Source organism: Callionymus lyra, chromosome 6, assembly GCF_982586985.1.
Source record: "Callionymus lyra chromosome 6, fCalLyr1.hap1.1, whole genome shotgun sequence".
NCBI classification, from domain to species: domain Eukaryota; kingdom Metazoa; phylum Chordata; class Actinopteri; order Syngnathiformes; family Callionymidae; genus Callionymus; species Callionymus lyra.
This window is the reverse complement of record NC_141823.1, coordinates 34,164,939-34,309,117: the sequence shown is the minus strand read 5'-3', so window position 1 is coordinate 34,309,117 and position 144,179 is coordinate 34,164,939. Positions and strand designations below refer to the sequence as shown.

At 38.8% G+C, this 144,179-nt stretch overlaps 1 protein-coding gene across 2 annotated transcripts; it reads left to right on the top strand.

Annotated features, from left to right (window-relative positions):
- Nucleotides 1–31,111: 31,111 nt before the first annotated feature.
- Nucleotides 31,112–96,532, top strand: mafa (MAF bZIP transcription factor a). Of its 2 annotated transcripts, XM_087792914.1 has the most exons (3): nt 31,112–32,386; nt 38,924–38,989; nt 96,514–96,532. In XM_087792914.1, the coding sequence occupies exons 1-2, from the start codon at nt 31,419–31,421 to the stop codon at nt 38,949–38,951; spliced, it is 996 nt and encodes a 331-aa protein (XP_087649040.1). In that variant the 5' UTR covers nt 31,112–31,418; the 3' UTR covers nt 38,952–38,989; nt 96,514–96,532. The 2 variants fall into 2 exon arrangements, with proteins under 2 accessions (XP_087649040.1, XP_087649038.1); XM_087792912.1 differs by lacking the exons at nt 38,924–38,989; nt 96,514–96,532 and adding an exon at nt 32,763–33,697.
- Nucleotides 96,533–144,179: the final 47,647 nt, after the last annotated feature.

Sequence of the window (144,179 nt, the reverse complement as noted above, 5' to 3'; positions counted from 1 at the left end):
ACTATTTTCCTGGCGACCACCATCTTCTTTGCATAGAATTGATTTGGTTGTCGATTGTGGCCTGTGGAATGTTGGTCCACTCCTCTTCAATGGGTGTGCGAAGTTGCAGGATATGGGCAGGAACTGGAACACACTGTCATACACGCCAAACCAGAGCATCCCAAACTTGCTCAATGGGTGTCCGTTGATCATGCTGGCAACGCAAGAACTGGGATGTTTTCAGCTTCAGCTAGAATTGTGTATAGATCCTTGCAACATGCCTCAGGATCTCATCACTGTATCTCTGTGCGTTCACAATGCCACCAATAAAATTTGTGACTTGTGTTCTTCGTCCATAATCTTCGCCTTCCCATACCGTTGCCCCACCGCCACCATGGGCCACTCAATCCACAACATTGATATCAGAAAACCGTTCACCCACACGGCGCCACACACCCTTACTGCCATCTGCCCTAAACAGTGAAAACAGGGATTCATCTGTGAAGAGAACACCCCTCCAACGTTTGCCCACTCAAGGCGGTTACGACGACTTACTAGAGTCAGATTTGGACAACGAGCATGCAGATGAATTTCCCTGAGACGGTTTCTGACAGTTTGTGCAGAAATTCTTTGGTTATGCAAATCGATAGTTGCAGCAGCTGTCCAAGCGGCTGCTCTCATACGATCTTGGAGGTGAGAGTATGATGTGGAGATCCTGGGCTGGTGTGGTTACACATAGTCTGCAGTTGTGAGGCTGGTTGGAATTACTGCCAAATTGACATCTGTGGGATTGAGCTGTGTGATACAAATGAACATTTTAGAGTGGCCAGTCTAAGGCGTACCTGTGCAATAATCATGCTGTTTATATTTTTGTTCAGTGTAGTATGACCTGACAATAACTAAATGCATTAGTGCTGCATTAATTTTAGATAAACAATCAATCAATTTGTAGGTTACAAAAATATTGTTGGACATATTATTATTGTATGTTAATTAGGATTTAATACGATCGATCTAGTGTCTAGTGTACTTCTTTCCATTTCATGGTATGTGGTTAGGTAACCAGCAATTTGCCTTTTCCTTTAAACACACGCAACTCACAGTCATACTACAGAAGCTACAAAGCTTGTCCTAAAATCAATTTGCTTTCTGCGTTGCTTGGGACATTGTTTCTAGCATCATTCCTACCTTGTGCATTTGAGAGACTCCCTCAATGGTATTGGTAGAACATTTTTTTTATCTTTGCTTAAAGTTTCAAAAAGTTTGTAAAGAGACCTTAGTCCAAAGATGACTGCTATAACCTAACCAGAACAACCAACATAAACTTTAGAAAATATCTCAATTCTAAGAATTGACTTCCAGTCCTGCATTCATCTTCACATTTTCCTCCATATTTGAGGTCTTAGCTTGGTGGTAAAGAGTAAACATATAAATAAATGTAAATACTGTCTGCACTGGCTCTTTCTGTTTCCACTTGTGGTGTCTGTGTTCGTGGTCTAGTGGCTGTGCTGGATGTTGTAGGAACAACCCCCAGTTACTGGTCATTAACTCTTGGTGTCACAAGACTAGGCCTGGGTGTCTTAGATGACCCAAAACAACATAATTTTCTCCACTTTCTGTCCATTAATTACTCATTTATATCAGCACAGGTTTTTGGGTTCTTCACGTTCTATTATATTTTTAGAGACTCAGTAGAGTCCCCCCACACATACAACAAGATTAATACCTTGAGGATCTCTTCACAAAGCCATAAGACAAAATCAAACCAGCAAATAATGCAATACGAGGAGGTTTTTATATTCACATTTGGTTTTCTGAAATAAAATTAAGTTTGTTCTACTTCACATTTTACAAATGCATTTTATGAAACTTTGACCCCTCCAGCATGTATTTCTAAATCAATGAAAAATAAAGTCATTAGGACCTAACTGTGTATAATAATCTGGATTGGATTGATGCGAGTACTCTGATTTCAACCGTCGCATACATAGAGCCATCATTAAAATATAATTTTTCATTCTCCTCTTCCACTTTCGTGATATCACCCGCTCACAGGTTTGCCAGCTTCAGCCAAACAACTTCTTTTAGCGAAATCAGTTTTGAGCAATATATTGGAATTGTGCTTTAAGACCTGCAGTCTAGTGTGTTTCCATCAACACCCGATTAAAATTGTGAAAGTTCTTGAAGAAACCTTATGGACAAGAGGTGTGTAGTCTTCCCGAAACTCTACACAGTCTGTTCAATTTGCTTTAGAACTTTCAAAACGACCACTTCCGCTTCCGGTAAGCCTTTGATCGGCCTGCTTGAACATGAGCTCTTGCAATAATTGCCATGTCGTTTTAACGACTACTTGTCCGGATATTATGCTCATATCACTAAAGAAATGTCTCAAGCATCTCGGATCTATGATCGATGGAAGACTTCACTCGTGACAGTTACCAACGTCCCATGAGTCGGTTACCTCCTTCGCTTCTCATCGACTCGGACTCTGTGGAATATCGTTTGATCTCTCGGGTACCGGGCGATTTCCACAAGCGATCGAGTAGGTCTGGAGTACAGTTAAGGATGAGACGCGCAGTCGCGATCACTCGGAAGAACTCTGACGTCATCGGACGTCATCGATGTTTGATCGACGTTCCTCTCACTGAAGTGTGTGATGACACGTCAGCGCTGCTGAATGTAGGACTTCTGAATGTTCTCTCCATTACTAAAAAATCCTTTATTCTTAATGATCTTTTCACAAGAGTTAATTTGGATTTATTATGTCTTTCTGAGACTTGGCAGAGAGAGGAAGAGTTTATTCATCTGAACAAACTCTGTCCAATAGGTAGCGCTGTCCTGGGGAAGCCTCGCCTCTCTGGTCGTGGGGGAGTTCTTGCTTTAGTTTTTAGGGAGAGTTGTTCTTGCAAAGTGATTCAGACACAGTAATTCACTTCTTTTGAGTCTCAGATGATCTTGGTTGGTTCTACAAGACCTTTCTATTGTGTGTCAATCTACCACCCGCCTGGTCCTGCGGCGGTGTTCTTTAAAGACTTCAGTGACTTCTTATCTTCCATTATTCAAATGGAATCTGTTCTTATTCTTTGAGACTTTAATCTTCATGTTGATGACGTCACATCTTGCTCTGCTAAATAACTTTTAACTTTAACAGAAGCCTTTAATTTTGAGAAACATGTTTCTGAACCCACTCATCATAAATGCCACACTTTAGACTTAGTTTTTACTCTTGGCCTGGACATTTCTAATGTATCTGTACATGATGTCCATCTGAGTGATCATTCTCTTCTCTTGTTTAACCTGGACTTCATCCCTGAACCTAAGCCTTTGAAAGTTAGGTCTCAGAGACGTGTCATATCAGCCGATACTGCAGACAGTTTTTCTGCAATGTTTGACCCTCTTTCCTTTGATGACTGCCCAAACGTGGACAGTTTGATTCAATGTTTCACTACTCATTGTGTTGAAATACTGGATCAAGTTGCACCTGTTAAATCTAACTTCTAATCTTGAAAATTCAGAAAAAACGGTGCCCTTGGACAAATCAAGATCTCCTGAGTCTGAAGAAACTTTGTCGAAAGACTGAGCGTCTCTGGAAGTCTAATAAACTTGAGGTGCACAGACTTCACCTCAGGGATCTGATGTCTTCTTACAATGAGATGGTAGAAACTGCAGGATCTGATTACATCAGAAAACTGGTAGCAGCAAATAAGAAAAACCCCAAAGTGTTGTTTGACATGATTTATTCTCTCGTGTCTCCTGCTCCTCAAAACACGCCTGTCTTCTGTGAAGCTGACAGCAATGCATTGTTGAGATTTTTCATTGACAAAATGAAATTGATCAAAGAGAAAATCTCTCTTCCTTTGTTTAGAACCCCTACTGTCTCTGAGCCCCTCTCTTCCTCTTGGTCTTCCTTCACTGCTGTATCGTTGGGTGATATTCCTGCACTAGTGAACAAGATGAAACCCTCCTCTTGCTCAGATGACGTCCTTCCTTGTAGGCTTTTTATCAAAGTATTCGATGTAATTGGCCCCTGGGTTACCAATATGGTGAACCTCTCCCTTTCCACAGTGGTTTTTCCCAAGGCATTTAAACATGCCATTGTAGAGCCTCTGCTCAAAAATACAGGCTTAGACCCAACTGACCTCAGTAATTTCAGGCCTATTTCTAAGCTCCCTTTCTTGTCCAAGATCTTGGAGAAGGTGGTGTCTGAGCAGCTGTCTTTGTTCCTGGATCAGAGCGACACTGGCTCAGTGAAAACACTCTGCAACAAAATGTGGACAAAACTGAAACTCTGGTGATTGCTCCTGATGATAAGGTTCCAGGGTTGAGTCAGTACTTGGGTGACTTAGGTCAGTCGGTCAAACTGAGCCTGAGAAACCTGGGTGTTGTATTTGATAAATACATGTCTCTTGTTCAACACTGTAGAAAACTGACCAGAAACTGTTTCCTTCAACTGAGAAAATCTCTAAACTTAGGAAAATGTTGTCGGAACATGATCTGGAGCTTGTAATCCATGCGTTTGTGTCTTCTCGCCTGGACTACTGCAACAGTCTTAACAAGAAGGAGCTGCAGTTGATTCAGAACTGCAGCGAGAATTCTGAGTCGCTCAAGTAGAAGAACTCACAATTCTCCGATCCTTAAAATTCTTCACTGGCTTCCAGTTTCTTTCAGGATCAACTTTAAAATTCTGGTTCTTACTTTCAGAGCTGTTCATGGTCAGGCTCCTCCTTACATCACTGATCTGATCCAGCCTTTCTACCCAACCCCGCCTCTGAGGTCTGTGGATCAGAATCTACTGATGGTTCCACGCACACGGTTCATGACCAGAGGAGAGAAATCCGTCCAGGCTGTTGCTCCTAAGCTTTGGAAAGATCTTCCTCTCTCTTTGCATTTGATGGAGTCTACTGACTCCTTTAAGAAACATCTTAAGACGTTTTTATTTGTTCAGGCTTTTCCTTCATTTTCTGGAACTCCTGTTGTGTTATCATTTTTATCTTGCCCTTTAAAGTATATACTTTATTGAATATTGTTTTGATTGTTTAAGCGCTTTCTGACCCTGGTCTGGAAAAGCGCTATTCAAATAAAAATGACTTACTTACTTACTTACTTACTGTGGATAAATGAAAATCTACCCGGGTACTGTACGCACAAAAAACCTGCAGACATACTTTTCCACGTCAAACTTCATATGTATCAATACTGAAAAGAGCGTTAAAACCTAGGAAAATGTTCTCACAACATGATCTGGAGCTTGTTATCGATGCGTTTGTGTCTTCTCGTCTGGACTATTGCAACAGCTTGTTTTCATGTCTTAAGAAGAAGGAGCTGTCTCGCCTGCAGTTGATACAGAGGAGGGAAATCCAGGCTGATGCTCTTAAGCTTTGGAATGATCTTCCTTTCCCTCTGCGCTTGATGGATCTACTGACTTCAAGACACATCTTAAGACACTTTTATTCGTGCAGGCGTTTATTTGATTCTCTGAGACTCCTTTGTTGTTCTCGGTGTTAAGTATATTTTGTATTGAGTATTGTTTTGATTATTTAGGCGCTTTGTGACCCTGGTCTCGAAAAGCCTTCTACAAATATAAATTAATTACTTAAAAAGGGCCATTCTTTTAGAGCTCTGTGAAGAGCTGTGACCGGCTTTGGAAAGGCCCACAGCGAGGAGCCATGCATTGCTGTGGCCATGGCGTTCCAGAGGGAGCCCGCCGACCGATTGGGACCGTGTCAGTCGACCCTGAGTCAAGCCATGCCGGTCGTGTGGGAGCAAATCATCAGTATGTCAGACTGGTATGACGAATTCCCATACTATCCAGCTGAACAGGTCAACATTAAGGCGCAATTTGCAGCCAAAGCAGGGTTTCCTACTGTGATCGGAGCTATCGACTGCACACTAATTGCTATAAAAGTGCTATCAAACGATCAGTATGTTTAAGTGAACTGTAAAAGTTTCCACTCAATTGTGCAGCTCATATATGATGCGCAAAAGTGACTTAACAACATTGTGGCGTGGTGGCCTGGTTCTACGAATGATTCATATATTCTGCATAACAGCATGGTTGGGAACAGACTACAAGTTGGTTCTGTGCTTGTTGGTTGGCTTCTGGGTGAGTACATATATTTGTTTAACTGATTAAAAATGATTTGAAAATGCATGATGTGTTTTAAGCATGTGTGCTTACAAATTGAACATTTTATAGTCACACAAATGGCATTTAAAGTTAAACTTTTCTTGTTTGCAGTAAGTGTGTTTGTTTCAAATATGTAGCGAATAAAAGTATCAAGTAGTAGTTTCAGTCTAATTCCTTTGACCACAGGCGACTGCATACCAACTGAACAGCTGGCTGATGACGCCTCTTAGAAACCCTCAGACTGACCAAGAGAGGAGATATAATGACCTTCACTCTCGGACTCGGTCAGTCGTGGAAAGAAAAATTGGTTGGCTGGAGGGACGGTGGCGCTGCTTAAACAGGACGGGGGGGATACTATTCTACAGCCCTGACAAAGTGTGCCGCACTGTGATGGAATGTGTTGTCCTTCATAATGTTGCATCCCAGAATGCCATACCCCTGGACTAGTAGTTCCCACCCACCAGATAACCCTGAAGCTGGAGCCCAGCAAGCACAGCCTACCCAGGAGGCCATGCGGGCCTGGCAACAGTTGATTTTCACAATTTGAAAGAGGCAAGTAAACAACAGCAATCCCTAAATAAGTCAAAAATGTTTTTCATGATGTCAACTAAATGGCGTAATTAATTTCACCTATGGCATTGACAATTTCCCTCTGCGACTCAAGCATGGGTGAGGACACGGCCAGTCGGAGGTACATCTTCGTGAACAGCGACTGGAGCCGCAGCAACTGGTGGTTGTTGCATGGTAGTGTCCAAACACCGGGGATGTTGGAGGAGTCCACAGAGTTGTGGTCACATGGCTGCAGTTTGTTCTCTGCGTTTTCAATAATAAAGTTATTATTCAAGCATGATTCTGTCTGATTTGCTTGTATATTCATTAATGGAAAGTGAAACAAATCAAACACAGGCTATATTCATGAACGCATGTGTTAAAGTGACAAATATGTATGCATTTACCTTGGCAGTAGTCTGTGTCACCCACATGTGCTCCCACCACCCCTAAGAGAGCTGTGTCACCCATAATAGCAGACACTGTCTATTCAAATGGGGAGGCTGCATCTTCACCTGTCCCCCTGCCTGTCTTCACCACACTCTGGCGTCGGACAGCCGTCCTCCTTTATACCTCTTCCTCAATGTCAGCCCACTTTTACTTGACGTCTGACGGTGGCGCCAATGCCCCAGCATTGTCATCAACAGCAACAATTTTTGTGGCCTCATTATAGGGTCCGCCGTCTTGTGACCAGACACATCAGGCCAATGGCATGGGACATTCAAAGAGTGCCATTGGAACGGAGGATGATGCTTTATGCTTAAGATTAAACCCTACCATCAATAAAGGTAGGAAGTTATAGGTTCCCCTAGAGGGCATTGGGTGTAACAACTGTGTCAGCAGCTCCCCAGCAAAGCCCCTTAGGGAAGATTGAGTCAGCGAGAGTAAATACCCATGGTGCCCCTCAAAAAAGCAACGCTCGAATTACCTGCGGTGTGAAGTATCTCAGCTGACTGAAACTACTACAAAGGTGCATCATTATAAGTTATTGAAGAATTCCACTAGAAGTAGCTTTTAATCATTGGTGGGCCGGCAGGGCCTGCTAAGCCTTCTCTGCTGGCCTAAGAAATATCTGAATTACAGACTTATTTTAATTATGATATTTGTAAATGTATTTTAATATTTTCCATGAATAGCTACTTACTAAGAAATTTCAAATAGTCTATCCACATCCTTTAATTGCTTTCCTCTGATCGTGCTGCTTCCAAACATGAATATTTATTTAACAGCATTCATCCAATCAGAGTTTAGCCATCATTTGTCACTAGTTTGCCTAGAGAGGCCTTCACAGTTAGTTCAGCCCTGAAGCATAACATAGGTGTCACAGGACACCACAGGAGCCAAGTCTGTCACAAGCGGTCACTTTTGAAGCAGGAAAAGTGTATTGTTGCCATGGAAACCACACCGGTAGTAGTCGGAGCAATATTTTTAGTAATGCGCTGAAGTTGTGCTCATTTGATAATGCTCTAAACATCTTATTAACCTATAACAGTGTTCCACATGGTGTATAAATAACCTTAAAGTAGTAATTGAGAGGTGGATTCATTCAAACAAGTACCACTGAAGGCCTATGTTTGAAATGCATGGCCCGCCACTGCTATTAATGAATCCATGTGAAAGGCATCAATGATGACATCAAGCTCTAGTTTTCATTTGATTCAACTGAGCCCCCTAAGGCTGAGCAGCTTAGTCAATTGTTTGCTAGAAATCAAACAATTTGATTCAACACTTTGCAGATAAATGTGGACAAAACTCTGGTTATTGCGCCTGATCATTATGTTCCAGGGTTGAGTCAGTACTTGGGTGACTTATGCCAGTCTATCAAACTGAGCCTGACAAACCTGGGTGTTTTTATTTGACAAATACATGTCTCTAATACAACACCGAAAAAAAGAACAAAAACTGTCCTTCAACTGAGAAAAATAAAATAAAAAAAATGTCTTAATTAAGGAAAATGGTGACACAACATGATCTGGAGCTTATAATACATGCGTCTTCTCGTTTAGACTATTGTAACAGTTCATTTTCATGTCCAACAAGAAGGAGCTGACTGCTGCTCGCCTGCTGTTAATAAAAAACTCTGTAGTGAGGATTCTGACTCTCTAAAGTAGAAGAACTCACATTTCCTTATAACTCTGCTTTAGCTTAGTTAATTTCAGGATCAATTTAAAATGTTTGGTTCTTACTTTCAGAGCTATTCATGGTCAGGCTCCTCCTTACATCAGTGATCTGATCCAGACTTACACCCCAGCTTAGGCTCTGAGGTCTGTGGATCACAATCTGCTGCTACTTCTGCGCACACGTTTCCGCACCAGAGGAGAGAAACATTCCTAAATGTGTATTGCTTTAGATTGTTCAAGCGCTTTTTGACCCTGGTCTAGAAAGGCGCTTTACAAATAACTACTGCTTACTTACTATAAGTGAAAATAGCCATAATAAGATCAGAGCAGAGCAAAAGTAGCTTACTGGATAAGTTAAACAGTTATCTCTAATAAATAATAGACAAAAGCCTTGAATAATTTCTTTACCCCGTTTAGAAACCTCCACATTGGTGGAATTACTCATCTGTTTTTTAGATAAGTGTATCTCCCAGATCCTCTCTGAGCCATTTGTCTTCCAGCACCAGGAAGCCTGCTACTCTCCTTCACTCAAGCTAGCCTCCTTGGGATGTAGTGGGCGGCCCGGTCCACAATTCCCACTATGTCAAAACCGACCATAGTTGAAATGGGAATAGACAGTTAATAGGCACTTTAAAGGATGTTGAAAACATTTTCCCCTTGAAAAGTGGCGGTTTGAAGACTTCTTAGCAGGATGCAGTGGACAAGTCCCTCGACAGTCTTTCTTTTCCTTCACATGTTGATTTTTTAACCTCCCCACCTAATTTGTCTTTCTTCATTTCATTTATTATCAAGCAATGGTTACATTTCTTTCTCTCCAAGTTTACTATTTTTGCATTCCATTCAATAATCCCCATGAACTATCTTCGATATATATTAACATTTTTTCATGATAATTTCATGAAAGTTACAGTTCAAAACTACATCTGTGGGCTCCCTGAGACAGTAGCTCTTAACGCTGTAACCAGCAGCAGTGTTGGGTGATTGGTACTGGCAGTACCCCAAGTATCACGTCCTGTCCAGACATATGAGAACACCGTTTGAGTCCAGTGTCACCTAAGGATAAGTTGGAATGGATCGACAAACACATTTTCCAAAAAGTTATATTCAGCTTTCAACTGCATTTAGAGAACACCTCATTATAAAGTTGCATCTGGTTTTATACAACCAGTGTATTTAATCAGAGCCAGAGTTACAGATGGAGTTTCAGTCTGAGTAGTTAATTAAAAAGTGAAATATTACACTTTATTAAAAGAAACGTGTGATATTTTAAATTTAACACAAATAAAACATTATTAAAGACAAGTGCATCATTGTCTAATCATTGGCAGCTAGTGCTATGTTCACTTACAGCAATCACCTCTTCAGTAAAGTAAAGTAAGTAAAGTAAAGGTTATTTGTAAAGCACCTTTCTAGAACAGGGAAAAGCCTGCACAAATAAGAATGTACTGACTCCTTCAAGAAACATCTTAAGACATTTTTATTATCTATATTGTCTTATGTGTCTTGATCTTTCAAAGTATATATTTTAAATGTGTATTGTTTGTGATTGTTAAAGCGCTTTGTGACCCTGGTCTAGAAAGGCGCTCTACAAATGGCCATTACTTACTTACTTATTTACTTACTTACTTTAGAGTTAGCAGATTCTGATTCACCGACCTAAGAGCCCGAGTTGGGGTGTAAGGCTGGATCAGATCACTGATGTAAGGAGGAGCCTGACCATGAATAGTTCTGAAAATTGAAATTAATAAATTCTAAAATTGATCATGAAAGATACTGGCAGCTAATGCAGGGTTTTAACGATCGGGGAAATGTGAGTTCTTCTACTAGAGCGGCTCAGAATTCTCGCTGGAGAGTTTTGTATTAACTGCAGGCGAGACAGATCCTTCTTGTTTAGAAACGAAAATAAACTGTTCAATAGTCTAAATTACAAGACACAAACGCATGGAGCGTATAAAAGCTCCAGATCGTATTCTGACATAATTTTCCTAAGTTAAGAGATTTTTCTCAGGTGAGAACAGGCTTGCAAATGAAGGTAAATGAAGGTATGCGCTCTTGTGAAATCAACCAATGAAGGAAAACTTCATTGGTTGATTTTACAACGTCCCTACCTAATTTTTCTTCCTTCATTTAATTTATTATTAAGCGCATACTTTCATTTACAGAAATTAAATGAAACTAGCACTTTGAAATGTTGAAATTGTCATAACATTTTTCATGGTAGGCCTTATATAAAAAATGCAAAAGCTTAGTAAGTCATTTTTTCTTTGTAACTAAAACCCTTTAAATATCATGGTAAAAATGCCATGCTTTCCATACTGCAACACAACTTTAAAACATTGAGGAGTTTCTTCACTTCTACAATTGGAAGCCAAAAACAGAGTTTATGCTGTTTTTCTTTGAAACATTTATTTATAAGAATATAAAAGGTTATAAGAATGAACACACAATTGATGAAATCATTCCTCTATTAAAATTATATATATTGTTAAGATGTATAATATCAAGAGACAATGTTTATTTTTTTCAACTTTTCTTGACATGAAAAAATAAAAATGGGAACCAAAGAGATTAGTGTTTCGTTGTCTGCACTTAACAGCAGGGTTGGTAATTATATTTCCATCAGGCCGTGGATTGTCCCACCAGGAATAACAGGACAATTGACCTTCTTTATTCCAACTTGAAGGACGCCTACAGAGCCAAACCTCTTCCTCCACTTGGAAGGTCCGATCACAACCTGGTCCACCTTCAGTCACAGTACACTCCTCTGGTGCAGAGACAGACTGTGACCACTAAGACAATCAGAAAGTGGACACCAGCTGTGGAGGACGCCATCAGAGACTGCTTTGAAACAACAGACTGGGATGTGCTGCTGAGGTCTCATGGTGAGGACATCGAGGGACAGACACACTGTCTAACAGATTATTTAAATTTCTGCTTGGACGTTGTCGCCCCTACTAAGACTGTCCGCTGTTACCCTAATAATAAACCGTGGGTAACAAAGGAGGTCAAGGATGTCCTTAACAGGAAGAAAGTGGCATTCAGGAGCAGAGACAGGGATGCCATGAGGTCAGCTCAGCAGGAGGTGAAGCGATGCTTGAAGGAGGCAAAGGACACCTACAGGAGGAGGTTGGAGGAGAAGCTGAGCCGAGAAGAAATAAGAGAGGTCTGGGATGGTGTTAAAACCATCACTGGACACAAGACCAAGGCCTCTCTGACTGCAGTGGACACGGTGGATGAGGCAAATGGACTGAACAACTTTTTCAACAGGTTTGAGCAGGTCACCTCACCCTCACTGCTGCCCGCCTCAGGACCTGCCCCACCTTCTTGTGCCCCCCCCAGCTCCACAGAACCACTTCCCAGCTTCACCTCACTCCAGGTACAGGATGTACTTCGGAGGATTCGTCCAGGGAAGGCTGCTGGTCCTGATAAGGTGTCTGCTCGACTGCTAAAGACCTGCGCTGCTGAACTAGCTGAGCCACTCCAGCATGTCTTCAACCTCAGTCTACGGCTGGGGAAAGTACCAACTCTGTGGAAGACTTCCTGTATCGTTCCAGTCCCTAAAAAGATCCGACCGAGTGTGCTGAACGATTACAGACCGGTGGCACTGACTTCGCAGCTGATGAAGACACTGGAGCGGCTGGTCCTCAAACATCTCACGCCACAAGTCCAGCACGCGCAAGACCCCCTGCAGTTTGCCTACCAGCCAGCAGTTGGTGTGGAAGATGCCATCCTTCACCTCCTGCATCGGACCTACTCCCACTTGGATAAAGGAAGCGGTTCAGTGAGAATCCTGTTCCTGGACTTTTCTAGTGCCTTCAACACTATCCAACCCACTCTGCTGCAGGACAAACTGACTAAGATGCATGTGGACCCTGGTCTGGTCTCCTGGATTACGGACTACCTTACTGATCGACCACAGTATGTCAGGCTGAAGGACATCAAGTCTGACACTATGGTGTGCAGTACAGGAGCACCTCAGGGGACAGTACTGGCCCCTCTCCTCTTCACCATCTACACTTCAGACTTCTGCTACAACTCAGAGCTGAGTCTCGTCCAGAAGTATGCTGACGACACTGCCATTGTTGGATGCATCAGGGACAACAGCGAAGACGAGTACAGGAGTCTGATACGTGACTTTGTGGACTGGAGTGAGAGGAACCACTTGCAGCTGAACACCTCAAAAACCAAGGAGCTGGTCTTGGATTTCGGGAGGTCCAGGACAAAGCCACGTCCAGTGTCCATCAGAGGCGACGAGGTGGAGATAGTGGACAACTATAAGTACCTCGGTGTGTGGATGGACAGTAAACTGGACTGGTCCTGCAACACAGACCATGTGTATAAGAAGGTTCAGAGTAGACTGTACTTTCTGAGGAGGCTTCGATCATTTAACATCTGCAAGAAGCTCCTCTGCATGTTCTACCAGTCTGTGGTGGCCAGTGTCCTGTTCTATGCTGTGGTGTGTTGGGGTGGAAATGTGTCCAAGAGGAGTGTCAACAGGTTGGACAGGTTGATCAGGAGGGCTGGTTCTGTGGTTGGAATGAAGCTGGACTCACTGGTGACAGTTGCTGAGAGGATGTCGTTGAACAAACTGCTGTCCATCATGGATGATGACAGTCATCCTCTGAACACTGTCATCAGTGAGCAGAGAAGCAGAATGAGTGCACGAATGCTCCTACCCAGGTGCAAAACAAATAGACTCAGGGACTCATTCATCCCTCGGGCTATTAAATTGTACAATTCTGAGTTCGGGGGCAGGAGTGGAGTGAAAGTATCTGGATGTTCTGTTCCATGTTAGTCTTTGTATCTTTGTCTTTGTTGTTTTTTTGTCTTTGTTGTTGTTTTTTTTTTTGTTTTTTTTTTTTTTTTGTTTTTTTTTTTTTTCCTTGACCTATGTTCTTTGTCTTTGTCTTTAGACTTAGATTGTGTCATCTTGTTCTTCCTCTTTATGTTCTTCTTACTTTATTTTTTATGTATTATTTTTTATTGTTTATGAAAAATTGCTGGCTATTGGTAAAAAACAATTTCCCAAAGGAGACCTCCTGAGGGATCAATAAAGTTTTACCTTACCTTACCTTACCTTACCTTAATTGGGCAACTTATTCCGATGTTGCAACAAAAGGTTATTTTTAATCTCTGCCCTGGAAACAGCTGCTATCTTTAAGTGAAAGTAGGTAGTGGACCATCAATTGAATACACCTCCTGGATTCCTACCTCCTGACTCTGGCGGATTTGGTGTTCCCTTTGGGAGTTTAAAACTGGAGACCTATTAAAATTGCCCTGGACAACTATTAGCAGTATCTATTTCTTCACAGACAGGAAAGAATGGTGCTTTAAAAGGCCTCTTTTCAAGATGATTGCACGCCATCTCTGGAGCAGATTAGACGACGAGAGGCTCGGCCTTTCGTGGACCATCTAGTTGCCTTCAGCCACAGGAGAGACACCAGAGGGGAGTCATCCATCACTGCTTTTGTGTAGGCCTTCCCGTGAGGAGATGAGTCACTAATGACTGCTTGAACAATGGTCGAAAAGCTTTTTTCATTAACTCATATTTAGTAGGCAGCACAACAATTTTGCGGTTTTATCCGACTATTTATTCCTGTTTTATTTCTAGTCCCTAGATGAACTAAACTCACAGTGAGAGGGGAAAAAGAGGAAAAAATAAATTGTTTCCTTTCTTGTGACACAAGCTGGCCCAAGACTCACGAAAATGGAAAATTTGATTTCTAAAACACTCTTACTAGTCTTACAACTCTCTTACTTGTGTTGCAACACAGTTTGAATATCCGGCCAGAAGTTACAACATATTGGGGTGTATCACTTTAAGACATTGTGTGTCCTGAGAGGTATATGAAATGTTTTCTGTCGTGAATGGACTTGGACAAAAACATTCAATCACAATGGCTAATTTATCCACATGACCTCCCACTCGGTACACTGAAGGGCCTGTCAGTGAAATGGGCTCACAATGCTTTAGCTAATGTCTATGGGAAAACCATTTGGGTAATAATCTTGCAATGTTTTCCAAATAAGTATGGGACCATATTTTCCTGCCCTCACAAACACGCTTTGTCTTTTCAATCTCACATTCCTGTAATGCCCACATGCTTCAGATGCCTTCTTGTTTCTTCAATTCTGGTTCTGTTTACTTTCCAAAACTCTTTTCAAGACTTTTCTCAGCAATGCTGCCCACTGGGTTTACAGCCTATAAAAATACATATTTTCATGATTAACTCAGTTAGTCATCAAATCATGGATGATTGAACAATAAAAAAGGATCCCTCAATATTATCATTCTTCCTGTACTGTATCTAAAAAAATCATTTTAAATATGTTTTGTCTTTAATAGCCAAATGAGCTGACTTTTACTGAATGTGGGACTCTCTTCAGCAACACATAGAGTAAACAAAGAAAAAATCGGCAGATTTCGGACTAGTGTTAAAAGAAACTGACATATTTGATCAGTTCCTTATTACAAGGATTTTTTTGGTTGAAATATTTCCTCTATTTTGAGTAACTTGCTACTAGAAAGTGAGAAACACTGAGGTTCTAGTTCACAAGAACAAAATATGGAAATATTTAAATAGAAACTATTTCAATATTTAACATTTAATTAATAATTTAATATTTGTGTGTCAGTTTACATTGTGGGTTTGATTCATTTACTTTGATGCATGTTCTTATTTTCTTTTTCAAGTTATTTATTTTTACTCTACTTTTGAGATATGTGTTGTGTTTTTAATACAGCCTTGGTCAGTTTTTTATATATTTTATTTTTGTTATTTTTAAGTTTCTGTGATCAGTAATAACACAAATTGTGACTTTTGTGTGTGGTGTGTTTAAGTTACTAGGGGAAATAAAATGTGCAAAAATCGCTATCTGCCGGTTGAGACTGAAAATTTGCAACCTGTATCGGCAACAAAATGTACAACTGGTGCACCCTTAATCTATTTATTTGTATTTCTTTATTTCATGTATTGTTCTTAACTAAATTGATTAATCACAAGATCTAAACTTACACTGGCCTGTACACTTGGCAAATTTGTCTTCATCCCTCTCTCACAAAAAAATGACTTTTCCTTGAAACTATTTATTTCAAAAGTATTAAGTAACTTAAACCTAGTTACGATTTAAAAGTAACTTGCCCAACATTGACAGCGATTAATGATGATTAGATTTGGTGAAACATTAGTCTTCAATTGGAGTTTGAAGAAGACACTACTTTAGTAGTGAATCTTTATCAAAAATATGTTGAAAAACATTTAGGAAACAAAGAGTAAAATTACTTTGTAAAAACTAGTCAGTAATAACATACAAACAGAAAAGTGTTTTATTGTGTGTGAGCATGTTAAAATCAAAGCGTGGCCTCGATGACATCATGTTTGCAGAAGACATGTTATCTAATCTGCACTGACCTTAGCACCATCATCAAACTCTCAGCGAACTGCCTCCAGAGATGATTATCATAGCCGGACATCCCAGTTCAACAGCTCCAGCTCACCCTCGGCAACAGGCGCTGGCTAAACACAACAATAGGAGAGATAGAGAGCAGCGCTGTGTAAACCGCAAGAGTCCCTCTTCCTCCTGAGCATTAGGAAAAAAAAGGCCAGAGCTTCCCGTGTTAGAGAAAGCAGAAGGATTTCAACTAGGAAAGGAAGATTATTTATTTAGCTAATCCTAGTTTTGTCGTCTTTGTGGGATTAGCCTGAGTTAGTTAGCAAAACAGCAGAAGAATTGAATGATGAACACCAGATGAAGCAATACATTTGTTTTCAGCAGGAACAATAGAAAATATCAAGAACATTTGTAATTATATCTCACTTCTTGCCTTACTAATGATGTGAAATAACACATTGTTTTGGCTGTATATGGAATTGTGAAGCAGTTTTGGAGTGTGTATCCCAGTTAGATTTGTAATTTGATAAGCGACAGATGATGTTGTTTGTACACCACAAAGCCCCAGCTATTAAATCTCATCAAACATAATAGCCCATATCATGCCCTGACACTCCTTTGAGACGCACACATTCGTTCTCTCAGCTCTGGACATGGTCCAAAATCTTCAACAAATCTAAATTTGTGTAACAAGATCTGGACCTTGAGATGCGTGCCTGCCACAACAAATTGGCCTCATGTAGTGAGAGTGAACAGATGAGAGGTAGGGGGAGGGCAGTCGAGCCAGTGAAGATGTAAGCTAGCGCAGGGAGGTAATCGTATCCCCTGAGGGGCCCGGACCCCTGATGTGAGACAGTTGGCCTCGGCCCAAATCATGTAGACAAACACTGTGTCTTCTTCATTTAGTCATAGATCTTTCAATACTTCATCTTAAGGGAAATCTCTTAACTGGACTAGACACTAACTCCTTATTTGCAAATTTACTGAAATGTTTATGTTTGACGTTTAACCTTTTGTTTTTCCTTTCACGCATCTTCTTTTACATTGGGGATGGTGAAGCTCAAATTCGAGCAGCCAAGTATTTTTTGTGGCCCAAAACAGATTTTTAAATTTATGAAGTTTTACCTTCACTATTACAATTTGCGTAGATGACTGTTACTCCTTCCAATACAATACATACACATATACATATATACATATAAATACAATAGGGTATTTAAGGAAACACAGGAAATTAGACATATTTTTATGCTTCTAAAGTAAACTCATCTTGTCTTGTGTTACAAGTGGGAAGTGAAGAACTGTTTTGACTGATTTCCTGCTACAGACAGTCAGTTGAAAAGTGACTTGTTTAACATTTTGGCTTATTTTGTGATTGGCACTTCTGCGCTGTCATATCTTAACTGAAAAAAACATGACACAATGTCACTCTCTGAGGTGCTAGAGGTCACTGCAGCGTGATAATATAAATATATAATAATATAAAAAAGTAGTCCACAATTTTAACCCTAGTCTTGTCTCTGGGTCAAGGTGACCCGGTGGCCCTAAAACAAATATGTTTTAGGTTTTCTTTGTTTTGCTTTTGGCTAAAAAACATACTCTGTGCTGATCCGTTTGGACCCTGCGCAAAGAAACTGGGGTGTACGTGGAAAAAAAGGGCATTATTGAGCAGTTTAGAGGAGGGCTGCTCTATTTTTCTTAAGATCAGGTATAATACTTTTTGTCAGCTAAAGTTTTATTTTTATGATCTTTTTAATTTGGATCTTTTTAATTATTTCACAAAAATTCATTATAAAGTTATAATTAAACGTAACACATTTGAACCTTCTATTAAAATATAATATTATCTGAATAAGCGTTAGTCAGCATCACCAACACATGTAAATGTTAACTCAGAACACTGATGTGTGCAGCGCTGAAAGCAGTGGTTAGTCAGACATTTATATTTCATTTTGTGTGACTTCACTTGTAATTAAGCGGGTAGTTCAAGTTCTTCTCTTCAAGTCTCACTTCTGCAGCATGAGTGTGAACGATGTGTTGCATGGTATATAACAGAAGCCTTTTGTTTACATAGGCTCTGCTATGCCAGACGTGTGGTGCACCACAGCCGAGGTACAGTGCCCCGGAGCAGGGACTAAATGAAAATCACAGCACTTGAAAGCAGCACAGAGAAAACAGCTGTTGTCGATAAAGTTGTTGGTAAAAAAAACAAAAACAATGTAAGTTCATACTTCTGGTTGAAAAAACATGGTTAATTCGATAAATGTTCTGTGCACAATTACTGATCCTCTCAATCCTGTTAACTGTTCAAAAGCTACATTTTTTTGAACACTCATAAATAAAGGGGAATTACCATCTTCTCAAAACACAGAGTAGCTCATCTTTCCCCACAGGTGTGCGTCTGATGTGTTTAGTATTGTGTTCTTCCCCTATTACTTTTTTCTTCTGCCTGGAAAAGCCTCCTCTCACTGCCAGTAAAGCAGCGTAAATACGTGTCACACTCCTGTACTAACAGATCCTCACAAGGCCCCACATTCAAGTACTTCAAATAACACTTTAAAAAGCTGATTTCAGTGAGAGGTGGTTAGTTTGTTATTTTTTGCCTTTTTATCTCACTTTTCCTCATAAGTGATTCTCTACCATTCCATGACTATATCTGATGTTTATTCATGTTAAAATCATTGTGTTTGAATCAGTTTGTGTTTCGTTTTTAATATTTGAAAAAAGGAGCAAAAAATGACAAAATATATGTTTGCGGTTTGGCTTTTGTTACCATGTTTATATAAATACATACAATTCAAATATTACAAATAATTAGCTACAATAATAATACACAATAAAACAATAATAAAATGTAATACAATACAATTAATAAGACACTATACATATATCATCAACAATAAACATTAGTACACATACACTAGTACAGAAGTGCGGGAAGGAGTTATACACACCAATTAAAAGGAACGGCAGAATTGTTTCTTCACCTAGCACAGATGAATTGTCTGGTGAAGTCTCGCACCAAAAATTATGTTCAGTGCCATCAAAGTGTCCTGGACGACAGCTTGGTCACAATTCTCCTGTCTCCCACCTAGTTCATGACCATACTATAAAGCAGCCAGGGACAGAGCTGACCCTCCTCACCACAGTGTCCACCTTCTTCCTGTCTCTGGCTACTCCGTAGAACAGTATGCTCAGCCACAGATCGTTGGTGCCTGCAGAAGTCCACTATGAGCTCCTTGGTTTTACAAGCGTTGATCTGGAGGTGGTTTTGTTGGCACCAAGTCCTGCGTCAGCTCTCTGTACTCTCTGTTTTCTCCATCCTTGATGAGATCAACGATTGCAGAGTCATCAGAGAGATTCTGCAGGTGGCAAGACGTCTTGTGGGTGAAGTCCACAGTGTAGAGGGTGAACAAGAACAGAGCAAGGTCTGTATCCTGCAGCAGTCGTCTGCAGCAGAGGTTAGAGGTTGTTAAATACAATAACAATACTTTTGTTTACTTCTTTCCCAAACCCTGACCATTTGAAACATCATGTTCAGCTACAAGACAAGTCTTTCATGCTATAAATAATTTGAAATTAATTATTAATTTAATGAAAATACATTTTTTGCAGTGCACCACTGGGTCCAATATAATTTTTTTAAAGTTCCTAAAAATAAGTAGGTCAGGGCTGTTTAAATCTTCCTGGAACTTCAATATGTGTCTCTAAATGCCAGGAGTTCTTTGAACTGTTATCATGTATCTATTAATGATAGACAATAGGGGCTAATGTAATTACAAATATTCACACTAATAATCTGTCATACCAATTTTTACTAATCCTGACTTGATGCTGTATTTCCAGTTCAAGTTTGAGGGTTAAAAAATAAAATGTTTAAATGTAAACCAACGATCAAATGAAGGTGAAAAAAGGCTATGAGTAAGACTTTGACAAAATCTTTTGGTTGGTGGTTGGTTTTGTGACACATGAAAAGATTGAAAGAAGCTGTTCCTACTGCACACTAATTAAAATGCTCTTGTTTTGTGAACTCATGTGTTGTGTGGAATAATTATGGAAGGGAAGCACATAGCAGCGATCAGCAGGATAAGCTCTCAGACTGCCTTACGCTGCTCCTCACTCTAATTGACGAGTGTAATTTGATGGCACTCGTAACAGAGTTAGAAAGCAATTAGTGTCATGGCCCATCGGCACAAAAAGTGCATCAAGTCCACCTGTGGGTCACTTTTTAATTTGGTTAAGTGCTTAGTGCTTTGCACAGGACTCTGCCTTTGATATACTCAGTAAATGGTAAATCCTGTTAGCGCTAACTCCACAAACTACCCCACTGACCAATATCCATCTAATCCGCTTGTTTGAAGCTCAGCAAGCTACACAACAAATTATTAGGGTGTCATCTGGCCCAGGAGTAAAACCCTTCTCTCTTTGCATTAAAACAGGGGGAAGCAAAAGTAGGGATGAAAGTACGGTAAGAGATGGAGGGAAGATGCATGGACGGAGGAGGGTGTTTAATTAAAGCGACTGATCCATGCTGTTTGTTGAAGGACTAATTGTCTTTCCCCCTGAGGAAGCTGTTTCCTCCAAATTGAACACAAGATAGTAAATCCTTGTTGGTGGTAAAACTACCACACAAAGTGGAGAGGTGGATAGATGACTAATGGAAATGAGTTCATTCTAAACAAATACAAAATTTCAAGGATTCCTCTGTGTCATGGTCGGTTAGCTGCGACTCTAATTAGGCCAACACTGTTGATCTTGTCAGACTCTGTGATGTCCATTCTCATCCCCAAGGACTGTGTATAACATGAAGCCCCCCAGGCAGGGTACTAGACCCCAAGTGACCGTTGACCTCTCATTAAATATCTGGTTGACTTTGCTACCCATCCGAACTAAAGCCTGTGATTGGCTAGCTTTGACAGTAGTCCTGTCCTTGAGAAAAGACTGCTAGGGGCAAGACTCAGTTAGAAAGAGGTAAACGTTTAAAGGTTGACATGGATTTAAAGGAACTTATCAAAGTAATGGCCTAGATTGATCATATGAGAAACAATGTGTGAAATACAATGTTGGACAATAGACAATGTAACTTGAAAGCAAAAGTTAACCACTCGTGAGAATTTTTGTATAATCCTGTCCCACTTGAGAAATATGTCCTGTCTATCCAATATAAATATTGATGAGAATTACACTTTGTGTTTGTCATTTAATTGTGTCAATATAGGTACAAATACAACTTCATTGACAGTTAACTGGTCATTGAGGCCTTGTTTTTGAGGGTCCAGCTGATCTTTGTCATTAGGCCCCCTAATTGAGTCATATAATATACAATAGTTTATTTGCTGTAAGGAAGTGATACAACCGTCATTACAGAGGGATGTCCGGTTCTACTCTGGAAGAAGACAAGAGTGTGTGTCCATGGTGGGTGGAGCCTTTCAATATCTAGGTGGGTTTCCTTCTGCATCTGTAGTGGTAGATGTCCATGACGGTGGGTAAGTTGCTCCTCATAACCCCCTGTACAGCCATGGCCAGCCTGTGGTTAGTCTTTTTTCTCTCCTGCAGACCAGCTGCCTTGCCATGGAGTATGCAGGAGCTGAAGAAAGTCTGCACCACACAGTTGTAAAAGGTGCAGACGACACTCCTAAATCTCCTTAGGAGAACTGCTGCTGGTGAGCCTTCCTGACCCGAGATGAAGGCCCAGATATCTATAAAATATAACAAGACTTATAATAATAAAAATCGAGTTTTCAAAGACCATGGCTATTAATCCCCCTTTATCCTGCTTTTTTCTAGTAGCTGACTGTTCCTGGATAAGAGAACAGAGAAGACCCATGTTTGAAAGTGACTTAGAATGGCCCCCACTGTTTTTAAACCAAAACCGTTTTTCGTTTTTCAGGCTGCAGCACTTACACCAATAGGTTGTAAAATATCTCTGTTCTTAGGTGTCTGTTACAAAAACAACTATGTCACACAACAAGAAAGTCATATCATTAAGTACAAGTGAACTTTGGTTATTTGTTTTTATCTGCTTTTGGTAAACAAAATAGGGATTTAAAGGAATTGTTGCTCAGCCATTTATGTGCATGCAACATTTTGTCAACCTGGCATCAGCACAGTATTTCCAGTCTGGGTTAATGCCTTTAACAGCCAACTGCCGTCTGAATGGAGCGCAGCAGGAAACACAAAACTGTCATCAGAACCAGTGGTGTGGTAGGTGAGTGATAAAATGGGTTGAATTCTTACAGTGATGTTGTTTTTATAATCTTGTTCTGAGATGGTGGTTAAATGTCACAAACACAGATCTGCATTAAATAATTTAAACATATTTTATCTTAATATGAACACTTTGGATTTCTCAGAAATGTCCCTTCTGTCCACGTGGCAGCAGACATATGGAAAACAAATGTTGCTTTGATAGAATGTAGCACAATTTATGCCCATCCCTTTTTTATTCAACTAAAGGCAATAGAAGTAGAGCAAGGTAAAAGATGATAAGATGAAAATACAAGCCGTTTTGCAAATGTATGAATGTATGTTTAAAATGCTCGAAATGATGAATTGAGAAATTTAGATTTCTATAATTACAACCATTCCCTCACTTTACTTGGCATGGATTTAATTCATGTATTTCATATTCACGCCTGATGTCAGCCAATCTAACAGCAAATACCATTTTAAGACCCCATGAAATGAGCATGATAGGGCTCCTTTAAAAAGTCTGGCGACTCTCTCCATTACGTGTTGCATATTTCACTTCACACTGAATTAAAATTCCCAAATCTGCCCACAAAGTAGCAGCAGCATCTATTAACAGCTAATAACTTGGTGTGAATAATGGCTGAGAATGAAAAAAAACAAACATTTGGAACAGCATTTACCTTTAAAACTTAAAGGGAAATAAACTAAATGATGAATGTCTGGAGTACTTAAAAAAAACAAGAGATGGTAAATCAAACTTCTTCAAGATGGCTTAGTCACATGGACACTCTTAATCAGGATGGATGGATGGATGGATGGATGGATGGATGGATGGATGGATGGATGGATGGATGGATGGATGGATGGATGGATGGATGGATGGATGGATGGATGGATGGATGGATGGATGGATGGATGGATGGATGGATGGATTGATTTATTGATTGATTGATTGATTGATTTATTGACGGACGGATCTAGGAAGAGGTCGAGAGAGACAATAATATGTATTCAAATAATTGTTCATCTCTTCATCTTTTAAGATTAAATATTCCAATAATACAAGTGCTGCTTTTGCCATACATGTTTTATTTGAAATAGTCCATACATTAGTTTCACAAATATGTTTGACATCCTAAGCTAATATATTACAATGTTGCTTTCACCACAGTGAATCTCATTTGTGATTCAGCAACCAAAAAAAAAAAAGGTTGAGGGAAAGAAGATGTTCCTCATTCTTAAAATTATAACAGAAGACATTTACTTGTAATAACTGCAAATAATGACAGGGCTGAAGCAGAGCAGAGGGGGCAGCCAGACATTGAAAGGAAGAGATTTCCCCTTGTGTGCAAACACTGGCGGCCATTGTTGTAGCGAGTAGGTGTTCTGGTCTGGATTGGTGGGCTCTGTGCTGTAATTGCCAGTTGGAATGTCATGCTGTTTCGAGGATGTGCTTCGACTACTGGGTGTCATTGTCCTTGTGAACTCTGATGGTAGAAATCTGGAGTCGCAGACAACCATTTAGATTATGATCTTTTATTAGGCAATTTGGCCTCAGTAGAAGAAGCACGCAGCATAGAGAGTCATTTGACCAACTGGTTAGACGGTTTCGATGCATAACAGGCATGTGATGTCTGGAGAATTAAGCAAATGCTTGGGCATGTTTTCCAATTCATACAACTGTGCATGTGGATGTGATTGGAACACAGATGCCTGAGTGTGCTAATAAGAAGTCAGACATTTGCACTGATTTACTAGAGACATTATCATAACTACCCATAAATGGAAGTCAATTAAGCTGCTCCGTGCCTCTAATTGTGCATAATAGCTAATTAAACAGTCATTTTTAATTGAGTAATTCAATTGTATAGTAATGTGCTTTGAGACAGGGTCAGCGCAGAGCCCCACATTGTTAGAGAGCATTATGGATTTGCATTTGAAATATAAGTTACATGGACATCTCTCCAATTCTGAAAAGAAAATGCCTTTCAAATCTTTTCTAGCCTTGGACACACCTTGGTTTATATTGAATGCATGTGATATTTGGTGCACTAGAAAGTTGTCATCTTATAATACAGAAAAAATAATCAGTCCGACATGAGTGGGAAAATGACATTATTTAAAATGACTTTTAAAAAAGAGCATGAAATGTCATCTTTAAAAAAAACTTTTGGTTCCATTTCATTTTGTGTATGATACACCTTTCTATTTGTTGCTAGTTTTGAACGGAGCAGGCCACAAAAGAAGCAGCACTTGAAGCACCAATGAAATACCAAATAAAGCATGTTTTTTGGGCTGATGATGAGTATTATATCCAAAATATAGATGTATGGTAAACTTCCCTCTTTACCCAATAAATTAAATAAATTCAATTCAATTTTATTGAAAAGGTCTCATCATAGCAAAGTTATCTCAGGACACTTTACAGTTTTAGTAGGACTATAATGGAGAAAGGAAAAACAGATTCCAGCAACTTAACAATGAGTGAATCACAGTGGCAGACAGGGTGGATGGGGGGTGGTGGACCGATGGATGGAGAAAAGATGGAGATACAGTGAGAGAAAACAGGAGAGTATAGAGTAATGGCAGAAAAGTCCATGAAGGTGCTGGAGAGAAATCAGAAATCCTTTGACTATACAGAGCTGTGTGTCTAAAACTCCTCCAACAATCTAAGTTTATAGCAGTTAAGAAAAAACAAAAAGGGCTGGTTCATAGCCCGAGTTTGTCCTTACTATAGGCTTTATGGAAAAGTAAGGTTTTAAGATTGTTTTTAAACATAGAGAGGGTGTCTGCCCTCCGGACTGAAGCCGGTAGTTGGTTCCACAGCAGAGGGGCTTGAAAACTGAAGGCCCTGCTTCCATATCTACATTAAGAGATTTGTGGTATAACTAATAGATCTGACTTTAGGGAACGATCCTACGATCCTAGAAGGCTGATATGTTTGGATTAGATCTTTGATGTATGTTGGTGCTAGACCATGTTTGTAGGTTAAAAGAAGTATTTTAAATTGTATTCTAAATTCTACTGGAAGCCAATGTAAAGAGGACAGCACAGGAGAAATGTGATCACGCCTTTTATTCTTCGTCAGGACACGAGCTGCAGAGTTCAGAATGAACAACAAGCCCGGCAAACACACACTAACTTCCCCAGCGTCGCTGTCAGACAAGCTTGGAGACTCATTGTTCCCAGGAAATGCTCCACCATACAGACTGCAGTCTTGTGTACTCTAGATTTAACCTCATAATAGCGCAACAGCATTCAAGCAACTGGCTTCCGCTTGCCCTATAGTAAAGCCTTGCTCTGAACACAAAATCTACTTTGGCCAGCCATGTTTTAAAGCACTGTCTGAGAAAAGGTCCATCTTAATTTTAGAGCCGCAGAAGAAGATTGTGTAATCCTTGTTTTGACAACTCTCTTTAAGAAGTTGGAAAAAAAATACATTTGTAAGGTGTCCTCTGCCTCTTGGCTTACAAAAACCTTGAACGCCACAAAGAACACAGCTGCTGCATTTAGGCTTGCATCAATGTGTACATGTTTCTGAGTCAAGAAAGAGGGACACTGAAGCTGTTTCAGTGAAAATACTACTAATATTGTCTATGCTGAGCAACAATGAAATAAATATTATAAGCTGAAACCGAAAAACTGAAACAACTTATTGTGCACATTTTTAACAACGTTAGGTTCATGGCTGTAACTGTGTGACTCCTGTGGATCTAAAAGGTGCTGCTTTTATGAACAAAAAGGTCAGAGGTCAAACAACAGTTCTACAATTATCAGATTGTATCACATTTGGGATCTAATGAGATGAAGAGCTGAGTTGTTGGGCATATTCTTCGGTTATTGTGTCATATTTGAATTGATTAATCCTCACTGCTGACAAACAACTGGACGGAAGAGAGAAGACAGATATTTGTCCTGATATACAACCAGGCACCACTTTATTGCTGTGCCACTCCTTCTAAATCGTTGCCCATCAGAGCCTCGTTTCATTTGCGATCATTCAGAGAAACATTCAATTACACTCCAATGATAAATAAATCGTTCTCAATTAGGTTCATTAAATCATCTTCATTTAGGCCTTTGTCTGGTCATTAATGTGAGCACAAATGAACATTAAGAAGTTCATCCACGGGGAGCGTTCAAAGGGCCACGATTACAATCACAGCCAGAAGACATTTTAACCAGCTTAGCTTGGGAACATCTGATAGCATTATTGATAGCAACAGAGGGATCCGCAGGAGCCTCAGACAGTGTGAGTGCATGTGCTTATTCAAAGCCTTTGAATTTGAGTCTTGACGCTCTACTATCGGTCTTTTCGTGATATCCCCAGGTCATTATGTGTCCTTGTATGTGTGTCTGTGTGATTGCAAATATACATAGCAGATAAAACATGATTCACAAAAAGACATATACAAATGTTTTCACCACTTTTACTTGCCACTCTAAGAGCAAGCGGCTGTTGCGCCGGTGCATCTTTCATGAGTCAATGTTCTTTATTGGCATATTTGACAAACACTATGTTGGACACAATGCAGAGATGCTCTCATTAAGTGCAGCATATTGGCCATTTGAGAAATGACGGATGAATGTGAGGCCAAACATACAAACAATGGTATACTCATGAGTTGAACAAGTGGGCTCTCAATCAAACGTATCAGCCTGTGTCAGCCTGTTTCTTAAGACCAGAATCTCCTGCCTCTATTGACAGTTTTCTTTTTTTTCTTTTGGAGGTTTTCTTGACCAAAAACAAATCCGTAAGATCAGCATGGTTGGTTCTCCATTTATGAAGTAATATCAACAATTAGGCAAAAGGGAAAATAAAATAACTATATACTGTATTAAAACAATGTCCAGCATTCATTTCTCCTTGTAAGAGAAAAGTAAAACGCAACCTTGAATTAAATCTATAAAACTCATTTATTAACCAAAATTGAGAAATGTAAATGTAAAACTAAATCATCAAATTACTCAAAACCTTCCTGGATCCAGATGCACTTGAGAACAATAATCCAATCATTTGTCAGCCTTTAATCGATTAGGTTACTTGAGGTTGAAAACTTTTATTGATGTTAAGAGTTCAATTCTTCTGCACACACAGAGAGTAACATCAGTCTGCAGCGATACACAACAATACACACACGTTTAAAGAGTGAAAGAATGACAAAGTCATGTGAAAGAGCCTCGTACAGGAGGAGATAACGCATGTTCACCACCCTCACGGTTATAAAACATCATTAAAGGGCTGTACACATTAACCTCAAACATGACAGTAAACCAATAAATGAAGTTCATTGGATGTAATTATGGCTAATATGCAAACCAGTCTGCCACCTGTGGTGCTGCCCTGACAAGTCCAGTTCGATCGCTCTACACAAGGCCTATCACGACAGACGGGAAGAGAAGTGCGTGTGACAATAAACCTCGAATCTCTGTCTCACCCCTGATCACATGACAGTTGCAATGTGTAACCGCTGTTCACAGAACCGTAAGACATTTATTGGTGTAGAGTTGGCCTATCAGCGTAACTTTGCTCAACGTCACATGACAACTTTGTCAGCTGCACATTAGAACACTGCCCAAAATTCTCTCACATTTGTCCTGTTGCTCGTAGCCAAAAAGTGAATGGAGGTTTTACTGAATTTTACTGTGTTTGTGTTTGTTTGGAATGGAAAAGGGTGCTGATTAGATGCCCTTATCAACCTTATCAGCCTGTCTCTCACAAACAACTACACTGTCCATGCACACACACATGCACACATTTAGGAGACAGACGACGAACAACTCGCTGACCTCTGCTCCTGTGAAGGAAGCGATCACTCACCAGACCCCCACTAATTGATACCTGATCACTGGTGCTTAAATGACGACGAGATGTGTCTAACAAAAACAATTAATTACAGTTTGTTTCTGCGAACACAGATACAATTATTTGTAGGTTGCTATTAATCTAGGTCACTGTAATTAGAGGACAACCAATATATTTAAAATTACATTTTGAAATCCCTTCAGCCATTTTAATTGTGAAAGGACACATACAATATGTACGGAAATGTGTATATTTTCCCATTAATCCCCATTTCTGTTTTTATTTACATTATGCACCAAATGTTTTGTTTTTTCCCACCCTATAGTAGACAAGATACATTTGATGTATTGGAAGCAGAATGCATACATGTATTTGAAAATGTTTTTGGTTAAAAATTTTAGATAATAAAAATAAAAATGTTTCTCCTTGACACATGAACTTTTGATAAGTTCTCAGCTCAGTAGATGTCTTTTAGCGCAGCATCATCAATAACTTCAGAGGCACAAAAGCAGCTAAATTAGGAGCGCCACTTTCCCTTGTCATGACTAATGAGCTCTGCCTTCGTCTGTGTATTAGTCTCGCTGCTGTGGCCTTACCCCGGGGAATATGGGTCTCTGCTGTGCCATCCCTCGAACAGGTAAGCCCGAATAGATAAAGAGGACACAGAATAGGAAAAGCAACAATAGCATTTTGTTTGGGTTTTATTGGAGCCACACACCAAGCTGATCAAGACTTCATTTCAGTTTCTCCTTCAAGTGTATCTGGGATTATTCAAAAAGTAGCTTATATCCATTTTACTTTTGTTTCATAAGTTGCAGCTGTTGCTCTTCTTATTGTATTTATGTGTTTTATTGAGGTTCCGATTTTGTGACAATTTGACACTATAATGGTGGTAATAATATAAAACAAATTATTTTATTGTTCAGAAGAATAAAACATGCTGATGAATTCTGAATGTAACTGTGAATCCCTGAAAAAGAAAGACTGTGTTCTACTCTTCATCTGTTTAGCTGAGCAGAACAATCATGTGAAACCAAAGCTGTGCATGTGTGGGTCACTGCATCCCAATGGAAAATCATTTTCTGCAGCTATTTGGAGGAGAGAGGTGATTGATATGACAGATTATTAAATACACGTAACCATAAATCAAAGTTTGTCGTGATGCTGAGATCATAGTGTTGACAGAGATTTTGATTACAGGCTATCAAACCGACAGTTTTTTGTCATCACCATGTAAACTTGCCCACAAAATAGAAATGATCCATTCTGCCTGCTCAGTGAGAGAAGCTTGATACAAATTTGACTTATTTTTAAATATAAAATGAAATGTTAAAAGAAGTGACATCGTCAGGAGACATAAAGGTTTCTTCTAGTTTGTTGGTTAATTAAGACGCTCAGACAGGAAGAGTTGAGGAATAGTTTTGACGCTGTTGTACACGAGTCAATCAAAAGTAGGAGACCTCTGGACTGAGATAAGCGCAATGAATGAGAGAAGTGTATGCGAGTCCGCTGCAACCTGAGCTAACGCTGAGATAAAGCCACTTTATAGCCCAAGATGATGGGATCATTTACCGAGGAACACTGGGTTCAACTGACACCCGTGCCCATTTACAATCTCCCCTCTGTTACATAAGTCTTTGGCACGGACTGCCATAGACGTGTTTTTGTCATACAGTCACGGAAATATTACGACTTTTAATCATTATTACAATTCTTGAACGAAAAACGACATTTTCTTATAGTTGAAAGATGACTTTCATTTGTCAGTATGTCCAAAAGGTGGCAGTGTTGAGTTTCATGAGGCTGTACTGCTGTGATTAATTTCACAAGCTTTCCCACTTGCTTTTATTTTCACTTTTATTTACCGATCATCATTTATTAATTAGTTTAAGAATAAACTGTAAAATATCTATCATCTTTATTATTTTGAAGTAAAGGTTCAATTTAAAACTTGCAATTTTTTAAAAAGATAACTGAAGATAAAGGTTATCTACAAAAAAAGTACTATATAAATACTAATAATCAGAGCACGTTATTAAACGTGAGCTACAATCATACCTTAATAACTTCAGTATTGGAAAAAAAAAACATTGTGGAAAAAAAAGACATTTTTAGAGAATCCAAAAAAACTTAAAATCATATTAACTTATTAAAAATCTAGTGGTTATTTATTGACATGATCACAATATAAAATACAAGTTTTACTTTAATGTAAAATAAAAGTCTTGTTTTTGTATTGAAACAAGTCTTTAAATGTATGCATTTATAAACACTTATTTAGTTTTAACCAAAGCCTCTCAAACCATTGAACAAGGAAGAAATGGTTTAGTGTAACAAATCAGGTTCGGTCATAAAATCTGTAAAATATATATTATGTCTCTTAATAATGTGTGTAGGTAGGAAACATGCCGCAGTAGACTGATCCAAACGTGTATGTAAAACAAAAAAGTTGTATTGGTAATATGACTTGATCCAAGCACAACATTTTATTATTAAGACTTGTGTTTCATCACCACTGCGCACTAGCAAACGGACTTTTTTTATTTGTTACTTTATGTTGACTCTTTCTTTTTTATACATACCGACCAGAGCTCATTAAAGTGGAAATAAACCAACTCGGTTTCTCTTGTTAAATAAGAGTGTAACTTACTGATTGAAAGGCGTCTTAAAGTTCATAGTTGTGACGCACAGAACACGTTGATGGTTTTATTTAAAAACATGAAAAAGCAGATCAATTGTTGCTCCACGATCAGTGGCCCGGGCTGACAGTCAGCTGGTGGTCTCTGACAAAGTTTGCGTCGTGAAGGCTACTAATATGTTAATTAGCTGAGACCCTATTGGCTCTTCGTCCGAGTCAATTTCCCATTTCCAGTTGACGTCAGTGCGGCTACAATGCTCTTAAACTCTAGTGCTGTATGATCCCAGGAAAAGTCTGCGGCTTTTACCGGGGCTTCATCCTCGCTGCTGCTCTTCAGCTTCCTCCCGACCTCCGCCTGCGCAATGACTCCACGACGAGAGAGTAAAGTGTTAAATGTTTGAAACACAAAACCGCCGACTTTTACATGCGTGAGCACGGACCGAGCTGCCGGAGAGCTCCGCGACCTGCGCACACACTCGAGAGAGGACGCGCGCTCTTTCTTTTCCATCACCTGAAGACTTTGAAAAAAGCACCAAACTGGCTCACGTCGTTCCCAGTCAGCCCAGTTTGACAGCTGCTCTTCACCCAGTTTGGAGGACTGTCAGCAGCAAGAGGATGGCATCAGAGCTGGCAATGAGCAACTCCGACCTGCCCACCAGTCCCCTGGCCATGGAATATGTTAATGACTTCGATCTGATGAAGTTTGAAGTGAAAAAGGAGCCGGTGGAGCCCGATCGCAGCCTCAGCCAGTGCAGTCGCTTGATCGCCGGGGGATCCTTATCGTCCACCCCGATGAGCACGCCGTGCAGCTCGGTGCCCCCTTCCCCAAGTTTCTCCGCTCCCAGCCCGAGCTCCGGGAGCGAGCCCAAGACCCACATAGAGGATTTCTACTGGATGTCCGGTTACCAACAGCAGTTGAATCCAGAGGCGCTGGGCTTCAGCCCCGAGGACGCGGTGGAAGCGCTGATCAACAGCAGCCACCAGCTCCAGAACTTCGACGGGTATGCCAGGGGGCAGCAGTTCACGAGCGCGGCCGGCGCGGGAGGCGCCATGGCCGGGGAGGAGATGGGCTCCGCCGCGGCGGTGGTCTCGGCGGTCATCGCTGCCGCCGCGGCTCAGAACGGAGCTCCACATCACCACCACCACCATCACCACCACAGCGGCAACCACCACCATTCACCCGGCGTCCAGTCCAACGGCACCTCGGGGTCCAGCCACGCACACTTGCGCCTGGACGATCGGTTCTCGGACGAGCAGCTGGTGACCATGTCGGTGCGGGAGCTGAACCGGCAGCTCCGAGGGGTCAGCAAGGAAGAAGTGATCCGTCTAAAACAGAAGAGGAGAACCCTAAAGAACAGAGGCTACGCGCAGTCCTGCCGCTTCAAGCGGGTCCAGCAGCGGCACGTCCTGGAGGGAGAGAAGACGCAGCTGGTGCAGCAAGTGGAGCACCTGAAGCAGGAGATCTCCAGGCTGGTCCGGGAGAGGGACGCGTACAAGGAGAAGTACGAGAAGCTCATCAGCACCGGCTTCAGAGAAAGCGGATCCAGCAGCGATAACAACCCTTCATCACCAGAGTTTTTCATGTGAGTCTCCACAATAACGCGACAGACAAACAAAAACATTCATCGCCGCTTTGCAAAGTTTCTTAAACTTTTTCATTTAATTTTCATTTTTATAATTTTTTTAAGACAAGTTTGCTTTACATCTAGATAAGTCTGTCTTTTCATTTGTATTATTAAGGACTCATTCAGAGGACTTTTCCATACTTTTTCTAGTACAGTAAAACTTTAAACTTGCAGTGAATTTTGAAAGTTGATTGAACCTCAGCATGCCGACTCAATGTCATCATTTAACTTTACAGAATCAAACTGCATCCATATTTTTGGCCGCTTTTGTCTGCCAAAGTTGGAGGATTGTAAACCTGACACCCATTTCATGCTTGTTATTATTATTTTTCAGAGCAACACAAAGACTTTTCATGACAAAAGAGACATTTTATTGAGCTGCCCTGCATGCTGGACATGTATGGTTTCCCTTTTTGTGCTTGAAGATGTATTTTTTATTTTTGTCGGATGACTCCAGCATGGCATACATCTTCTTCATTTATGGCTTCCTCGCTTTTTTGGGATCTCAGCAAAAAAGTGACAGGACTTATCTCCATTCACCCCACTTTTTTTTATTTTTGAATATATGTATTTTTTAATTGTGCCAGTGCAAGTGCAAGCACCATCGACTGTCATTGAAGTTGACCGGCGGGGATCCTGGTTTCGAGTCTTCAGAAATCAATGCAATCATCCTGGGAGTTTAGTTGTACAGCCTTTATTGTTATTTAACTGTATCACACTGTATGTTTGACAACATTTAATACTGAAAAAAAAGCATAATTTAAGTTCTTGCAAGTCAAAACAGCTTAAATGGTATTTAATAAAAAAGGTATTTGTAAGAAATTGGCTGGACTCCAATATATAAGCGATGTTATTTTATAAAGTGCACAAGTATCCTCGGCTTTGAGTAAAAACATGCCAAGTGAGAAATATAAAACAAATTCATCACACAAAGACACACAGCGATAATCATATTCTACCATCAGGCCATAACTACGACGTGTATCTCCATCAACATGCAATAACAGTTATTAGCAGCTACAATGTCTGGACATTGTTACTTGCACAGGGATTGAAACCCTGCATGTGCAAAAAGAAGACGAGAGTTCCATTTGCCTGCAGCATTTTTTGACAATGTGAGTTAATCTTTCGTCTTATATATAGTATATATATATATTATATATTTTGCTGTGCAAAAATTCATTCACTAACCATATGTGATGTTCATGTGCTCGTTTGTCATTTCATACGATTCAATGATATGCAATAAATGTATGTAATTGTCTGAAATGCCGTTCTCGATTTTCTTTTTGACCCATCTTCTGAGTGACTGAGACATTGAGGCTAAAAGCACAAAATTGATTTTGGAAACAAACTTGTTCATGACTATTTCACTGCATCAACAATTGAGATTAAATTCTAATTTCAAACTGGTGTCTGCTGCTTGAAGATGAAGTCAGAAACATTGATTTAGAGTTCATTAATTCAGTCGAAGGAACCAGCAACATTTTCAAACAAAATAATAATCATATTACTATCTGCAATCTATTATTATTAGTTAACAAATTAAATAATTCAATCATTTCATGTTTTAAAGTTGAACTATTGAGAAAGTGATTTTACAAACTTAAATGTATGTGCTGCCAAAAACGTAATTGTGACACATGTGCGCTTATGCGAGTGTGTGTGTGCGTGTGTATGTGTGTGTGTAGGTGTGTGTGTGTGCGTGTAGGTGTGTGTGTGCGTGTGTGTGTGCGTGTAGGTGTGTTTGTGTGTGTAGGTGTGTGTGTGTGAGTGTGTGTGCGTGTGTGTGTGCTTGTAGGTGTGTGTGTGTGTGTGTGCGTGTGTGTGCGTGTAGGTGTGTGTGTATGTGCATGTGTGTGTGCGTGTAGGTGTGTGTGTGTGTGTGTGTGCGTGTGTGTGTGCGTGTAGGTGTGTGTGTGTATGTGCGTGTGTAGGTGTGCCTGTGCCTGTGTGTGTGTGCATGTTCGTTCAGTGTGTGTCTGTGTGTGTGTGCGTGTAGGTGTGTGTGTGTGTGTGTGTGCGTGTAGGTGTAGGTGTGTGTGTGTGTGTGCGTGTGCAGGTGTGCCTGTGTGTGTGTGTTGTCATCAACAAGATCTTGCAACATCCGTCAGTACATTTATTCAGGATTAGACTGTAATTACTTTCATCAGCCTATTGATTGGTTATTTGATTAAGACAATCGATATATTCTTAGACAGTGTTTCATTATTACATTTAATTATTAATCGTCTGTCAGGTCGACTAAATTGTCTCACAACATCATAATGAAAAGTGTCATAATTAAGATTTTTGCTCTTAACTCTAAAACCTCTATTCTAAAATGTAACGAAAATTTAATTCTCAACAGCAGACATTAGGTTATATTTAATAGACAGATTATAATAACGGTAGTCAAGTATGTGTGGAGTGTGCGGTTGCTGCTCCACATAGATTATAGTTACGTTCTTTTCAGAGCTTAAACATTTTTAAACATGCTCTTCTTTCACATTTTGTTGTATACGATGTTTACTGTTAGATATGAACATTTACACATCATTTAAAGGAGACTGGTCGGGAACAACTGTGTTGAATTTTGCATTTAAAAAAAATAAAACTACACAATTTATTGAATTATAATATTATGTAAAAAAAAATTAACTCTGATCCAGCTGTAATTGTGAGATGTTTAACCCTCTGTAGGTGATGGTGGTTTCATTAGAGCTTCTGCTGCTACTGTGGCTGATTTGCCTGGACTGAGACAATAGTTGGGCTCCGGCTGAATTAAATGATTTTTCCCATGATTAATAGTGGTGTGGACTGCTGGCTCCTACGACATGGAGATGATAAATCGTGAGTGCAGCTTCATGCAGCTGTGCCAGTGTCGGGTCTTAACATGTATGCGCCACGCAATTTACAGTCGTCCCACTCTCCCTCCTCCTCAATTTATTAAATTGGAACATTTTCTTCCGCACAAGGCCTAATACACTGGAAGATCCTGTAAAATGCCATTCTTTTCTTTCTATTTTCTTAATTTTTTTAGAACATATAATTTAACTACTGTATAGTACCATATGTAAAAAAATAATATTTTTAGATGTTTTTTGTTTTTCACACAATTACACAGATTTACAAGTAACCCAATATCAGTCACACACAGCTATGTCACACACAATGATCAACATCTCATCTTGGTGGTAGTATGCAGTCACACACAGTCTCACACATGCTCACTGAGAAACCGTTCTGTGAGACACAAAGAACAAATGCAGTCACATGCACACACACACACACACGGATATGCATTGACACCTAAACACACACACACAAATGTGAATTGAAAATAAACTCACACATAATGAAATATTAAATCATGCACAGCACACATATTGTACCAATAGACTTTAAGTCAAACACATATTAAAACACATGTCCATGTCTCCACGATCACATGCATGCAAACACACACAAGCATTCTTGGACACATATATTTATGCATATACGCACACAACACTCACACTCACACACACCCCCACACCCACACACCCACAGATTTGCACTGAGATATCCTAAATAGACACAAAGAGCACATTATGAACACAGACACAAACATCAGGACACAAGAATACACTTGCATGAGTGAACTCATAGACACAAACTTGTGCAAACATGTAATACACAGCAACCCAACCATGCACAGATTTTAAGATTTTGATATCAGGTCACACAGACTGTGTTTGGCAATCACGGACACACTTTCATTCCAGAAACATAAAGCCGTAATGTAAAGAACACACACCTCAAGTCACCCACATTCTCTCGCTCAACGCTGCACAATGTGTGCTACAAAAACCTTACAGCGTAACAAAAACAGTACATGCAAATACACATGGGTGAAAACACTCACCACAGCTTTGCAAGTTAAATATCTCGCTCGCTGCTGCGAGCCAAACACAGTGAAGACAAGTGATGGCTGTTTGTTTTTCTTCTCTTCAGTTTCTTTTTGTTGAACACACTCTTACGCAGGACTCCCTATCTTTCTTGTCATTCTTTCCAGAGCAGAGGATGAGAGGAGGTCAAATGTGAGTGCACGTGTGGCGGCTCTCAAAGTCATTAGTGTAATCCTTAGCCTGAGGAGTCGATGTATATTTCCTCTGACAAGAAACACAGAAGTTGAGGAGAGATACCAGAGCAACTGCTGCTCCAGCATCCATCATGACCATGCAGATCACGTATTAGCTGTTGAAAGTTTGTAAAGCTGACATATAAATTGTTAAAGTGACTTAAAAAAAGAAACTGTTGATCATTATATGCTGGATATGAATTAATTATAAATCAGAATCACCCCTAAATACCACAACACGGTCGGCATGCAACCAAGGACCTTTCGAAATGTCACACCTGGTTTCCCAAACTCACTTTACCAGAAAGTTCCAAGGTTCAATTCAATTCAATTTTATTTAAAGTGTCTTATCATAACAAAGTTATCTCAAGACACTATACAGTTGAGTAAGTAAGACTATAGTTGATTAAGGAAAAATAGATCCCAGCATATTCATTATTTTAGAGTGTGTTAAGACTGTAGATGGAGGATTTTACTTCCGAGGCCATGCTATGAAACCTGTGCCATGTCCATGTTGCATTCATAAAAACGTTATCTATGTAAAGACTGAAGTTTCCATTTCATTCACATATGAGGTGCGAAAAAAACAAACAAACCAAAAAACAAACCAACAAAAACCATGTATCACATTATTAAAAATACATCGAAAATACATTTTGTTTGACAAAAAAAAAGTTTCTTAAATGTAAAATATAAATTCAGACAAGCTTTAAAGTTCACAATAACAAAACACAAAAGATCAGTAGCTTGTCAAACTGTATGGTGTAGGATTCAAGTTGGAGTCGAAACAGTTTTTAGTGGAATAATGAGCTGTAAGCTTTTTGACATTTAAAGGGAATAATTTGAGTCAAGTTCACTTAATTTACTCAACCACATCAATCAAGGATCAGACTGTGGTTGGTCCAAAGACGAAACAAAGCCACTGGAAGCTCAACTAATTGGCGGAAGACATGTTCCCATCACTTGCCATGTTGTAGAATTAACATTCCCAAGATGATTTGGGTTGTTTTGTTCAAACCAAAATGAAACATTAAAAACTCAATCATGTTTTAATGTGTGGGCTCGTTTTTCCAAATCAGTTTTGTTAATTAAAGACAGAACTGCGTGAGACTCACATTCAAATTCAATTTGGAAAGTTAGTTTTGATGGAAAGCCATAAGAAGAGTTTTAGCACAACCAGGTGGTGGAAACATTTTTGAAGGTTTCTGTACACAAACTTACCCCTGGGCATTTACTTAGTTTTAAATGTTATTTTGCAAGTGCACACAAAAGCCTCAGAGGTTTAAAGAAGCATTCAGTGGACACAAATGACACCATTAAACATTTGTCCTTGAATGACTGGCTGCAGGTTATGCTGGTAATTAGGTGTAAGTGCAATATTGAGGTGAAATTATTTCTCTGTAACTGGATTGACTTTAGAAAAGTCAAAACTGTTTAACTGTTTAACGTTGGTTTTTTTTTAAGGTCAAAGGTCATGATGATCTTTGATGCACAGACGTATTCTGCTGAAGTTATTTAGCAGTATCAAAGAAAAGATGTAAAAGATTTGGTTTTAGTCATCGGTCAGTATGACATCGGTCAGTCAGGGAGGAAGGAAGCACATTTATCAGCATTTCCTTCTTCACCTTATGAGCACTGCTCCCTGTTCCTCTGCGGCCTCTTAACCTCAACCTGGTGTCTTTGGCCCCCTTGTCATCCTTCCCATCATGAATCTGGTGACTACTCTTACTTCACAGCTGAGAAAACCAAGTTATCCTCTTTGTCCGACCAAGATTTTAAAGGCTTTTATGTTGCATGTGAGCAGATTAGTCTATGGGAGGGAGAGTCGGACTAAACTGCCTAAATAATCTGGATGATTAAGATTGTTTCAGGTGATACACAAAGTGCAACGCGCAGAAACTGTATTTATCTATGAATTACTTAAAAATTCCAATAATCTAATGCAATAATGAATCATGTAGATCCAAAGTAACTAATTTCAGCAGTCACTGGACATCGGTTTCTGAAAAGACCTGGGCTCCTCGTCATTACAGGGGAGACATTATTCTGTATTTCAATTGTCTATATTAGGGAAAAGGAAAGTCCCATCAAGAGGCTTAATTGAAATGTTGTCTGTGAGGATCAAATTTCCAACAACATCCCTCCAGCCTCTCGTTTCTGAGTCATCCAATATTTCATCCATTCTGAGGAAAGTACAGTTAAAGACCCATTGTTACCTAGCAACCAACCAGCATACAGTTGCAGGCTTTCAAACAAGATTTCATTGACATCTTCACAGAAGAATCTCAACTCCCCTCTGGTCCAATGACAGTAAAGAGAGTAAGAGTGTGTTTGTGTTGATGTACATTGGCTTAGTTATATTTCATCTTCTTTCAACTTAATTTGCTTCCCAGGTCGTCGAGAAAATTCCTCCATCTGTGATTTCAGGCCACGCTCCTCCCCAACCCAGACTCCTTCAGGTAAAGTAGGAGAAATATGTTTCTTTCTTTAATATGTGTACCATATTCTGTCTGCACTGAGTGCACTTTAAATAAAAACAACATGAAGCAGTTTTAAGTTGTCAACCTAGTTTAAATGAGTACACCTGTTACATACTGCTCTGGATCCCAGAGGGATTGAAACGTTACACTTTTGCTTCCTAACAATATTGGTATTGTTTTTATCATTGTTCAGCAACTGAGATCAACAATAACAACAGATAAGGTCGAGGCCAGGGGGCGGAATTTGGCCAATTGTTTAAGATATGGTCATGTTAGTATAAAGCGTGTTTGGTTGTCATGGAATCAAATGAGATCCCCCACAATGCAAGCTGATTTATTAACCAGTAAAATGACAGCTTCCTTCCACTAGATCACAGTGTTTCACCAAATGCATTTAACAAGAACCAAGAGAAATCGAGGTGTTATGTGAGATAAGCATTAGCTTAGAGGCCCTCATCCAGGCCGCTACGTTTTTTTAGGTGGCTGGCAAGAGCTTATAGAGGATTTATAACAATTGCACGATTTTTCACAAATAAATAATAAAAAACAAAAAACATGTAAAAAACTTCTTCTAAATCAAAAATGGTAAGGATGAGCCACATGAGTAATGTCTTGTGTGTTTGTGTCCATGTGTGTCATGGGTGTATTAGGACATGTTCATGCAAGAACTGCAAAAGCAACAAGACCAAACAGTTATTTGATCAGAAATACCAAAATGTGTGTTTCAAACATTAATGGAAATATCTGGCAAAGAGTGGATTCAATTAAGAACTAAAAAAGTTCTCAATTATTTTCAAAAGGGACAAGACAAAGAAAATGCAATTTATTTTAAATTCAAAGTGAAATGCTATTTTTAATAATTCCTCTGGACTTTGAAGTATTACTGGGTGAAATTGTATTCATAAGAATTCAATTCCAATATATATGATGCATAAGAATCGAAAAAGAAGTTGTCACATTGTACATCAAAGCCAACATATATAAGACATAAAAAAAATCATTACAGCCATCCAATAAAAAATAAAGTATTTTTTAAGGATTATTAGCTTAAACAAAGAGATGAAAATAAAATGCAATAAAATGTGGACAAAAGCCAACTAAAGGGATACTAACACTAACACTTCTGACCTTTTACAAATTCTAACCTTCCTGTGTGTGATGAGACCATGAATGAATTGGGTGAGCAGAAAGTGTAATCATGTTTGGACATCAGGTTTTACTTATCCATAAATCTGCAAACACACACAGAGCTTAAATTCAGCTCTTCACATCCCAAAAACAGTGTAAGTTTTACTGATTGTCCTTTTACTTTGTGATCCGCTAACACCACATTTGATCATCCATTCTTTTCCATACACAATTCAGTGACACAAGTGCGTCTGGGAGAGACACACATAACAACCTGGACAATCTCCAGCTCTATTTAACTTCAGGACGCGGGGCAGGACAGCAGCCATCAGGAAAGACAAGGACAAATCATCTTTAGATGAAGTGTTTTAAGTGCTCCCATCTCCTCCCACGTCATCAGCGTGAATTAGATGCCCTTTGCTCACCACAGAGGGGTGTTGAGTATAAACAATGCCAAGGGAAAGGATGTTAAATGAATGAAAGTGGAAAACCATGAGGGTGTCTATCTTAGCTGCCTCGTAAATCTCCGATGACTCCCCATGTCGCTGCTCTGTACTGATACAGTAATCTGACAATCTGCCAGCGGAGCTCTGAGGGGGCCGAGCGAGGTTTGGTCAGTTCGATCCCATACTTTTCAGAGGTGGCAGACTGAGTCTTTGTTTCATGCAAATCCATGCATATGCAGGGAGGAGGGTTGTGGTGGTGTTGGGGGGTTGTTCTGAGCAGTCTGGCCACGTAGTTCCAGGAGGACAGCCTGAGTGATGGAGACGGAGAGCCAGGTCTCAGTGTCCTTGCCGGGGGAAAGAATGACCAGCCTGGTCAGTGTAGCGACCAGAATACAGTGCCGATGCTACACCACTTTACAGTTGGTAGCAGATGAAAACAGATTATCATGATACAATTGTTTCTACATATGGCCGCTGGAAAAGTCACGGCTCGTGGGGTTCACCATGCAAAGCAATGCGGGTTCACTGCTCAGCAGGGAGTTGAAGGACTGGGTTCTGCTGACAGGGACAGAACACAGGTGTGCAGATGTATATGGTGGATAAGGATGGGAAAGAGGTTGTGTAGGAGTGTAAATATAGATAGGGCTACATATTCATATTTGTGTTTGCCATAATCTTGAAATACATTTTTTTAAAACCTTTCTGTTATAAACTGCTGATCTACTTTGAAAACTGTTTTTTAAGGATCAATGCCTTTTCCATGAGTCACCATTGATATAATTATATTTATTATAACCGTTAGCAACCCGTTACTGACAAAATGTACTCTATTCAAAATGTTAATTATTCACAACTATATCCTCAGTTTGAAGAACACTACCTATAAAATTCCATCACTTTGTTTTGCAAATGAAAGTAAAAATATGAATTTCAACATGTTTCATAGAAAACAGGATCCATTGACATCATAGGCTTTGAAAAATGTTGTCCATGTTCTTGTTTTAAAATGTGTAAAAAAAAAGAAAAAAAAAGAAGGGCAGATTTATACTGACAATGAATTGAAACATACACTATATAATCCGCAACGACTCAGTATAACTAGCACCTCAAGTTCTGACCCATATAAGTAATAGACATTCAAATTTGTGTGTTTCCATTTTATTTATTCAGAAGTTTTTCCTCCTGTAATATTACAGATTTAATTACTATCAAGTCACTTTATTGGAAAAATAGTCCTGATAATCACATCCTTCAATTTAAATAAGAAAAAGAAGTCACATTTGGTCAGTTACCAAAGTGCAAAGACAATGTGTACGAGCACCTTTAAATCTCTTCTGTAGTTGTTCTGATTACATTTATTATCAATTGCATGCCAATGTCTTAGAGCTGCTTTCAGAAGTTGTTCTATGGCTCCTCTGTCACAGAGAGCTCTATTTCTGTGTGCCAGGATGTTGGTCTCAGCCATGGAGGGCAGGTGAAATCGATCCAGATTGACCTGTCATGAGGAGGAGAAAATGAATGAGATAGAAGGGGTTGCAGAGGCCAGTCAAAGGGACAGCGCAGAAGTACAAAAACAACCTCCTGCTTCATATGGGTCAGAAGTCGAGGGTGATTAATTCAAGACTGAGTATTATCCTTTCTCCTCCTCTCTGCTCCACCTGCCTTTCCGAAAAGGAGTGAGAAACTGGAGACTCTGGAGGAGCAGATTATATTTAGTCTAGGAGTCCAAAGACACTTTGGTCTGACTTTAAAGTTAAAAATATGGATATCCATGTACAGTGAGATGAAGATACAGTTGCGGTCACCAGGTTTTTGGACTGACTTTGAACTATTAACAGCCTTACAGCTGTCTTCAATTTACATCTCAAATAAAAACTAAATGTTTGATAAGGCAAATGAATGTTAAAAAAGAACCACAGAGAAAACACACAATTTATAGCCAGTGTGTTTGAGTAGAAGTCCACTTTGGTAATTATTTTACTGTGGCAAAGCTCTCAGCATGAAGTGCCTTGCTCGCTCTGAGAACGGAGCCCAGCAGGAAATGCTACGTCAGCCCACTTTTGGTAGTGAGAATCTGCTGTGGCCTGTGGATGGGCCAGGACTGAACCATGACACAGCTGATGTCTAAATGTGGGTCTTTTTGAGCAGTCGTCTGTCTACCTGTCCAGGGTCTCCCCCTTCAAGAAACTGACTGTATTAATGTTTATCCTGGTTCAGCAAGGCAATTCAAATAAGTTAATTACTATTATAATTAATAATTCTTAAAATTATTCTAGTTTGAGGGATTTTAGGATATTTAAACTGTTGTCAGTCTGTGCTGCTAGACATTCTAGTGTGCCTAGCAGACCAATACTCATTTTAACCCAATTGTTTTTTTTCCACAGTTATATTGCTCTACATGTATTTTATCTAGAGTTTGAAAAATCATTGATGCCAAAATCCTCAATAGGGCAGAAGGTAGCAGTAGTATTCCGGAACTTACTCCCACATCGCACAGTAAAGGAGAGAAGCAGGAAAGTCGTTTTGGTTGCAATTGACATGATATGTGGATCCATCCACCATTTACAAAAAAAGTCTTAAACATTTAATTGCGATCCATCTGTATTTGATTTATTTTCTTCACAGACTGATCAAAACTGACATGATATAACCTCCTAGGCAGCGGTAACTATACAGGAAAATATTTCTCTTGTTCAAGCCAACACTCATCAATGACAATGACCTAATGAATGATAAAATAATTCATAGCACGTTTAACAATTATTCCCTGGATTTCATCTTCTCCGTGTTCACAATTAACCAAATCATTTTCCTCATGCATGCCTTTCTATCAGCCTCTTATCACCTCTCTTCCAAAACAAACTTTTGTTCCCGCCTCCCTCTCTCCTCCCTCCCAGCCTTACGCTGCACCTGCTTCCCTCCCTGTCCCTCTCCCGACGTCACTTTCCCCCTCTCTCCCGGTCCCACTCCGACTCTTCCCCTCGTTAGCTTGATGAATGGCTTCACTGCAGGGAAAGTGCTGATTTTCATCCCTCTGTCTGATTTCTGCTGGCTGTTATTAATTTCAAACACTCAGAGAAAAGCAAGTGAGTCGATAAATAAGGAAATGAACACACTTCATCCTGCCATGCAGCAGCCCTCACAGTCATCCTCCCTCATTGTAGACGAGGTTTACATTCAGAGATTAACTCTAGATAGGAATTCAAACTTACTTATTTTCTAAAACCCAGAGATCCTCTGGATGTTTTTGCATCTTTTCTCACCAGAACACACACTAACAAGCACTGAAATTCTTTGCTCATCCTTCATTTTCAGCACAAATGCACCTTTAAAAGCATGCACACCCATAGCAAAACAGAAGGTGCAGTATAAGAGAGTAACTGCCAAACATTAAACCATGTTGTCCACACAGTTTTGCAGCGACTTCAAATCTAAGTGCACATTACTTTCCACACTTAATGCATTACATTAGCAAGGCTTTACATAAAACACAAACAGCCTCTATGATGATAGTAACACTCCGTTTCCCATCTCGCAGCAAATATCTGTTTATTTCTTGAACTCAAATAATGGCAGAGATTTCTTCACGGCAGAATGATTCACACGTAGACAGAAAAATTAAAGCCACAGATATAATTACGCTGTTTACAAAGTGCTAAGACAAACAGTCTGGTGAGCGTCGTATTAATATGAGACTATGAGAAATGCAGACATGTGCTCTGTTGTGTGGTCTGTGCTCTACAGCGACGAGGCTTGTGTTTCCCTTGACTAAGGTAAAACAATATTTGGTATCAGATTAATAAACATGTAGACATAGACTCCATTTTCTGGTATTCCCACATCCTGCTAGAGAGTGAAGCAGTGGCTGAAAAACTGCTGTTGCTTTTTAGACGTAAGACAAGATCATTGGGATTGGTTGTTGTTTAAAAGAATGATTATTTGTGTCAAACTCAAGCTCGTGGGCAATATATACCCAGCCATGTAGGACCGATATGTTATTGCCACCATTTATCCAGAGCACCCAAAAGGGATTTACAGTAGCTAGCAAAGCCCCTCACACACTCCGTCACAAACAATAGAGAAAAGGCTATTAGAAACCATTTGAAATATTTGAAATATTTATTTTAATTCCGAAAAGAAATAAGGAAAATTTGTTTTAGTTCAGACCCATTTAAAAAGTACCTGTTTGGCTCTGCTGATTGTATTTCAACACTAACCAAGTAACCGGAGATTCTTAAGCTCTGAAGAGCATCACCTGGATCCTACTGTTGTGTCCAAACAAGTTAAAGTTTCTTGACTGTAAAAGAAAATGGGAGATGAAACTCACTGATATACTCAATTGAGATGTATGGCATTGAACTGTTTTTGCATGCATATTTCATGATTTCAAAGATAGAAACTCTAATTTATTGATCGAGCACAACCAAATGATTGTAGCTGCTGGAAGGTGAGATCAATTTGAAGAAGAGTACAGCATGGGAGAGAAGGGAGGTCCTCGTAGCATGTTTAAGTGAGGGCAGTGGAGCCTGTGAGTCTGCTTTATGGCTCGATGAGAGCAAGCGTTGTGTTTACTAGGCTGACTTGTTGTTAAAATGCTTTGGTTGGGGGAGCGCTAAAAAGAGGATGACAAAGAAAAAAGTAAATACTTGTCCCACATAGTTGTGGTTTACCGACACATTTAGACAGTCCTCAAGTTAGTATTGAGGGTAATTGACTTTCTACAGACACATTAGTGGAGGATGAGTAAACCACACTTCAGATCCTGTTAAAGAAGCTTCTTAACTCAAATAACAGTGTCTCTTCAGACCAGATATCCTCCATCGTCCTCTCACAACATCTCACACTGCTCTCTTACACTCTTCACTTTACTTCCTCTCCGAGCGACCTGGCCATTAAAGGAGAGCGATGAGTTCACAGCTGATAGTCTCTGGTTGCGTGGAGCGGAGAGCAGGGTAGGATGACATTATCGGAAGCAGCTGCATATAGATACTACAAAAAAAAGAAAAAGAAAAAGACACAAACAGAAAGGGAATACTGTGGCGTACTTCTCTGTATAAACGTCTGTCTGCTTGGATTACACTAATGACCCCTGACAAGCCATAATAAAACACACGGATCCTCATCTGCAGGACCTTTAACCAGATGTCCTGAGAAGTACTTACTTCCTCCGTTTGTAATCGTTTCATCTGACTTTGATTAGTCGTGAATAGATATCAAGAATGCTCAAGGCTGCCATTGATTGAACCCTTGACTTGAACTGATTTCACCGACAAGAAATAGAGGCAAAACACTACTTGGGAAATGGGATCAAGGACATGGAGTACATGTATGGGCTATTTGTTTAGTCCACTTCATGAGCCCTAAAAAATGTTATAAAAACATAAAGATAATATAAACATTGCCAACATTTTATTATCAAGTTTTGGGTAGTTATAATCTTTTTCACCCTTACCTGACCACCTCATGATACAGGTTTAATCTTTCTGTTGAGTAAATTACATTTTAGAATATTCTCATATCTATAACACTTTCATCTTTGCAAATTGAAGACTCATTTATTCATTTTTTCCCTTATCGGGGTCGCAGTTTCTTCGGAAGGTAAGCAGGGCACACAAAGACAAAGAAAAAATACAAAAATCTAAATTCTGTAACTAGGGAATAACAAAAAATACATTTTGGACAATTACTTTTAGACAAGAAAACATTTATATTTTTAAAATAGATGTTCGCCTTTCTTAAACAGAGACGCATCTTTTCCAACTCATTCCTGGGGCGGGAATATATTTGTTGTGGGTCAATTGTCTCTCACATGGTCCTAAGTGACTTTTTACAAATGGAACCTGTACTAAATGACCCATTCCTCAATTGCTGTTAGCGAGAAAGATGTGGAGAGAGTTTGATAGAGCAGGACAAAACCTTCCCAGCATCCCTGCGGCTGAAGTGGGATACTTGAGGTGAAGTGCTCTGACAGTCGAGGAAGTGAGGAACAAGAGGGAAATATCACTCCAAACTCCCAAAGAAAGAACTATTGAACTGTCTTTTCTTTTGAAATGTATTTTTTTTTTAACTGTGATTTTCTCCCACTCAAAAGCACTTTTTGGATAAGAGAATATTTTATTAACTATTCTAGTTGTCACTACATTATCATAATGATTCCGCCAATATTTGATAACCCTGGACAGATCCCCTGGGTCAAAATTAAACATGCATCAACTGTCATTTCAGAATTAGACGCATCCCGGACCAGCATTCCAACTCTCATTTCCTTTCTTGTCTCCTGATAGTATCCCTAATAGACCTCTCTCCCAGTGGCACACTGCTGTTGCAACATTCACCTACTATTGCTTTAATGAGATGTCTGCAGCAATATGTGTCTCTGTGTGTGTGTGTTTGTGGGTGTGTGTGTCAGTGTGCGTTTGTTTGTCTGAGAAAGAAAGATGTTAGCGATCTTTGTGGCCCTGTTTATCTCCACCCATGTGTTGGAGTAGAAGGAGGTCAGAGGCAGGGCTGCTTGTATCCATCTCCATTCCCACGGCTGCTGTCTCACAGGCACACTGGTCACAGAAGGATGAAAAGAATATGGATTTTTTTCTTCCCTCTTTCCTTTACACTCAGCAGAGTTGGAAGATTAGACACAAGATGAGCACAGCCTGGTCCATTCAAAGGCGCTTTAAGCCCAACACTGGAAGAATCTGACCCCAGCTCCTCGGTTCAGGGAGCACAAACGCACACTTACACAAGCACACATAAAATCGACTGAGACAAGAGTCCTTGGATCAGTTGCATGGTTCAAAGCATGGTCATACAGTGCCCTGGTGTTAAACACCGACTCTATGACCTTTATGTTCGCACCCTGAGTTTAAAACAGGAGCTGGGGCAGGTAGACAAACCCTCAATGTAGAAGATATTTTATGTCATTCTCTTCCCTGTTATACTTTTATTTCGACGCATACTTTTGCTCTGCTTTTTACATATTTGTCTCAAAAGATTTCTTTATGAAATGTGAAACATTTTACATTTTAATATTTTAATAAAAATCTGTTAATGGAAAACAACTACAAAACAATTTAAATAAAACAATTATTAAACTTGTGCCCAAAAGTATCTTTAATAGAAACACATTTAACCTGCAATTAAATTACTTGCTTATACATAAATAAAAATGATGTATAAGCATATTTTCAATATTTAAACATATTTATAAGACCCTTATGTGCATTACTGGCACCTAAAATTGCAACCTAAAACCAACACTTCTCACATATTTTCTTTGAAGCTAGAAATCATAATGTTTTTTTTGTATCTATTCAGAGATCCACTCCAGTGCAACTACACTTAACTATCACACCATGTTTACCAGTGTTTGCATACGGAAAAGATTTATTGGGATGCCCAGAGCAGGGCGACAAGGTGGCAGCATGTCTGCGTCATTTGGGAGGTTTGCTAGGTGTCACGGACACAGAGGGCAGCGTTCTAGCGAACAGGAGGTTGGTGCAATGACATAAGCAGGGCGCAGCGCCCTCACCAGACACATTCCTTTCACTTATGGAGAGGTCAAGGACACACATGCTTGTACGTAGTCACTAGCATGTAATACAACATTTTATTGAGGCAACATGTATGTGCATTAACCTTAAATGTACACTTTTATAGCTTCAGTTGTGTGTGAGCAGGTAGAGATGCCGAGTCTACACACTTGGCAGCATTTTGTAGACATACTGTGAGGTGCTGTAAATAACCGGTCTTGCATCTCTGCTTTGTTTGGTCCTATTTTAATGCTAAAACAGGAAACAGGGACATTCTGACATCCACACTGCCGGTCGCCATTTAAACAGCAGCAACCTATTGTAGCACATTTTAGCTGGTGCATGTGTGCAGGCAGATATGAAAAAATGGATACATTGCAGACAGTAACACAACAACCAAACAAGGTCTACTGTGCTTTATCCATCCATCTGTTCTAGGTTTGAATAGTTCAAATTATTTCAGCATTCGAACGGTTGGGAATCGTCTTTTGTGGATTGTTTGTCAATTGTTAAGCATGCTGCAGCCTACGATGTGTGTGACATAAAAAAGTGTGCATAATTTGCTTCGTAGAAAATAGGACTTTTTTTGTAATACATTTATATTTTGTGTATGTAAATTAATTATGGAAAACGTTTGTCTTAAAACAAAGGAGTGTTAATATAATGTAATATAACAAGCAAAATAGGTAAAAAGCCATTAACTCTTAATGCTTAAATTGTACATAGGTTGTTTGTGTTACATGTGAGTGTTTTTCCAACTCAAGATGACACGAATAAGATAGCTAACTCTCGACAGATGTAGAGGTAAACCTCTGCTGTGTTAGAATGGCCCTAATTGAAAGGATAAACCTTGCAAATGAGTGCACGTCAAATAAAATAAAAATAATGAAACATGATGAAAAATAGATACTTTGAGGAGTTTAAAACAAACGCTAATAATAATAATATAAATGTATTGTTTTTAAACATTTTCTATACACATATTCAGGACCTGCAATTAAAGCTATTTGATAAAAATACTTTATTTTCCTTCCTGGGGAAGCTGTTAGCAGCTTGTAGCTGCTTTGCTTTGTTTTATAACGCTGCATAATGACTCAGACAATCACTCTGCCCAAGCGGGGGCTCATTTACCCAGGTTTCTTCTTTCAGCTGACAGCTGGAGTTCAGGTGCTGCAGCGTTAATTCACTTTTAATTTCAGTGTTTTATTTCACATTTTACGCAAATCATCCAAAAATTTAGTGACTTCAGACAAATGGCATAAAAAGTAATTGTGTATAGATTCTCTCTTAGCATGACTTAGAAACACAGACATAAGCACGTCTTCAAAGCTCCATTCATATTTGTGTTTGGAGATAAATTCTGTCGGCTGCCTCTGCCTTCCTATGTAATTATGTGCATGGTGATGTGCTTTTACAGCCTGCCTAACAGTCGGAAATGATCTCCTGGAAATGAAATCCAATTAATTGTGGCACTTTGCGGGCGTACATGTGTGAAGAAAGACTGTAATGACACTTAACGGGAAATTGACTCCTGTTGAGATATTTCATGAATAAGTTGTGAGGTGAAACAGTCTTGTGTTGTACTGACAAAGACGCTTGTTAAAGCTGCGAGCCGTCCTCGAGAGGACATGAGTGGTGGTTGGCGGTGCACTCTGCAGGTTGGGAGCTCGAGAATGTCATTTAATTTGGTAAATTATTTTGGACCATTACATAGAATGTTACAAACCTAAAATTACCCTTTAATGACATATTCCATTAAATATTTTGAAGACTGAAAGTTCAACTAAATTTATTATAACATGTGTGAGCAAGGGTAATAAAAAGTAAAGATGCTGTCTTGGTATCTCCACAACTTTAGTCTCTAGTCTTGGGTTTTTCAACTACGAAAAGTACTATGAAGTGATTTTTAAGATGCTGCAAGGATACCTTCAAAACAACCTACTGTTAAATAGGAGACACCTTTAGAAATTATGACTATCATTGCAGACACTGCAAAATCCCTTACCCTGCAGTGTTTCTCTCTACCACTCTTTTCTCCAGTAAAACTAGCCAACTCTTTCCAGGGGAGCGTCTCTGGTGCTCGACCTAATCTGCATGCTTCCTCACCTTCTTTATATTTAGGAACGTCACAGCGTGAAGGAGCGTGAATGGCAAAGGAATCTATTTCACATGTAGATGCACAGGACTAGCAGGACGGGGATACAAAGCAGGAGAACGTGTGTTTTCAATTTCACTCAAACAGCCTCTATAGATTTCTACACTTTTCTGCTGTCTAATTCTATTTATTTGAAGGTTTACTGTTGCTTGAGATGCCTTGTGCCTTTTCCTTGAAATATTATCTTATACTTTATGACTTTTATTCAATGTTGCAGGTGTGTTTGATACACACTCACCAGTCAATTTATTTTTGAGTTCTGTGGATAGTCATTTTGACTTTTTTTTTTTATATATTTTTTAATATTTGCAGCATGAAAGAAGGAACACAATCAAAAACAAAAAAATACAGTGAAGGATAAAAAGTATATGATTCAATGGATTGGTTGAAAACACACTACAAATGTGAGACGCCATCAAGGAATCACTAGAATATCCAGATTCAGCGGCTCAGCAGTAAAAACCTCCCAATTAACCAGAGAACAAACAATTTGTCAATTTGAGTAATTAGTTCATGCATCTCCTTCCTCTTAAAAATGTACAAAATCAAAGAAACGTCGCTGAGTTAATGATGTTTTTGTTTATGTAAATGATTCCTAGAAACAGGAATGTTGAATTATTTATCGACACAGGTCAAGAGCTCGATTTGCTTTAAGACAAGTTTTGTTTTTGTACTCAGAGTGAGTGATAACAATACCCTTTCATGCTTAAACATGTAAATTCTTCCCAATTGTTCCCACTTTTTTTTCTATCTATCTTTTCCAGTCGCCTTAACTACTTTTCTGCGGCCGTCTTTTATGAAACTTGACTTGTTGACCAGCAAACCTTAGTATAATGTTTATCTTAAAGGTGAGCTAGAAGATTCCTAAAATAAACCATTGGTCTCACAACAGCCCTCTTTCTCTTCCTGTCTAAACTATTTTCATTCGTCATGATCTAAGTTGTCATAGACCAAGCTAATTACGTATCAGTAATCCTGTATCCCAATGTGCCATTAGAACGTTGCTTAGTCTAAATCGGTACGACTGTTTGCCCAAAACATTGTATCCATCCTTTTATGTGCAGTCACATGTCTGACAACTTGTTTAATAAAATCACTCAAGGTGTATAAAAACTTGCAGCTTTGCTCCAGAATCATAAAGTCTTGTTTCCCTCCTAAATGTCAAGAAATTCACTTTGCACTCTAAGGTTTGCAAGGGGACATTTTCTTTTTGGTGGTAAGTGCATGCGTTTGTGCAGCCAAACATACATCTGTGTGTTCTGTGGGTTAATGCACTTCTCTTGAGCCCAACCACAAATCAAAGTGATGGCTGTTGAGTACCACATAAGAGAATAGAAATGATGCAGTTAAGTGTTGAGATCAAACAGACCTTCCACAGTCGATAGCTCCACTTGAGGGGCTAACAAAGCTCGGCTGTCTGTCTCGTCTACGGAGGCTCCACTAACGAGGTATAATAAGGACATAAGAGGAGTTATGATAACACACAAACGTTTGCTGTCGATACGTGTTCCCGTCACGTATCATGTTGTAGAGGGAAATATTTCCTGCATTAGAAAAACAAAAAACATAACACACATCAGAGTAAATTATGTGAGCGGTTTGCGAACAGAGAAAATCAATCAGTCGCTATGTTATATCAGAAGCTGCAGGCAGATCAGAGGTAAAGTAGTCCAAACACAGCAGACAATGGGACTCTGAGGAGAGATGATGAATGGCACTGATGAGAGGTTTTTGTCACTCGGCTGGCTGGGAGCCAGGTCCTAATATGGACTATGCAGCATTTGTCTTGGAAGCAGCCACAAAATCTGAGACCAGGTTTAATACAGATGCCCTTTTAAGACACTAGTGGGAGGGTTTGTGCTCTAGTCTCTCCTCTGAGGTGAGAAATGTCGGTGAATAGAACTTGATTGGTTGTAGTTAAAAATGGTTTGGTCTTGCTTGAAATTTAGTAAAGACATTACATACTCTAGCTCATACTGCACTGAAACTGATGGAACTGACGTAGGATGCTTACGATTCAGTAACAACAGTACAAGGCTCATAATGCACTGCAACTGATGGAACTGACGTAAGATGCTTATGATTTAGTAATGACAGTACAAGGCTCATAATGCACTGCAACTGATGGAACTGACGTAAGATGCTTATGATTTAGTAACGACAGTACAAGGCTCATAATGCACTGCAACTGATGGAACTGACGTAGGATGCTAACGATTCAGTAACGACAGTACAAGGCTCATAATGCACTGCAACTGATGGAACTGACGTAAGATGCTTATGATTTAGTAATGACAGTAAAAGGCTCATAATGCACTGCAACTGATGGAACTGACGTAGGATGCTTACGATTCAGTAACGACAGTACAAGGCTCATAATGCACTGCAATTGATGGAAGTGACAGAGGATGCTTAGGATTCATTATTGACAGTACAAGGCTCATAATGCACTGCAACTGATGGAACTGACATATGATGCCTTAGATTCTAATAATGATGATGATGATAATGATCTCTATTTATATAGCGCCTTTCTAGACCAGGGTCACAAAGCGCTTTGACAGCCATTCACACATACTGATGGGAGTAGGCTGCACCACATGGCGCCGAATCTGCCATCAGGAGCAATCAGGGTAAAGTGTCTTGCTCAGGGACACAACGACACAAGCTTGTCTGGAGCTGGGATTGAACCTGCAACCTTTTGGACTGCAGGCAACCACTCTACCATCTGAGCTATGACGCCCCAATATAATGACGGTACAAGGCTCATAATGTAGAGAAATGGTTGCTACTTACATAAGCAAGAGGAATTTGTATTCCACAAACTAGTAAATGTTTGTCTTGTTTGGTTGCAAGTGTCTTTTGGCGGCAATAAGAGTGTTCCCAACAAGCATGCCAGAAGTGGAGTGACTTATTTCCATAAAAATGTTGCAGCCATTGTTTATTTCACCCTCTCTGCTTGAGAGCTGGTATAAGTCAAATGCGTCAATTTTCAAAACAAACCGTTATTTACAGGCCATGAATCATCACTTAATGCTGAAAAATCAACATGACCTGGTATTCCTCTGCACATTTCTGTGACAGACGATCTTACTTGAGGTTGGATTGGTCCGATTCACATTTTTTCTTGTTATAGCTCCCTTTTAATATCTACAGTGTACCAACTACTGCACCATGTTGAAATCCTTGCAGAATCCAGCAGAATTCTGCTCTGAAACCGTTTATCCTAGTTAAATAAAGTAATTGATAGCAGCTGCTGATCTTATTAGATATTAGTTTATGGAGCAGAAGGTCCAGGGTTTGGATCTAAATGAGGCATCCAGTGTTCCTTGAAGTGATATTTCCAAACAGGTAACGGCAAAAAGAAACACCTCAAATAAAAAGAAAACGATGAAAACATGGAAAAAAATAGGGATTGGAGTTATGGCTTTAGGCCAAAATATCTGCACCGGAAAACCTATTTTTAAATGATGCTTAGATGTATAAACTTTCACTAACATTTCTTAATATTTAAAAACATAGTATATCTTCACACCTCTTTAAATGGTTATGAGGCAATAAGAGATAAGTGTCTCTAAAAAAAGGAGTTCATGTTTATCACAGTGCCATCTTTTAAAACTGTCACAGTTCACACTTCTGTCCTTTGATATGTCAAAGATTGTTTCTTAATACAAACAGCCACTCATCAGCCCCTTCATGCAGTCTGGGAATTTCCAGCTACTTGGGGCAAGAGGTAGAGGACACCCTGGCGTTTATAAAAATATTAACATATTTGTTAAATACAGTACAACGTTATAAATAGACAGAAGGTTATAGGCATCATCAGCGCTGAAGAGACCTCTGCCACATCTATAAATATGATTCTGAACTTTGTCTCTTTCCATGAATAAACTTTGAGCTATGCTGTCACTCTTGCAAATTGTGCCAAACACTAAATAGTGATGAACTGCTACACCTGAACTGTGTGGGTATAAATCTCAACACTTGGAACAAAGCTTATCAGCTGTGTTCTTTTTTGTATTTTATTTAAATGAAGTCAGTGATTGAGGAGGATATCTGTGGTCATCCACAGCCTCATTAGTGAAGGTGAAGAATGTGGTAGCGTTTAGAAAATGTTATTACACAAATGGACCATGAAGACAAAGACTTTGATATTATCATAATTAAAAGTGAACTGCACCATATGGTGAGGTAGAGAAGCAGGACATAAACAATTTCGCTGAAAGCCTCAGGACAGAGAACAAATGCATAAAACTCTCATTTTTCAGTCGAAAGTCTAAAGCTTCACCTTTCCATAACCTTCTCGTCTCCTTTGCTTGTCCTGTGTGTGAGAGTCTGGTCAGTGCCCCGGACCTGCTACGAGGCTACAGTGTGATCCAGGAATAGTATAGTCACGTGGCCGCTCTGTGGATCTGTTCCTCTGGCAGGAAGCTGTTATATGGTTACAGTTATTTCTGTTGTCTGTCTGGGGATGGTTTTTACTGCGCTCCGAAGATCAATAATTGTCATAAAAAGACTGCGTCACACTGTGACCTCTTTATGCAGGATGGAGAGGTGATGTGCAAGTGAAAGTTGTACACATTCTCCAGATTGTTTGAGTGTTCATTTGTGATAAAATGCTGCCTCTTGGTACAATCCTAGCAGTGGTATTGTTTTAGATTCCAATGAATTAAAAAAAAAAATCTGCGATCTACGGGTGTACTCTAATCACAAAAACATAAGTATCTGCTTGTACTTTTGGCGTAATTATCAGTTTCTAAACTCCTTCATATTTCAAATCGTCATGCAACCTTTATATCTGAAATGTTTGTTTTTAGGTAAAACCTGCAACGACAAGACTTTTTGGATATTTGAGACAGACATTCGAAGACCCAAAGGTTAGGGGTAATAGACAGGAGGCAGTATTGCCCGCTGATGTGTCCATTGTCAAGACCACCTTTAGCTTAGACCAAAACATAAATGTTATTTATTTGAAGTGTGGAATCAGCAAAACTTCCCTTTTAACAGGCAGAAACCTCGAACAGAACCTGTGTTACTGATGGGAGAGGAGAGAAAGGGGGAGGGCGAGAAAAGAAGAGGGGGGACATGAGACAGGGAGAGAAGAGTTTAGAGCAGGGAAAAAGGATCTAGATCAAGAGACGTGCATGATAGAGAGAATACAATGTAGATGTTCAGATGTAGAATTAATTTACAGGCTCACACGAACGATGCATTTAATTGTTAGGGGTTTTTGTGTTTCCATGAACCGACCCCTCTCCAGCCTCGTACGTGGTGATGGAATGAAGGACAGACACATGGATGAGTTTAAGAAAAATGCTCGTTTAGTGAATTATGCAAAAGTCAGAGACAAACTTACGTGAACACGGGCGCTAGCAAGCAGAGAGATCTATCGCAGACGTCTTCGAATGCCAGAACGCAACGATCAGACAAAATGGTGGATCTTTATAGTAGAATATTCAGGTTAACACCTCTAGTCAAATGTGAATGTAGGATTGGTCAGTAACTGTAAACACTTGATTCTAAAATGGCCGGTCGCACGTGATCGTAGTGGAAATTTACCAAAGTTGTTTTCTTCTCGAATCTGTTCCCAGCGACTTGTGTCCTTCAGAGTGAATTCTCAGACAGGTGTCCAGACTTCCTGGAATCTGGGATTGTTTAATCTTTCTGTGTGTGTGAGGGTTTGTGACCTCGGCCTTTGAGTTGTGAACCTGAGTTCAGTTTAAGTGAATGCACTGCAAGACAATGATGATTTAATATGAATTAAATATGAAAGATCATCAGTTAATCAAGTGACTATTTGAAATGTGTGTTAAATCTAGGTGATTGATTACAGTAAAGTTGTCATTTCCTTACATAATATAATGAATTAACTTCTGTACCTTTTGTTTGCAGAAAGACAGCACAGGGAGAACTACTTACCCACAGATTCACTCCAAACATAGTTTCGTTGAACTGATGAAAATTATACAATTCACTTGTTTGTCAATATAGACCACTTCAAATTTAAAGTGTTTCTATCTACTCTTGGATGCAATATGAAGCTTTGTGGGTTTTTTCCTGCCTATTTCATGGAATTATATTAATCCTTGACCTGGATAATGTATACAAAAACACAAGTCTATCTCCATTGTAATCTCTAACCTCCTGTGTCTCTCCTGCCTCCTGTCGTCCACACCACTTCCCCGTCTGAAGAGTGTCTGTAGAGTATCTGTGTACTTCCTATAGCACATCTACTGTATACAGTATTAGTGCCACTGTAGCCCCAAAGCAGCGATCAGCCCTGGGGACGCAGAGACGATCCTATAACAGCAAAGGCAACGGAAGCTGCCTTCCAGCTAATTGGTTCCTGTGTTAGCGACACACAGAGACGGTGTCATAGTCAGCACTTTGCCTCTCTCTTACCTGTTTCCTCCGTTTTTTCCGCTATCTCATGACTGCCAACCGCATATGCCGCAGGTTTGACATCCCTTCAGGACATGTCTCTAAGCTAATATGTTCTTTACTGACTGTGTGTGCGCTGTCCTTGTCACTGCCAGTGTGACGAGTACCTTCTGCCATACAAAACTAAAATCTGTTTTATACGCTGGCTTTCTTTCTTTCTGTCATAAAGACCCAGTGTCCTCTGTGCTCCTCTCAGACAGGGGCGCCCCCACACTACTTGCAGGTCACATGAAGGTCACTATTTAACTATGCAGAAACTCCCCCAAAAGCTTTTCTTGTTGGCCAAATAACAAGGTAGTCTGGTGTCCAGGTAATCACAGTTTGGAGGTGTGACGTGTCTTTCATACTGTGAGAGGAAATGACTAGAAAGATTATCCCACTGAGCTGGAGTGGACACAAACACAGCAGACGTTCTCCTGCTCTGATCACAGAGGAGACGACTGGACGGACTGCCTGCTGCATGTTTCCCCTCACAGGAAGATACATTTCTTTTCAAAGAAGTCATATCGTTAAATACCTCAGTAAGTCCTTTTTATACCACTTGCATTTGAACAGTGTGTGTTGTTACGTGAACAAATGGTTGAGGTTTAATGTCAGTAGTACAACTAGTATGATTTTGTATCTATTAAACTCAAATGACTTACAAACATACTTTCTCAGCTTGGATACAGATCCCTATTAAGATGATCTTTTTATTACCTCAAGTGTCATTTTCCATCTATCTATCAAGGAGTTTCCAGACATAGAAATTCTCCCTGATTTTGTTAAAATGATAACGTGGTTGGATTTACAATTGCAATGAGATTGTATTTTCACCACTTTATTATCTTCAACACTTCATAAATGTTCCATAAAATGAACTTTAACTTGTGGAATTACACATATCCACGATAGTAAAAACACTCCGAGGGACTCTTAATCAGCAAACAATAGTTGTTAAGTAATATATAAACGTATTAGACAGATGATTGTACAGCTGAAGCTGAATGGTCTTTACCTTCCTGTACTGTTAAAATACCAGTTAGTAGAGCTCTTCCTGTACTGTACTTATTAACACAAGATGAAATGAGTTTTAAATTACAGTCAGGTAGTTAAAGTATGTACATTCTATTCATCCTTCTACTACTTTTTGTCATCATAGGTTTGTTGCAATAGAGGCCCACCAGTGGGTGCATATGTATGATAGTTTTTTTGTTGGTTGTTATTTTTTCTTTATGTTTAAACAGTAAACAGTAAAAACAATTGCATCAGCTAAAAGGTTTATTTTATTACTGTGCAGCAAAAGCACAATAAAAACTGACATTAAAATCCCCCTAAGTGAAACTTGTTTTCTTTCGTTCTACAAACCCAATTTATCTTTGGGCATGAACACTTAACCATGGTGGATCAATAGTGCCATCATTCAGAAGTAAAGGGGAAATATATATTTATTTATTTTATTATTTTTAGTGTAAAATGTATTTACAAACTATTCCACGTGCCACAGCCACATCTCAAAGTGTTGTTTAAAATTACTCTTTAATTAGACTTTATGCTATAATTCATCTGGTTACAGCACGCACAATTAACTTTTCCTCGAGGCTAGGCATTAATGAAAATAAATTATACATGAACACAAGTTACAGGAGACTAGGTTGCTGTTGCAAGACAAACCTTTTCAAAAAAGCCATTGACCTCTGTGATGGAGAGTCTCCCACTGGAGACGGAGCGATAGACCCCTGTCTCCTGCCACAGTCCTTTAGCATCACTGTCCTCCAGTCTGACGACTCCGGCACTGACCTCCTCTCTGAGGATGACAGGCTGGCCGAGCCACTTCTCTGCCCCACTGCATTAAACATTGATGGACCTGATAGGAAGGCTGGAGCCAGTCTTGTGCTGCGGTCTGGCCTTCGCCCACTACTGCTCTGGCTAGTCTCCATTCAATCTATTTCCTCCGATTTATTTATTTTGAATGTCGTCTGCTACAAGTGTTAGTGAGACACATGGAATCATGCTAAATAAGAGCGATAAATGCTGCAGCATGTGGCCATTGTCATAGTTGCGCGATGTTACTTCCTGGAAATAACTGTGTGTGCAAGTCTGTGGTGTGTGTGTGTGTGTTTGCTTCACTGTCAAAGTGTGGTGTGTGTGCGTGTGTGTGCATTATGACTCTTACCATAAAGCTCAACTATAAAAAAGGAAGTGGTGGGAGACGACAGCGCTACTTTTTTTTCTTTATTGACACTCAAGAAAATGTTTTCCGTTCTTCTTTTTTTTAAGAACATTTTTTGCTCATCTTGACGCCTCTATATTATACAACTCATCAACTGATCCCGTTTAGAGATCTATAGAGAGGTGAGGAATGATAACACGGCGCCACATTTGGGTGGTTGAAGAGCAAGATTTGAAACTCAGCAGCATCAGAAGAAGAAGCAGATGCACTACCAGAGATGTTAAACAAACAATTATATTGAGTAGCACCACACCTTCAAGTATTTACATCATCCACTTCAATATTGTTGAATTTCAGTCCAAGACTTGAAAAATGTCTACCACTATCTTGCTTTATTATTTATTATATTTTTTCAAGATATGATTATTTAGCTTCATGCATTACATACTTATTATTTTTTGTTGAAATTGTGGTATAATTTATTTGTTTCAACCTGAAGTGAAAAGCTGTACCCAGATTTTTAGCACGTCGACCTTTTCTGTGATTTTCTATATTTGCAAAATCTAATTCTTGACAGGGCAGTAGGTCATTAAATAAGTTTCACCTTTTTGTAATTTTAATAAAAAGTCGAGTACGCACACGTCCACTAAACTGAAAGATCAGATTTGAGTTAACAACTCATGTCATGAAGTCTTTAAAACCACCTGAAAACCAACAATTGGTGCCGCGGGCCTCTTACTAGTTGCTATACTCCCCCAATTAGCACTCCTGCTATATTTATAATGTAATGTGATCCGGCAGTGTGAGTTAAGGTCTTGCTATGTGTCCGGAGCAAGTGTTATGTTGGTGTGTGAAAAATAAATTGTGCAGTCTGTTTGTGTGGAAACACGATGTGAGAAGATTTTTTGTCATGAGTTTCACAAGTTTAAATAATAGCGGATTATAGGAGCGCCTGTGCAATGTATTTCACCCATTTAAATTGAAATACAAATATATCTACATATATATTTTGTTCCTCATTATCATTGTTTTTTTTTAACTGTTATCTAAGGATCACTGTACATGGATAATCAGGCTTGTAAACTTCCTGAATTACTTGAAGCTGAGACATGATTTATGCTCTTTGTCTGTAAAACACTAATGATTTAGGTAATTACAGCATTGTGACAGAGAACTAACACTACACGTATTTGTTTTATATAATAATGGAATGATTATTTGACTGTATCATTCACATTGATGGGCTTAAACTTACAAAATCCACAAGCATTTTTCTGTTTTAAAGCAGGAAAAATCACAGGAGAATCATTCTCACTGAACTCACAGCTCGGAGCTACAGCAAACGGGAATGAATAAATAAGTCTGACTAAATAAATGATCAGTGATTGTTTGGCTTTAAGTGCTGTTGCTGTAGCTCAGCATCCTGATTTAGTCGAAGCCTTCAGCCATCCCTCAGCGGAGCGCTGGTCTTAGCGGAAGAGAAACGGCTAAAAAGCCCCATTCTTCTTCATACCTTCAATATTCAATGAGAGCGCTAATTGCGCCACGCTGAAAGAAAAAAAGCAGGGGAGGTGGGGCGGGGAAGGTGGGAGGTATCTAATGGCTAATGGTCCGTAGGGGGAAAATAAAGGAGAGGGAATAAGGGAGATTTTAAAAAGTTAGACGTATCCTCGGGAGGTTCCTTCCTCTCTGTTTTTACCTGTGAATCTCTTAGCTTAAATGCTAATGCTCATTAGCCAGTCTGTGTGATATCTGCTGCTATGTGGCGACTAGTTAAGATAATTTCTTGGAGCGGTTTCTCATATTTTCTTTAAACAGATCTTGAACTGTCATCAGTCAGATGTATGCATTTGGATTAAAGTCTGATTCATTTAAACCTATTAAAACGATTTACATATGTTTTCTCTTCTTCTGGAACAAAAGTGAAATCAAAGTAACAACATGAAGTCAAATGTAGAGAAATCTTATTTAGCATTTCATCTATCTTCCAGCGTCCAGCTTCCCCCTCCTTACTTCTCCAGTCAGCCCTTTCACTCCCGCAAACACACGACAGCAGCAATACTGCTGATGAGAAGGTTTACCTGAGAAATCATGCCATTCACCAAACAAAGCAATAAAGACGTTTGTTTGCATTATTGAATGGGAAATATTGCCTGAGCTCAGCTGTATGTGGTGCTGTGTGTGATTGCATGTTTATATTCCTAAAATCACATACTTGAGTGTGGCCTTGCCAACTTATTTATTTTCCTCTGAAGAAATGTAATTTGCTAAAGAAAAGCATTTTTTGTTGAATCTGCTTTTTTTCTTCCTGCGCTGGTGGTGTTTTTCTTTTATTGTTCAGCCAATCAGGCGCCAGGAGCTTTTCTCTTTCTGTCTTCCTTCCATCAGTACTTGCTTCTGTGTGTGATGGTTTGAGCTGTTCCATAGTCACTGGAGAAATCCTTTCAATTAAAATTTAATGATATAAATTTGCAGATAAAATTTGTTTTGATGAAGACAATTATTGACTCACATTTCAAGTCAATTGATGACATCATTGCCTCACATTACTACATTTGCTTTTGTTAAATAAAAATGTAAAGTACGTAATTTATTGTTTTCCCTGACAATACAGCATTTTTCTTTGTTATTTTCCATCAGCCCTCTTCAATCTTCTCTATATTATTTATCACAATTTTTTTTTCCTTTCGATTCTTCCAATGACCTCCCTATAAAATGATATATTAGAAATGTCTATATATGAGTGAAATAAAGATGCATTGTATTCAAAGATGAAAACACAAAATCAGAATGTATAAAATGCACAACATTGACATTTTGAGGAGGGTTGCATCTTCCAAATGTCCCAACTCACTTTTGGTTCAATCATAAACAATAACTGTGCAATGTTAGCCAGCTTTCTAAATTAAACAGTAAACCAACCCAGGAGTCCATCAGCAGGACTTTCCACTCAGCTGGTCAGTCACCAGCATTCCGCCTTAAGCCAAAACCTGGTACACTCATTAAAACCCAACCCAAGTATTTAGTTTGCGGTCCTGGGGCTTGTGTGCGATTTGTCACTGGCAGTGTGTGTTGAAAGTGAGTCGGGCCCACTTGTGCTGTAACTTAACCTGGTTTATGGGAGTCTGTTCTGGGTTCTTGGCTCGGTTCACAAGGCCTTAGCACATCTGTCACCAAATCCAAGAGGAGGTGGGTGAACATGTTTTTTAAACTTGTAGACTGAAATAAGTCCATTCGAAGAAATTGTATCAGCCAGTGAGTCTATTTACTTTTTAGTATAAATATATTTTCAATTGATACAACTGTGAAAATGGCAAGCCTCTATTTAACGTCTGGCCGGAGGGGATAATTTGATGCTAAAATAGGCTTGTCGTAAAGGTCACTCTACCCTCGATGAGTTTGGGGGATGCTTATTTCTAGTTTATACCACCATATCTGTTATTAGCAGCACTTAAAGATAGTATAAGCAGCAGCTGAAACATTTAATTTTCAGGGAAAGAAATCTTCAGATTTCCCAGAATAGGGAAAACAGTGTGTTTTTGTAGCACAGTGGGTCAAACATGAGGCTCTCTCCGGACATGACCAGACTCTGCTCCTGTGAAAAGTTCCAGAGGTGGCGCGGGTGGTGGATGGGCCTGTGCTCCGTCCTGGACGTGGCAGCTTTATGAGCCCAGGGGGAGAATAATGACACTGGCCTTCAGACCCTCCGCGCTTCTTACAACAGGGTTAGAAAAGCAAAGGAGATCAGGACAGGATGTCTGTTTGGCCAGAGGTCACATCTACCCCAGCAGTGTCTTCCTATTCACATTAGCAAAGGCTCAGCAAGCAGCAGTGCAACAAAAGTGTCTTCAAAAGTGAACCAGCTCAGCAAAGGCACGTACAATAGAATAAAAAGTTTTAATAAAGGAGCCAAATATTTCCTTCTGTTTCATAATACCTGTGACAAGCTGATGAGAGATGGATGGGCTGGTATTTGTTTTTGCATGACAAGAGGAAACCCTGAGATTGCTTTATCATTGTTTAGACAGATGCACAATGTCCTCTACGACTTTGAGTGACAACCCCAACACGTGGAACTCATAGCCTCATCTTACATTTCAGAAGATGCAGTTTCAAAGCTTTATTTGTCAATGACCTAACAGTAGCAGGGGATCCATCCCCCACTAAAAAAAATCCCATAAAACTGTTATTAGAAGAGAAAAAAAAGGTCTTGTTTTGTGGTTTCATGAAGAATTTTATTACAGAATTGATGGTATTTTAAAATGTAATTGAATGCAAGGGCAAGACTCTTTAAAACCCATTATTGAACAAAATGATCAATGTGGGTTTACTTCGGGCACTCCAGTTTACTCCCACACTCCAAAAGCATACAGAGGTTGATTGGAAACTTTGGGAAATTGTGAAAATCTGTAGGTACGAGTGTGTGTATGTGAACAGTTGTATTTCCTTGTGATCCCTTTAACAGACTGGCATCCTGTCCAGGGTGAAACTGGGATAGGCTCTAGCCCCCCAATAAACTCTGAGTCTCCCCCTAATGTATCCAGACACCCTACCTCACTGAGGTTCCTCACATGAACAATATTATTCTTTTGCCTACAGTTTCAGACGGTTTAGCGTAGGTGAAGGTAGGAACATCAATATAGCTGAGTACTGTTAGGTACTGCTGGGTACAGTAAAAGCAATGAAGGCTTTTATTCAGGTGCTAAGATGACAGCATTGGTTTATTAAATACAGCTACTTGGTTTGTTTAAAAAAACAAACAAACAAAAAAAACAGTCACAAATTGTATATGCTTTCCTTAAAAAATCATTCCCCTTATCTTACTAAGCTGGTATCTGTGTGTAGTAATGTATTACCAAGTGCACTCACAAAGCATTCTTGTTTATCAAACTCAAAAGAACAGACTGTAATGACAAATTACGCCTCTTTTAAGTACAAATATATACGGTTATTCATAAAGAATTGATTATACATGATGTAAATTGTAATTGAAGACACACATATGTGATGAAATGTGTCGCGGCAACAATCTCGCACAACCTCAAGTGTTCCCTTCACAGCCACAAGTGAATCACTGCCCTCAGCCTTTCTCAAAGCCGTGGTACGTTGGGCTGTGACCCCTTTAACCTTCGTTACTTGCACAGACAGAGAACAGCGACAGCTTCCTTCTTTATCACAGCAGTGAGGTAAAACTTGATATTATCTGAACTTTAATCAGGTTATGTAGGGCCAGCGATGCTGTTTCTTATATCCTTTGCTCCTATAACCATGCTAAAACACACAGCCCTAGTTTAAAGCAACACTGGTCTCATACACATTTTTGTTTTTATTTCTCAAGAGGACTCAGAACCAATGTGTTCTTTTTGTTTCAGCTAAAAATAATGCATTATATTATTTTTGGATGAGTGTGCGTGCACATATGTCCAAGGTTGGGGGACATCACACCGTGGTTAAAGTGGTAAGCCTGAGGTTCACAATTCTGTCAAAGTAAGTGGAGGGTGGGTGAAAGGTTATACTGGAGAGATACTGTATGTTCGTGAAGCAAGTTTCTGTAGCTATTCACACCGTGCAACTTCAGAAGTTGCATGAAACTCATGTTGCTACTGTCAGGTGAAGTCAAGGAGTCTATAACAACTGTTTTTGTAAAGTGCTGTCACTAGATGAAGCAAACACATTTAGTATAACAAGATATAACACAAGATGACCTACGATAGTGTAGCTACAATAAAAATGTTCCATTATAAATGAATGATACAAAATGAAACTTGTTAACAAAACTGGTTATTTTAATATATTGTTTACATGTTATACAGGTAGAGATAATGTTTGTGCACAAATGTTTAGTAAAAGTTCGCTATGAATAAGATCTTCTTGTCCAATCCGGACGTTTATCTCTTCAATGAAGGCCTCTTAGAACGATTGATTTACTCTTTGAGCTCTTGTCTTACATTTGTGTTTGTTTTCCTCTGCAAAAGTAACTGTCTGATACGTGCTGTGCCTTCCCAGCACTGAATGAATGGTATCTATTTCTGCTGCTTCCTGCCTCGGCTTCGTGCAGGCAGTACTGTATATCTGAGCATAACCCCGGCGTTCTCACTACCCGTATCTCTGTCAGCCTCACAGAGAGTAAGACAGTTTCCTGTTTGGTTTGTCCGACCTGTGCCATTGCTCTCAGTGTCTGCATCAATGTAGAGCTGGGCGCCATTTGACTGTGACCGCGACTATCAGCGAGCTGCAGCCCCATCACAGGAAGTCATGCTCTTTATGAACCGACAGTGTGAAGTGCATTCGATGTAGCATGCGATAGCATCTCTCAGGCTCAGACCCGAGCATTTTATCTTACTCACGTGGGCCTCCTTCAGACATGGTGTATGAGTGTTTGTGCGTAGGTGTGTGTGCGTCCGCGTGGTAGTTCATCAGTGTGCGACTTCACTCATAGTCGTACTCTTCTAGGTAGTGACAGAGTATGGTATATGTAAGATATAACTGCTCCCTGATTCTCTCCTTGTAAAGTCAACCATTTCAAAATTCACTCATCAGGAAAACATAAATACAGATTATGAAAAATTAATGCGTTACCGCCTCTGGCACCATGTATGTTTGTGGCCCTCTAAGGATCAGGGGAAAAAAATGATGCTGAGAGATGCATATGACAACTGATTAATAAAATAATTAAGATTTTGTTTCTTACTATGACAAAATGTTTATTCTTTTTGGTTTAGAACTTAACCCTATTTGGTGAGTCCGTAAATCTGCACCTTCAATTTTTAGCATTCAATTTGAAATGTGAAAAGACATTACTAGTTGTACTTTTTATCAATATCTTTATGCTTGTCTCTCAAAATAAAATACAAAACTAGTTTATAATTCTTTCAGATATCTCCACATTTATATCAAGCATCTCTTTGTAAAATAGAAATCCAAAATATATTTAAATGTATGATCATGAAACATTTTAGCTCATATTTATGACACTTACTTTTCATTAGTTGTGTTGGTGAAGCCACTCGGTATTACACTTTTGGATGTTTGTTCGACCGTTCATTCATCCAATTGTTTCCTTCTAATTTCGGCATGAGGGTGTTTTGTAAAGCATTCTTTTCCATGCGGAGCACAGTCACCCAGAAGCAGAGGGAAACACGACATGTATAAAAGTCAAAATGACAGGCCCCAGTAGGAGCGATTACAGGAGCAGTTGCACACAGCGTGTAGACATTAAGATTGAGGGTAGAAGACGTGAGCCTCAGTGTAAAGCTTTGACTTCTGATGTTGGCCTGCAGAGCCGTGATGGTGTGAAGCAGGGGGTTGTTTGATGTTGGAAAAAAAGAAAGACAAAGGGTAAAAAGATGACACGGAAATGAGAGATTACTAAATGTCAACAGATACATTTATTGTGGGCCTGCAGCTCAGAGCTGGCATGTTGTGAGTCATCAAGTGTGAGAAAGAATCACAGAGATGCTCCCGTGAGGCTAAGTCAACCATTTTTTGGATCGAACAGGAGCATAAAAACATACAGTATAATCACGCTTCGTGTTAGTGTCAAGCTCGACTTAAACACAAGTGTAAAACACAGGTGTCCAAGAAAGTAAAAATTGAAGGGTCACAAATGATACCTGTAATTATTTTCTGCATCTAAAAAATGTTGAATGATCTGCTTGAAATTGTTTGATTATAGTAAAGTATGGTTCGATGATTTGAAAATTGTTAGATACAGTTTTAAATTGTTTATTACAATTTACAGTTGAATAATGTTTGTTTACAGTTAAAAAATGTTTGTTTACAGTTAACAAATGTTGGATTGAAGTTGAACATTTTTAATTACAGTTGAAAGATTGTATCTTTCAAAATGTATGTAAAAATGTTGTGTATTTTTTTAAGTTTACGACTGTATAAAAATCCAGAAATGTACTGAAAATTGTTCCAGATGACAAGATGTGATTGAATCAATAAATATAAATAGAAAATAAATACAAAATGAAATCTGATTGACGTTGTGGTTCACAGCTGCAGTGAAGGAAAATGATCTTGTCGTCAAGTTGAAGAAGGTAAAACGTGACCTTCCAGTGAACCTTTTTTCAAATAGTCTTAAATGTGATGAGGCAGACATGTTTGTTGTTCCTGACATTCTTTGACTTTTCTGTATTTACTTCAGAATAAGAATTGCTGATTAAAATATTCTAATTGGAATTTTGACTTTTGTGAAAATGTTCAGGACTCATGATTGCTAATTTAATTATCAAAACTAATATGACACCAGATCACCACGTCTCCAGTGTGAAATGGCTTTTAAAATGTGTATTTTGCACGACAACACACACTCGTCCTGAGGCCACAAAACACTATGCAAATACTTTTCAAATAAATAAAGGCAAAAAGTGAACAGGAAAAAACATGAAGTCTTGAATGTGAGCTTCTCAGCATAAGCGGAGAACAGACAACAGCTCGGATGCGTGTACAGATGAATTGATTGAAGAGATAAAGAATGAGAATGTGAGCCTTACTCCATCTCCAGCTTCCCTAATAGAAATACGCTTCAGTCCATTATGGCGAGGTGTTTGAGAATAAGTCATCAAACATGAGTCTGTGCTCCTGCTGCTTCGTCAAACATATCCACCCCACCACTGTCCGCTCGCCTCCCTCATCCCACACCAGGACTCCTTCTCTCTCTTGGAAGCAAAGCCATTTGGCGCCTCAGGCAAGGGCTGCTAACACTGGAGCAAAGTCATAGTCAAGCTGTAGATACAAGCTCTGTGTCTCCATGAAGCCCACATGATTTGCTTCACACAAACACTGAGCGACTTAATGATTGTTTGCCCCCACATCAAAACATTTCTCTGAAGACACATTTTTTTTTCTACAGGACATGCAATTCGTTGGGAATAGGCAAATAAAAGTAAGTTTCTGAATACAAAAACAAAAAACAAGTTAATAGTCTTGACCACGGTTGAACAGAACATGGATGAGAAAGGACTTCTTTGTGTCTCCACTGTGTCTGTCATACAGTGTGGTTTTGACCACAGAACACATCCCCGTCCCTTGTGGGAACCAAACGACCGCCTGCAGGACAGCGACATGAAGTACCAGCACCAGAGGATCAGAAACACAACAATAGTTGGAATCTCTAATGGAGGATAGTACACATACTGCTACTGTAGATTTAAACCATATGTTATGTACTCATCTCAAGTCTTGTATCACTAAATACTTGAAAACAACATAATTAAACCATTTTTTTCTACATCTTTGCTGTATCAAGAATGTACTTCGCTACATGCATACTTTTGTTGATTCTTATTTTTTGCAATGTGTGGTTTCAAAGTATGGTCCAGGGGCCATTTGCAGTCCTTGTTAAATATCACATGTCCAGCAGCCTGTGTCATGTATTGCATTAGTAGATCTAAACAGTGTCAACCAGGGAATTTAAACGGACCACTAACAGTAACTCAACAACGTCAAACAAAAAAAAGATCCCAGTTGGGAAAAAATATCAACATAATAACAAACCCCTTGAACCTTTCAGTCTACGATGCATGATGGGACGTTCAGTTTGACCTTAGTTTAAAAGCATTGTGGGTAAAGTCACTGGAGGGATTCATCAAATAATTTTTACTTAGATTTCAAATGATACATTTTATTAATGTTCAAATGTGCTTTTGAAAATCAAGTCAGATCTAAAACACCTTTGAATATTTGTAACAATTTACTAATTTCTATGTGATTCAGTACAGATGAGATTGGTCATGACTTGGCACAGCTCCTGATACATGATAACTGTTTTTGCACAGGCGTGCACTTCCGTTCTCACTTAAGGACAAGTCGCATCGATTGGTTGGATGAGCAGCAATAAGCCTTGTGTTTTTTCAAGGCTCCCTCCTGGGCAGAGAAGCTGGGAGCGTCTGTGTGTAGGACCAATGACTGACAGGCCTGAATAAGGGATAGAGTATCTGCCCTCAGTGCCAGCGCAGCTAGAAGTGATAAACACAAGCAACCCGATCCAGAGACAAGAGACGCCTCTGCCTCCAAACTTAATGCACTTCTTTTCTTCTTGACAAATTTCCTTGGTTTACTGTGACCAACGTGCGCTGAACAGGTGGATGTCATTAAGGTCATCATTGTCTTTTGTCTTCCTATCTCACTTTAATAATGTGTCTGCAGCATTCTTTATGGCCGCACTTGTTTAGCCTCCATTATTCCAAAAGCTACTCCGATACAATATTCTGATGGCACAAACAGGACCTACGAATTTATGGGAAAGTTTATTTTATCTGTATTTTATTGCTACTCTTGTGCAAATAGGTCCCTGCCCTTGCAGTAATGGCAATGTAAACATGGGAAAGTAATTTGAATTCTAACAAAGTGGAGATTAGCTGGTGGCAGTTCGTGGCATGAGCGATTATTTCAAAAATAATCCTGTTTTGATATGCATCTGCGTCCCGGCAGGAATTTTCAATTTGTTTTCCTATTGCTGCATGTAAACAAGCTCTAGTGTCTTCTTATCACAGCGTCGCATTGGACAAGGAAAGAGCGTAAACCCCCTCCTAACCCCCCTTCCCCTCTTCCATCTCAACCTGTCTCCTCCATCCTGCATGTGGCGAGAGCCGCGCTTGTCTGGATTTCAACAAGTCTCTTTATCAAGAGCAGGTAGGAGGTTTTATGTGTGTACCTGCAAGTCATTTGCAAACATGAAGTTCTCAAAACATACCACCCTGAATATGTTCTGCTTGAAGGGTTCGGGCCATTCCCAGTATTGAATAGGCAAATATGCAGGATGGTAAAAATGGTCTGCCAATGGGGGCGTCCAAAATTTAGGTCTGGGGCAAGCGATAAATGTTTACACCGGTGATTGTATAACAGACATACAGAGAGGGAGTGTTTATTAGAATTACTTTTAAAAACCACTTCAATTTAAATCCCAAAATGTTACTGAAAATGCAGTATTGTTGAATGCAGCGTCTGAGCTGCTGATTTGGCTTTCCTGCACACATATCAGCCTGATGGGGGACGGTCCTGGACTCTTGAAATATTTTGAGGGGAAGTTTAGACAGCATAACGCTTGCAGGTTTGATTGGAGTTTATAATCATAGGGTGAACCTGTGTCTTTTATTTGCCTACTTGTATTTCCTTGACTGACTTGGCACTCTGATTTCTGGTTTTTCTTCTCACAGTCTAAAAACACAGAACGGATTAATTAATCTCAAAGTCTTCTCAATTTTTAACACTTCTGTCTTAGTCTGGCATGCAATCATGGTAACACCTGGGAAATATCACATTCTTACCTCAGAGTAAACACAGACCAACAACATATTTTCATAGTGACTAATCTCCCTTAGAAAAACATTATAGAAAGGATCTCAGAAGTCGGACTTTAAGTTGAGTAAAATCATCGTCGGAACCTTCCTCTTTAACCCTACCTTCCCAGAACAATGATCCAACTTTTTGTTGTCCTATATTTAAATTCAAACAAACAAGGAGCCACCTGCAAGCTGGATGTCGGGCGGTCCTTGCTTGTCCTTGTTATGTTGATAAAAAGCCAGAGGGTATTCATTGCTCTAAGATTGATTGCTCTTGCCTGAAGCTAATCAGCATGTAGCTCCGTGTGTCTTAATGTTTATGGGGATTATGGGGGGATAAACACGATAATCTCCAATGTTGTGCAGGACTTCCAATTATCACACTGCTCCACCAAAAATAAAGGTCGCTATAGATTTAACCTATTAATGCAACATAAGCCAGACCGCATCCCTCTGCTATTCATTCCTGCAAAGTTAAACCTGATGTCAGACAAACCTTTACTCATGTTGGCCAGACCCGGTTTGGACTGGAGCTCATCAACTAGCTTAGACTGTGGTCACCGGGACGACGGAAGCTGGTTTCCTATAGCGGTTGAGATAACGGGCAGAGGTGAATGTCTAGTCCATGCTGACAGGATGAATCGATTCTGGATGGATTACTTACACACAGCAATCCATACAACCCCACCCCAGTGCTCAGGTGGAGTCATGGAGCGACTAAAAGCGCTTCAGTGAGGTGATGCTTTTGATGGAAAACTGTCCCTGTTCATCTGACAGGTGAGACTTTCAGGATAACAAAGTTTGAAGGGATGTCAAAAACATAGCTTGATTGGTCAACTAGCCATTTCCAACATCAAATGAACTGTTGGATTAAAATAAACTGGTTAGAATAAAAGGTTTTTTGAAAGGTCTGGTCTAACAATATGACGCTTTATTTGGATTATTCACAAATAAATAGAACTTTGCACATTGAGGTTAATAAATTTTAAGTATCCATGAAATTAAAAAGTGGGAAGCTGTTAATATTTCAACATTAACAAACACTAACATTCAAAAAATAAAAATGTTGGTTACCACAAACCTGGATCTTTTTTTTACTTTTAATTTAAAAGATCAAATGTATCTTTTGTGTGAGACCTCAAGCTTTATCTTGATTGCGTAATTTAAAAGTAATAAATGTTTATTGTCGCTTAAGGAACAACTGCATAACCAATTGTTTTTTTAATTATGTCACTCCTTCATACTTACTTGTTAGAGCTCACCATATTCTTATTTTTGAACTACATTAAGCACAATCCTGATAAACACACACCATATTTTGATCATTATTTTGATCACAAAAACAAATCTACTAATTGATAAAAAAAATACATTTAAGAATAATATTTTTCAAAATAACAGAATTAAAAGGACAGTTATATTATTACTAAAATAAAGAGAAGTGCATCAAGTATAAAACTGATGTAAATTAAAATGAATAGTTTTATAGGAACATTTCCATCTTGTATGGTTGTTTTTCTTCATCTCAAATTTATAAACCACAGGTTGAACTGATTTGGGATACAGTGATGATCAAATGATAGGTCAGATTGAGGCTGTATTTGTTTTAATTAAACATGGGCCTTGCACACATGTTATCTCTAAATCGTGGGTGTCTAATAACACTTAAAGTAACTTGTTGTTCCTTTTGCCTCCATTTCTGTAAACATTAATATTTGCTGCTCTGCAAATAGAAGGAGAGTACAAATTAACATGAATATTTTCACATAGAAAGGCCAAAAAAACATCTGCTTTATTGAAAACATATGCAAATATATGTTAAGCTCTCATCAAGATAGGTCAGCTGACAATATAAGACAACTTATACGACATAAAAAAAGGATACAAATATGTTTGTGTGATTTATTCCTTTAATTAATACACTTTTAATAAAAGTAATAAAAGTAATACATTTATATATTGTTATTCAATGCTAAAATAATTAAACAATAAAACATTTCCTAAAGAATTATCTTCTAACCAAAGAAAAATTATTCCGTTAAAAACATATCTACTTATTATTTAACAGTTTAAATAAGATCAATAAGAAAATAAAACGATTTTTGTTACTCAATCAGGCAAATAATAGACAGTAGTCGGAAGAACAAAAGTAAATTAATAATTGTGTTTATTGGCTAGTTGTAAACTTGAGGAGAGTTTATGTTAAACCACTACCTTGTTTATGTATCTTGTGGTTTTGAAAGAGAAAATAATCTTTCTTTTATGAAAAAAAAGACAAGCAGTCATGCAAAAGACAGTTAGGTACTCCACCACTACATCTGACGAGCTAGCACGTGAACTGACTTGGTCATATACTTAAAAAGAATTAAAGCTGCACAACCACGCACATGCACACACGTGCACAGAGACTAAACTTACACTGATACTCTCCCGGTCCCCCTGTGGTACCAGAACCAGGTATGGCGTACCATCTGGAGCCGAGAAGAGGGTTTGTTTCAGAGATGTTGAAACCAAGAGCTACATGGTTGGATCGTGTGGTTAACCATCTGGCTCAGCATACTGCATATTAGCGAGAGGGAAAGGGAGGCTGGATGGATGGATGGAGACGTGGGGGTAAATAGCTGAGGGGTTAAAAGCAGTTGGAATGCAACAGCCTTGATTTGATGAATATTATCTCTCTATTGCCCCATTCATGCTTGAGTTCATGAAGGAAATTTGATTTTTAATGTTTAAAAGATGGAAGGGCACAAACCAAGGTCTGAATCAGGAATAAAGGCCAACAATACAAACAAGGAAACATGGATTAAGTCATACTTTCAATACGGGTTGCACTGTTAAATCGGCCACAGAAATTTTGCCAAGTTACTATGATAAATGTTGGTTTAAATGTTTTTTGATCAATTTCAATTTGTGCAATTGCAATGCCTGTTGGATTTTTGTTCCCGAACGCTTACAGCCATAAATCCAATGGTGGTAGCACATTACACAATTGGTTCAGTGATTTTAGTTTTTTTGCCTTTTTTTCAGTTTTGGTGAACAATTTTAATTTTATTACATCCCTACTTGAAATGGAACAACAGACACATGAGCTCACTAACTTACAAGTGTAAGCACAGGAAGGGGGGAAAGGACTAACAAGAGTGAAAAGATGATTCATCTTCGGTGCTTGACCTGACTCACGCCTGTGCTCAGCCAAGTGAGGTATCCACTTCCCCTTAATATTTTATAGTTTCCTTCAAAGAAGTCCTGCTGCCTGAACTAAAGTCTCTGTATGGGTTCACTTTGAGAATTCAGCTTCCTGGCTGGTATCCTGAATAGTATAGCATTATCTCTGTTTTCACGCTCTCTATTTCGCCTCTATATTTGACCTGCACCTCAGTATAGTTAAGTGTAGTATAGTTGTCTACATGGAAAACAACAAATTGTATCGGAGAATTCTGAAATTGGCATGATGACAGCATTAACAAGCGGCTCGTTGACATAAAAGTTATCTGCAATTGTGAAGAAAAACAATTATGAGAAGAGGAATTTATGTTAGTGGCTATTTACTCAAAGAAACATGAGCGTTGAGAGGAAATTCAATCTGTCTTTGCTCTAACTTCAAAGTGAACACTTACTAAACACATCATGAATATTGCAGTAATGTAAAGTTACACTTTGATTTGCGAGAGAAACTTTTTGAAGCTTCACACCACCTTTCCCAGCTGCCCGGTCTACAGTAGCGGAGCGAACGGGCAGCATTAACTATTTAAATGCACACAGAGATGTGAGAGGCAGTGGCCAGCATTTCAATGAAAAACAGAGTCCTGACGGTATCACTCTGTTTTTCATGATCGTTGCTACAGCTCAAACACATATAGACATTGACCACTGAATTATTTTACACTTTAGTCTTCTTTTGGATCAAACTCTGCATCTTACACACTCACTAATGTCACCTGTGTCTGATTCTTACCATGAAAATCCTTATAGTAAGTGGGTTGAAACTTATTTATTGTTTTTTTGATTCACACCTGTTGTATGATAGGAGGAAACCAGATCTTGCTCCACAGAGAAAGGTGGATCTTTCCAGAAAAACAGTGACTGCTCAAATATACATTTTTAAACTCAATTGTGATGATCATTTGTAGAAAATAATTGTATTATTAGCGACGAAACACAACTAGACTGCCTTTACATCTTGAACACTTTTGAATCTAAAGAGCTACTTACATTTGTTGAACTTTAAAAAGCTGTAGAGCTCAAAGTGTAAATACAATGTCATCATTTTTATTTATATATTGATTTTATTAAAACGGTTGCTCTCATTTCACACACGACGCATGTGGCCCCTGGGTTTGCAGATCTTCATCGTGATTCGGACCGGCTCACTTCCTGTCTCAGTCATCTTGTAGCTCTTAAAACTCTGCAAAATTATAAGAAACTAGGGATCATATTACAAACTACTAAGATGTTTTATAATCAATACAAAGACGACAGAGAGGGAATTAAAAGATATGGCATTAAGTACTTTTATCTGCACTGTTCTAGACACATCATCCGTCCCAGAGATGAAGACATGTACGTCACTCTTACTTATTAAGTTTATAATATCTGGAAAATTCCAACAGCGGCTGAATAGAAAAGCAGTACTGATAACTGTCACAACTACCCCCTAAGAAAGTGAATTAAAAAAATAATGATTCAAATTCATTGTTTCAGTTCACTTAATCTAATTTAAGGGTTCTCACCATGTTTTCCATTCAAGCCTTTATTGCATAGACACAGATATGTTTTAAGACATTAAAATACAACTTAGCGAAAACCTCTCTTATAGGATCATTCATTTATTCCATTTTACATTCTTGAGATTCACCACGAATCATCCTCATGAATATCAAATGAAGAATGAAGACGTAAATATTATGTGCTACTTGTCCAGTTGCATCTCTGTCCAGCAATGGAGACAGCGACAACTCACAACCATATCTAAAGGGGTTTGAGTGAATGCCAAACTGTCATCTATCCTTGACTATCCCCTGCGAAAACCCTTGTCCGTCCACCCTTCACACTCCTATCTTGGGCATGGTGCTAATACGGAACATCCCTTATTTAAGCTGGGAGAGATGCTGCCAAGAGTTCAAGGATGTCCAGGATCTTGGACACTGCTAGACTGAAATGATACAGAGAGAAGTCCGATATAGATACAGACTCTTCTCCACCAATAACATGGTCAACGGAGTAGGGTGGACCAAGTACGATTTCTAAAACAGCTGCGAAACCGAAATGGAGGTTGATATTACACTCCTCCTTTATTCTCGCAGTGGAAGTCACATCTTGCAGATTGCTACCTAGTTTTCACTTCTGCAACACTGGTGGTAACTTGATTCAACTTCCAAGAACTGTATCAGTAGGAATTGTATTTTGTGGTACTCAAATAGTTACACCCTGAAATGTTTCTATGACAGCCGTTACCCGCAGGCGAGCTGCTAAGTGGGCGGTGGTGGTGTAAGAGACTAAAGACTCGCCTCTGTGGACTTGCATCTCTGCTCTACACACACAGTCTCCCAACAGAGTCAATAAACGGTTGGTTTGAAGAGTCTCTCTCACTCTGTGCATCTTTAACTTGTGTTTCTGTGCATGTGCCTTAATAAAAGCCGCTGTGCTTGAGTTCGCCCTCGCCTCTGAAGGGGTGCTCCATCTTTGTGCTGCGACACAACAGGAAGTCGTTTAGAGTGTAGTCCACGCCATCGTTCCAGTCTGCTTCTCTCTCTTTCAAGGTTTCTACTGAGAAAAGATTTGTTGATAGTTTTGTGCAGTTTAAGTTGCATGCGGGAGGTTTGCACATTAACATGTGGAACTTAAATTAGGAACAAGAGGCAAAAGGATGTTGCAGGATGTTTCCTGCAAGTGTAGAAGTGGGGTCATGTTCTTTTGTAGGGACAGTTTACTTCCTGTCTCATACTTCTCACTTGAGCTCTTCCTTTTGCACTCTTGAAACACTCTTTTTCTTTGATCCAGGTTTCTGCCTTCAAATCAACAGCAGCATATATACTGTATATTGTCTGTTCATGTTTCACACCCAATGGTTAACTATTACAAAATGATTAGATACTAATAATACACAAGTCCTCCCATACCCCTTGACCTTTAAAACTGTGCTTGTGGTGTTTCATTTTGAAAATTTGAAAATCGAGTAGAATTAAAAATAATTTCAAATAATAACTAATAAATAGGAAATCAGAATTTCCAAGAATTTTACTTGTTCAAATAAATCAAATAATAAGGAAAACTTTAAATAGTTTAATAACTAATGATTTCAATTAATTATGGAATGCATAACAACAAACACTTTCCCGAAGGAGACCTCCAGAGGGATCAATAAAGTTTATCTATCTATCTATAAAAAATCTTCTTTTTTTGGGTTGCTTATCTTTTAAAGTAACTATTGTATTCAGACTCGACTAGTAAATTATTAAATGAATTAAAAATGCCTACAGGGCTTGAAAAATTAAAATAAACATCACCCTTATGATGCTCCCTCGACCCTAGCTGGTGTAGGTGCTGGTGTCATGTCACAATACCGCTGGATGTGGGGGTGTCATAATAGGATTAAAGGACCAGATTTCTAGATTTTTTGTTTTGACTGCAGCTCATTGCATTGTAGGTCTGTTGGTCCACATGTTATCCTCAATACTCAAAGATGATATTGAAGGAGAAAAAGTCTACTGACGTACGACTAAATTCCAGATTTTTGTGTTAAACCCTATGATAATAATGCGCTGCTCTTGTCTTTTTAAAGACGGAACTGTCGTTACACATTAGACACATACATGAGACTGCATTTTGACTATACTATAAATTGTTTTTTTCATCATTAAGGAATGGAAGATTAGAATCTTTTAGAGTCTGCAGTGTAATCTTTGGAGCAGCTAAGCTGTGGTAAGCATTTGTCACTCTGTCAGCGACTCTTTTCACTGTCACTTACAGTACATTGTCGCGAGCCTTGCTGCAACTCTGTAACCTCTGTGTGTTTTGGGAATGTCAAGATTGTAGCAGGTATGACGGATTTATGGGCAAAGGCCTGAGCATGGCCGGGCTGACACATTTACATCATACTGACACATGTCTGGAGTCATGCTGGGAACAGGGGTTTCATAAGATTGAACTATTAAAATGAGACCAGGATTTGGACTCCAAATGAAGCTCAGAAAGATGTGTTGCTTTGCTCGTTCCTAACCGATGTCTTGAAGTCACGATGTCTAGACAACCAGTCTGAAACTTGAATCAATAGTTTGTTTTCTTTCTGTCTTAGTCTTTTCCATCTGGTATGATTGTATCAAAGTATGTAAGTAAGTAAGTAAGTAATTTATATTTTTAGAGTGCTTTTCTAGACCAGGCTCACAAAGTCAGTGTCGTCAAACACGTCGTTTTTTTTTTTTTTTTTAAGTATTTCATTTTTTTTCCCAATAATTTAGTTTAACAATTTCTTGAATTTTCTCTTTATAATTGAAATTAATTATTTGAATATTGAATGGCTGAATACATTATTATTAAACCAATTATTTAGTCAGAATCAGAAAGAACTGTATTGCCAGTGATGACAGGAATTTTTATAAAAACAAAACAGGAATTTATTGTTTTTTCATTTTAATATTAAAGGTTGTTTTTTATTGAATAATTGAATTCACCAGTGATTGTATGTCGTCAAAAATTCAAACTATATAAACTATACAAAAATATATAAACTAAAATGTAATGCTTAAAAAAATATACAACAATTCAATTAAAAAACGTTACATTCAACCATTATATTGCTGGCACGGATCGGATAGTGATGACATTATTCACAGGCTTTGGACCTGAGGTCTGTCCCTCAAAATCAGAGCAAGTTACTTTCCCTTGGCAAACATTTACGATCGAAAAGACGGGGTCTGCTCCTGATCGGGTAGTTCTCTGGGGCTTCTGACAGTAAGGCCTATATGGAGACAAATGCCAGAGACGGACAAACAGCAGGACATTACTGTCAGCAACAGCAGCAAGAGCCTGATCTGACTGCACTTTAATGGCTGTTTGTTGTTGCAGAGGAAGGAGATCATAAAAGCAGAGACTCTTATCTTATGTAGACCTTGTGTGTTAGTGTCACTTCCAACACTGACCAAAAGTGAGCATCTTGCCCAGCAATAGACTGCAGCTTGTCGAACAACAGAAGTACACGTCTACGTGGACCACTGGGCTGATTTACAAACAGGACCAGCGCTGGCGTCTGGCCGTCTTAACAAATATCGCCTCACATGATCTCTCAGCAGAGTAAAGTTGTCCTGCGAGGAGAGCGTAATGTAACGCTATGATTTTCCTGACAGCGTAATCAGTTCATCCAACAAGGTTTTATTCTGCGCCGAGGGTCTTTCTCTGCCTGAGGAGCTCCACTTCTCCACTCCACACACTCACACCTTTAACGACTTCTTAAATGTCAGAGAATGTCAGACGCAGGGATAAAAGCTGAGGACCTCCTCCTGATTGCCAGTGATCCTCTGTAGTTTTACTATGCTACACCGCTGCCAGGCAGGACACATGCACTCAGGTGTGGCCCAGATTTCACCGGACCGGCTGGTGACATGATTTAATGCACTTGCTACTAAGGAGCCAAGTGAGGAGAGCTTCTTGTCAGTGGAGGAACTCTGATTGAGCACAGCAGGCTCTTACAAATGTATCCTTTGTGCACGCTTCTTAGAAGATAATCATCCATCACATGCGGTTTCATACACTGTAAGACTTCAGATTATAAAGCTTTCTCTGTAGTGGGCCATCCAGCTCCCTCACATACCACTTTTTTTTCATCCGTTCCAGAAAGATTTAATAGGAGCGTAAGTTGACGGTCTATTCCTCGAGGGAAAGGACGACTGCTGTGATGAAATGAGCATCAACTCTTCTCAATTTTCCATTCAGCTAACCAGGCAGCTCATCTCCATTAGCGTTAGTCTAACTAGCGATGCTCTGGATCTCTTTTGGCTGTGATCTCGCCAGAAGCCTAGTTGTAAGTGTGTGTTTGTGTGTGTGTGTGTGTGTGAGCGAGAGAGCTCAGTTCTGCGAGCTCTACAGCTGTGAGAGATCTGAGTGTGAGGCCATGATGGGGCTCCGTTAAGCTCAACAGCATGAGACTGTATCAATTACACTGCAACAGCGATACCGTCACAGCATGCGGTCCCTTACAGACAAAGACTCGCGATCGCCCGCTTTCTCCTCAGCCGAGCCGCGCAGTCAGCTGGATAACCTTCAGACAGAACATGGCATTCCGAGGGGTTCCCAGAAGTTTCCATCACTTAAACTACCTCATTTATGTTTTTTCTTTCAAGAATAACAGAAAGAGATAAACATGTAATTCTCTTCAAGCTTTGGGTCTCAAATGTGTGTGATATTGTCCCCATTTGATACCAACATTTTTTACAAAGGCAGGGCGAAGGGATCTTTATAGAATCTCTGGCTGAGAATTATAGACCGATGTATTAAATGTTATAATTAATATAGCTTTAATATATACAATATTTAAGATGGAATAAAAAACACATCAAATAATTTCAATATCTTTGTCTTTAAAAGATCCTCAATTTAATATTACAATGTACTGTTAATTTTATTTCATTTAATTTCAATGAATTTAGTTTTTGTAATAGTTCAATGAATTTGAGTTTAAAAAAAATATAAATTCAGTTATAACATTTTGTTCACAAAATAAAACATACTTTTATAAGTTTCCTTATATATCTTGTGTTGTAGATTGGTAAGGTTAACAGAGCATTTAAAGCAAATTCAGTAAGTATTGAAATTTGACTGCTTAAGTCAAAAGAGTAATTGTCAGAAAGAAGCAGAAAAAAAATACATTTGCATGATAGTTAAACGTTAGGTGTGACTTTCCAGACATGGTTAAATTGTCCTTGTTTTTGGTGTAGATCTATATTGATGAACTTTATTTGAAACATGCATTATTTAATTAAGAACACTTGGTTTAGTTTGTATAATTTTCAGTAAATTTTTCCATGTCCTCGATCTCATGAAGGGGACTGGACACTAAAGGTTCTAGTTTTGAACGATACCAATAGTTGAGAAAACGATACCAATATTCCTCTGTCTCGAATAAGGAATCACACGTCCTCTGACCAGCTGTGTAGTCCAGCTTTGAACACCATATAGATCTAGCTCCTGTGCTAATGGTATAGATGAGCCATAATCCATCCTGGTCGAGCTTTACTTCCAACCTTTTCTTTCAATACATCTGAACTGCTTCATCAATACTTTTCCAAAGGCAAACTAACACCTCTAAGGAGTCAACGCAGTGTGGGATATATGGTCTTCCTTTTCTTCTTGTTAGAAGCATCGATGCCAGATCAGCTAGACAGTTGTGGACTAGTGTCTAAGTGTGTGTCGGTGTGTGTGTGTATGTGTGTGTGTGTGTGTGTGTGTGTAGGCTGAGGTAATGAATGAAGGTAAATGGCAGGGTATGAAGCACTTCCTATCGTAATTTCACACTTGTCCACTCTTGTGAGGAAATTTCACCTTTACACAAGGATAGTAGAACAGACCAGTCAGTGGAGGATCCGTCTTCCTGTTGTGAAGATAAATTCAATATGCAAAGAATTACAACTGAGAGTCATTGGTCTTGGCCAGGATGCATCTCAGAGTTGAATTATTTTTATTTCAAAGTGTCAAATCGTGGAGAGACAGAGGGAGGGAGAAAAGGGAGAGGGGGGTACAGTGAGATAAGAGAGGAGAGTATAAAGTAGGACAGCACAGCATAGGAATTATCATGAAGAGGAATCTGGATCTGTTTGCATCTTTTTGGAGGAGATCCTGGATCCAGCAGCAGTTTCAGAGGTCCTCTGAGAGAAGGTGGAGCCTTGGAGGTCCGGGAGAGATAGAGAAGAGGAGTGTGGGTTTAAACTGCACAGGTAATGAACATGATGCAGGAAAGAAGGATGCAGAGAGAGTCCCTTAAACATAGAGAGGGTGTCTGCACTCCGGACTAAAGAGGACAGCACAGGGGAAATGTGTTCGCGCCTCTGAGTCTTAGTCAGGACACAAGCTGCAGAGTTCTGAATGAGCTGAATAGTTCTGAGAGACTTCTTAGAACATCCTGACAGAAGAGAGTTACAATAGTCCAGCCTGGATGAGTTTCTCAGCAGCATCCAAAAGAGGTAACAAAGCAAACACCCAGATTCTTTACAGTCGTGTTATCAGCAAGAGCAAGTCCATCATAAAGGGCTTAATTCATTAGTTAGTTATTGTTGAAGATTTTGTGGACCAACTAGTAGAATCTGAATTTTGTCTCTCTCAGTGGTTGTCAAAGCAGAAAACCAATACAAAATAATTTCAGTTTTGTCTTTATAGTCAGCACTCACTATTGTCATATTGAGATTCATTTAACTCTTGCTGTAGATTCTTCGGTAACCGATCTCTACTGTTAGATACACCACCCGGCCCACTCTGCTCCAGGACAAACTGACAAGGATGCATGTGGACCCTGGTCTGGTTTCCTTGATCTCGGACTATCTCACTTATCAGGGATTAATAAAGTTTTATCCATCTATCTAGATGTCTCAGACCACCTCACCCTGCCTGTATTCTCTTCTTCTCCTTGATCTCTCTCATCACTGTGGTATTATAACATTTGTATGTATTGGTAAATGCAGTAATCATTAATACATTCATAAATATCTACATTAAAAAAAAGATGATTTTACATGTTCTATTAGAAAAAGTATCTCTATCTCTTTTTAATTACATACATCACTGCATGTTTGAATACCAAAATATAATCCCACCCATTTTTACAATTTCTGTTGTCAGTGAAAGTTACAGCGCAGTTATTTCTGTAGTTATCTTCGCAAGCATTGGGGAGCAAAATAAGGACGTACGAATGTCTCCTATGTAACGGTAAATAACCCTCGCCATTCATCATCGGAACATGAAAGAAATGTCAAGGGCACAGGAGTCCCTGTTTTGTTGGGGTCACACACAACATAAACAAGTATGCAAAAACAGACACGCAGGAGCGCATACATCTCCATGACCCATTATGAACACACTGCACCACAAAGAAGTTGAGGCATTGACAAATCACTGAGAACTGAAAGTGGGGCCGAGGTGGGACTAATTGAAATGAACTTTAGAGAAGAGGGGGACACCTAATTAAACATGAACTTTCAGTCTTGTGTTTGTGTTGACATCATGGGGTCTAAATTTACGCTCATCTTTGCTTGTCCGATGCACACAGAGGTATATTTAACGTTAAAACAGAGAAGGAATAAGGTCATTGCTTTTCCTTAGTGAAAACCTTTTTTTATGTTGCGACAACTTTTTGGAGTTTTGGAGAGCCCATTCATTATCTGCTACATTTCCGCGGAGAGTGTGGCACATATGGCTCGTTGTCTTGTTTCTGTTTACACACTGCTGCTATCATTGTCACACACCACAAACCTTCACCCATGTCTGTGCTCAGATAATAACTTCTCCGCTGCCTGTTTTACATTTTTGTCGCAGGTTTTCGTTAAGGACATGATACAGCACAGAAGTTGTGAAATTTCCCAGTAGCCGACTAATTCCTCTGTGACTGTTTAGAGAGTCTCCAGCAGTGCTAAGTGTTCTCCTCTCTTTGCCTGATCAGAAAACAAGACCACTTTAGTCAGTTTGTTTAGGATCCCCAGAGATGGCTCTCATATCCTCCCTCTAGTCGTGGATTCTATTCCCCACTCTGTTTCGGCTACATAAAGTAACACACACAAACACACACTACGTATATTCAAGATTCTTTACGTGTGTTACAAGCTATCAAAGATGGTTTTACAAGTAAAATTTAAACATTTTACATTTTTAACATTGAAGCTTGTTTTGTGCAGGAGTCACTTTGCTCTTTGAAATATTATCCTGTAAGACATCATGTATAATATTGCAATAATTGTTGTATTATATATGATGATAAAGGAAAACTCATTCTTACCTACATTATTTCTCACATGTGAAACAGTAACATTCTTTCACACATAATTCCTTCAATTACAAAATATATTTTAATTTTTACAATATTTTTCTGAATTTAGATATTGTCATGATTTCCCAGGCAAATGGACAACTTAGGTAAGGTGTTCACACAAGCAAAACATTTTTTTTCAGAAAAGTGCTCTCTGCAGAAAGAGATATTTGACAAATCCACAGAAAATGACATCTAGACCTGTATGTGTCTCTGTTATAATAGCAAAACACAGAAGTATTCAGTGAGACAACATGCATGCAGCCAACAGACCTTTGTACACTTGACACAACCTTTTATTTAGAGCTCCGGATAGGATTATTTGTGTCCCTGAGTAGGACACTCGTTCCTGATGGTGAAGTGGCGGGTTGCGTCTCAGCCTACCTCGAACAATGTGTTCACATGTGACTTGATGTAAAGTCACCCATTCACATAAGCTAGGAAAACGGCATTGGTTCTTTTTTTTTTTTAAATCTAATGCCAAATAAGCTCCAAATATCTCACACTTGTTTTGTTTTTTCTTGGTGAATCGTGAAGCCTTGTTGTGATGGCAGTTTGCTGCTCATTATAAAAAAAAAGTATAGTTAAAGGTTTGTCTGCTAATATTTACAAAAAAACGTAATCAGCTTCATCCGTCATGTGGGTTACACTTGGGAGGCAAAAGTATCAAACGGTTTAGAGTTAAGTAAACTGCATTTTCTCTCTATTTTGGGACTATATGTAAAACAGTCTGACACTGAGCTTCTTAAGATATGACCAACAACTAGACAAGCTAACATTTAAATACTTCATGTAATAAATGAGTTCCTGGAGATTTTCAATGTGGTCTCTGTTTGTGACATCCGATAATGAGACTAATCAAGTGACTTTTTAAAACCATCCTATGGAAATAAACCACCTGTGATGCCATGTGTGGTGGAAACATCTTTTCTGATTCAGGTAAAAAAAACTTGCAAAAAGTCAAAATGAAGCAATCACTTGAATGACTAATCTCCTGCACCCTGCTGCGTGTTTCCCTCCATCGCCTTCAAAGCTTTGAGGTGCTTAGTTGCTCTTGTTTGTACACAATCTCTCTGTGATTATCACTCGCTTCAGGTGTCAGCTCGGAAGAGCGTCTCCTCCAGAAGCACTTTCATTTGCATACATCCTAGAGAGCTATCATAACTAAACAAAAGTGCTTAAAGACCAGGCTGGGATGAGCAATCACCTGTTTTGTGGTTCAAGACGATCTGCAGTCTTCCCAAGTTCTCACCAAGCAGGCCAAACCTGTTCTAAGCAACTATGGTCAGACTTTATTTCCTGCAGATAGATGACAAAAGTCATTATTTCCTAGAAATACTTTTTATGTGGGTTTGTTTATTTAATTGTGTTGTCGCCATTCCCTTTCTGCTGATGGCAGCTGCTTAGGTCCCACCATGCAGAAAGGCCCAATATGGCCCTGTCTGTAAATCGGAGTCCGGGGGCCACAAAACAGGAAAGAGGGGAGAGCCATTAGGTGAAATTTAGCACACGATGGCTCCCAACGGGCATCATTTGGGGACCAGAGAGTTATTTCCTCTCCTCTTTTCTTGCATGGTGAGCAGGTTAGACGGCTGGAGCCGAACAGGGCTGCTGACACAACCACTCAGGGACAAGTGTAACAGCTCTCTTAGCATGGCACCTGTTATTGAGCCGTCAGAAAATAGAGAGAAGGAGAAGCGTTGGATAGTGAAGACGAGGGAGGTGTGAAAGCTGGAAGGAATGAAGCTCAATTGCAATTTCAGGGCTGTCATGGTTGTGAGAGCCTGTTATTCCGCTGCTGTACCCAACATACTCCACTGCTCCGTTCTCACAGACCTCCTTCACACACCTCCACGTAAATTCAGTTACCATTCTTTTTTTGTAAAAAGAAAATGTAACAATGAATCCTAACAGGATAAAACACATGTTTGACTGTACTTCAAAAATAAAATGACTGAAGAAGGATTGTACCACAACATAAAGGGAATAATTCCCCAAATATTCTTCTGGAATTTAATCAAAAAATGTTTCTATTAATTCTTCCTTACGATTCTTAACACCCTCTTCTCCAACATGTTTCCTTCTCTCCTCTCAATTTCGTCTCCAGAATTCTCCACATGATCTGTCCTCCCATTTCTCATCTGACAAAAATTTGGCATATTTCAACGATTAAATTGATGAATAAAAGACCCACATGTGAAACTTATTATTTAGTTGAACTGCAGGGGATTTGGATGAAGCATGATCTTGCCTGGAAAGATCAGTTCATGATCTAGAAATATATTTAAGTGACATTATTGATGACTAAAATGTTTGTTCCTATGTAACCAAAAAACATTAAACAGTCAAACTTGTTGCCATTTAACAACATTCTGTCATTTCTCGATAGTTTTATCAGTAATATTTGTATAGTGCTTTTTTTGACCAGGGTCACAAAGCGCTTAAACAATCAATACAATACCCAATAAAATATATACTTAAAAGGTCAAGACAACACCGAGAATAACACAGGAGTTCCAGAAAATCAAGGAAAAGCCAGCACGAATAAAAATCCTGTTTGTGAAAATAAATTCTCGATTAAATGTATTCATCAATATTTGATTCCTAAAATGAAAGAGTTAGCAGGATTTTTTTTTTAATGAGAATTTAAATGATTATGTTACGTACTAATTGTAATTTCTGTTCAAAATGAATTAAAAAGTGTAGAACAAGAAGAAATATGTATTACAATAACAAAGTGTGCATTATGTGAGTCATTTCAATTGTTTTGATCATTTAACATACTGTATATTTTGACAAATTTCTGAGGTCATGATATGAGACAGAAAAGTAAAGAAAGACTAAACTGAGATCATTTAATTAAAACAAACAAAAAAACCCATAAAAGACTAATAAGATCAGCTAATGCTTGGATGAAAGTAAATTAAAGGTGACAGCACTTGTTTTCAATGTTGATTGTAAGATTGGATTGGTTATGACTGTCTAGATAAGACAGATTTACAAGACGGATGAGAAACAATTGTGACAAAATGTAGGGAGTGAAATGTTTCTATACGGAGTAAAAAAAAGAAAGCGTTCCGTGTTCTGAAGGAGCCGTGAGAGCAGAACCACATGTGGCGAGTCCACTCAGGCGCAGTGACATTCCTCTGCAGAGCAATCAAAATGGATTAAAGCGACCACGCTCCAGCTGCCTGCGCGCTGAATCAGATATGCTTGTGATGATGATAATCAATCCATAATAAAATAACAACATAAATCTGATAGTGTTGTTCCAACACTTTTAATAACATAGATTTAAATATTGCCATGTGCATTGAAGTGATTTACGTCCAGGAAAAAAAAACATCCGGCTTATATATACATACACACTCACCCTGTCCTGGTGGCCAGCCAATAATACCATTAACTGCATTGTTTGAAGTCATTAAGTGATGAGAAACACAACAATAATCACAGGACTACAAAAGCACAATTTCTCTCATTGAGTTAATCACTTCTTCCAGTGTTATTAGTCTCCCTCTTCCTCGCTCTCTCCACGCCACTCTGTTGTTCTTCACTTCATCATAAATCCAGGGAGAGGCTGTTGTATAAATCCCTGGTGCTGAATTAGTATTGTAATTTCTGGTATCCACGCATGCTTTGCCAGCACAGACCCCAGAGTTATTAATCTGAGGGGACAGGTGCCATAGAAACAATATGCTGAGCGGTTGGCCTGTATACGTGGCCGACCTCACCCCTGCCAAAAGCCCTCAATGCATTCAATTAGAATTACAACTTGTGGACTCGTGCCCAGTTTAAGGCAACATAAAGAAACATTTTGTATTGTATGAAGTCTTTGTAATTAAAAAAATAAATTAAATACATTTTTGTGTGTGCCTGACATTCATAATTTCAGTTTACATTATGTTGAACTCTGTCTTTATGGCTTCAAGGTATCTTTAATATATAAGATTGGGTAGTTAAATTAGATTTTCCTCTAGTTTTATTTTTTCGGTGGATTCAAATTTTGCTCTTAAAAGATCAGTTTAAAATTCACCGCTAGCATTTATAATGTTAATATTTTGTTTGGCAATATGAAGGTGCAGTGTCTTTTCATGATCAGTTTTAAATGTATATAAAACAATTGAAATAGTTCTTTAGCAAATTTAGAAAATATTTAGCGACAATATTGAATCAAGCAACCATAATAACAACTTTGATTCAATAAAAGTTAAAGCAAATAAAGCAAGTGCAGACCTCTGCCAAGCAGCTAATTTTCCCCATATTGATACCATTGTCATACATTGATTTTATATTTACTTAAAAAAAAAAAAGTACATTGTATGCATTTTTAGGCTGTGACAGAGCACCATTATTGTATGTAACAATCAGGGTTACGTGTCCTGCTCAGTTATTTTGCTAACAGAGTTGGACTCAGATAGAGGCTGGCTCTACAATGACCTCCTTGGCAGAGGAAATCACCTCCAATACATGTTAATGCATAAATGCATTTTATTTCACCAACAACATCGCTCAAGGACACCTTACTTGTTTAAAATGCAACAGAAAAAGAAACGTAAGACATGAGTTACAAGAGAAATACAATACAATGTTTAAATGTTTGTGACCCACAAAGAAAACGGCATTAGGTTTTTTTTCCGATTGCCAAATTGAAAAAGTCGAGCAGCAAAAGAGATGATTTATGCTAACGTTTCCCACCATATTAAAACAAAAACTCTGTTGCGATTCACATTTTAAATTAATCTAATCTAAACTGTTCAATAAGTAGACACTTTGTTGTAGTATATTTAGTTTTGAAGTGCTTGAAATGAGATTGCAGTAAACAAACCTTTTCTAACTATTCTAAATAAATTAAGAAAAAATCATTCTGAGTCCCCTTAACATCCAAGCAGATTAGCAGGAAATTACCATACAAACATTCCGGATTAACAGTGACATCTCCGTTTGAAAGCTCAGTGTCATATGGAGTCTCCGTGCGTTTGATATGGTGTCGTTTTCCGCCTCTCTGATACAGAAACGCTGGTATAATGCACATATGGCCCACTGACAAACATGACAGATGAAACACTGTGTTTGCTTTTGTTGAAGCTTTGGCTGCTCTTCTAATACAAGCCTTTTAAGTGATCAAAAAGGCCTGGCCATATTTGATGTTGTCTGCAGAGGGAGAAGGGGGAGGCACAAGAAGTGACGTCCCGTGATATACTGCTGGAAGTCCTCTGTCATGCAGAGCAGTGTCTGCTGGGAAATAATCTGACATCTTGCGCTCGACACATCCCAGCGATGAGCAGAGAAAGACGCAGGAAAACAGGGGTGGAGGAGGGTGATGTGTAAGAGGCGCAGAGTGGTGGGACAGAAGAGAGAGACCGAGGGAAGTGGGAGAGTGCTGGGGAAGTGAAAGGAAAGAGAGGGCACAATCAATTCAGCAGCCTCGTCTCCATCATGTCATCGCCTGTCAGCGTCGATTTAAGAAGAAAGCTTTCAAAGGTCTTCTATCGCCAAAGCCTGATCAATGCTCCTGCGATGTTAGCCCAGATGTTCGTGCCATAAAACATCATCACTATTAATGCAACGAAAATGTTGCTGACCCCTCTACACACACTGCAGGGAATCCTGTCAAGGCTCTGATGGCCCTTTTAGCTGCCCACTGGAAAGTAAAACATGGATGGATAGTTATTACACTTAGGCTTCTTCATGAGCGTTCTCAAATCTAAAAATTTGTCAGAACTAAATTAAAACAAGGCTGATATCCTATTGGGCAACTTCTCCACGGACGGAATTATCACCTCACATTTAAATTCATGAGACCCATTTTCAACCACATTATTAAAATAATTCCCTATACCATTTCTTCTCAGGATAAATTATTATGAATTTTTTTTTCACAAATTGTGCTGTAAATTGAAGAAAATTTGAATCTGATTGCTGAACTTGCAAACTTATCTAGGCAATATGGTATGTACGAAATAATGAACCATTATTTTGTAAAAAAAGAAAATTAATATTAGTCCCACAAGGGAACAGGAGGAAATTAACTAAAAAAATATGATAATTTTTAAAAAACAGATTAAGATCAATGCTTGTACTTATTAATACAAACGTGTGAACAAATTTAATTCTATATACACACATATACACATATGTAATTTCCTCTTTATTTGTTTATAGCACGACTCATACCAAACAATCTCAAACTGATCTGAAGATCCAGTAGGTCTCTCAATTTTTAAGAGAACAGCAGAACTTTTCTGAACACGACAAAGAGTCTGCAAAACAAATGAAGATATCTTTGAAAACGTTGCTCTGATAAGTGAAAAGCTTAGGCGTTCTGCTTGCATTAAAAGTCCAGATTCCTGGCCATGCGTTTTGTCTTTTTTGCCAGAAACTAGCCCATAACTAGCAACAAGAAGTGCATATGGGCAGGACCATTAGAGGAAGGAGCGAGGCGGAGATGAAGAGCTGGTGATGGGGTGAATAAATCGAGTCATTAAGCATGTGTTTGTGGGAATCTGGCCCCCATATGACAGCACAAGGTGGCAGGATGCTTCTCTTGCTGTTCCCTGTAAACAGACCAACAGATTGGCTCGTTTTTGTCTTTCTTCTGGGCAGCTTTTCCTCCTGATTTTGGGGGAGCTAGAGTGTTTGTACAATAGATAAATGTATGTAGTTTATGAACTAATCAGGCCCTTCATGGTCGATTGAAAAAAAAAAATAAAAAAAGAGGAATTAAAAAACGTATAAATACTTACTCCTTTAATACAAAATACCTTGATAGAATAATATTTGAGCTTTTATGCTGTTGGTTTTGAAAGTTTTGTCGTGTAATTGTTATTCTTCCATATTTTCTTTTACCACAACTGACGTGGATTTATTTTCCCCTTCTTTCATCTCTTTAAGCAGTATGTGTGATTATGTTTTCACCCTCAATAAGTTACATTTCTTCCCATAATCTGCTCCATCCCTCACACTCCAATTTTTTATATTCCAGCATGGAAAGGGCAATCGTTACTGAGTGATGGTGCCCATCAGTATAGTGCATGTGCTGTAAAACTGTCAGGGCCTGACAGATTGACTGACACGGTCAGACCTTCGATCACCACCACCACGGTGAGGGCAGCGTCATGGAGGCAGCAGCCACACATACACGGATCCAGAGTGGAAACAGGTGCCTTCACATACTCACTTTATTTGTTTAGCCCTGCAAGAGCTGATCAGATCTGGCAGTGGACGTGAAGCGTTAAATAAACACGGTGGCTTTTTTTAAAGGGTGTGCCGGAAAGCTGAGCGAGACTCTGAGAAGTGTTTCTGTGTAATTTCCAACAGCTGTTGATTGGAAGGGTAAATCTCTATTTGTGCCAGATGGTCTCAGTCAGTGGTGGAATGACACAGGCTCCAGCCATTTTTTTTCTCCCAATAGAAATAAAAACAGTTGTTCACTTGTCAGCGCTCAGGATGCCGTTTAAAATGAAGCAAATGGTCCTTAGCAATAATAAAGTAGAGTCTCTGGTATGTTTTTTTTTTTATTCATCTGTCACGTTTAACCAAAGCGACAAGTTTAAAAATAAAATGTGATGATTGAAATATTTAAATTTTGTAAAGCACAAAAGAAAGAAGGTATGAATAAGCATTGAGGAGGGGTACACCCCTTGAGAAATTTCTGATCATACTTCCTGGATATTTTTTTAATTTCATTAAATCACGGTGAAGTTCTGATAACTTTGTTTTTAACTGCTTAGATTTATAAACCTCTAGTTTAAAGAAAATGATTACATATATTCCAAATTCGATCCAGCCTTTTTTTCAGAAGACTGAATGGCCAGAAGCTTTGATTTGTATATATTGAGTTTCTTTATGGCCTCAACAGAGATTCAAATCAGATTGAATTCATGCTTTTCAACTCTAAAGTCTGTTGCAAATGTGTCCACCAAAAGATTATTAAGAATAATTCCAGTCACAAACAAATGAAATTTGACTCTTTCTAAAGTTCGTACATTTTTAAATTCTTGTCTGCTCATGGTCTATATGATTATGGTAGAGTAACATGACTGGTCAAGGAAATACTACACACATATATTGTGAGTATTTTAAAATGTCTGCTAACACTGATAAACCTCAACAACACTCTCCATTCCTACCTCATGGACTTTGACTATCTCCACAACACAATCTTCCTTTGGTGTTTTGATTCAGCGCAAGACCAGAACTCCAATCTGTCATTGTAGGATGAGGAAAAATGGGGTTTTACACATAATGAACAAAAGAAAGTTGCAGAGAAAGATTATGTCATCACATATGGATTTGAACTGAAAAAGGTAAATACTTTAAAAAAAAGAAATGAAGCCTCTGGATGATTAATGCACCCTTTTTTTTCTGGAGCCGGCCCTAGCTAGGTTGCTAAGCCAATCAGGATGCAGGATACTTAACAGTGTGCTCTTATTGAGACATCTCAATCTCAACGCAGCCCATAGTTACAAATCAAGATATAAAGATATAATGAGTGCTTATAAATGTTTGGCAGGTGTCGAAAAGATCGCGTTACCATCTAAATAAACGCATATTTCTTAATTAGTCAATACATATATATATTTATATACTTGTGTGGCTGCTCTCACTCGTTGATTCATAAAGTTTAAGCATCTGTACTTTCTATCAGGTGTTCCAGGACGTAGAGGGGAGAAAGCAAGTCTGTATCAGTTTGATGAATGTATTTATTTTTGTAGTCTGATGGGTATTGATTGTCCTCCGTGGCGACTTGTGGGAGAACATCATTGGCCCCATAGAGGGAGGAGAACAACACTCCACGAACACCTCGAACTTCACAAATGAGTTGAGGAAGGCTCTGCTGCGGAGGCGTAGAAAGCTTAGCGGTGAGCAACAACTGCCAGTTAAACATGTTATTTATCAGGAATCAAGAAGTTGGTGTGTGACGGAGAGGAAAGTTGAGTCATGACGCCCCACAACTGACACGGATCTTTAGCTATGTTCGTGTGTGATAGGCTTGTGTGGGCAGCGAACATAGGAAACCTACTCTTCACCAGCACTTCTTGTAGTTTGAATTCTAACTATCTTTTTTCACGCATCTTATTGACAATGGGAAAACTAAAACATACGTCTGGAAACTTTTGAATGTTATCATTAAAGATAAATGTTATTTATAAACACAGGAGAGCCACTTTTTCAGTTTCCATCTCCATTAAGAGGACAGAGGAGTTTTTTTGAGGACAGTATGGTTCAGGTTGGCTACAGAGAACATATGGTTTGAAAGAGTTAAAGAAGCCATATTCAACAGGCTAGAGGAACCCCGTCTCAACAGAGGTGGGGGACTTTAATTTTTTTTTATTTGAAGTGGAAACCTGAGAGATGAGTTAATGTATTTAAATATATTTATTGTAAATTACTCGTGACCAGTCATGAGCAGGACACAGACTGCGGAGTCATCAGCAGTTATGCGGATCCTACAGAGATCACCGGTACAAATCAGTTTTGTGTTTTTTGAGGGAGGCTGGGTTTCAGTTTGAGATGAGAACCACTGTCATGCAGGAGAGGCTCAGAGTAGAGCCACTCCTCCTACTGGGCGAGGACAGCATTGGCCTACCATATGATTTACATCTTTAAACTACAGCCACCTGGATTAATTAAGCAAAAAGAAAACCAGGAAAGCAATATATGACTGATAGAAAAATATCAGTTACACCATTTTATAAAAATAAAAATCTTAAACATATCAAGTATTCATTGTTGACTTATCGGCTTTCTTCCTTCCAGTAAGTTAGATTAGATTTCCCATACCCACAGAGTATTTTTCCATCTTTAACAGAACGAGACTTCATAGGCATTTTAGATGAAAAATTATCAATACAAGATGAAGCATCAGCAAAAAAAGTGGTGACACAGTGCCAACATGCTCTTGTTCCCGTCGCCAGCATCAATAATTCAGCCACCAGCTCATAACTTTATCTTCAATGCATAATTGAGGCTGACCAATGTTTCCCTCTGCCATTTATACATCAATTCATTCTTAAACAATAAATGAAGAAGTACATTAAGCATTTGACATCCTCGCTTTCCTGTCGCTCAATGTCGGGACGTGAGGTGTGTGTCACAAGTGTCAATTTTCTAACTGAGGTTACTGCAAACATTAAAGCAGAACTGTGGGAGGCTGCGGTGAGTAAATGAAAAAGTAGAGGCTTCTCAATCAAAACCTGTGGTTTAAGGTAGAGGGTCTTGAGGTGAGGTTTACTATATATATATATATCTCTGCAGTGTGTGTGTTTACCGCTCACCTAGGTGCAAATTTACATTGGATCTTTTGAAATATCTAAATTTCTGCTTCGTTATATTGGCTATCACCAACTCATCAAGTCAATGCCCGTTGTGATACAAGTCTAGTACTGCAGGTCACAAACCTACAAGAGGACACAAAGGATGCATTCATCTTGGAATCAGAAACATCAAGATTTTTCTTTTTGAATAATTGTCCCTTTGTTTCATTACTTTTCTTTGAGTTAAATTATCATTCTTCACGCTTGATTCATTATGATGATTATGGTTCTCTTCTTACCTATGCCAAGGAGGTAATGAATTCACTGTTGTATTATTAAAAAAAACAATTGGCCTCAAAGCGCACCCAATATCATTTTTAATGCGGGCAAACACAATTCCTAAATTATGGAAGTTATTTATTATTATTTCAATGCCTATATAAAGACTAATTGTCAAAGGTATGCTCTGAATTGTATTCTGTATACATTTATCTCTAATTTCCCCGATGTAGGAAAAGTAATAATCCATACACCAGCATGGAGAGATTTAAAAGTAGAACTTTAATAGTATTCTACAATGCCACAAATTACATATACCACACCGACAGCTTCACAACCAGTTTAACGGACAATATCAATCGTGAAATGTAAAAACTGGTCCCACGACAGTTCACCATCTTCGATAAATCATTGCTCAAAAAATATTTCTGCAATGACACTTTCTTGTTTGTCTTGCTTCCACCATTTATCTTCGTCGTTCCTAATCTGTCCGTCACAAAGATATATTGGAATGCATTAGAGTAATTGCAGACATTAAAAAAAAGAAAAAGCTGTTATTGAGGAACTGTACAGAAGAAAATATATCATATACTTTACAGATTCAAATAAATTGACTTCATGAGGTAAATATTAATGTATATGTTTGGGTGAAGTGTGTTTCTGAGATCAAGGTTGCCAGTTTAATTGAGCTCATACCGAGTCCCGAGCTGAGAAAGTAGGCAGAGGAGCATCGATAAACTATGAAATGGTTCCAATATGGCCAATCGATGAGGCTTTGTGAGCGGCTCCCTTGAGGCTTTGATTTTCCTCTCAAACAACAATCTGGGATCTGTGCGCTTCAAAGGCAAACTCCATCCTTGCTGTTATTGTTGTTGCTCACGCATGTTTGAGTGATGTCACTGTGGTCGATTTCATCCGGGTCCATAAAGGCTATCCCACACTTGAATCACCCGGGAGACGGCTTCTGTGGGTCTGTGCAGTGGCAACAACCAATAAAGGTCAATCTCCCATGGTAACGGCCAATTGGGTTTGTTCTTGTTGTTGTCGTGGTCAACAGATGGACGGCTGGCACCAGTGACACCAGCGACAGGCCCTATCTCCTAAAACACTTTGGATCTTGTGTTGGCTGGTACATCACTCTATCATTTGCGGCTCCTGGAGAAGGAGAGCTGTCACAGGATCACTGCCAGTGAGGGCTAACCGTATAACCATTTCAGCTAATTGCCTCATTAATGATTCACCGGTGTTAGGCTGCTCTAGCACTTCGCTGTGGGGAGCAAATTGTTCTGATTGGTTTGCCTCTGTCAATTATTGATGAGGCTGTGAGCTGAAGTGCTAACACCTGGCTTTGGAGTTCCAAATGACCCTGTGTTCCCATCAAAGCTCAGCAACACCGTAACCTGGGAGGACAATAAGCCTTGAAGGAGTGAAAATCTTGACCGTTGCCCCTCGAGAACTGACGTAACAAGCCCTAGGCATTGGCTCCCATGTCAGACAGGAGGTAGGAACATAACAACTATTATTGTTACCATGTAGACACAGAATAAAAACATTTCAGTTTGTAAAAATGCATACAATAGAGAAACTGCTGCAAGTGCAGATAAGCTAGGCTATTTACCGACAAATCCATTCGGCAGCCATATCGTGACAAGATGTAAAAAGTTGAGGAGGTGTGGAAATCAAACGAACCATTAGTATATTGATATAACATATAGACAACATTTAATCTGGATTTATTTGATTGTTTGTTGTCTTTGGAACTATCACAAGACTCTTAAGGACTCTTATTTTTATTATTGTCATGTACAACCACTAGTTGGCGTTTACCAGTTAAGAGGCACTGCCTTGAGCACCCGGACGGGTTTTTGTTCAAGCCCTCAACTCAAGTGAATTTCTTTTGGGAGTTTAATGACTGGGAGAGAGACAATTTCCTGAACAAACACCGACCCGGTGTAATTTTAAAACACGTCTACGTTGTCTTTATTTATTTAACTCCATATCAACCAAAAGCATTGTTACATCTACTAAGGTCTTAACCCTGAACGATAAATATAAATATATATATATATATATATATATATATATAAATTGTGCATTAAATATGTATTATAAACATTTTTATATACATATTATAAACATATTTTAGTAAACAGGTGTTTAACCGAACATTTGACATTGAATCAATTCAAATAATAATTGAATAGTTGAAAGTTTTAGAAATTATAATAAAAATATGACATTTAACTTTGCAATAAATGTCCTACTGGTTTCCGTTTCAGATTTTAACTTTACAGTTTTTGCTCACATCACCTGAATGAATAATGTCCACCAACAATTAAAACAAAATATGTAATTTGACTCAAATTCCTGACAGAAAATGTTTTTAGTATAAAGATAAAGAACTAAAGGCACACAGACATGGGGTAGACATGACACAGTAAATACATTTCCAGTATCTCATGGCCTTAATTGAAGCTGATTAAAGAGTCACCCCCCGTGCTGACGCCACTGTCACTCTGCATCTTAGCCAAGTGGTCTCACCATGTAAGCTCACAGGGTGGTCACTCTGCCTTTGTTTTACACTGGCATTAATGACAGCAGAGTCCTCCCCACGCAAAATTATGGTAACTCTGACTCAGTGTATGTCACCATAAACCCTCAGTGCAGACAAGAGTCCTGAAGGGCTCACAATGTGAACTTCACTCACTGTCTCAGCAAGCAAGTTATTTATCTGCATGCAAGGAAGACACGGAAAAACACCGCCTTTGTCACTGGCCATGCCTTTTCTCATCCTGTCTTCTCCTTTTCTCTTTGTGTCAACAGATATCCTACAACTGAGCAGCAAAGAGCGGATGACCAATTGCAACCTTCAAAGCACAAACAATTATGAAAGACTGAACACGGGAAAAGAATCTGCTGAACTCGCCCAAAGTGGATTCGCCTCTTCTTCCTATCCCTCATACTATTTTACTTCTACTGGCTTTTTTCTAAGAAATATGGAAAAACAAACAAAAGACTCTTAATTAAGAGATGGCTAAACACACGTGAGGTACCAGAGGTACCAGAATTTAGAAGGACTATTTTCTCCTAAGCAGGGAGTTCATTGATGCATGCCTTTGTAAATAAATCATATTACTAACGTAAGACACATTTTCTTAGCATCTTGCAATATCTTACAAGCTATAATGACTGTGGATTGAGAATTCATGGTACACTAGTTTCCATATGATATCCATATAATTACCTCTTCACACAAAATTTAAAAGTGATCAATATTATGATTTATCTCTGTTTAGATAATTTCGAAACACTTGTTATATCAACCTCGTTTTCTACTCTAATGTCACCCTAGTACATGTAAATAGAGGTGAATGAAGACATCGGCATGTAATAGTGTAGGGACTCATTACCAAAAGTGGATTGTACGTGTCAATATGTGAATATTTCACAGTCTATTTAGTGGTTAAGTTCATTAAGTTAAGCGCATCATATGTGTACGGGATTACTTAAAGCTATACTTTAACTTTGAAATTGCAAGGCAACACTTCGTCCACTAAAAACTTTGATAATTCATGAAAGTTTGACAAAAACACACCTTCTTAGATCAAGTTTAATTTTTACATTTTATGGAAAACTTGTTTTTAACCCAAACTGCAATAAACATTTCTCTTCTCTATAGTAGGCTTGAAACTGTGACAACAAAATCTTAGAAATGTATTTGAATCTTCAACCAACTTGTGGAGTAACAACGATCTTGTAACCTCTGAGAGTTTCACAGCAAATAAATGGAACCAGTGACCAGACAACCTCAAAGGTTTCTACCCCTCAGCGATGAAGACCAAACACCTTTGCATGGACAACTGGAACAAACACAAGCTTGTTGAGCACCTCACCTTCACGCATCCTCTACCTCTCAGCACTGCACCAACGTACCTTTGACTTCTCTGTGACGCCTTCTTCCTCTCAGCCCAACTGCCCAATTGCATGGCCCACAGCCCTGACAAGAAAGTAGCATCTTGTACTACTCATGGATGACCGGGACCCCGGAATTTGAGATTTAACTGATTTTTGTGTTGAACAAAAACATCAGTTCAATCTCAAATGCAAGTGTAGAATTTTACCGCATGTATAGACTCATTGCACACACCCAGATATGTTACAGTATATCCTGTAAATGCAGTATATTCACAGTCAAGAGTGACAGCGTCTTAACTCTGCATGATTTGGATTTAATTCATTGTCCTCATGTGAATTGATTTTTGGGTTTAGTTCACACCGTTATAACTTCCTGTTTAATTTTGTGTGATGTTCAGTAAAGTGCTGGACAAAAGAGAAATTTCAATTTAAAAGTTCCATTTCAAAAGACCACACAGCTTATGAAGTTGAAAGACATTGTGTAGACTTGACAGCCTGGATAAAACCCTGATCACAGAAATATGAGCATTCAATATATAACATTTTTAATTTGCCAATGTTTTCTATGAAGACTGGGGTCATCAGGACTCGAACAGTAGCTATTATTTTAACGGCGCTCCTCACTACACACCTTTGTCTGTGCGCCCGGAACAGTCACTACTAAACTGCGACATGGCATGAGTGTGTTTGAGTTTGCGGTTGCTTTTTTTCTATTATTTCTAAAACACGGACAGTACTTTTTTAAACTTCCATTGAAAACTGGCACAACAAGAGCATTCATCTCGTTTTGGAAACATGAACATATAGACTGTCACAGCAGGCTGGACTTACTTCTCTTTTCAAGACAATAAAATTACACTGTTTTGAAAGAGGAGGGAGCTGGAAAAATATGTTTAATCTTCCATCATCGGCAACTGTTATCGATAGGTTGACAATTCACGAGGCAACAATTGTACAACTTTCACACCGGGAATGAAAATTAACCCAAATGTTTTAGACTAATAAGAGAAAATGGAGATATTGATTATTTATGATTCAAACTATTCCAGCCAGCACTAACTTTACCCTTTGGTTTTGTGAAAGGTTATTTGATGTGGCTTATCATAACTAACTTAATTATGTGTGTCCAAAAGTGGTAGAAGCTTGGGATATTGGTGAAGGAAAGCAAATTGGAATACTGCATGAGACATTTGAGCAAGGCACCTTACTGTAGATCTGCAACATTTACTAGATGTACATCGTTTTAGACATCTCTTGGTAGTATTTCATGTGGTGTCTGGAAAAAGCACTCCTCTGACCGACAGCCACTTTGGCAAGACCCCCCTTGACCTTCAACCTTGTAATGCAGCCCTGGGTATTTGATGACCTCTAGTCCGTCTGACGGTAAATTTGTGTTAATGAGCACAGTCCTTAGCTCAAACAGATGTTCATCCTCGTGCTGGAGAGCTCCCGACCCACCCAAGACTCCACCTGCCCACCACAGCAGTCTTTTTCACCTCCTGTAAAGCATGTTACTTGCAACAGAAAAAAATGATTCCTCCACAAATATAAAAATGGGATTCTTGCAAAAGCGCACTGAATCACAATATTTACAGCTGATGCCTAAACAAACATGACTAGGCTCGTCACTTTACTGTGATTAGTTAAAGAAGATTTAAAGTGCCAGGCGGATGAACACGCCACTCATGGTGATGTGTTCAATGTCTTAAGAGAAAACACATGCAGTGAATACTAATGTTCTCTGAGTCGTGATGTTTCCTATATTTTTAAAACGGCATTAGTCGAGGGAATTATGTGACAGGTCACCATGTTTACTTTACACTAATCTGCGTCGTGTTTGTGTCAAAATGACCTCGACTGATATCCAAACATGAACATGTACAGATGAATAGACACACATGTTTGTGAGGGCTCTAATGCACCATATCCACACACGTTCATCAACGCACACACAATGCTAATTTAAACCGCAAGGCAATATGTATACAGATCATCAACATAATGGGATTGTTCCGTGTGTAAACAGTAAGCTGTTAGCATAATCACAGGTCAAAGATATATTACCTAGTGGGCCACACTGCAGATATAATCAAGTGATTGATATGTGGGTGATAGGAAACGGGTTTAAGGATATAGAGTTATGGGAATTTAAATTGACCCACTGTTATGATTTATATCATTAAATGTTTTCATCCATTTTTAAAGTGTTGGTCTGTATGTGATCACTTCTTACTCAACCTATTTTTACAAGATTTGATCATATATATTGATCATAAGATCTGATAATATAGCTAAAAAGATTAAGATGCTTAGAACTTAGAACTTGCTATCAACATGCGTTCAGGAAAGAAAAAAATAACAGGAGGACGTTATTGGTTACAACCAATATATTCCTATTTAATCCCTCGGATTGAAATGGCTACCATTGAACACAAAACCACCCCCATCTAAAAAAGCATTTTGGTAATTACCAGTGGTTTGTTGAAAGATTGGATATAGGATGAGTGTTACACCACCAGTAGGACATATTTATAGGCTTGTAATACAAGCCAAACCACTTACTTAAATATAATTGATTTAATCAATCCCTGTTTCTTGTTTTCTGCACGGAGCATAAGAAAAATAATGCCAATGGTTTCAGACACTCAGTATGCTATCGGAGTATTTGCAAGGTTAAAGGATTGAAGTGGTATGGTATCTGTCTAAAGTTCTCTAATAGAGAAGTATCCTAAAACATAGTCTTGTAACACATAATCACACGTGTTAAATAAGAACGAGAATATCAGTAAAAAGAAGACTCATTTAAAGGGCAACTTGTGTCAAAACCCTATTCTTCTGACTTACTGACATGTTTTAAATGTTGAAGTCTTCCTTTCCAAGATGCAGTAAGTCCCTCATCATGATGATTTTTTGAAGTTATTACTTTATATAGTTCTTCCCTGTCTGAAATCTTGGCGATCAAGAGGCTATTAGAGTGGAGCCCATTATAATGCAATAATGGGCTTCACTTCTCCTCCAGCCAGCTGTAATCACGCCCCAATTTGTTTATACAATGAGTCCCTTAGAGAGAGTACAAAAACATAGTGGTGATTACATTTTAAATGTTTAAATATTTCCATTAAAAGAGAGTTTTGCACAAACAGACACAGGTGCCATAGAGGTCCAAGATCTTTTTTTTTTTTAATTAACACACTAGTTGCCCTTTAATTCAACCTTTAGTTTCCAACTAATGACGCAGATGAACAGCAGTTGTTTAAAGCCCTCCTTTACGCCTCATTCTGGTTGGAACATAAGGTTTTGCTTTGGATGAGCAGTTAGCCATCAAGCCCCTCACTGAGATAAGATAGGCTCGCAAGAAGATTTGGGACAAGATCAGAGAATCGGATTAGCCAAAACGACTCAATTGGAATAAATTGAGCTAAGAGTAATACCTTTGTACAACAGATCTTTAGCATTTGATTAGGTAATGGAGGAGAAGCACGTCTTTAAAGAGCCCCCTGCTGTGGTGAGGTGGTCAAAACCCTGACACAAGCTTTGATTTAACGAGATGATATCATCATTTGTTTACTTGCTATATTATTTCTGCAGCTTTGTCTCTCCTATCATTCAAGATACACATAAAAACATTCTAAGCATAGCAAACTTTTTTGTAGACTATGAAAGCACTTAGACAGGAAGAACCTCAGCCAAGAAGCTAATTTAAAATGTTAAATTATGTTTAAAAAAAATAGAAATAGAATAGAAAATTAACAGCAACTGCAAAATCTGCGTGGTGATAACGACTACTCAGAGCTACATCGATAAGAAGCCATATAGGAAAATAAGTACTTCCAAACCTTTATAAATTCAAAATAACTAAAGACGACCACACACATTTTAGATTGCATGGAATTGATTCAAATTGCTTTACAAACAAACCAGCACTTTGACAGGTAACAATTATCTCTGTAGTATCCAACAAACAACTGTTTCAAAACTCCCTGTAGACTTGTGTAATTGGGCTTGTGTTTTTTTGTTTAAGTACATAAATGATATTAACTTTTGAATAAAATATGTTTATACATATAACAACTCCATGCTGTTCAATTCCAAATTATTGCTTGCATAGGCATAGTTTGAACTCTCCATATTGGGGTATGAAGATGATTTACTCTGCTCATAATTCCAGAATTTAAAAGGTAAAGTAAAGTAGCTTATACTAGGATGTGCTCCATTATCCCTGCTGTGAACAGGTTGTAATCCTTCAGCTATAAAGAGTAAAAAGTTTTTGGCGTCCACAAAGTTGTTCATAGAGCCCTTCTGTGCTCCCTGTGGAGTGGAGAGTGTGAGACAGCGGGGTATAACCATATGCTATCAAAGCATCCCCTTCAAAAGCTCTCGTCTTTAAGCCATGAAATTGTACTGTCTCGTAACACAAACCCTCACAAATGAATGTTATCGTGCAGCTCAGTTTATAACTTGTGAAGGAACATTTGGCTTTGATGTGTCTGGGCTAGAAAGAGGACTTGTAAATACATATGAAATGCTTAACAATATATTGACTGTGGCTGGATAGTTAAATCATCTATGATTACATCACAGTTATCAAAGGTTAATTTGTGCTCAACCCTTCGTAGTTTCAATTGTACTACCGTAAAGTTCCGTGTTATTTCCCACGCGGGTCAGGACGAAGGCTTTCATTAGCCAAAGGTAGGCACCATAATTGTCAGAGGAGTCGTAAGCTGTCCTAACAGCTTCTAGGGTCTTATTGCACCCGCCATCAGCCCCATGCCACTTGGTCTCGGCGACCCCTCTGAGACGTTAGCTTTATGGGAACACACATTAACTTGCTTGTGGGGTCATCTATTCTTTATCAACGGCAATCCTGCAAGTGTTTATGAACCCTGAGCACTGGTGATTGTTATCTATATTAGGGTTTGAGGATGGTTGACAATACACCACAGGGGGGCTTCAGGAGTGACAGGTGCTGAGCAATATCTTTAAAGACTGCCACAATCAGAGCTGACTTCTATTGGATTTGAAATGTTGTACTATTATACACCCATGTCTTCCTATATATATCCTTTATTTTAAAACCAATAACATGCTTTTGTTGTGTCTGTCAGTGACAGCGAACCAACACCAGTACCTGGGATGGGTATCAGCAGAGGCCTGCTAACCACCAGATCACATATTCAAGATCCTTTCAGTAGGCCTGTAATGATGGATGGTGATAGCCCCATGTCTTTGTGCACATGGAGGGGGGCAACTGTGGACAGACCGAGGCAGCTAGGAAGAAAAGATGTGGCGGCAGCTTAATGTCCTTCTCTGGTGCTGTGCATGCTCTTTCCTATTTGCTTTTCCCTTCACGGCACGGTTAACATCATAAATTAACCTTTCCAAGCCCCCCTGTGCTTGGAGACTGGTGTGCAAAAAGAGACAGGGAGGTAGAAAAATAGATCTATGTTATGCAATGCAGCAGCGCTGGTTAGATAGATGGCTTGCCACAACACTGAGCCATTTTTCCTTGATAGAGAATGAAACAACACAGTGAGACAAACACTCTTTTATGTGCACATCCTGTGTTCTTCAACAAATCAGCAGGAGGCTGCTTTTTCTTCCCCATTCTTGAGATGTAAATGAAACAGATGAAACAAAATGTGTTGTTGATCCCTTCTCTCTGTAAATAGGATGTAAATACCAAACAGCTATGCATGCTAATATACAGGCAATTTGTTCAGGTACTTTTGTAATTCCGAATACTCATACGGCATGTGACAAAAGGGGGTAAATAGAGGGATAAACTCATAAAAAGATGGTTTGTAAAGAAGAATTTTGCTGTTAATGTTTTCTTACTGATACCTGATCTGCCATAGAATATAACGCTCTGCTCATTTATCTCCTAACATTTCATAGAGTGGGGCTGATGCAGAATAAACCCCCATGAATCATGGGTTTGTGTAAAAGGCCAGACAAACTCACTGAAAATGTATTTTTTATTGCCTCTGCACGTGCTCCAGCATACACTTGATGATGATCGACATATCCACACTGTCAAAGAAACGCAATGGCAGTTTAGAGGTAGATTACACTGGAAAGCTTTTTGAGTCATCCGACCAAATATCTGGACTTCACCGGCTTTAAAAGTGTTACTTTTCTTGTTGCAGCAGCATCAAAATCATGTCTGATGAGAAAATGTAGAATCATTTGAAAATAAGCTGGTCCAACAAGAAGCCTATGACTCTCTCCAATTTCTTGAACGCTTGTATTCAAAGAGCGATAAATAACATATGTTTTCTCATTTCCAAAATGCGTCCAGTGATTATCTAAATGCCAAATTTGCCTCTGCCTAGCAACTCTGATGCAACCTTTTATAGATAGTTGTTACGGAGGACGTTAGGGGAAATGTTTTTGATTTGTATATTTATTTTGACTCACGGAAACGCTAAAATTCTAGGGCGCTCGCAGTAGATGAAAGTGTCTGATTTTTAACCTGTGCTAAAGATATTTTAAATTTAATAAATAATAATTGTAACAAGAAAATGTGTGTCTGTGTTTTCTTCCTTTAGGTTAGTGGTATGAAACTCTGCACAGGAAGCTGTATTTAAACATTTTAAATTACAGGCCAAACAAAATGTTTACCAACCTATAAAAGGAAGAAAGAATCTGATTGTGATATTATCTTTTCTGTCTTGAAGGCTCAATCGATCCCAATTATCTCTGAGTTTGTCCTTATCAAACACTCCCATCGAATTCCTTCAACATCAGTTTCAAGTCTCTGGATTGTTGACATCATTACCCTCTGTCCCTTATCTTATCTTAAACACTGCCATCTTTATAGGTCACCATATCACCGTAAATATTTATCTCCTTTCATTTTGAGCAATCCATCCAGCGAGCAATATAAAATGACCAAGCGGGCTAAATTTGATAAATGTTATAAAGAAATGAAAGCATTTTTAATTAACCGTAATATTCATCAATTTATATTTGGAAAACAAATGTTGATACTAGAAATATCTATTTATTTATTTCAGAAATTGGAAAGCAAAATAAATGTGTTGTTATACAATTTTTATTAATACTTACAAAATTAATACTTATTATATTTTAAAATATTATTGGACGCAGCAGTAATTATCTAGAGGCTGCCATCTGTAACAAGGTTGACCTAGACTGATATATGCACTGGAACATTTGAAGCAATGGCTTTCATTAAACAGACAAAACTCACAATATTTATGTAAAATTAAATATTATCTGACACAGATGTTATCTAATGAATATCAATAAAATGAGGTGTCTTCTGGTGATCAAGTTTTACAGTTAAAGTAAAGGGGGGTAAGTAGATGAATAATAAAAGTGAGTTGAAGCAAGACAGATCAAGAGTATGAGACATAAAACTGAGGGTGACGCAGGGGATGCAGAGAAAAGTGTTGGTATTTGGGGTCAAACAACCCGAGTTTATTAAATGTATGTTGAATGGAATAAGTTGTCCAAGGGTTTACGGATATGATCACATCAAGTGTAAATGACTCTTCAGCAGACATTAGTCAGTGGCTCCAAGACTAGCAGGGCTAATAGTTTTGTCAAGGTCAAGCCGATTTAGTCAATTAATGGGAAGCCTCTCCCACAGATCAAGTCTGTTTGTGTTTCATACATTTCAACAGATTGTTTACGGCAGGACACATTCAATTAGTTATTTCATTATCGCCCTCTGTATAATCAATTGACAATGCCGATAACAAAGCCACATCAATTTGTGAGCCGACTCTAGCACATTTCTCTAAATGATTAAAGAGCTCTTCTGTTGTCGACCCCACCGAGCCACTGTCTGCTCCGGCAACAAACGGAAATCTTTAGGATAAGGTTCTGAGATGTTTCAAAGTTGAGGAAGCTGTTTGTGCTGAGTGTAGATCTGGTCTTTTGGGGGTTCATGTTTGATTTTTTTTTTGTCAACTCTTTTAATCTACAGATGAAAAAAAAACAGTAGTGAAACATTCTCTTCCCTTTGTGTCGCTTTTTGACCGCTACTTGTGTCAGATAGATAAACAAGACGCGTGACAGTCTCTCATCACTCAAGAGGCAAATCTCTGGCCCTGACCTGATAACATCACAAGTTTGTGTGTCACCTGTCAAGTGGCTTCTGTCACACTTCAGTGGGGACTCAACAATAAGAAAATATATGTGTGTGTGTTCATGTAAAGACGACTGGGGGATGGGGTTGTGGGTTTAAGAGTGCCTCTTGGCATGCAAGTGCAGGCCTCTCCAGGCATGAGTGGAGTTGAGAGTGGTTAGGAGGAGGAGGTGCATGTGTAACTCTACCAGGAAACAGAGAAAGAAAGGCAGAACGAAAGGGGACAAAACAACCCAAATGAGAAGGACTTGTGCAGACACTGTGAAACTATCTAATTTTGCGGGTTCCACTAGTCTCAGTCTCATGTTCAGAACCGTCTGGCTGATGTTGAGAATGCAATTATTTTCACCTATAAAAGCCAACATATGCCAAGATCATAAAATTTCTTATTGGACAGTAATTTATTAAGGCAAGTCATAGAAGTGGAGCGAGGCAGGGCAGCATCTATTATGTGACGCTGTCGTTCTGCTTCTCATTAACAGTCTTAGCATCAGGGAAATTCAACACCCCAGGTGCCAAACAGATACTCCTGAGATGAGCCAAACGGAACTTTTATAAAATCCTGGGAAGATTTGAACATTAAGGAGCCTCACAATACTTGATCCCTTTTTGTTCTACAAGAATGTTGTCAGGTGGTTAACTGACGTGATTGTTCTTAAAGAATTGTATACTTCACAATGGCCATAAACATTCAAAACAAAAGTGCTAGAAAAGTGCACTGTGCTATGAACTATGAAGTCCATATCCTTGTTTACAGATCATAGTTTGTTGTATTTTTGGACAGGACACAGTCACTGGCTTGGAGTCACTTCAGAGCTGTATGCAGTAATGGCTTGACTGAGAAGGGGCAGCCGAGTTCAGAATCACAGTCAGATTGTCTCGCTTCAATGCTTGGTATTGTCCCTTCCTGATTTTTTTATTTTTTAGGTTGTCTTCTTTAAGGTTGTATTTGTTAAGCCATTTTTGTTTTCCAGTCCATTAAATTTGTTTTGTTTCCTTGCTTTAATAATTATTTTGTTTTTGTTTTTTATCTACTTTTAGTTGCCTGTGATCTGGTGTGTAGACCGCAATAGACAGCCAAATATTTAAATGTAAAAGGCACATCATTTTACACATACAGTGTATGGAGTTTACTATGTGAATGTGAGAATGGGAAATCAACAATGTCTCACGGTAAATGTATTTGTTCTTCAACAACACATTGCTTAGTATAATAGCATTAAAGAATGAAATATGCAACAAACTACCACAAAGAAACACAGCTGCCAGCGAGACAAGCTGGAACTGTCTTGAATGTGTTTCTCATCTGAGACGGTGTTGGTTTCAACATTATAAACTGCTAATTCACTGTCGAGCTGTGAATGTGCAACAATAAATCACCATTGTGATCCTCACAATGCTTGGATTAACTTGGAGAAGATTGTATTGCTGAATTTCTCAGAATCTTCTCTATTATCTATTACACAAAGATTGTTACAGTTGCGGCATATTTTGCCTGAAAACAATTCAGGTGTGGGACACATCTGCTATTATGTGAGGGTATTGTAATGGTAAACTTGTCTTTTGTTAATGTAAATTATTGTAAATGACTCCTTATCCAAACATGAGGTGTGTTGAGGTTGGGGTATCCGTTAGAGAGATAAACTGTGTGTTAAATGAGTCTGGATGAAACACAAGAGACAGGTTTTGTTTGAAGCTATTGTCTGATGTTTGGCTCTTGTGTGTGCAACTGTATTCGTGTTTATCTGTTGTCTATGTGCATAAACCTGTCCACATATACATTCATACAAACACACAAGAGGAGTATACACAAGCAGTCAAGAAACAGATTCATTATTAGATTTTCAGTATCTAGTTTACAGTTTCTGTGAAATTTTGCATCAATAATAGATCCATTTTACCTGTGTATACTCTTACCCTGCAGTTTACTGAGATTGAATAAAATGTATTTTTGTTTAATTGTATTTATGTTGAGGGCACTTAACCCTTGTGTTATCTCAGGGTCAAGGCATTGCATATATTTTTCTGGAAGCACGGCGGTCGTTCACCTTCAGACCAGAGACAACACAAGGGATACCACAAACACATTTGTTTTCGGGCTTCGGGTCAACTTGACCCTGGGATAACGCAAGGGTTCAAATTTTTCCATTTTCCATTTTCCTGTTTTCCCACACCAACATGGTTTTATCAGTCAATTATCCGTTCTCATTATAATATTTATCACAGTATATATACGCAACAGACAGCAAAGACATTTAAGCTTGCTAGAGACGGACAATTCAGCACCTCTGTCTCTGCTTGTTCGAACGTGAGTGTTTGGTGACCTTCAAAATGCGAAAAACAAATAGTGTTCTGGATGCAAAGGAATGAGAAAACGTTTATTCTCTCTGAACACACACAAGATATTCATTGTAACAAAAGTACCAAATGGGACTTTTAAAGATGCAAACATATACTGTCTTAACAAATCTAAAGAAATTACATGCATGTATAGACTTGTGTTTCCGCCTTTTTTATTTTAACACGTACAAACATATGTGAACAAAATAAAACAACCCATGAGAAAACCGCTTGCAGGCCCATAAGATGTGAAATGTATTCATTTTTTAATTATTTTTTTTTAAATGACGAGAGAACACAATTACGCTTCATCCTGAAAGCTATCAATGGACATCCACTTGATGTTGAAAGCTAGATTTTCCCACAACCTCTTTTCAATAATGTATTGATATAGAGATTTATTCAAGGTTGTAGAAGCCAGCTGGTCAGCCTCGCAAATTCCAAATCTACCTGCTCATCTGTCCACAGAACATCGCTGTAATCCCTTGTTTACATCGGAATCCATCAATATTGATTAAAGTCTTTTGTACTTTTATTAATTTCATGACGCTGAACCTGAGACAATAAAAAACTTTATTTAAAATGTGGTTTTCCGTTTGGGAAACATGTGCAAACGCTCACAATACAAAGGCGATTTAAGAGTGTAGAAATGATCTTCATTAGTGACGGGCAAGTGCACTTGAGCATATTGTAGCGAACATGCGAGTCACGGACTGGAACATGAGAGGTCTCAGCCAATTCCACTCTTCTAGACGATCCCCGCTCTCATTAAATTCAGGTGAGCAGATTAATTAAGATGATATTTAAATGTGTCAGTACAGTAATCTCCACTGCATATGTAACACACACACTCTCACACTCACAGTGGGACTGAACATATGTAATTCCATATTAATATGACCCGTAATCATAATGGAGGACATGTATGACACCGGCCGTGCGTCAACCACATCTTTTAATAATCATTTATATTTAAAAAGCTCACAAGTTTATCATATGATTGATCTAGACCCTAGATCCAGATCAAACACTGGATCTAGGGAACAACCTCTAACTGGAACTGAGGGCTACTAAGAGCCTGGACTCTTGTTGTTGTTTTTTTTGTTTGTTTTTTAATTGAACATGACCTGTCCCCTTTATCTGTTTTAACTCTGCTACAGCAGTTTGAGGTCATGTATGACGAAAAAGTGAATAAAATGTTGGGGGGAAAAAATCTAGGGATTTGTTTCCTGCCGGTAACTTCCCCTCACTCTGACCACTAGGCCTCATCACTTCTGGCTTCTAATAAAAACATATTGATTCATTTTCCCTCCGACTCCAAGCCAATATGAATCCTGCTAATGAATTGCATCTGCAATGAGGGAAAATCAGGAAAGGGTATTTATGGAAGATACAGAAGTGGAAAGACTGTGAGAGTGTGCCAACGGACAGAGAGGAATTCATGGAGGTTCAAAGTCAAGGAGTGACAATCTCCCAGGCCCCCACTGTGGGTGCCCCCCCATGGATTGCGTATTGGTACAGCGAGCATGGTGCACGGGCCTCCAGTACCGCAGAGACTGTAGACCGTCCGAGGAAGGCTACCGTTCTTCAGTGCCTGCTGTGGTCAGGAGGAGCTGTGGCTGTAAAAAGCAGACTCAGAGCAGGGACTGACTGGCACTTGGTCGCGCTGCTCCCCCTCTACTGTGTGGGTTTTTGCTCAGGCTGCTGTCTGTGTTGGTGCATGGTGTGTGTGGTCTTCACAGCTGCTTCTCGGGGACTTTCTGTCCCCCTATGGTCCTGTGGTGGGGGTTTGGTGGCCAAAGGAATTTCTGTGGTATGTGTTCACCTGGATTCTCTGTCGTCTAGCTGGTTTGCTGTCCTGGGCTGGTTGGCACCGTCCTCTGGCTTCACCTCGCCTGTGTGCACTGATTGGGGCTGCCTGGGGTTCGAGGGCGTAGGTGACCCATTACTTTGGCCGAGATTGTTCTCATATTTTCATTGAAGATCACAACATTTTTAATATACAATTCAATTATGGTCTATTAAGTGGCTCAGATAACAGTGAATAATTGATGGAATTTACATCTTACATCAATTGTTGTCAAGTGTTGGTTAAAGAACTTAACAGTAGATACTTTTCTTAATCATCATTGCATCTTAAGGACGAGAATATTTCCTTATTTCGCCCTTTACAGTCATTGCCATGAAGCAATAAAATGTTTTCACACCAGAGATGCTCTACAAGTTCACAGGCTTTGTGTTTTATGAGAAGCAGGATTGCAGACTTGCAAAACTATGAATCTGGGACATTATTCATGTTTTTTAACTGCTCCAGTTCTCAAGCAGCCTATTAGACTATCTTAGTCTGCAAATGACAGCACAGGTGATGCATCTATGTGCATCTTCTGATCGGGCCAAGATAACACCAAAATACAAGTCTGAATCTTGAACAACAGAGCAAACAAAGTTACTGAACATATCACTTGATATTAGAACGAATATGCAAAGCTTTGGTTTAATAATTGTAGGCCTGGCGTGCTGCGGGCCGTCTCCTGACCTTCACCTTGGCTCTGGAAGAAACTCACATTAAAGAATAGCATGTTATTCATCTCGGCTGCACTTGGAGGATCATTTAGCTAATTTAATGATTAATAAGTTTAACACCTCCTAATAATTTCATTTGGCCCTGTGATTGAAATCCTGGCGAGCTGGGCAGATCGCAGTGGGAGGCAGATGAGGATGTCTGAGAGCGAGACTGCACATCTAATACTTAGCAGAGAGGGAGAGAGAGAGAGAAGGAGACGGAGAGAGAGAGGGGAAGAGATGGAGAGAGATTCCCCCTGAGGATTACACATCAGTATATTACCACCATGACCTTTTCCCTCCACTGCATATGCCATTAAGAAAGGAAATCTGGAAGTTAAGCCTTGATTAACACAGTTATCCAACATGTTGAAGGAAAAATGGAAAAGAAAAAATATGTTCCTTCATTAGGAAAATGTTGTGCATTATTAATGTTTGAGAAGATGGGCTAAGTGGACCTTGGAGCATTAGGGATTCTTGGTTTAACCAGGGGTGATCACTGTCGAAACTCTACATCGTACATGATGGTACAACACTGAGGCAGAGAGACAGCCAGGAAATCTTCAGGCTAATGAACCAACTCAGAGTGAGCTTTGAACAACAGAGTTGTTTCCACACTGCTAAAGTCGTATCAGTCATTTGATGGACAAAAAAATAAAATAAAAGATTGTAATCTTGCTTTTAAGGCAACAGTTCATTCAAAGAACATTTGTTTAAAACATTTATTCAATTTAGTGTCCATGCTTTTCACTTTAAAATATTATTTAAATTTCACTCCTTTTGTTATTATTATTATTTATTATTTAGTTTGTGGCAGCCATTTAATATGTAAGATGCGATATAAACCGGGAAGTACTCTGAAAGTACCGTGTGATATTGCTTTCTGATGGTGGTGAACTATCACTTTAAGAATAGAATTTAAGAATTAAGAATAAGAATATTTTTTTCTTGTTTTAAGAACATTCATATCAAAACAAAATAACTTATCAAATATTAGAGAACAATAATAGATAGAAAAAATAGAATGTATAAAAACAGATTTACTCATTTTGAAAATGTGGATCACTATGAGTCTTTTATTGCAATCCAATTTCTATTTTTATTTTTTAAAACATTTTTATGAAACTCGCCTGGGCATCACTGTTAGCAATAGCCATTAGGTCTTTAATCTACTGTTGAAATATGCTTTGTTGATAAATAAAATGGAATTTGTGTTGTCCACCACTAGTCATCATGTTCTTGAGTGTTCAAGTACCCCGGAAAATATTCCTGATTTTGACTCAGATAATATTGTTGAACGGAAAATAATGTTAAAACAGCCACATAAAATGATGGAACTGAGGTAGTGTCACATTGAACTGATTAAAATGCACCTTCATCTCTTGTTTTTCAGATCAATTCAGATTGAGTTTAAATTGGTCGTCGCCCCTTCTCACCTTGGTGTACCTGTTTTCTGATAAACCTATTTTCTGTGGCAAAGATCACAAACCAACCTTCTCCAGGCCATTTAAATATATATCAGTGACATTGTCCCTTTTCTTCTCCACACCAAGTTCTCATTCCAATTCTCAACCATGACCTGATACCTGTCAAGGTCATTGCAGACTCATCCACCTTTCTCCTTTAAAGTCAGCCCTTTGGTGTGTTTGAATGTGAAGCTGAACACAGAAAGACCTCCAGACAACCTTGGAGAACCTGTTCCAATCTATACAGCCAGCAGGTGATGCTTATCTGGCGTATGGCAGGAAGGAGTCTTCTCTAATTGTCTGAAGCCACATATTGTCACATGGGACAAAGAGAGCCCATTATGTCCCTGATATAAAAAAGACAGTGATAAATAAACCAAAGAGTGCTGTTTTAAACGACTTGTGCACCAGAATATAGTACATCACTTCAACAGCTCATAGCTGTAAATACAGAAAATGAATGAGGTTACCAGAAATCACTTGATTTACGTAGATTTCCATGACACTTTATTTATCAATTAATCTGAAATCAATTCAGATTTTATCCACTCTCGACCCAGCCCAGATATTCTGCGGACATGGATGGATGGATGGATGGATGGATGGATGGATGGATGGATGGATGGATGGATGGATGGATGGATGGATGGATGGATGGATGGATGGATGGATGGATGGATGGATGGATGGATGGATGGATGGATGGATGGATGGATGGATGGATGGATGGATGGATGGATGGATGGATGGATGGACGGACGGACGGACGGACGGACGGACGGACGGACGGACGGACGGACGGACGGACGGATGGATGGATGGATGGATGGATGGATGGACGGATGGATGGATGGATGGACGGGTGGATGGATGGATGGACGGGTGGATGGATGGATGGACGGGTGGATGGATGGACACACCACGGCATACAATAGGACACTGGCCACAAAGACTGGTAGATCATGCAGATGTTTCCTGCAGATGTTAAATTATCAGAGCCTCCTCAGAAAGCACAGTCTACCCTGTTGTCGCCTCTGACGGACACTGGGCATGGCTTTGTCCTCGTATAGAGGACACTGGTGGGAGGAATCCAGAGTGCAAAGCTACTCCTTGATTTTTTTTCACATACTTTTAAGTCCGAACTATTACTGTGAAATCACTTATTTCGGGTCCTTGGGTTTCAGGACACTCTAAATCGGTTGCTGGTCTGTCACAAGGGATAATTCATGCACACAGTCACGCCTACAAACAATTTGGATCTATATATAATTTTCTTTATGGTTTTGGACCATAGGGAGAAACCTGCCAAGAAGAAATGTCCAAACTCAACACATGAAGGATCTGTGCTCATCAAAGCTGAAATACCTGACTATTGAAGTTCAGATCCGGGTTCTTCAAGCAGTATTATTTTGCTCAAAGCCAAATTTAATCAGAAAGGACTGCCGTCTAGCAGGCTCCTAAAAGCTTCATGAAGTCTCTTAACTACCATATAGATTTGTGCTGTGAAGATGCAGAACTTATACATACCAGCAGTAAAAGAAAAACTGAGGATGTGGGTTTGATTCCTGAGATTAATAATAAAAACAAACACACTAACTGAAATTTCAAACTAGCTTTATGGATGAACTTGATATTTGGTCTTCATCAAAAGGGTTTATATATGTTAAAAGTAACTTGAGATGTTGTTTTTGATGCTGGTTGTATGAGGAGGTGGTACACCAACACCCACTGCAGTCTCGAAGTCACACCTGGTCACAACAGGGAGTCATCTGGAGAACACTGAAACCAGTGTTTTGGCTAAGTAGTGTGCCTCCTTTACTTTCAACAGATCTCCCTGTGTTCGCAGAACAACCCACCTATACTCTATGACATTTGACAAGTATGATTTTTTCTCTCTCACAAGAAAGCCAGAAGGATAAATGTTGATTTCAACATGACTTAAACCTCAGATTTATAACTAGTGGTATAAAAAGTCATGTTACAATTATGACCATACCCATGACTGCATGCCCTAACTAAGTGGTGGGAGGAAGACAATGAAGGGAATGAACTGTGAGGATAAAATAACTGAGGAAAGAAAAAAAAGTAAGTGATGAATAAAAAAGGTAAGGTACAAATCTCATTTGTTTTATGTCAACTAAACTTTGATAATAAATTGGTAAATTGGCAATATACACTTAACCAGACTAAGATTTCTTCTTGGCCTTAAAATACCACGGCACTAAGGTTTCATTATCTGGCAGGTTACTGGGTCGAGGAAAATCATGGCCTCTTTGCTCTGGCTACTGCCCACATGACCAAACCTCGCTGTGCGATGGATATGACCAAATAAAACCATTTAATTTAGAGACTATCAACATTTCACAAGCATCCTTTAAAGTAAACAATTCAGTGTTTAACATTTGTAATGAATTCTTATAATAAATAATAATAATAATATTAATAATAAACCATTTGATTTCTAATGTACTTTCCATCAGTAAGATCTCAGAGTGCTACAAAGCAAAACCGTTAAAAACAGTGTGGAGGAGACAAAACATGCTCAATAAAACATAAAGGTTAAACATCATACTACTCTGTCAAGTTGAATAAATTATTGTAATAAATTGTTTTAGAGTCAAATTAGCCCAGGAAATAAGGGATTATTTTAGTGTGGAGAAAATCTGTATTACACAAAAGAGGTTGAAACATTTGATCTTTGCTAATAATGATTTAGTTTTAATTGTTATTTTTCTATTCCAACAACATCTTGCTGAGATGTGTATTAACCGTTTGTGTATTTCTCAGCAGCTTTCTATATCTAACTCCTACTTATTGGTGATACGATCAAATTAACGTGACTGAATCATAAGTTAGTCTTTTCTGGTTTAATTGCCTGCTTTCACCTGCATAGACGATAGTAGTAGAAACCCCCATCACCCCCAAACCCCCACCCGACTGCAACACACTCCCCTTCATACCACAAATATTGTCTTCTTTGAGATGTCAGCGCTCTGTTTAACGGGCCAATGACGGTTTCCTCCTGTCACAACTTTGACTTTCTGTACAAACATAACCTCATTAAAATTGCCACCCTGGTTAGTGGGCGGGTCTCCTGGTCCTCCTATCCAATTAAGAGCAGTAAGGGCTGTCGCTCAGACAACTCCCACTTTGAGTTAAAAACTCAAGCGCTCCAGGGGCTAACGCCATGTGTCAAAACATAATTATGATCTCACCCGTGCCTCTGTCCACGAGAGAAGGGTGGATGCAGAGAAAGTGTGTGAGAAATATAAGTGGCTCTGAGGTCAGTAAACGGAATAATGAATTAAAGGGTCACTGTATATATACGGACTATCAGTAATCACTCCTCCCTCACACCACCCCTCGGAAACTGCACTTTGTTCATCTGACCCCCGAAGAGGCTGCCAGATGCATTCTTTTCTAACATTAAAATAGGAAACAATCCTCTTTTCAATGTAGAAGACCAATCACACTCAAACCATATCCATCAACCTATTCTGTTATTAATGATAGCAGGGGTCGGCAACTTCTTGCCAGTGGGGCCACATCAAATACTGGTTCTCTAATGATGGTCTATTACAAAAATAACTACATGTTATTTCAATATTATATAATAATAACATACATTACAAAACATTAGTGAAAACGCCAAAATATGGCAAAGGAAAACACTATTATAATTAATGATTAGATTCTTTTAAAATTTTCCAGAATCTAATTAAGAATGTCTAGACAAATTAAATTATATTCCAAATAAATTATCCATAAAATTAAAATATATTTCAGGAAAAAAAAATGTAAATACGTTGTATAATTGTGAAAAATGAAGTTGTAAATAGTGCAAATTTTTATATAAATGTCGAACATTATAGATACTTAAATTGAAATGGCTTTGAAAAACATAAACTATACCTGATAACAACGAATTGAAAGTAAAATAATGACACATCTTACCATTAAAATCAGTTTAACTCCACAGTTTTTTGCTATAGCACCAAGAGCGTATAGTAAACTGACATAGTAAACCATTATGTCTGATGCTGGGCCTTTCAGGTCAAGACAAAAAAGTCCTTTACCAGCTTGACTTGACGTTTGATTGAAACTCAAAGAGGCAAAGGATGCATCTATCGAGAAAAGTTCATCAAATCAACGGCTGTAACTCTTGCTGCAGGGGTGTCATTTTCCTCTCATGTCCTGAATGATGATCGAGAGATGGAGTAGGAGAGGGTAACAGACAGGTGTTCAGTGGTGTGATGTTTGACATGCTCACACAGCGTGGGCTCATCTCAGGGTGGAGACATCGTTGACAGCAGCGACTCCCTGAACATGATTACATTATCTCTTTCTGTGCTGCTGAAGGTCAGTGCAGAGCATTTATCACACAAACCAAACACTGAGATCCAAACATCATCGTGGATGACTAAAAAAGCTGCAGGAAATGTTGGCTTTTATTTGAAGATGAGAGAATGATTCGAATAATATCTCTTTTGCTAAAAGGAAATAAAATATCTGGTTGCAAAGCTTCCAAAAAAATCCATAACTCCATCACTTGAACACAGTGGCGGGCCGTGCATTTCACACATAGGCCTTTAGTGGCGCACGTTTGAATGAATCCACCTCTCAATAACTACTTTAAGGTTCTTTATACACCACAGGGATCTGACCGTGTACTGTTATAGGTCAATAAGATGTTTAGATTATAATCAAATGAACACAACATCAGTGCTATACTTCAAAATATCCACCCCTCCACCCTCCTCTTCAGCGACAAACACATACACTATAAAGCAACACACACACACACACACACACACACACACACAAGCACCTCTTTTGATCTCATAAATCAAGTCAAATTATTTAGAAAAAAAAAGCATTTACTCACGTAGATCATGGAGGAAATGTGGTGGATAAACCCTTTTAAGCTTGTGAAAGACTTGTCTCAAAGTTAACATAACTTTCTTAACAGCGTCCAGCTTTTCTTGAAAAGTCCTTCTTGAAAATGGCTTTGCAAGTATATCTGCGACCAGATCCAGCTCTTCAGCCATTGTGTTGAAAAACAAACAGTTAAATTAACTCAAATCATCGTTTCATGAAGGAATCAATGATTGGTTAACACAATCCTTTGGCTGCCATTGATTTCAATGGACAGGAGCTACTTCTGAAACGACTGAAGGCCTGGGGTAGATTTTTTATGCAAATATTATTGGAATAAAGCTCTCAATCCCGGAAGCAGTGCACAATTTGCGCAAGCAAGAGGAAAGAAATGAAATGAAGGGAAAAGACTACGAGGAATTATTTAATACATATTTATGAAAAAAAGATATATATATTTTCTGATTATGTTTAGGCCAGCAGAGTATGTAAGTAAGTAATTTTTATTTATATAGCGCTTTTCCAGACCAGGGTCACAAAGCGCTTAAACAATCAAAACAATATTCAATAAAGTATATACTTTAAAGGGCAAGTTAAAACTGATAACACAACATGAGTTCCAGAAAATCAAGGAAAAGCCTGAACAAATAAAAAGTTTTTAAGATGTTTCTTAAAGGAGTCAGTAGACTCCATCAAGCGCAAAGAGAGAAGAAGGAAGATCGTTCCAAAGCTTAGGAGCAACAGCCTGGAAGCAGATTAGTAGATTCTGATCCACAGACCTCAGAGCCCGAGCTGGGGTGTAAGGCTGGATCAGATCAGTGATGTAAGGAGGAGCCTGACCATGAATAGCTCTGAAAGTAAGAACCAGAATTTTAAAGTTTGTCCTGAAAAAACTGGAAGCCAGTGAAGAGTTTTAAGGATCGGAGAAATGTGAGTTCTTCTAGTGATGCGGGTCAGAATTCTCGCTGCAGAGTTCTGAATCAACTGCAGGCGCATCAGAAGGCCTTGTTGGCCCTGATGGCCCGCCACTGGTTGAACATTATTAAAAGGCAAAACCATGTGAATGAGCCTGATTGATTTGTCAATGGATGTAAATGGCTCATCCCAAAGTTATAATGTCGAATTATAAATTATAAATAAAAGGGGTTGACACACACACCTTTCTTCTAAATGCCAACTTGGACAGAACATTTCTTTGACCCCCTGAATTATGCAGTTTGAGGGCCCATCATGCAAGTATTTTCACAATATTTGTCTCAAAGTGGTGTAAAAGTGGTTTTATTTTTCTAACCATGAGCTCACTCTCAAGCCCCAACAACTCATCTGCTTTTGTGTTCATCTAAAAAGCAAAACAAATATTTTCTATTATTAACTCTGCCAAGGTGGTTATGACATTTTCAACATTCACTGGTTATCGGGTCAACTGCACTGTAAACACAGCTCAGACCAAAGGATTATTAAAAAAAATTATATCAGATTATTCTATGATGGATTATAAAAGATGAGACAATCAGACTTTATGCAATTGATATTGGGACAAAAAAATGATTAGTGATACATGTAGCGTACTCTGCTACAGGTAATATCACACTGGCATCTCATTATAATGTCTTTGACTTTGAATAGAACTTCATAATACATCTTATGTATACAAAGTATTATTCTGAAGCCCGGGGCTCATTAAATTATTGTCTCGTTTTGCGAGTAATTCCAGCAAAGTACCCAGAACAAAAACAACAAACATTGGCTGAATAGAGACGTCAGTTACAGTAGCGACCCGGCCATTATGTGTCGCCCCCCCTCGGGTGGCAGTGTGACTGGAGAGCGAGGACACTGGGAAAAATGGGGCCAGTGTTAGTAATTGAGAGGATTGTGGCTGCCGGCCAGGGATTTGAGTTAGCAAGCCTTGTCCTGGAGAGGAACACTTCACACTCTGCCAAGTGGTGCTGCCCATGCAGGGAAGGGCATGGGGAAACCGTCCCACTCCTCTCATCTGTGTGTATGTGCTCGTCCCCATTCTGCATGTGTGTATGTTTGAGGGAATGCTGATGTGTGTGAATGGTTCTTGGAGCATGTCACTTCTTGTTTTATGATGGCTGACCAAAAAGCTCAGGCCACGGAATCTCCCTCTGGAACAAAAGGTAGCCACGGAGAACTGGCACGATGATGCCACAGAGCCATCTTCACCTCAGACCATCTTAAATTAGGATTGAACAATCAATTTAATCCGCAACAACATGTTATTACCTCGTAGAACAAAAACACAAACACAGACACGTTAATTGCTGTAAGTGAGTGAGTGTATGGAGCGAGTGGACAGGTCTGGCTGAGTGGACGGTTTCACGCGTTCACGCACTGCTGCTCCTGTGGCATAATGGGGTGTGACGCATCAGACTAAGTGGCTAATGGGGTGTGAAGTCATTAGAACGCCGCTTGTATCCCTCTAAACTCACGGCGTCTCTATCTCCATCTCTACATCTTTGTTTTTAGCAATCAAGACGTTCGTCCTGCAATCGTTCTTCAGATTAGTGCTTTGATCACACCAATGCTAAAAAACACTCCTCCATGGATATATTTAGGATCTAAGGAAGCCTATTACCCAGTTTTCTTTTTCAAGTTGAAAAAAACACTAAACTTCCTGGTGTTGCCGGAAGTCTGCACAGAAGAGTAGAAACCACCATTCTTTTGAATCAACACTGGAGAGTTTCAACAGCTTTCACACAGATCATTGAATGTGACATTGTTTCCTCTTAAATTCTTGTTCCACAGTTTGTCAATGAATCCTGTGTTCCAAGAAATCATTCGTCCCACGGTATCTGTTAATGATACAGACCTTGCCCTAGAACTTGTATCCATTTTATTTTGCTCTGACTGTCAAGTAACCATCATAACAGGACATTAAGGGAAGTTTGAATATCCATTTTTTTCTGTAGCAGGGTCTTGTGGGTGAGATTTTAGAGTTAAAAGTGTAATAAACATTCTGTTAACAGTATACCACTACATAACCAATGTCCCTGATCGACCACAAGCGTTTAAAATACTGTTGCCTTCTATCACGACTTTCAAGTCTCCTTTTCTCGTAGCCCTCTGAACAGAATTCAATGTTGAAACTATGACAAACTTTAATTATTCATTTGAAATGTTTCTCTGTATCCTTTTTTAAAACATTATTTTGTTTAATGAATAGATGTTTTTGGAAACAGTCATTCACAATGACAGAGGGGAGGAAGAAAGGGCAGGCAGAGGGCAACCAGTGGAGTACTATCAAGTTCATGAAACTATACCATTGTACACGATCAGTGTCAATTGTCTTTACCCATATTCTTAAAACATTGTGCACTTTTGTGATTGTTTTTTATGTTCACCTGAGCAATTGGATCCCTCAACTTTTACGAATCATGTATACTACAAAGGCTGAAAAATGATTCTCCTGTTGGATGGAAGGTGCTTCTCTGGATTATAAATTACTCAAATATTATGTTAATGTTTTTTATTATTATTATTATTTACACAAATAGTTTTTCACCTATTTAGCATTCAAATTCAACGGAGGGATCTTTGTGGATGATATAAGATAATTCCATACTAAATATTTATGCATGTCAGGGATCCTTTAGAGATCACCATTAAAAAGAGGTCTCAAAACATTTATGTTGCAGATAATGAGTGTACGTGTGGTTGACAAAACTCACTCTACTACACACATGCTGGATTTCAACACATGCGGTAGAGGCAAGTCCTTAGATGCATGAAAGAACATAAAACAGAGAGAGGGGAGGCCACCATCTGTTCCACGGGATCAGGCATGGTGGTAAACAGCTTTAAAAATAGAGAACAGACCCAAGACATTGAAACCAAATATCTCTGTACTGCTGTCAATCCCATAATTTCTTCAACCAATTCATCATCATCATCATCACACTTTTTGGTATCCTCAACAAAAAGCAACACTTTTGTTTCCATTAACTCATTTTATTGTTGATCAGATAGATGTCATCTTATATCTCTAGCTTTTGATACCAAAAATGTATCAAAGAGGATCTAGCTGGTAAACGTAGACGGAAATGCAGGGTTTAAAAATGGGATTAAGAGGTAGACTATAAATTTCACAGCAGTCGCTCTATTGTGCAAAAATAACCCAAACAAACTTTTATCGTCGTATGACCAATAAAACAAAGGCTGATGTCCTGTCACTTCTACTTGCAGAGAACGACATTAACCAAGGGACATGCGGTCAGGGGGGCAGGTGAGGCAGTGCCTCACCTCTCAATGCGCAATCCATCACAAACTGTGTTGATACATGCAATTGAAGCTCACCGGTTGCCATATCCCTGGATGTCGCCAATTTGAGTTTTAAAACTAAAGGAAATCAGGTGGAGTTTTACAGTAATTAACAGAGGTTTATGTGGCGAAGAAAAGACGCATGGACTTTATTTATAGATAAAGATAAGACCAGAAACAGTTTTAATCTCAATTGTATATAAAAAGAGATTAGACTAAGGAAAATACAATAGAAAATTTTAAAACAAAATTTTTGCCTTAAATAAAATAGTCAGTAATTTGTTTTTCTCATGCTCATATTTACCCGATTTGCGTGAATCTAGCCAATCACAGAAGGCCTGAAGCCATATTTATATTATCAGAAGCAACGTAAGGCGGTTTCTATCCGTTATTACAGCACCACTTGTCTTAATAGGAGGAAATAAACGCTCGGCCTTCAAATTAAGAGCATTGAATCAGTTGTGTCTGTACTGTTTAAATCCACGTTTGCTAATCCTTTTTAAATTATGTATTAGTTCCTTTATTTTTTCTATATCCATTGATTGTTTTAAAACAAATTTAGATGTTCAGCCATGTGAAAGGTCTCAGATCATTAAATATGGCATGTTTAAGATTTTTAATATATAACTTTAAATTCATTGATAATTAAAACATAATATTTCAGCTATGACTCCTATGTCAATGTCAATGATGACAGGTTTATGAATCTATAAATCAGTATTTCTCCACAATCGATGACTGCCATAGATCTAGAGGATGTAGCCAAATATAGTTGTAATGTGATGCAAGTCAAGTTGTAATTTGAAGACATCTTTGTCTTTCTAATTTAAAATTGCTCTTGGAAGGAGATTGAAGGCTGTTGTAAGTGACATTTGAACTAAGGCAGACTGAAGGCATGTTTTGTTTTTTTGCATTTACATTGACTAATCCCTGTATTTTGTATTGGAAAATATATTTGTTACATTTTTTTTTTTTTATTAATGACACACATGTACATACACGCATGCAACCAAACACGCACACATTGAACAAAATATATAAGAGTTTAGGATACAACTGAAATAAATGGAAACAAAAATGAAATTAAAATTATATTTTCTTGTTTGTTGGAAAGCTGCAGTGGTTCTGTAATGATGTGTGTTTAGAATTTAATACAACTGTTAACTTTAATGTTTATTATTAAAGTAAAGAGGTTACGCTGGATAATATTTTGTGTGTCACTTTCCTAATTATAATCTTTTCACCATGTATTGTTATGACATCAATTCAATGCTTTATTATTTATTTGGAAGATAATTGCATGTTCTGGTTACCAAGTAAAAGCATAAACTACAAAACAAATATTGATTTTTTTGTTTCCATTTACAAACTGGAACCTGAGGTAGATTTCTAGGAAAGAAAAAAGACTTTTCAATTACAAGATGTGTGTTCTGAAGCCTGACAACAGGAGGGGAAACTCAAACAATAGAAAAATCATACAGTTTTCCAGCGTGGAGCCTCTTTCCCCAGGCACAGATCCAGGTTAAGGCTCACATTCTCTCATTTAACAGCCCGACTGCGGGGAGGATCTGATTCCTCATCAACCCTTGGTAGGAGTCTGTGTCATAGAGCGTGTCTCTTCCCACGAGGGGAGAAGAGATAACATTGACAGGCTGGGAGCTCTAATAGTCCAGAGCAATCAACAGTTAAACACCGCAGACTCTTCAGAACTCCCATCAGGCCTCATCAGCGTCCCAGAGATGGCATTTACACTGTTGTTTGTAATGTTTCAACTTATTTACTAACAAATAAAATTGGGAAATGACAGGTAAATTAACACGTTTAAATCAACTCTGAGCAATCAATGAAAAGTGAATAATTTAAAGAGGTGGATAAATGTTACAACTTACTTTAATACAAAGATTATTTATTTTGTGTCAGAATAGATTAGTTTAGACTTTTCATTTATCAGTCCCACTGAGTTATCCCTTGTGGGAATGAGACATGCATTTGTCCAAAATGGTCTACAACAAATTAAATTAAATGTATTTTAGTGCCCAATCAGAACATGACAATTATAGTTTAAATCACACAATATAAGAAAATATGTAAATAGTTCCCCCGAGAATCACAATGATTGAGCGTTTGGCAATGGTGGCATAGACAAACGGTCTTTTGTCAGGCTGAAACCTTAAGTAGAACTAGACTCTGTGAGGACGGCCTTCTGCAACGACTAGATGAAATACAATCCAAGGTCTGTATTTCATCTGATGAAAATTAAATATTATGTCCTTCATGAATGAAACAGAAGTCAGAAACATTTAAAATATGCAGCAACAGAAATACATTTGAAAGCAGACATTTTTAAATGACATAATTAAGTCAGAATGCACAGTCTCTGCATGTTTAAAAAAAGACTGAACTTTGCTTTATTCTTGCTCAGCGTTTACACATGCCACCTATTTCTCAAAGCCACAGCTGCGCTATCCCAGAGAGCCAGCCAAGTCTGGGTACCAATGTGTTTGCAATTATTCACCAACATAAGCATAAAACTGTTCACTAAATAAACACAAACGATTATGAACTTCTGGAACACAGATGCCAAGTACATGTTGTTGTATTCACAACTTGATTGTATTTAGTGTATCACCAGAGAGTGATAGTTTATCATGCGGTTTGCCTTCAGACGTGGTGACAAAGTAAATTTGAAATAAAAGAAACAAGATAGGCGCATAAAGAAGTAGTTATGAGCAATTAATACACGTCTCTGTAAACCTCTCTATCAGCCGTCTTTATCTTAAGATCACACAAATGGGATATACTTTTTTTTTTTTAAACCAGGTGTTTGTTCTTTTTTTAAATGACCCATGGTATGCTCAAATGCCACCTTCTGTTCCACTGATCTCATTGTCATGATCAAAGGTTTACAAAATTGTTTATATACTGTGGACAGCATGATAATATAAGTATAACTAAGTATTGTCGTTTAACTCTGCTTTAGTGGTGCCAGCGGCATGCTGGCTGGTGAGGAGAATCATCTAGTAGCTAACAGCCGTTATGTTATATTATTAACTGGTGTAGGGAAATTCAATAAAATTAAATTTAAGTTATTTTTTTGAAGCGGTTAAAGCAAGCATGTCACCTTAAAAATAAAAATAAAAATATTCAACGGCCCTTATGACCGCAAGGGTACAAGTAATCTTCAGGGATGGGTGCTGAGCTGGGGAGCATAAGGCGTGTAGGTAAAAGATGGAAGGTAATGGTACTGAAGTCTGGTGCAGACGGTGGCAATATACTGGTATTTCAACCCGCAATTGGAACTCTTCTCCGAACACGGCAGGACCCAGGCACGCAGCTCTTGCTCTTGTAATGCGAACCAGGTGAGGTAGGTCCGGCATGAGTACTCCTCATACCAGGACTGGAGGAGTTCCTTGACCAACTTGGTCCATAGGATAGTTGAGGACGCACACAGCACAGTATGATGGACCATACCTATTGGGCAGGAGATGTTAAGACTTCAAGTCAGTGCTCCATGGAAAAATGGCCAGACAAGTGTGGTTTGACTACCAGGGGTCCTGAGTTAGGGTTACTGGGTCAGGCTTGGATTTAGATTTGGACTTGGGCTTTAAGCGCAGAAAAAATAAATAGTCAGGTCCCAGGGGCCGACCCAATGGCAAACTCCTGATCAGCAGGCCTCATTTTCCCCAAGGCATTGTCGATCGGGTAAAGGTCCCGTTCACTGTACACTCGGGACACCAGGAACTTCTTGCAGGTGGTTGATGAACTGAAGGTCGTTGCCAGATAGTAGGGCCAGCCTGAGTCCACCAGTTACTACCAGGTGGACCATCGGGTTGTCAGGTGCCATAAGCGGGGTCAATGGTCCAGGAGCTGCGGCGGTGTCAGCCATTATTTCCTGGGGTTGTTGCTTTATAGTTTCTGGACCGTAGGGGTACATTTCCAGGCTCAGCAGCAGGTGGGGGGCTATTCCATCCCAGGTGCAATGGCATGTTGCGTCCTGGTTGGTAGAAGTGGGGACAGAATCCTCCCACTCAAGGTAAATGAAATGTGTGGTAGCACCGCTACCGACAGTAACCCCACATGAAGGCACTAGGACAAGGACCGGCTAAGGCTTGAGACTGTCAATCGCATGCTTCTTAGGTTTCAGCTGGAAGGGCATATGGCAGCCACGTCCAGACCATTAGATAGTAAGGTGGCTGGGGCTGTTGTAGATGGAGCAGGCATTGTCTAGTAGATGCCAGATGAAAGGCTCCTTCTCAGTTGTCAGTTAGTTGTTTAGTGCATAATCCAATTTCTTCAAGGCCCTACCTGCCCAAAGGCCTGAAGTGTTTTTTGTCAGGAGCATGTTAGATCACAGTTTCACAGACTTTTCCACAAATCTTTATGCACATTAGCTTCCCTTTTGCGCTCTCAAAGCCATTTTCAGTCCAAATAGCTTAGTGCTTGAGCACAATAAAAGCTGTCAGTGATTATTTTAGCTTTTTATGTCTCTTTTCTAGTTTGATTAATGGCTCAAGCACAGCAGTCACTTCTCCAGCTTGAGCGCTGCCGGGAACACAACCCCTTCGACGTGACTTTTTACAGTCGTCTTCTTTCAAGATGAAGCTAAAATATGCGACTTCTCCAGCCTTCTTGGACCCTCGGTCTAAAACACCTCCAGGAACAGGTCCTCATGGTGGTTACGGAACCATTTGGAAGTGGATGTCATCGGGCCAATTTCAAGGTCAGGGCCAAGCCAAATGTCTTCCTAGAGGCCCCTAGCAGACGTTGGTGGCTTTAGTGCTTTTGAGGGTGGATTTATGTAGGTAGGAATGCACCTGGCTTTAGGAAATCACTTTAATCCCAGGTTACTCCAGTAGCGGGCCAAGAGTGCTAATTCCTTCTCCTCCCGTGCATACTTTTTCACCGGAAATAGGTAATAGTTCCATAAAGCCACTAGGCCCTGTCACTCATTGACAACACGTACCACTGTGGAATCCTCCACGCAGGTGATGTCCGGTGTTAGCCGGGAGACCAGGGACTGGGGTTTGAGAGCTACAGCGTCGTGATTAGCTCTTTGTTACTCCTGGAGGTTGTGTTGGTAAGATGCACTCCACTGGTCATTGAGGGACCAGGGAGGCTTGATAGCGCCATGTTTGTCTTTGTAAACGTAGGAGAGTCCAATGTCCGTTCTGTTGCCGATTGTTTTTTTCTCTCTGGGATCCGGCTGTCTCTCGATCCTCTCGACCCCAAAACAAAGTCTGGAGCAGCTGAGGATAATCTTGACATCAGCAGAAGGCAAGGTTCCGCAAGTGGACTTGATCCAGGAAAGCTTCAGGAGTCTGGACATCTCTAGAGGACTGGTTGTTCTGTGGGGAAGAGAAGCGTTGAGGTCTGAAGAGCCTTCTGCCGTTGGCTCCTTGTTTGATCTCTTCCCTTGTCTTCCTCTCTTATAAACTATCGGTGTCGTCCTAAACTTTATAATCTGACTCCTTCTAAACAAAGAGCTCACACATCTGGTTCACAAAGTCACAAGCAGGATACAGTCACAAGACTCATTAGGACTTATTTAGTCGTATTAGTCAAAGACGCCAGACCAACATGATTACAGGCCTCAAGCTCAAAATCCGCGCTCCCGCGGCGATTGAGTGGTCTCTTAATACTTAATAAAAAGGTTGAGGAATAAAGAACGAGCATGAAGAGCGTAACTTCGTCACTTTTTGAGATTCTCCGGGACCGTACCTTGGTAATAAGTGGCATCCCAGAATGCCTTGCACATCAAGAGTGAAAAAAATGATGGCTAAAACCAGAGAAAATCAAGCTACAAGTATTTTCTTTGTGACCCTGGTCTGGAAAAGCGCTGTACAAATATAAATGACTTACTAACTTACTTATAGCTCCATAGAAATGTAAAAAAAAAAACGTGGTTTTCTTACTTTAATGCTACTTTCTAGATTACATACATCTTTGTAGCTAATTTTTGATAAAAAGTTACGATATTTAGCCATTTATTTAAGATGTAATGATATTACACAGTATTATCTAGCGTTAATGATAACTACGGCTGTTTTTTCACGTAAACATTAGCTAGTTTAATGGCCGTGTTAAGGTGTGATTTCCGCGGAATATGTCGGTAGTTCCTTTATTTCTTTAATAGGTTATATGGTTGAATATCTGCTTATCTGCTTATAACAGATTTAATTAACGTGTAATCTAAAGAAAGACACCTAATAGCTGACAAAAACTTTAAATTGTGGCTTGTAAACTGTTCTTATTACAAAGATACTCTACTCTAGTGAGCATTTGTTTTGTTTTCTGAAAATGTATACTATATATCAATGAATGGCCACATTCATGTTTCTTCATTTCTTCTACTGCAGTATCTTTATTTTTCTACTTTCGTCAATATTGACGACCTATTTATATTCTAACTCAACCTCTTTTTCCTTCTCCTCTCAAAACTTCCTTTGCTGCATTTTCCTCTCTCTCTCCATGCCATACATTCGTCCTCTCTTCTTTTAGTGTGTTGCAGGAACTAAAAACCCCCAGGACTGGATCAACACTGATGGTGGGGAAGAGACTGCTTCGTTCATTTGTTTGCACTATTACCTACATTTTTTTTTATGTTTCTATTGTTGGACAAGAAATACACAACCAGTCTTAATTTCAAGAATTATATTTTTGTGAAAATGGTAAAAGTTGTATCTCATTATGTGTTGACCCGTGTTACACCAAAATAATGTATTTATTGGGAGTTTAACAGATCATGAAGATCTTTTAATTAATCATACTAGAGTCTTGTAAAACAGTTGATTTATATGAAAATCAATATAAAGAAAAAAAGTAAACATTCAGAAACATGTATATATCTGAAAATAAGCACACACTCATTACTTAATACAAATTATACATAGAGCTCTGTATTTTGCCGGATCACAGACATTGTTACCGTTGTTTCTGCACATGGACCTCAGTTTGAGAGGCCAGGCCGTGGTCCTGGTCTCTGCACAAGTCTTTGCAGACCCTGATGACTCCACTACTGAGACGTCCTGTTGCAGCTCAGCATTCAAATTCTGAACATCGGAAGGTCCTGGTTTATCTTGAAGTAAGTTGTTGTGTGACCAATCTGGAAAGAAAACATGAACGATTGTACTAGTCATTTACATGATACATGATATTTACAAACATTATGTATAATAAAAACTGCATTTGACTTTTCATCAAAAAGAGAACATGTTTGATAAAGGCATGTATGTTGAATTAAATCTGTAAACTGGTCAAACAATAAAATTATATGAATAAGTAAACGTTCAAACAGGCCTCATTTCTTAGTTTTGAGGATTGGGCCTTAAAATGAATTTATGATTCAAAACCACATGGTACAGATTACAGACATTAAAAACTTTAAACAAAGATAACCCAATCTTTCTTAAAAGTATATAGGCAAAAATGTAAATGTCCTAATTCACAAAAAGCGACTGGTATGTTGACATATTTAAAATAATTTATATATATAAATATATATTATATATATATTACATATTATACTCAGCTTTGAATTGTCGAAGGAAACCAGCCATCATTGTTTCATCTATGTTTGTAAGTCTTCAACACCTAAATACAAGTAGTTGTACCAGGTGTTTTGTACAAGGGAATAGAAAGAAATTTGAAACGAATACTGACTAGTGGCTTTGGCCCAGTATTACAGCACCTGACAGTTTGACATTGGCTGAATGTAAAACACATTTAATTTCCAGCACTCTCCAGAGCAATCCATGTGTAATTAGATCAATACTCACATTTGACTGTTTAGCTTTTAATATGAAAAGATTAGAGGTTCCCTCAAATGGATTAAATGTTCATTTGAAGACCAGCGGTGTGCAGCTATTACCCCTGAAAGGATTAAATAAACTAATTAGGCAGAATTTGCATCTGGAGCTAATTGGGTGCATACATTTAGAAAATTGAAGACATCCACAGTGCCTGGTGTTGTTTCAGGTTCCGATGGAACTGGAGCTTGGCAGCTATTGGTGAATGAAATGTTCTTATTTTAAGTTAGAGCTGGATTGACAGGAACAAACCAAATAAACATTAGAGGAAACAAGAATTGAGTGTGTTGTACTTCTAATTAAAATAAATTGCATTCAAGGAGGTTATATTTAAAGCTGTGCTCCTGGTCTAAGCCACAACGACAGAGACACTTTTAATTTCAAGAAATTTGAATCAGTAGTGATCTTGCCATTTAAAGAAAAAGGAATAAAAGCAGCATGCAAGAAGGTACTAGTCCAGTTATTATGGTCAGCGCATGCAATGATGAGGTGTACACAAATTAAGAAGTGAACCTGACTTGAAATATTAGTTCAAGATGGTATTTTCAGTATTAAAATGCAAACACTTATTGTTATTATTCACATTAAGTAAGATATTGCATGGGATAGTGCAGACAAAACATTTTTTATTACATCTTTTGCTTTGTTTTATCAGAGATGACAATCTAATGTTAACATGTAAATGCCTATAAACCAGGACTTCAACATTAAAGGTTAAATCCAATAGATTTATATGCAACAATAAAAATGTGATTCTATTTTTGCTTGAGACGAGCCAAGTCAGTCAGATTTACTTTTATTTTCTAAGAGTAAAAGACATACTGCATCTTCCAAGAAAACAGGAACCATAGAAACTGGAAATCAAAGTCATCACATGATTAATAATTATCTTCTGCGTTGTCCCTTAAAGTGATCATGGTTGGCTGGAGCAGCAGATGGAGGGGACACCCTGGACAGGTTCCCGACTCCATCACACCCTTGGTTTACATGTATCAACTTTAATTGTTGTCAATCATGGATACAACAAAATAATCTCCTATAAAAAACACTTTGAATAAAATTCCATTTTCCCGTTTGACAATAGAAAATGTTTTGAAATATAACCGTATTCTTCTAACCTCCAGATGATACCAAATAAACCAGACTCTGACATTAATTTAAAAGGTACAATCAGATTTACGAGGCTAAAATTCATGTTACATCCATTTCTTCAATCAGGATGCGTTGGTTTGAAAGTCACGACTGAGTAGTTAGAAGGAAAACAGTTACATGTCGATGGTCTATTGACCTAAAAGCCCATTGGAAATGTGTGTTCAACTGTAAATAGTCACCGCTGTGGAGCAGGTGTGAAGCCATATGCACTCAGCTATGATCTGGAAATGAGATAGAGAGGAACGCAGGGCGTCGTTAAGAGGTGCAAATCAAGGTAAGCAGCAGTTCTCTGTTATTTGAAGAATGTCTCTGTAGATCTTTTAACAAATAAAGCAATAGGTAAAATGACTCAACTCAACAATTTTATCAGTCATTGGACTTTTTTACACATTATTCTTCAACGGTGGTTGGTCAAATTCGACCAACAGATATCAGCAATGGTAAATCATTCACTCACGCAGGTCCATTAAACCAATGGCTTCCAATTCTATTACAAGTGGTTCCGTGATGTTGATGGTCATAACAGGCGGAGGGAAATTCACTCGCCATGACACTGTAACTGTGGTCCATATGTCAGGCCGAGGCTTTATCGCCTAGCCATTGCAGAGGGGTCAATCTCTCCACCCTAATGGCTCTTCCCGGGTCATGTGACTGCCAAGTACTCTGAAACACTCGTTACGGCATATGGGAGCATGAAATGATTATCAGGAGGTCAATTTATGCAAGGGAGTGGCAGAATGACAAAGTGAGAGGTCAGTGCTCGTCCATATCTCTGGGCATTAAAGATTGACATGCAGAATCTGAAAAGGCCCTGACGTTGCCTCACTACTTACCACACACACGTCCATTTCAGGATTTAAATATCTGACAGACGATGAAAGTGCAGCCATTAAAATGTCCACAGAGCGCTTCAGGAATGAAATGGGGGAGATAAAAGATTTCCCCTGGGTAATCAATGGGGCCATGAATTAACCCAGAGTTTCTGGAGGAGGGGTTAAAGGATCAGGCACACGTTTAACTCATTGGTTGTTCATTCCTTTCGCTGGTGAAGAAAACATAAGAAGACTTCTGTACAGGCCATGAAAAGAGAAGAGCTCTCGTACAACATAAAGACAATCATGAAATGCAATAGCACATGTACACACACAAGTTTATGTTCTACTATTTGTAACTCCCCCAATGAAACTTCATGTACGCTCCTTGGTTTTAATTCTCCACTGTGAACAAAGAATGAATATCAGGTACTGACCGTTTATCACTCAAAGGTTATTCTTTGTGTAATGAGCTATCGGAATGTTCAATTGGGTTTTTGAAGCTGAACCTTATCTCTTGATGACATTTTTTTTTTTCCTTAAGTGAAAAAACATTTACAATGTTCAGTAAACAAAATGAAGAGTATGCATGATTTTTTAAGTGATGCTTTTGGTTGTATAGAATAATTTTGATATATGTATAATTTAAGTTTTTTTTTTTATTTATTTCAAATGTCAAAAAATTAATGTCAAATGTGTGCATGCGACATGTACAAACATTACTAAAATATGTTTGTTAAAAAAATGATTTTTTTTAAATCAAAGTGGAAATGGAGTTTTGACGTTTCAATTGTACTTTTATAAATTCCTCTTTTATTTTAACCTGTGATGTAATGAAACAGTAAGAAGTTTTGTTGTATGTTATTTTGTTTGATAAAAAAATAATTTAATGATAGTTTAATTCTTTGGATCTACCCTTTTACTATACGTCTGTGTTTGAAAAACATTTTTTACATTGAGCTATTAAAAAAAAATCAGTTATATTTTGGTCAGGCAAAAATGTTGAATCTCAAACACATGTGCTATGAAAGCGTGAACTTCCAGAAGTAGCAGCGAAGACACTGAAGCAGAAGCTGGTCTCTGGGGTGGGCTGGACTGATGCTGGCTGCAGACGATGACTGAGGTGAAAAGGTTAGGAGCAGCGTAGGCACAGATACATGGACCTCTGTCCCAGGCCAGACTGTGAGCTGCCGTCCTGTGCTGATAAGACTGTAATAGTCCTCCTTAGAGGACCCAGGGCTCCGCTCCCCTTATTAGTCATTTATCACACCTGGCAGCCTCACTGAACCATAATTACTCTTCCCTTATCCCGCCGCACTGTCATGTCCGCCAGAGCGAGTGGGGCTGAGAAGGTGGGAGAGAAATTGCTATTAGAAAACGTGTTCAGAGAGGACCAGAGGAAGGACAGTTGAGTTTGATGAAAAGAAAATAGAACGAAAAGACGATGCACTTATGACTTTACAAAGTGAACCAGTCATCAAATAGTATGTTGTCGCAGCAAACATTCCCCTCCAACATCAAACTTACTTCTATAACCAGCAAGACTTAGTGAAGGAATAGACATTGTTTATAAAACATAGAACCAGCAAACAAAAAGCCTTTGATTTTGAAATGGGATTCCTACATTTCTTGCAAAGCCAAACGATACAGACCATGTAAATAAAAGCGAGCATTATCCGGGTCAACTCCACTGGATCAACCAATTTTAATCACCAGATGTCACAAAGGTTAGGCAAAAAACTCATTACAAGTACTGAAGCAGAACCTCAAAACCAAAAGCAACCAATTCCGAGAGAACAATTTTAAAAAAAATCAAAAGGTGCACACAGATTTGGTGGACAAACAACAACTACAAAGAGAAGCATTTTAGCTTCTAACGTTCGAGGGACAAGGGCTGCGATAGACATTCGCATGTTGTTTTGCTTTGATTCCTTTTGTCAAATATCTGAAGAATACTTTTGTATCAATGTTAACAAACAACATGAACATGGTCTTTAATCCCAAATTAAGCTCCAATAGACTTAATCATCTGATGGAAAAAGTGTTTGACCACTTGACGACTTGGTTCATCAATAAAATTGTGCTTTTAAGAATGATTTTTAGGTGTCTTTCTGGAATTGCTTGGTGGAGCTGGTATGTATGGCTGATAACAGTTGTGTTGTTTCACACAGATGGGATCCCACCAGGGCTCACACAGCAAGGTCCAGATGTGTGAAAATCAGATTAACAGAAGGACAGTTAGGAAGGCCAAATACGGGGGAAGATAGATAGGATCGCATGCATTTGATGCCATTAAAAAACTTAACAGATGTGTGAATCCCAAAGGAAATACATCTGTGATCACTCTCCCTCCCCTTTTATACCCAGACACACACTTTTTTAAGCAGCACTGCGAGGTGCTCTTGGATATTTAAGATCCGTATTGCTGCCTTACTCCATTTTAACAGCCCTTTTATGGAGCAGCTTTCTTAATAGCCACTCACTTATAAAACAAAGCTGTAATGACATGCAAATGACTCACGTAAACACTGTAAATAGGAAGTGATGTATGGGCCTTCTACTTCTACACAAAAACACACATCTACACAAACAATGAATAAACGCTGCCTCAGACACTTTCAATTTTTTCACCTAAGCAAAGTTCACTTTGTTTTTTTTTTTTTTAAGTTCAGATTTCAAAAGCTGTGTTTGAAAACTACTGAAGCACAACATCAGACATGTCACATGTGAAGCACAACATGAACGATCATAAGAGCCATCGTAAGGCAGCGGTGGAATCTTAGACCTAGAAGCAGTTTTCTTTTGAACAATGTCATGAGGAAGGTTTCTTCTGGGGAGATTTTCCTTAATATTTAAGCATCCTCTCCTTCTGAAGAAACACAAACAAGTCCATAAAATGGGGTTTCCTCTGTAAAAGTTCATTCCTCACTCAAAATATTTACCTCAAATCATGTAAAAGGCAAAAACAAAGAAGAAGAATACAACTGACTTACAGATTCATTAATTTAGATTAAAATCCAATAAATGTTTAATGGTAATTTAGAAGTTGATTTAACTATCTCAAATTCAGACTATTTCCTGTGTCATTTTAATGATTTTTTTCTACTATAAGGTAAATCAGGGACTGAGCTGAAACATAATTAGCTAAAATATAATGATAATGAAATCATTCCCAGGCCGTATGTAAAAAAAATAGGTTTGGATAATGTGTTGTGTTGTCTTAGCTTTACCCTACGAAGAATAGTTTCATCGATATTTATGGATGTTTACATTTGATAAACGTGTTAATAATTTACATTTATGTTATGTCTTGAAAAACATTTCAAAATACCACCCTGAGATGTCATTTCTTATCTAATTATTTCAATGATTGGGGCATCATATCTATTAGTGTACTCTGAATCAACATCTGCTGGGTTAGTCCATGGAGACAGAAACAGATATGATGCATCAAGAAAAACCTTCAGCAGGAGAGAAGCACAAACAAACCCTCAGCGCTCTCCTCTCTGGCATTTGTGTTATCACTGCATGTCCCTGTCACCTTTTCAGTCGGTTTCCTCTTCTCTCCTGTCTGCCTTGGTTTTGTTCTATTTATGACTTCCTCTGAAATCTCAGCGTCTCTTGAACACTTATGTGGGCTATAAATCAGCTTCTGAAAAGGACGGTGGATAGGCGGACAGAGAAATGGAAAAATCAGAGGGTTGTCTTCATCGTCGTCTCGGCAAACCATTTAAAGGCCCACTGAGACCATTACAAGTGAAACCTGCTGGAGATATTATCTAACATTTGCAGGCAGGAGGTCTGCCAGCGTGTTAGAACATTTCTGATAAGCTTGTACCTCCACTTGGACCGTAAGTAAATTTGTCTTCAAGTTATCTCAGAGTAGTAGTCTTTCAGGTGGTCTTTTGCATTCAGCAAAACGTTGAGTACTGACATGCGTTGTGTGTGAAAACAAATGTTATTTTTAAGCCTTTATGGTGGCATAAAAATAGTAAGTAGAAGTTAGAAAGTCAGTTGTGTCAGGTATATTCAACATTCATATTTATCTACAGCAGTCCCTATTTTGTTCCTCGTTTCAGTTAATATAGTCAGTTAAGAAAAAATGTTTTGGTGTCAATTACAAGACATATGGTCAAGACATCATGCACACTTCCACTGAATATGTCCAAGAGAACATGTTGTCAATAACAGAATGAAAGAGGGTTATTAGCTCTCATCTGTGAGGAAAGAGAAGGGAAGGGCCTCTTCCCTCGTCGTTCACTAGACCAAGCATCCATCAGGTCTCATTACTCTAATAGCAGGAGCAATGATTAAGGCCTCCTGGCTTCAAACCTCTTTGTTTGTGTCGGATTCTGCACCATCTTCAGCATGGCCCGGTGACACCGACTCTTAGTTGAATTCAATTCAATTTTATTTATAGTGTCAAAACATAACTAAAGTTATTTTAAGACCATTTCTGTTTAAATAGCACTATACCGAATAAGGAAAGAGGAAAATGTCCTTTGAACAGGTAGAAACCTTGAGCAAAACTGGATAAGTCTGAACGATTTTCTGCCCCTGACCACATCATGACTGGTTTCACATGATCATGGTATAGACTGGGTTGAATTAAGCACCTATTAGCCTGTGTTGAATAGCGCCTATGTGTGTTTAATTAAAATCTCAATTTCAGGAATTATGCACACAGTGCCAGTAATGATCAATGGCCGGAATTGACCTCTTGGACTAACTCCACTCTTACCTGTCCTACAATTAAATTGAAATATTTTCACTTAAACTGTCAATTTTAAATACACAACAAACACAAGTTGATTGAATATGACTGTGTAATGTATAAGGTCAGGATCAATTTTTAAATTCTGGTTCTTACTTTCAGGGCTAGCTTCATAGCTATTCTGTGTTCGTCACTTGGCCTTTTAACATTTATAAATCTGTATGCATTTTAACTGTTTATTGTTCTGTTGTTTAAGTGCTTTGTGACCATTGTCTGAGAAAGGTGCTTTACAAATATAAATTACTTACTTACTAATCTTGTGAAAGTAAAGCAAGCACTAAGTGAACAAACCTTAATGAAAGGCCTTGGGTCAAGACTTCATTCATACAAATGAATTAAACAACTTTCAGTCTCTCAAGTGTTTTGGGTGTTGAAATAATGTATATGTGTATGTATCCTCAACAGGACACAAACGTGTTTGGGATCTTTATCAATTGAGCACCTGAGTGACTTCTGTGAAATGTTCTGTCACCACAAACATTGCAATTATATTTTACTTGTTTGACCAATGTTTTAAAACAAGTTAAAAAAAATGTTGATTTATTTTGCTTAGACGGATAAAAGTAGAACCATAAGCTCCTTGGCAGAGGTAGAAATCTTTTTATTTAGATAGCCTTTAGACTTATTATTATTCTATACTATACAATATACTATTTAATTATTATTTAGATGTCTTTACAAAGTTGCTCAGTAAAGAAAAAAGGACTCAACTTTAAGACTTCCTCAAGAGTTCTAAATACAAGTTGTATTTCTTTACTTTAGTACAGCAGAACTTCATGAAACCTGTTTCTTGTCAAAGTCAAGTCTTCCACAATTTACAGCATTACGTCTGGTCTTCTTCAGTTTCACTTACTTTAGACTCCTTCTCTGCATCTTCATTCATAATGAATAGCTCTTTGGTCTGCTCCCACTTTGACTCTATCACTGACTTCCATAAATCTGCCGCTCACAAATAAGTGGAGAAAGGCACCAAATCAGCCCAAACCCAACACGCAGGTACAAATAAAAATATCTGTGACTATATTAGAAAACTATCACTTGCTTTATATTATATTTAAAACTGGTGATAGTTAGCTTTAGTCTCCCTTTACAGAAAATGGTTAATATTGTTTGCAGCTGGTCTAGAAAAGGACATGTAACAAAAGATTGACAGCATATTAAAATCACTCATCCTAAAGTAGAGTTGTGTGTAGACATCAGGTGCAGTATTGCTAAATAAAACCCCAAATTGCAACAATGCTTTATCCACTGTTGCGTGCACCCATGACTCCTCTGGAGGGCCATCAGCTGCATGGAAGGAAAATAATAAACTTTTAAAATGATGACCAGGAAAATGATAGCTGTCATGGGAAACCATCAAAAAACAACACACACACAAAAAGTAGTATAAACAAGAACAATGCGTACACAGGAACCATGTGTAAACAAGGAGCGGTATCTATTTGTCCCACATTTGAGTGGTGAGCAGGAGAACTGAGGACCTGTGCACAGCTGTTCTCCCCGTCCTGTCAGTGGGCTTCACCAGGCCAGGCCTGTCCCAGAGGCCTGAGCTGGGAGGCCTGCATACAGTCTGACATCTGGACTGCACAGGAGGGAGGGATCATCCCCATCCTCTGACATTTTTTTTAATCTTACTGTCTCTCCTTCTATCACACTCTATATATCTCTGTCACTTTTTCTCTCTCCTCCCTCTCTGCTGCCTTTTTCCCTGTGCTTCCACGGGAGGGTCTACGAGTCGCATTCACAAGGGGAAGGATGATGAACAGCTCTACAACCGCGCCAGCTGACTCTTTAGCAGCAGGAATGTCCCCTTGTTCCCTTTATCCTCTTGTCTTTCTCACTTTTCCTCTTCTTTCTCCTCAGTTCACCTTTCGCTCATTTCGGTCTGGCAGGACCACTGAATTGGGGAGCCAAGGGAGGAGAGAAGTGTTGCACATGAACAATGACACATCACAACAACTTGAGTGTCATTAATCATTGTTGAGTGTCACGCTGTTGTGTTACATCAATTAAAAGATGCATTACTGGTTAAAAGAAAACATAAGTATTCTGTTAAAACTTCAATCTTGAGTCAAGAATATTAAACTTCATTTATTTGTCATTATCATTTTGTAACATGCCTGCATGACAAACCATCTGCTACTGTGGTGGAGAAATCAAGCTCATGTGTCCACTTAAGTAAAGTGGATAACAAGCAGCAGAGTGGTTTCATCTCTTAAGGATATCATGAAATTGTTGAAAGGATTATAATGTCAAATCATAGAAAAACAACAACAACACCACCAGGTGATTTCATTGTAGTCACCATAGACTTAAAACTTATTTGAAGCAATCAAGGGTTCAGTGTCTGCTCAGAGAAGGAAATGGGATTGAACCAATAACATCAATTACACAAGAACCATGCCGGCCCTATATATTATTTACGATATTCTATTTTTAAACATTCATAAAGTTATAAGATATTATTATGCACTATGAGCTCCTAAAGAATATCTTATGAATCACGTCCACATCTGTTTTTAACCTCTTAAACCTTCATATTGTAGCATCACTTAGTGGGATTAGCATCACTGGCAACTCATTGTTTTTAGCTTTAAAAGAAACAGAACCTGTGCTTAAGCTTTTAAACAGCTTTTAAAGAGCTGCCTTAACCTTCTGGTATTCTTCTGGTTCTTTGTTCTTGTCTCTTGCTTGATAAGGCATCAGAACCGCCAAGGTCATGGAGACAGGAGAGAGGATAAGAAGGGGGGCTAAGGGGATTTCTCTGGTGTAAAGGAATAGCTCTATCTCTGGGTTGAAGAGGAAAACCTCATCAAAACCTTCACAGAACAACATGGTATTCAAGTCAGATGAATGAGAGTTGTCACGCACAAAATCGTAATTACGTGCCTTCATATTACCTCCAGCGCTGGGAAATCACTTAATCAGGAATTCATTGGTCTGTTCTGGTGTGTTGGTAAAAGATTCACTCAACCTTCTCTTGTCTGCACGATTGGTGTATTCCAAGGGGGCATCAGGACTGAAAGGACTGAATTTAACAAACCTAATTATCATGCCTTAATTAGTATCAGGGGTAAACCTCGGTGGGACACCTGCAGACTTAATTTATATCCTGACAAGGCAGGAACAAGTGTTAATGTGCTGTATTTATGATAATGCCCCAAAGTATGCAGGAGGAGCAGGAGGATGTTCACCTCAAGTCCTCCAACACAATGTGAGAGGAGAGTAATTACTGAAAAAGTGCTTCAGGATCATCCAAGTCTAAATGTTGATACGCAGCAATAAATCATAATCAGCAAATTCTTCAGTTTAAATGTGTTTATTTCTGAGAAGTTAAACAATGTACCTAAAACATGTCTGTGGGACCATCAATATTTATGGCGTTGTTGTTGCCCTAGAAACTTCAGTCAAGAAGTGCTACTCTTCACATTCTGCTACCACAAATAAATGAGACGATTGTCGTCCTATTAGTCAAAAATGGATGTCCTGTTTGTCTGTTGTGAAACTGCTACCTTTGTAATCTGAAGAAATAGGTTAACAGGGCAGAGAAATGACTCGGAAACACGTAACATAGAGTATTATACATTTCTCCCGCAACAGTCTTCCATCCGGCCACATTACCTTTTGCACGCACAAACCCATGATATCTTTTCTTTGTGAGAATAAACTATATACAAAGACAATATACAGTATTAGTTATGAAGGAAAACAATCAATCTATCCTGTCAGAGACATAAAAAAAACTTTATTTCTCTCTCATTTGTAGAATTTCAGAAAAATATGTTATAACATGGGCATCCTGCCTAGTTTGTTAGGGCCCCCTCTTGGCAACAAAAAACATGAATGCTTGCGGTGTGCTTGAGATCTGTTGTCGTCAGAAGCAATCAACATTGACCTATTTTTTTTCCTTGTTTCAAAATCGCAGGGTGTGGAGGAAAGATTTACTATTGGTGAAAATGTGTCACCTGCAGTTTGATCATTTTCAAATGATTAATAATAAAGAATAATGGAATTTGATGATGTTTTCACATGATTTCATGTGATATATTTAAAGTGATGCCAAAAAGTAAAAAAAACTTAGTGAATAGAGGGAGGTTGAAAGAAATAAGGAAACAATCTTACCTGTGGCCGAAGAGGAAGCCATCTTTCTGATTTATATTTTTTTTAAGTCAGCATATTCTGCTTGCATCAGCTCACACTTTATGAGGTTAGTCTGGAAATAAACACTTCTTGGTATATTGAACTTTCTCGTACATAAGGAAATACATCAGGTGACAGCACAGAGGAAACCGCCATTATGGAAAATAATTCGATTTAAATCTATGTATCTGTAGGAATGTATTCAATCAATCCTTTATGAAAAAATGTCTTCATTGCCTCAGAAAACGCTGAAAATTCCTTAAACGTGTGGCCACTTAGGGTTTTTAAAACTTCAACTGGTCCTTGCATTTGAAAGTTGATTTCCTGATAGAACAGCCAAAACATAGATCCGGCAAACCAGTGCTTCATATTTGTGGAAAATATCTTAAGATTTGTCAAAATGACTACTATTATTATCCTCATCGCTACATATACCATGTGTCAAATTGTAATTCAATATAAAACTAAAGACTTTAGATGTCTATGCTGCCATTTCATCCATTTTGGTAACCGAACAAGGAAGAAATACTGTTTTCATGTGAGGTCATGATTTGTCGGGAGGTTACTCTAATGTAACTTGACAACTTGAATCAAAATACATTCTTCTGAAGAGATGTGGTATGATAGACACATTTTGAGATTCTACAGATATCGAAAGACTGTCGAGTAAAATATGTAAAACATGATGTACAAACTAATTAAAGACTGCAGTGTAGAGAATAAATATCACTTAAGTCTGGAAAAAAATAACAAAAACTGCAGGAATCTTACTTTACATATTTGTTCAGGCTGATTTTGTTTTTATTAAGACTAAAGATAATTATTATTTCTTTATTCAAGCTTCTTTTCAACTGGCTAAGATTTTGTTTTTTGCATTGATCCAGTTCGATAAGACAATAAATATATAAAAAGAAAATCAAAGCCCACTTGACTCTCGACCCGCCTGCTTACATCTAAACTTCATATCACTCACGTCAGATCAAACATCACTCAGGATTACCTTACATATGTTCTTCAAAATGCCTTCACAAAACTTTGTTTTCCCAGAGCTAATCTCAAATGTTGACGAAGCACAGCTACACCCCCTTCATAAATTTCAGATGCGTTTGAAATGTAACGTTACACTTCCTGTAACCTCCTGTTTTGAAGCTGCACTTCATGCCAACACATCATATACTGACAGGCAGACATGGGGGGCTGGCCCTCGGAGCTCTTAGGGCAGCTTGTGAGTAACAGAAAGGCAGGATTGAGTAATCAGGCTGTTGGCAGGCAGACAGAAGCCCTCCAGTCAAGCTGAACTGCTTTAAAAGCCCTATCTCCCGTTGTTCTGCGAACTGGCAGCTTATCACCCAGACAGATTTCAGAGGCCTTGAATGGTGCATCCACGTGTGAGAAAGTCCAGGCGCTACAGTAGACAATATGACCCCCCTCACCCCCGGCTCAGATGGATGGAAATAAGTCTTTATCCCACGTCGCTGTGAGAAAAACAGTGTACCGACTCGTTTGGTTCTGTTGGTGTCATATCCATGAGGAGTAAGAGCCTTCCCATTTAGGCAGGGAAATAAGGGAGCGCTTGCTCTCTGCCTCAGGCTGGTAAAGACGATCCCCCGAGGCAGAGAGCCAAGATCATGATCACTCCTTCACATGACTGCATCCGTGTCAATAGCGTGCACACATGGTTGCACACAGACTTTTTGTTTTTTGTTTTTGTGTGAATCGGTCCACGTCTGTTTCTGTCCTACTCACTGCAAGAGAATACATGCGCTCTCGACGCTACCTCCAAGAGGTGCGTTCAGTTAATCTTAACATTAATTATTGACTCTCCGTTTAATTTGAAAGGCAGACACACTGTAAGCCAGGGGACAGTGCTTTAAATAATGCATGGGGCCTTTTCAGAGGTAATCATATTGTCATTGATTAATACACATCGGTGCCGTTGAGCATACCTGATGCATGTGGGAGTCAGGCCCGGAGTATGATAAAACTTGGCTCTGAGTGTCGGTGTCAGACGAGCAGCATCTCAGGGGTCTCATCCTACATGTCTGAAGTTTCAATCACAGCTTAGGAGCCGTGATGAACCGAGTCATGCGCTATCAACTGACTGGAAAACATGAGTAACCCCAGAGATTCACCGCATTCAGAGAAGTATAGACAAGGGAACAGTTGGAGAGAAAAATGCATTAATCAAGCCATTACATGGAATGAGCACAGGTTAGCTGCAAGTATGGACTTGAACTAGAACTTGAACAGAACTACTTGGCTCTTTAGGTATTTCTAAAGTTCTCCAAAAAGTCTAATATTAATTAATGAAAAGGCATTGTAAACATTTATTGGCAACAAACTGACTCATGATTGAACAAATATTTCTCAGTGTTGGGTCATTTTGTTTGCCAATAAATCATAGCTTTAAATGATGGTTTGTGTGTTCCTTTTGTAACACATGCACCCCGGATTCATCTACAGCATGTTTATGGAAGTATATCAGTGCCATCAGAATATTGATTGGTTGAATTTAATGTTTCTATTATTGAAATGTTGAATTCCTTATATTTGAATCTCAATTATTCAATATTATAATAAGTCTTTTAAATTCAATATAAAACATTTTTAAGCCTTTAAATTCAATATTTAAAAAAAACATAGCCTTTTAAATTCAATATAGAAAATGTGAAACCTTTCAAATTCACTATTTAAAAAACTCACACAAATGGTTCATAATCCACAAATCCATGCAGCCTCACTTCTAATGTCATTTTCCATAGTTTGCTGCTCATTACATTGAAAGCTTAGGTGAAGATTTTCTCTTAATAGCTCCAAGATTTACAGCTTGTAAATAATACAGACTGTTGTGTGTTCCACTGTGTTGTTGAGTACTCAACAGTACTCATCGTTGAGAGGCTTATGGCATCCTCATTTTCTAAAAGTTGCGGTTTTGCCGTATAGACGTAGAAGCAGAAGCAGTGTTTCCAAATTGGCAACATGATAAATGGGATAGTATTGAGGGGCTGTTAGGCCAAAATACAGATTGAATTAATAACTGTAATATGATTTTGAAAAAACATTCACAAAGTAAATATAAGTTTAAACTATACCGATATTGTTTTTAGAAATCCTACAAATGTACAAAAAATATGCATAATAATACCATAATATATAGACACTCTATTTTCATTTGACTTTGAGGAACTAGAACTATTGCATTCCTTACATACATAAAATGAATGTTTAAAAAATGGCAACTCACAAGTTATATGATTCAACTTTTGTCTAAATAATGCAAAAGGTGATTTTCGAATTAAATCAAATCACATGTGGAGATGGTAAGTCATGGCCGTTTCTTTGTTTAGTTGGCTATTGGAACTTATTCTTTAACTTTCTTTAACATTCTGAGTTTAGCTGAGACAAAACAAACCTGCAGAGGGAAGAATCTCTTGACATAAAAAATCCACGCACCATTGTGGAGTTGCCATTCCAAGAATACATCTAATTACAGCGTAAAAGTGACTTGTTTGTATAAACACAGGCATTTTGATAAAACAAACTTTGTCTCTCTCAAACCACTAAAAGTCATGCTTCTCTCACACACCCATGCACAAACACACTCTTACTCCATCGAGAAGATAAACAAATCTAGTCCAAAAGTCTCCTCCTCCAGGAAGCTTTGGCAGGACGTGGTGAATATATTGTTTTTGTTAATACATAAAGATTAGGAGGAAGTGTCTTTTGGCTCTTCACCCTCTCTCCCTCTGCTTTCTTCCATCTTCTTTTATCCACTCCCACCTGATGTCGGAGTCTGGCAGGAGAGGTGGTCTTGTCAGACAGCTTCTCTCCCACGTACCAAGGAGCTGTGAGAGGTGTGGAGCGCACAGCCTGTATGCTGCGAGGCTTCTGTCTCTCTTTCTAAAACCTTTCGGAGGCTGGAAAACACTTTTTGACAGCCGTCCTATGTGTTCTCTGTATGTTTGACAGGAGAGAAAGTACTGACTGCACCAGATACAAAACTGCACCACAGGGAGACACTTAACCAATCTAAAAAGGTCTCCAGGCTTGAGGAAGAAACAATATTTTTCAAGTGAAGAGGGCCAGTCCGTTGTATGTGGTTTATTCAAGACCGTTTGAAGGACCTTTGTACACTTTCCAACCTCAGGTGTGTAATGTGCAGTTAGAAACAGGGCAAACTGAAGGTGTGGTTGTGGTCATAATGTGGTGGAGACATGCGTGGAACTTCCACATGCTAAAAGGTGTCACGCC

Coding starts and splice junctions, on each gene's coding strand:
- mafa (XM_087792912.1), top strand. CDS start 31,419: ATGGCATCAGAGCTGGCAATGAGCAACTCCGACCTGCCCACCAGTCCC. Junction 32,387..32,762: donor TCATCACCAGAGTTTTTCAT/GTGAGTCTCCAC, acceptor ATTATTTTTCAG/AGCAACACAAAGACTTTTCA.